This window comes from Xenopus laevis, chromosome 6S (assembly GCF_017654675.1).
Source record: "Xenopus laevis strain J_2021 chromosome 6S, Xenopus_laevis_v10.1, whole genome shotgun sequence".
Lineage (NCBI taxonomy): Eukaryota > Metazoa > Chordata > Amphibia > Anura > Pipidae > Xenopus > Xenopus laevis.
The window spans coordinates 110,237-229,152 of record NC_054382.1 but is presented as its reverse complement, the minus strand read 5'-3'; the positions used below and the strand labels follow the sequence as shown (position 1 = coordinate 229,152).

Sequence of the window (118,916 nt, the reverse complement as noted above, 5' to 3'; positions counted from 1 at the left end):
ACCAATGGGCAGATGTGGAAGCCAGTGTGCTAAAGGTTTCTTATAGAAAGGGTAAGGTGAGGGCTTTACTGAGTGAGTAGCCAGTGAGTAAGCAGTGAGTAGGTAGTGAGTATGCAGTGAGTAGCCAGTGAGTAGCCAGTGAGTGGCCAGTGAGGATTCCTGTGGGACGGGCGCCATGAGACGATCATTACCATAGGGGTTGTAGTTACTCCTCCTTCCCATGTACAATGCAGTGTGAACTGGCAGATCAGGTGCCAACAGCAGGAACAGAGTCGTTTCAACTTATCCAGAAGCCCAAGCCCACAGGCAAGATGGGCACCACTTGGGGCACAAACCTCTACTTCTTGCCCCACTACTTCCCATTGTATTTCCATATACAGTAGATATTAATAGAGCCACAGGGGCCACAGACTTGCCACAATTCCACACTTGGGGTTCATAGCACTGACCATGACTGTGCATTTCTATTGCCCTATAGATATGTAGTGCTGGGCAACAGGAGGTCCCTGGAAGGCAGGTGGGTGTGTCCCTGCTAATCGCGGATCATACAAATGACATAAACTGACTGATACAATGAGTGGCGGTAGCCCATGTTCCCTCTCATTGGCTTTAGGCTGTGTGGCCACAAACATGCCAGGGCACATGCCCCCCCCCCACTTTGAAGGCCACAACCTTTCAACTCCGGCCACATGAAGGTTTTAGCAACAGGATTTTAAGCAGCAGCGTTTGTCCCACCTGTGATACCCCAATTTGACTTTTACACTGATGTTGTTAATGAGAGGCTGGTACTGCGGGTACTGGGTGCTGCCACCTCATATGATACAATGAGAGCACTACGAGTATATAATACTACCCCTAGTACATCATTCACTGGACACATCAATTACCCCATATACACCCCAATTACCTCATGCACCCCACAATCATTTACCCCATGCACCCCCAATCAATTACCCCATATAAACTCCAATCAATTACCCCATACACATCCCATGGGGGTCTGCACTGTGTTTTTGTTTGTAAGAGAAGACCCAATGGCATCAATGGTACCAAATGAAACCCATTGAAACCCCCAGTCCCAGAATTTCAGACCATTACTTATGAGACTAATAAAATGGCAAATTCACAGTGGGACACGGAGGGCAGAGTTCAGTGCCCAAATCAATGCCTGTACATGTCCTGCTGCCCTTAACCTCACACTGTCTATTGCAGGTCCTATGCCATGCCACACAGAACTGGCCACCCACCGCTGGATTCCCACCGCACCTGTTATCTTGTCACTCGCCTCTAGGATCTATTGGAACCCTGTGCCACACACAGCTGGGCACCCACCTCTAACTGCCCTGCTAAATGGACTCATCTGCCCCAAGGAACCCTGCAGTCAAGAGCATCCTCTGTCCCATTGTAACTATGCCCCGCCCATTCTCTCTGTCTGTCCCATTGTAACTGTGCCCCACCCATTCTCTCTGTCTGTCCCAGTGTAACTGTGCCCCGCCCATTCTCTCTGTCTGTCCCAGTGTAACTATGCCCCACCCATTCTCTGTCTGTCCCAGTGTAACTATGTCCCGCCCATTCTCTCTGTCTGTCCCAGTGTAACTATGCCCCACCCATTCCCTCCCTGTCTGTCCCAGTGTAACTATGCCCCGCCCATTCTCTCTGTCTGTCCCAGTGTAACTATGTCCCGCCCATTCTCTCTGTCTGTCCCAGTGTAACTATGCCCCGCCCATTCTCTCTGTCTGTCCCAGTGTAACTATGCCCCGCCCATTCTCTCTGTATATACTCAGTAAGAATATTTAATATATGGTCAGTGTCTATCCCTCTGTTCTCCCATTAACTATGCTTGAATTATCAATGTCTATTAAAGCTGCTGAACTATAACAAAACATTATTAGTCATATTGGAGTGTCAGAGGGATCAATAGCATAGACTGAAAGCTTCCTCTATTGGATGGGCTACTAAGGTGCTAAACATTTGGCCTTTTTCATGATCATTCCCTATTTCTATGAACAGAGGCTAAATAGATGGAATAATTGATTATAGTAAAGTAACGAGACCAGGAGTATAGAGGTTGAGCGAGGAAGCATAATAGTAGTAAGAGTAGGCCCCTGATCTAACATTTTTGGGTGGGCCCCTGGTCTAAGGTTTCTGGGTGGGGCGCTGGCCTAAGGTCTTTGGGTTGGCCTCTGGACTAAGGTTTTTTGGTGGGCCCCTGGTGTCCCAGTCCAACACTTCATCATATATAATAAATGGTCAGTACCTCTCTATCTCTGTATATACACAGTAAAAACGATGTGGGAGGTAGGGATGCATTTGGAATGGAGTAAGTATAAGGTGGGGATGGGTTGGGTGTGACACTAGGAATGATTAAGTGGGAGGTAGAGATACATTTGGAATGGAGTAAGTATAAGGCTGGGATAGGTTGGGTGTAACATTGGGAATGACTATGTGGGAGGTAGAGATACATTTGGAATGGTGTAAGTATAAGGTTGGGGTGGGTTGGGTATCACATGGGAATGACTAGGTAGGAGCTAGAGATACATTTGGAATGGAGTAAGTATAAGGTTGGAGTGTGTGTGACACTAGGAATGATTAAGTGGGAGGTAGAGATACATTTGGAATGGAGTAAGTATAAGGCTGGGATAGGTTGGGTGTAACACTGGGAATGACTATGTGGGAGGTAGAGATACATTTGGAATGGTGTAAGTATAAGGTTGGGGTGGGTTGGGTATCACATGGGAATGACTATGTGGGAGGTAGGGATGCATTTGGAATGGAGTAAGTATAAGGTTGGGGTGGGTGTGACACTAGGAATGATTAAGTGGGAGGTAGAGATACATTTGGAATGGAGTAAGTATAAGGCTGGGATAGGTTGGGTGTAACACTGGGAATGACTATGTGGGAGGTAGAGATACATTTGGAATGGAGTAAGTATAAGGTTGGGGTGGGTTGGGTATCACATGTGAATGACTAGGTAGGAGGTAGAGATACATTTGTAATGTAGTAAGTATAAGGTTGGGTATGGTGCTGAACATGACTAGGTGAGAAGTAGGGATGTATTTGGAATGGAGTAAGTATAAGGCTGGGATAGGTTGGGTGTAACACTGGGAATGACTATGTGGGGGGTAGGGATGCATTTGGAATGGAGTAAGTATAAGGTTGGTGTGGGTTGGGTGTGACACTGGGAATGACTAGGTTTGAGGTAGGGATGTATTTGGAATGGATTTAGAATAAGGTGGGAATGGGTTGTGTATGACACTAGGAATGATTAAGTGGGAGGTAGAGATACATTTGGAATGGAGTAAGTATAAGGCTGGGATAGGTTGGGTGTAACATTGGGAATGACTATGTGGGAGGTAGAGATACATTTGGAATGGTGTAAGTATAAGGTTGGGGTGGGTTGGGTATCACATGGGAATGACTAGGTAGGAGCTAGAGATACATTTGGAATGGAGTAAGTATAAGGTTGGGGTGTGTGTGACACTAGGAATGATTAAGTGGGAGGTAGAGATACATTTGGAATGGAGTAAGTATAAGGCTGGGATAGGTTGAGTGTAACACTGGGAATGACTATGTGGGAGGTAGAGATACATTTGGAATGGTGTAAGTATAAGGTTGGGGTGGGTTGGGTATCACATGGGAATGACTATGTGGGAGGTAGGGATGCATTTGGAATGGAGTAAGTATAAGGTTGGGGTGGGTGTGACACTAGGAATGATTAAGTGGGAGGTAGAGATACATTTGGAATGGAGTAAGTATAAGGCTGGGATAGGTTGGGTGTAACACTGGGAATGACTATGTGGGAGGTAGAGATACATTTGGAATGGAGTAAGTATAAGGTTGGGGTGGGTTGGGTATCACATGTGAATGACTAGGTAGGAGGTAGAGATACATTTGTAATGTAGTAAGTATAAGGTTGGGTATGGTGCTGAACATGACTAGGTGAGAAGTAGGGATGTATTTGGAATGGAGTAAGTATAAGGCTGGGATAGGTTGGGTGTAACACTGGGAATGACTATGTGGGGGGTAGGGATGCATTTGGAATGGAGTAAGTATAAGGTTGGTGTGGGTTGGGTGTGACACTGGGAATGACTAGGTTTGAGGTAGGGATGTATTTGGAATGGATTTAGAATAAGGTGGGAATGGGTTGTGTATGACACTAGGAATGATTAAGTGGGAGGTAGAGATACATTTGGAATGGAGTAAGTATAAGGTTGGGTATGGTGCTGAAAATGACTAGGTGAGAGCTAGGGATGTATTTGCAATGGAGTAAAAATAAGCTTGGGATGGGTATGACACTGATAATGACTAGGTGGGAGTACATATCTTCCAGCCATTAGTTCAGTTTGGGGGTCACAAGCAGTGCATGAGAGTAACTTTCCCAGGAACGGGGTTTTGGTCTCTCAGTTCTTGTAGCAGTCACAGTTCCAGGCAGCAGTTTAGCCAGAGAGTGCAGGTGCCACACACAGGCCAATAAGAACAGCTGGTTGGTCTGGGGCTCATTGGCACCTCTATGGTGCCAAAAAGGGAGGGTTGTGGGTGCACTCCTAAGGCCATAGAAAAACATATTTAAGTACAATAATCCCCTGTCCAAATAATTCAATGAATATACAAGTGGATGTATTTAGAAAAATAATAGGTATAAGTACAGGTGTAGGTATAGCTGTGAACAGAAAATGAAAAAGCTAAATGAGAAGTGTAATAGGTGTAATGTATGTGACAAGTACAGCAGATATAATGAGGGTCTCACAGGCATTGGTTTTTATATAAAAGGGCTAAATCCTCCCTTGCCGCTAGCATTTGTGCTTTACCTTGATGTGGTATGGGGGGCTTATCAACTTTATGATCAGAACTTTGTAACAAAAAACCCTGTTTTTCTTTTTTAAATACATGCACTTGTATATTCATTGAATTATTTAGACAGGGGATTATTGTACTTAAATATGTTTTTCTATGGCCATAGGAGTGCACCCACAAGCCTCCTTTTTTGTACTAGACGTGTATGGTGTCAGCCAACTGACCTGCCCAACTGATATCTGGCTGAAATTCAGATAAGCCTATTGACTGCCTCAAGGCGGATAAACAGTATTCGTAAGAGATCTTCATGTTTAAAGACCTCACCAACCAAGGAGATTTTTGCATGTATGGCCAGTTTAACCTCCAATGAGTATTCCAACTGCACTGCTGTCTGTAACATGTATAGTAACTCTGGTACCAGAACAAGCAGTGCAACACTGGAGAACTGCAATGCACAAGAAGGGGACACCCCAGTTTATCCCACTGCAGTAAGTCTCTCCAGCAGCTTCTCTCACAACATACACCCCTCATGAACTCTCTTATCCAACTACTTTATGGCCTTGTGGCCTCCTTGCCAAACTGTCTATGAGGAGCCTTTTCACAGACAATATAAGAAATGGGGTCCTATAATGATGGGGTTATAGAGGCAGGGCACTGGAGAAAGTATAGTGACTGGAAGGGGTTTCCTTGACCTGTAAAAAGTCCAATGAATAGAATCTCTCCACTATGTTCCTGTAAGGACTCATGGTCATTATATTCCTACTCCAGGAGCTTATAAAGAACTCAAGCAGGGTCCTACTAGGCCACGCCCCTTCTTGCATTCCTCTGGGTGGGGGGAGTGTCCAAGTTACCGTTGCCCCTGAAATCTGGGATAAGTAGTCAGCTCTTCTGTTTTACAACTGGATTTACTTTTTCAGCCCCACACTACACCTAGCTGCCACAATCATGCCACTGATTATTCAGCCCCACACTACACCTAGCTGGCACAATCATGCCACTGATTATTCAGCCCCACACTACACCTAGCTGCCACAATCATGCCACTGATTATTCAGCCCCACACTACATGTTACATATGGGCACCCTGGCAGCACTTGTTAGGGAAAGTAAGTGCCAGTGTAGCACACAAATCCACAAGCATTTGGCCCATGTTGCTGGAATGGTGCCACAGATTATCGATGGGATTAGGATCAAGTCTGGGATTGGCCAAGGAAAGATATGTGGCCTAAATGTTTGGAATCATTGTCCTGCTGCTCCCTTCCTGCTATTCACCATTCTTCCCTCTCTTCTAAGCACATGCTCAACCCTACACCAGCACCCTTACTTTCCTGTTGCTTCCACGTGGCAGTGGGCACACAAAGGGTTAATCCCCCCTGCTGTGAGGAAGGCACAGGAAATGACAAAATAAAATGGACCCCCCCTCGCTTGGCGCCCATTCTTTTTCTTCCTGACGTGGAAAAATACCCTCGTTACCAGCAGAGCCAGTCGCCCTCTGAAGCTCCTGAGATTTGGGTGGTGTGTGTGCCCAGGAGGAGCCCGTGGGCTCGTTGCCATCCCTTGCCCACAGTCAAATAACTTGCAATGTCGCTCTGTGGGGCTGCGCATGCGCAATAAGATGCTGAATCGCCCATTACATTGCGCCTATCCCGAATGCGCTGTACGCAGGTGCCAACTTCCGGGTAAGCCTTAAAGGGGCTGGATGATGCCAAAAAAATGCTTTTTAAAATCCCCTAAACTTCTACACTGAATTTGTATGTAGCTGGTTGCTGCTTCTTCAAAAGGCAGAACTGTGCGTTAAGTGCATTACAGAGTCCCAGGTGTAAGTACTTACCTATGGGAGTTGTGAGTGAGGGACAGAGAGCAGGGCATTGTGGGAAAGAAATAGATGAACGTGAGTGAGGGACAGAGAGCAGGGCATTGTGGGAAAGGGATAGAAGAATGTGAGTGAGAGAAGCGATTGTGAAAGTAATAAGCAAGCAACTCGTTGAGTGAGCAAGGGGGTCATTAGCGAACACAAGATAGGAAAGAATGTCGATCAGAGAAGCGCATTTGGAGGGACGAGAAGTGTATGAAGAAGTCATTGTGGAAAGGAGAGGAGAATGGTGATGAGAGATTGGAAACGATAGAATAATGGATGAGAGAACTTCATGTGAAAGGGAGAGAAAATGAGTGAGAGAAGGCATTGTGGGAAGGAAGAGAATGTGAGTGAGAGAGACGTTGTGGGAAGATACGAAGAATGTCGATAGTGAATCAAAGTCATTTGGAAAGAGGAGAAGGCAATTGAATGAAGCAGCAAAGCCGTCCACTTGTGGGAAAGCGAGAGGAGAAGCAGTGAAGAGAGGGCATTTGGCAAAGGGAAGAGAATGTGATCGAGAGACGGCATTGTGGAGGAAGGACGGAGAAGAATGATGAATGACAGAGGTCATTGTGGGAAAGACTAGAAGAATGTGAGTAGAGAGCATTGGGGAAAGGAGAGAAGAATGAAGTGAGAGAAGTATTTGGAAAGGAGAGAAGAATGTGAGTGAGAGAAGTCATTTGGGAAAGGAGAAAAAATAGTGAACGAGAAGGTCATTGTGGAAAGGGATAGAAATGTGATGAGAGAAGTCATTGTGGAAAGGAGAGAAGAATGTATGAGAGAGGTCATGGAAAGGAGAAAGAATGTTAGTGAGAGAAGGTCATATTGGAAAGAGAGGGAGAATGTGAGTTGAGAGAGGGCCCCAGTTGGAAAGGATAAAGAATTGAGTGAGAGAGGGCATTGTGGAAACAGGATAGAGAATGTGAGTGAGAGAGGGCATTGTGGAAAAGCGAGAAAGAAGTGAGTTGAGAGAGGCATTTGGAAAGGGAAAGAATGGCTGAGTGAGAAAGGGATTGTGGAAAAGAGAGAAGAGATGAAAGAAGTCATTTGGGAAAGATGAAGAAGAAGTGATGAAGAACATTGGGAAAGGCGAGAAGAATGTGAGTGAAGAGTGCTTGTGAAGGGAAGAGGTGAGCAAGAGGGCATTGTGGAAATAGAGAAGAATTGTGAGTGAAGAGGCATTGTGGAAAGGTAAAGAATGTCGATGAAGAGCTGCCATTTGGAAAGAGAGAAGAATGAGAAAGATCATTGCTGGAAAGAGAGAAAATTTGAGTGAGAAGGGCATTGGGAAAGAAGAAGAAGTGATGAGAAGGGCATTGGAAAGGAAGAGAATTATGAGAGAAGCCCATTCTGTGGAAAGGAGGCAGAAGTAGTGAGAGAGGCATTGGGAAAGATGAGAAGAATGTGAGTGAAGAACGTCATTGTGAAAGGATAGAAGAATGGAGGATAGAGGGCATTGTGGGAAGGAATAGAAGGAATGTGATGAAGAAGGTCATGTGGGAAAGAGAGAGATTGTGCGTGAGAGAGCATTTGTGGAACAGGCAGAGACGATAATGTGATACACCCAAAGGCACTTTGAAAGATAGAAGAAATGTGAGTGATAGAGGCCATTGGAAAGATACACAATGTGATGAGAAGGCAATTGTGGGAAAAAGGAGAAAGAATGTGTGAGAGAAGGCAATGTGGGAAAGATAACGAAGAATGGTGAGTGAGAGAGGGGCATGTGGAAAGATAGAAGAATGGATGAAGAAGGCATGGTGGGAAAGGAGACAAAGAATGTCTGAGTTGAGAGAATATTGTGGAAAGGAGAGAAGAATCTGATGAGAAAGTCATGTGGAAACGAGAGAAAGGAATTGAGTGAGAGAGGAGCATTGTGGGAAAAGAGAAGAATCCGCTGAGTAGAGAGGCATGTGGCGAAAGGCATGAAGAAATGTGATAGGTGAGAGAGGGCATTGTGGAAAGCGAGAGAATGAATGTGAGTGAGAGAAGGTCATTGTGGGAAAGGGATAGAAGAATGTGAGTGAGAGAGGGCATTGTGGGAAAGGGATAGTAAGAATGTGAGTAGAGAAGGTCATTGGGAAAGGGATAGGAAGACTGTGCAGTGAGAGAAGGCATTGTGGGAAAGGATTAGAAGAATTGAGTGAGAGAGGGGCATTGTGAAAGGGATAGAAGAATGATGAGTGAGAAGAGAAGGGCATTGTGGAAAGGGATAGATAGAATGTGAGGGAGAGAAGGGCATTGTGGGAAGGAGAAGAATTGATGCAGAGAGGGGCATTGTGGAAGGCAGATGAAGAATGTGAGTGAGAGAGAGGCATTGGGGGAAGGATAGAGAATGTGAGCTGAGAGAAGTTCATTGTGGGAAGGAGAGAAGAATGTGAGTGATGAGAGGGCATTTGGAAGGATAGGAAGAATAGAAAGTGAGGAGAAGGTCCATTGGGAAAGGAGAGAAGATGTGCAGTGAGAGAGGGGCATTGTGGGAAAGGGAGAGAAGAATGTGAGTGAGAGAAGGTCATTGTGGGAAAGGGAGAGAAGAATGTGAGTGAGAGAAGGTCATTTGTGGAAAGGAAGAACCCAATGCTGAGTTGAGCAGAGGCCGGCAATCGTGGAGAAAGGGATAGGCAAGAATGTGAGTGAGAGACGCGGCATGTGGAAAGGACGAGAAGAATGCTGAGTGAGAGAAGGTCAATTGGGCGGAAAGGAGAGAAGAAGAATGTGAGTAAGAAGTCATTGTGGAAGGGATTAGTAAGAATTGAGTGAGAAGAGGTGGGCATTGTGGGAAAGGGATAGAAGAATGTGAATGAAGAAGGCCATTTTGGAAGGGAGAGAAGAATGTGAGTGAGAGAAGGTCATTGTGGGAAAGGGATAGAAGAATGTGAGTGAGAGAGGGGCATTGTGGGAAAGGGATAGAAGAATGTGAGTGAGAGAGGGGCATTGTGGGAAAGGGATAGAAGAATGTGAGTGAGAGAAGGGCATTGTGGGAAAGGGATAGGAAGAATTGATGAGAGAGGGCATGTGGGAAAGGATAAGAAGAATGTGACGTGAGAGAGGGCATTGTGGAAAGGGAGAGGAAGAATGTGAGTCAGAGAAAGGTTACAATGGGAAAGGATAGAAGAATGTGAGAGAGAGGGGCATGTGGGAAAGGGATAGAAGAATTGGATGAGAAGGGCATTGTGGGGAAAGGGATGAAGAATTGAGTGAGAAGAGAGCACTTTGTTGGTAAAGGATAGAAGAAAAGTGAGTGAGAAGGCATTGTGGAAGATAGCAGAATGTGAGTGAAGACGGCATATGCGGAAAGGGATAGAAGAAGGGTCGAAGAAATCATTGTGGCAAAGGGCTGAGAGGGCATCTGTGGGAAAGGTAGAAGAATGAGAGTACAAGGTATTGTGCGGACCGGAGACGAAATGTGAGGAGAGAAGAAGGCATTGTTGGAAGGAGAGGAAGAATTGAGTGAGGAGGCATTGTGGAAAGGAGAGAAGAATGTGGTGAGAGAAAGGTCAATGATTGGAAAGGGATAGAAGATTGAGTGAGAGAGGGGATTGTGGAAAGGATTAGAAAGAATTGAGTGAGAGAAGGGCATATGTGGGAAGGGAGGAGAAGAATGTGAGTGAGAGAAGGTCATTGTGGAGAGAGCAAGAATGTGAGTGAGGAGACAGGTCATTGTGGGAAAGGAGAGAGAAGAATGGAGTGAAAGAGAGGGCTATTGTGGAAAGGGAGAAGAAGCTGTGAGTGAAGAGGGCATTGTGGGAAAGGGAGTAGAAGAATTTAGTGAGAAGAGGCATGGGAAAGGTCGACGACACCAGACATCCACTGCGAGAACATTACCGAACGGTCATTGTGGGAAAGGATAGAAGAATGTAGTGAAGAGAAGGGCATTTGTGGAAAAGGGATAGTAAGAATGTGAGTTGAGAGAAGGGGCATTGTGGGGAAAGGATAGAAGAATAGTGAGTGAGAGAAGGGCCATTGTGGGAAAGGGATAGAGAATGTGAGGTGAGAGAGAGGCATTGTGGGGAAAGGATAGGAATGTGGTGAAGAGGGGCATTTGTGGGAAAGGAGAAGAAGAATGTGAGTGAGAGAGGGGCACTTGTGGGAAAGGGATAGAAACGAATTGAGTGAAAGAGGGCCAGTTGTGGGAAAGGGAGTAGTAGAAAATGTTGAGTGAGAAGGGCCATGTGGGAAAGGGATAGAAGAATGTGAGTGAGAGAGGGGCATTGTGGGAAAGGGATAGAAGAATGAGAGTGAGAGAAGGTCATTGTGGGAAAGGGAGAGAAGAATGTGAGTGAGAGAGGGGCATTGTGGGAAAGGGATAGAAGAATGTGAGTGAGAGAAGGTCATTGTGGGAAAGGGAGAGAAGAATGTGAGTGATGAGGGTGGCAAATTGGGGAAGGAAGAAGATGTGAGTGAGGAAAGTCATGTGGGAAAGGGGAGAAGAATGTTTGATGTGAGAGATGGGCATTTGGGAAAGGGCATAGAAGAATTGAGTGAGAGAGGCATGTGGGTAAAGGATAGAAGAATTGAGTGAGAGAGGCATTTGTTGGGAAAAGCGATAGAAATAAATGTGAGTGGAGAGGCATGCTGTCGGAAAGGATAGAAAGTAATGTAGTGAGAGTAAGGTCATTGGGAAAGGGTCAGAAGGAATGTGAAGGCAGAGAGTGGCATTGTGGGAAACGGATAGAAAGAATCGAGAGTAAGAAGGTCATTGTGTAGAAAGAAGAAGAAATGTGAATGTGAGAAGGGGCATGTGGGGAAAGGGAGATGAAAGAATGTGAGTGACGAGAGGTCATTGGGGGAAAGGAGAGAAGAATGTGAGTACAGAAGGTCATTGGAAAGGATGAGAATGTGGTGAAGAAAGCATTGTGAAAAGATAGAAGAATGTGAGGAGAGAGGAGCCATTGGGGAAAGGAGAGAAGAATGGAGTGAGAGAGGCATGTGATAAGGGATAGAAGATGAGAGTGAGAGAAGGTCATTGTGGGAAAAGAGAGAGCCAAGAATGAGAGTGAGGAACGGTCATTGTGGGAAAGCGAGAAGATCAGGTGAGAGAGTCGCTTGGGGAAAGGATGAGAAGAGTGAGTAGAGAAATCAGGGGAAAGGAAGAAAGAATGTGGGTAGAGAAAGTTCATTGTGGGAAAGGGAGAGAGAATTGATGAGGAGGGAATTGTGGAAAAGGATTAGAAGAATGGGAGTGAGAGAGGGCATGTGGAAAGCCGATAGAAAATTGAAGGAGAGGGGCATTGTGGGAAAGGAAGAGAAGAATCGACTGAGAAGTCAATGTGGAAAGGGAGAGAAGAATGTGAATAGAGAAGTCTGTGAAAGGGAGAGAGATTGGAGCTACCCCCCGGAGAGTCATTGTGGGAAAGGGAGAGAAGAATGTGGTGAAGGCATGTGGAAAGACAGAGCAAAAGTGAGTTGAGAGAGGGCATTGTCGGAAAGGAAAAGAATTGAGTGATGAGAAAGTCATGTGAAAGGAGAGAAGAATGTGAGTGAAGAGACATTGTGGGAAAGGGATAGTAAGAAGTGAGTGAGAGAAGGCATTGCTGGACAAGGGAAGAAGAATGTGAGTTCAAGAGACATTGTGGGAAGGATAGAAGAATGTGAGTGAGAAGGGCATTGTGGAAGGATTTTAGTCAAGAATGTGGTGGAAGAGAAGGCATTTGTGGGAAAGGAAAAGAGAAGATGTGAGTTGAGAGAAGGCATTGTGAAAGAAGGAAGAAGTTGAGTGAGAGGGCATTGATGCGAAAGCATAAAAGAATGTCGGTGAGAGAGGGCCTTGTGGGAAGACGAGAAGACTATCGTGAGTTGACGAGATGGGACATTGTGGGAAAGGGAGAGTTGGATGTAAGTGGGAGATAAGTGCAGAGCACAAGGCATTATGGGTAAGAGGGCGGCCTGTGACTGAGGGATGGGGAGCAGGGAATTATGGGTAAGGGAGGGTGAGCTCGGTGTTGCGCGCAGCTTCCGGTTTCCATGGCAGCCAGGGGTGGGGTTAGCTGGGCCTGTCAGTTCCTTGTTTCCGTCCCACTTTCCCACAATGCACGACGGTTAGTGCTATTCCGGGAACCTGCGAATGAGTGACCGGCGTACCGGGAACCGGAACCATGAATTCCGGACAGAAGGTCAGTTACTGTATGGCTCCTGTATCAACCCGCAGTGTGCCACTCCCTCATCTTCCCTTAACCCCGTCCCTGCCAGTCTCCCGTCTTCCCTTAACCCTGTAAGTGCCACTCCACTGCCTTCCCTTAACCCCGTCCCTGCCAGTCTCCCGTCTTTCCTTAACCCTGTAAGTGCCACTCCACTGCCTTCCCTTAACCCTGTCCCTGCCAGTCTCCCGTCTTTCCTTAACCCTGTAAGTGCCAGTCCCCAGACTTCCCTTAACCCTGTCCCTGCCAGTCTCCCGTCTTTCCTTAACCCTGTAAGTGCCAGTCCCCAGACTTCCCTTAACCCTGTCCCTGCCAGTCTCCCGTCTTCCCTTAACCCTGTAAGTGCCACTCTACTGCCTTCCCTTAACCCTGTCCCTGCCAGTCTCCCGTCTTCCCTTAACCCTGTAAGTGCCACTCCACTGCCTTCCCTTAACCCTGTCCCTGCCAGTCTCCCGTCTTTCCTTAACCCTGTAAGTGCCAGTCCCCAGACTTCCCTTAACCCTGTCCCTGCCAGTCTCCCGTCTTTCCTTAACCCTGTAAGTGCCAGTCCCCAGACTTCCCTTAACCCTGTCCCTGCCAGTCTCCCGTCTTCCCTTAACCCTGTAAGTGCCACTCTACTGCCTTCCCTTAACCCTGTCCCTGCCAGTCTCCCGTCTTTCCTTAACCCTGTAAGTGCCAGTCCCCAGACTTCCCTTAACCCTCTCCCTTCCAATTCCACACCTTCCCTTAACCCTGTCCCTGCCAGTCCCTCGCCTTCCCTTAACCCTGTCCCTTCCAATTCCACACCTTCCCTTGACCCTGTCACTGCCAGTCCCTCGCCTTCCCTTAACCCTGTCCCTTCCAATTCCACACCTTCCCTTGACCCTGTCACTGCCAGTCACCTGCCTTCCCTTAACCCCGACCCTGTCAGTCTCCCATCTTTCCTTAACCCTGTAAGTGGCAGTCCCCCCACCTTCTCTTAACCCTGTCCCTGCCAGTCCCCCGCCTTCCCTTAACCTTGTCCCTGCCAGTCCCCCACCTTTCCTTTACCCTGTCCCCTCTCTGCCAGTCATTCCCTGCATGCTGTTAACCCTCTTATGAGCAACCCTGCGTTTCCATGCAATTAACCGTGTAGCTGCTGTGCACACTGAGGTGCTTCCCGTTTGTTGCAGGAGCTGGTGAAGTTTGAGGACGTGGCCGTGTATTTCTCGGAGGATGAGTGGGAGTGTTTGGCCGAGGGGCAGAAGGAGCTGTACGAGGAGGTCATGATGCACAACTTTGAGCTCGTAACCTCTCTGGGTGAGAATCAGACAACTATAGCCCCCCAATATCTGTATCTCGGCACTGTGTCCCCTGTAACTCCCTACCCCCCAATATCTGTATCTCCTCACTGTGTCCCCTGTAACTCCCTACCCCCCAATATCTGTATCTCCTCACTGCCCATTCTCTCTGTGTCCCCTGTAACTCCCTGCTCCCCAATATGTGTATGTCGTCTCTGTGCCCCCCTGTAGTTGACACATTGGGTGTAAATGAGAGTGAATAGGAATGGGGCTAGCTATGCTGTATTATTTATACTGTACCAGCCCAGAGGTGCAGCAGAACAGTAATGATCCAGCCCTTCAATGTTGCCTCCAGTTGCCCCCCATCTTCTGATCTTGTTGGGCACCCTTTGTGTGCCAGTGCACATGCTCAGTGGGTTCTGGCTGCTGCTGGGGAGAGGCTTAGGGGTGGTTGGAAAGTGAATTTGATGCAACTGGGCTGACGATGAACCAATTGTGATGCAGCCTGCACTGATTTCTATGCTGCCATAAAATATAGATGAGTGGGGGCACATACCCTATGAGCTAAAGGGTGGGGGTGGCTTAAGGCTGGTATAGAACAGCCAGTAGATATGACAGAACATGTTTATATAACCAGTTGTATCTTTGTTGCCCCTTTGTGTGTGTCAGGGCTGCTGATACAGAGAGACAATTGGACTGATCTGGAGTCGGACTCTTTTGATGCCCCTGAGAAACAGAGTGCTGGTGAGATGGGGCAAGAGTGGGGGTGTTACCAGTGAAAATGTGGAAATGGCAACATGGCACAACAAGTACAGGGGGCACAGGGGAGACACTAGGACATAAGGGCTTAAATGCAACAGGGAAAAATGAGAGGGGGCATAGAAGACAGAGGCAGTTGTTTGGAGAGTGGTACATTAGGGGTTACATTTGAAAGGAAGAAGAGACTCTGACAATAATATGGGGGGGGGCACAGTACGTACAATTAAGCTGCCCATGTATTGGCTCCCCCCAACTTCATCCCTGACACATTACTGCCCATAAATCAGGCAAATATACATTGGCAGCTCTCAACATCACTGTCTGCAGACCATTACCCAGGCACCGGGAGATAAAGGGTTAAACATGGGGGAAAGGGACTGAGGGGTGAGTTACTCAGACACTGGCAGATAATGGGTTAAACATGGGGGGGAATAGGGGTCGAGGGGACAGAGGAAAGTTTGGGAGGGAGGGGGTCAGTTACTCAGACACTAGCAGATAATGGGTTAAACATGGAGGCAGAGGAAAGATTGGGAGTAAGAGGGGTAGTATATAAAGGGTTAAACATGGCAAAGAGACTGAGGGGCAGTGCAGGGGCACATACATTGGTATATAAAGGGTTAAACGTGGCAAAGAGACTGAGGGGCAGTGCAGGGGCACATACATTGGTATATAAAGGGTTAAACGTGGTTGTTGGTCTCTGCAGGGGGGCCGGAGCTGCACATTATAATAAAGGAGGAGGAAGAGGTGGACGTGAGCCTGTCACCTGATTCTGACGACTACAACTTCCTCGGTGAGACCCAACATCTTGCCATTGTGATTGGCTCCTGATCTAACTGCCACTAGTGTGTGTGTGTGTTACTGTAACTGCCATATTAGAGTGTGAGTTCTGTGAGCACAGGAGACTGATGTGAGTAAGCACACTGTGTGTAGTGTTTAGCTATGGGAGGATAATCTGTACAGAATTCCTTACCCTGTAACACCCCAAACACTGGCATATAGAACCTCAGCAAATGGCTCACGAACGCGTTAGGTTTTACAGCAGCAACCCCAATAAAACCTATTCCAGAAGTGCCGTCTGCCTGTTTTGAGTCATTGGATGTTGGCAGTGGGGACACTGTTTGACAGAACACCTGGTTAGGATACGCGGTGAGCAGTAGCGGTCCTTTCATTTTGTTCTCTATCATTCTTCCAGTAGAGTTGCACGTGGCCATCTTGCGGCTCCTCTGTAAGCTGACTGTGGGATCAGCAATTTGCATGTCATTTTGCGCCTGCGCAGCTGCTCCAACTCCCAGTCAGCTTACAGAGGAGCCGCAAGATGGACGCGTGCAACTCTACTGGAAGAATCTGCGCCGAGGGGTAAGTATGGAGTATGGGCATTTCCCCGGGGGGGGGGGGTAGTTAGCCTGGAGGGAGGAGGGAGACTACCTGGGGTGGGGTTTTTTCCCCACAGGTTGAATTCTCTTTTAAGAATAGGCTTTACACAGGCCTGTTTGAAAGGAGAATGGAAGGTTCCAGAAGCTAGAGAAGAATTGAAGGTGTGAGTAAGTGTTGGAGCGTAAGCTCTGCAACACAGTGTTTGAGCAGAGAAGAAGGCATAGGGTCAAGGGGGCAAGTTGTCAGTGGGGAAGGCAAGAGACACTTGGAGACTTCAGACATAATTATCAGAGGGATTAAAACATGCACAAGGGGCTTTGGAAGGAGGATCTGGTTTGTAGAGTAGTCTAGTAGAGGTAGGGATGGTAGAGTGGTCTAGTAGAGGTAGGGATGGTAGAGTGGTCTAGTAGAGGTAGGGATGGTAGAGTGGTCTAGTAGAGGTAGGGATGGTAGAGTGGTCTAGTAGAGGTAGGGATGGTAGAGTGGTCTAGTAGAGGTAGGGATGGTAGAGTGGTCTAGTAGAGGTAGGGATGGTAGAGTGGTCTAGTAGAGGTAGGGATGGTAGAGTGGTCTAGTAGAGGTAGGGATGGTAGAGTGGTCTAGTAGAGGTAGGGATGGTAGAGTGGTCTAGTAAGAGGTAGGGATGGTAGAGTGGTCTAGTAGAGGTAGGGATGGTAGAGTGGTCTAGTAGAGGTAGGGATGGTAGAGTGGTCTAGTAGAGGTAGGGATGGTAGAGTGGTCTAGTAGAGGTAGGGATGGTAGAGTGGTCTAGTAAGAGGTAGGGATGGTAGAGTGGTCTAGTAGAGGTAGGGATGGTAGAGTGGTCTAGTAGAGGTAGGGGATGGTAGAGTGGTCTAGTAGAGGTAGGATGGTAGAGTGGTCTAGTAGAGGTAGGGATGGTAGAGTGGTCTAGTAGAGGTAGGGATGGTAGAGTGGTTTAGTCTAGTAGAGGTAGGGATGGTAGAGTGGTCTAGTAGAGGTAGGGATGGTAGAGTGGTCTAGTAGAGGTAGGGATGGTAGAGTGGTCTAGTAGAGGTAGGGATGGTAGAGTGGTCTAGTAGAGGTAGGGATGGTAGAGTGGTCTAGAAAGAGGTAGGGATGGGTAGAGTGGTCTAGTAGAGGTAGGGATGGTAGAGTGGTCTAGTAGATGGTAGTGATGGTAGAGTGGTCTAGTAGAGGTAGGGATGGTAGAGTGGTCTAGTAGAGGTAGGGATGGTAGAGTGGTCTAGTAGAGGTAGGGATGGTAGAGTGGTCTAGTAGAGGTAGGGATGGTAGAGTGGTCTAGTAGAGGTAGGGATGGTAGAGTGGTCTAGAGAGGTAGGATGGTAGAGTGGTCTAGTAGAGGTAGGGATGGTAGAGTGGTCTAGTAGAGGTAGGGATGGTAGAGTGGTCTAGTAGAGGTAGGGATGGTAGAGTGGTCTAGTAGAGGTAGGGATGGTAGAGTGGTCTAGTAGAGGTAGGGATGGGTAGAGTGGTCTAGTAGAGGTAGGGATGGTAGAGTGGTCTAGTAGAGGTAGTGATGGTAGAGTGGTCTAGTAGAGGTAGGGATGGTAGAGTGGTCTAGTAGAGGTAGGGATGGTAGAGTGGTCTAGTAGAGGTAGGGATGGTAGAGTGGTCTAGTAGAGGTAGGGATGGTAGAGTGGTCTAGTAGAGGTAGGGATGGTAGAGTGGTCTAGTAGAGGTAGGGATGGTAGAGTGGTCTAGTAGAGGTAGGGATGGTAGAGTGGTTCTAGTAGAGGTAGGGATGGTAGAGTGGTCTAGTAGAGGTAGGGATGGTAGAGTGGTCTAGTAGAGGTAGGGATGGTAGAGTGGTCTAGAAGAGGTAGGGATGGTAGAGTGGTCTAGTAGAGGTAGGGATGGTAGAGTGGTCTAGTAGAGGTAGGGATGGTAGAGTGGTCTAGTAGAGGTAGGGATGGTAGAGTGGTCTAGTAGAGGTAGGGATGGTAGAGTGGTCTAGTAGAGGTAGGGATGGTAGAGTGGTCTAGTAGAGGTAGGGATGGTAGAGTGGTCTAGTAGAGGTAGGGATGGTAGAGTGGTCTAGTAGAGGTAGTGATGGTAGAGTGGTCTAGTAGAGGTAGGGATGGTAGAGTGGTCTAGTAGAGGTAGGGATGGTAGAGTGGTCTAGTAGAGGTAGGGATGGTAGAGTGGTCTAGTAGAGTAGGGATGGTAGAGTGGTCCTAGAAGAGGTAGGGATGGTAGAGTGGTCTAGTAGAGGTAGGGATGGTAGAGTGGTCTAGTAGAGGTAGGGATGGTAGAGTGGTGCTAGTAGAGGTAGGATGGAAGTGCTAGTAGAGGTAGGGATGGTAGAGTGTCTAGTAGAGGTAGGGATGTAGAGTGGTCTAGTAGGGGTAGGGATGTAGAGTGGTCTAGTAGAGGTAGGGATGGTAGAGTGGTCTAGTAGAGGTAGGGATGGTAGAGTGGTCTAGTAGAGGTAGGGATGGTAGAGTGGTCTAAAAGAGGTAGGGATGGTAGAGTGGTCTAGTTGAGGTAGGGATGGTAGAGTGGTCTAGTAGAGGTAGGGATGGTAGAGTGGTCTAGTAGAGGTAGTGATGGTAGAGTGGTCTAGTAGAGGTAGGGATGGTAGAGTGGTCTAGTAGAGGTAGGGATGGTAGTGTAGTCTAGTAGAGGTAGGGATGGTAGAGTGGTCTAGTAGAGGTAGGGATCTGATTGCAGATGGTCTACTTTGTCTTTAGAAGTCCTGAGGAGAGTGTGTCAGGTTGACTGATACTGTAGATGTGGGACCGAGAAAATTATTGAATAAAGAAAACAGGTGTCGTGAGTTGGATCATTTATAAGGGTACAAAGTCTACTTGTTTAAGGGATTTCTTCCACATACGCAGCAGATCTGGTATTTGGAATCTGGTTTGTGAATTCAGCCAGGGTCGTCGGTTTTGAGCACGTGTATGTTTAGCCTGTAAAGGGGCAATTGAGCCAATGGTTGAGGATGCTATGTGATATTATGGGATCTCTCTGTACAGATTATGAGCAAACTTAGGGACTGTTCCTGCTGAATTGTGCTTAGTACAGGGAAAACCTATGCTGCCATAGTTTTATGGGATCTCTCTGTACAGACTATGAGCAAACTTAGGGACTGTTCCTGCTGAATTGTGCTTAGTACAGGGAATACCTATGCTGCCATAGTTTTATGGGATCTCTCTGTACAGACTATGAGCAAACTTAGGGACTGTTCCTGCTGAATTGTGCTTAGTACAGGGAATACCTATGCTGCCATAGTTTTATGGGATCTCTCTGTACAGACTATGAGCAAACTTAAGGGGCTGTTCCTGCTGAATTGTGCTTAGTACAGGGAATACCTATGTACCATAGTTTTATGGGATCTCTCTGTACAGACTATGAGCAAACTTAGGGGACTGTTCCTGCTGAATTGTGCTTAGTACAGGGAATACCTATGCTGCCATAGTTTTATGGGATCTCTCTGTACAGACTATGATCAAACTTAAGGGGCTGTTCCTGCTGAATTGTGCTTAGTACAGGGAATACCTATGCTGCCAATCAGGGGTATGTATGAGAGCAAAGCCAGTGCTGAAGGCCACTTAGTAGTAACATAGTAAGTTAGGTTGAAGAAAGACACATGTCCATCAAGTTCAAGCTTTTAACTTTTTTTTAACCTGCCTAACTGTCAGTTGATCCAGAGGAAGGCAAAAAACCGATCTGAAGTCTCTCCAATTTGCCTCAGAGGGGGAAAAAATTCCTTCCTGACTCCAAAATGCAATGGGATCAGTCCCTGGATCAACTTGTACTATGAGCTATCTCCCATATCCCTGTATTCCCTCACTTGCTAAACACCATCCAACCCCTTCTTATACCTATCTAATGTATCAGCCTGTACCCCTGATTCACTTCCCAGCTCTCCCTGTAACACCCCTTTCCCTCCTCTAATCTCATTGGCTCCCTCCTGTCTGCTGGGAGGAGCTACTGGTGAATAAAGCATCCGACCCTTCCTTGTACCTATCTAATGTATCAGCCTGTACCCCTGATTCACTTCCCAGCTCTCCCTGTAACACCCCTTTCCCTCCTCTAATCTCATTGGCTCCCTCCTGTCTGCTGGGAGGAGCTACTGGTGAATAAAGCATCCGACCCTTCCTTGTACCTATCTAATGTATCAGCCTGTACCCCTGATTCACTTCCCAGCTCTCCCTGTAACACCCCTTTCCCTCCTCTAATCTCATTGGTTCCCTCCCGTCTGCTGGGAGGAGCTACTGGTGAATAAAGCATCCGACCCTTCCTTATACCTATCTAAAGTATCAGCCTGTACCACTGATTCACTTCCCAGCTCTCCCTGTAACACCCCTTTCCCCCGTCTAATCTCATTGGCTCTCTCCTGTCTGCTGGGAGGAGCTACTGGTGAATAAAGAGGTCTTACTTACCTCATCATAAACAGCAATCACATTAGTCTGACATGACCTATCCTTCATAAAGCCATGCTGATTGTTGCTCATAGTGTCATTCACTAGGACAACATTTTGAATGTGATCCCTTAACAAGCCTTCAAATAATTTGCCCACCACAGATGTCAAGATTACTGTTCTATAATTGCCAGGCTGAGATCGTAATCCCTTTTTAAATATTGGAATAACATCAGCTTTTCTCCAATCCATAGGCACCATACCAGATGAAAGTGAATCTGAGAAAATCAGAAATAGGGGCTGGTCTAAAACTGAACTAAACTCTCTTAGAACCCGGGGGTGAATGCCATCAGGCCCTGGAGCCTTGTTTACATTAATTTTTATTAAAGCTTTATGAATCATATCCTGAGTCAGCCACTGACTAGATTGAGCTGAGCCATTAGTGCAGTTATAAAGTGAGCCTGGGAACTCACACCCCTCTATTGTATACACTGAAGAAAAGAACTGATTTAACACATTTGCCTTTTCTGTATCTGTTACAACCAGACTGGTACCATTATTTAATGGAGCAACACTCTCAACCTGCATCTTTTTACTATTAATAGATTTAAAAAAACTTTTTAGGGTTCGTTTTCACCTCCATCGCAATTAACTCTTCATTTCTTTTCTTAGCCTTCCGGATTGCTGATTTACAACATTTATTACAGTGTTTATATTCATTAAATGCAGCTTCTGTCCCTACAGATTTGTAGTTTTTAAATGCCTTTCTCTTCTTTCCCATTAACTTCTTTACTTCTGTATTAAGCCACACAGGATGATTCTTAGAGCTTCTACGTTTAGTCCTTAAGGGAATAAATTGAGAACAGTAATGATTTAATATCAGTTTAAAGGACAACCATTTCTGTTCTGTGTTTTTAGCTGAAAACTTAATGCCCCAATCAATACTCTGTAGGGCAGCCCTCAAGGCACTGAAATTAGCTTTGGTAAAATTCCTGGTTTTTGTTGCCCCAGTATATATTAGTTTTTTGCACCAGACATTAAATGATATAACATTATGGTCACTATTACCCAGGGGTTCAATGACTTGCACATTTGCTATAAGTTCTGGCTCATTAGAGATCACTAGATCCACAATAGCATTTTTTCTGGTTGGCTCCTCAACAACCTGTGCCATAAAATTGTCATGTAACAGTTTATAAACTTTTTCCCATTAACTGATCTGGCAGTACTGTTGCTCCAGTCAATATCTGGCTAATTAAAATCCCCCATTATCATTACTTTACCCAAACTAGCAGCCTTTTCTATTTGCATCAGGAGCTTCGCCTCCTCCTCACTTCTAATTCAGACATGTTTCAGCCAATCACATCATATTTTCCCTCCAGCACCAGCAGCTCCAGTTCTCCCATTTTACCAGTCAGACTCGTTGCATTTGTAAACATACATTTAATACTGGTCCCATATTGAACAAATGTTACATAGTTACATAGTTATATAGTTAAATTGGGTTGAAAAAAGACAAAGTCCATCAAGTTCAACCCCTCCAAATGAAAACCCAGCATCCATACACACAACCCTCCCTACTTTTAATTAAAATTCTATATACCCATACCTATATTAACAATAGAGTTTAGTATCACAATAGCCTTTAATATTATGTCTGTAATGTCTCATCTGTATCTCCTTCCTGCCCCCAGGGTCACATTTCGGGGTCTCCTCGGGGTATGTGCCGGCCTCAATAAACCCTGATTCCAGCGCAGCGTCTCAGAGACGGTTCTTCCCGGGCCTCTCCTCGCAGGGGGCACAGTCTCAGGACAGACGGGCATCTGTAGATCGGCCATTCTCCTGCCCCGACTGTCATCGCAGTTTCATCCGCAAGTCTCACCTGAGCAGTCACCAGCGCACACACCGGGGGGAGAGGCCGTACCCCTGTGAGGTTTGTGGCAAGCGCTTCCATTACCGGCACCATCTGGTGGGGCACCAGCGCATCCACACGGGGGAGAAGCTGTTTTCATGCGAGCACTGCGGCATCCAGTTCAACCACAAGGGCAACTACCAGACGCACCAGCGCTTGCACACGGGGGAGCGCCCCTTCTCCTGCGACCTGTGCGGCAAGAGCTTTAACCGTAAGGCGGATCTGATCACGCACTGCCGGGTGCACACGGGGGAACGACCCTTCGCTTGCGGCGACTGTGACAGGAGCTTCAGCCGCAAACAGCACCTGGTCACTCACCGCCGCCGCCACACCGGAGAGACGCCCTTCCCATGTGACCAGTGTGAGCAGAGATTTGCCCAGCGCAAGGCCCTACTGCGCCACCAGGAATCGGCTCACTCGGCCGAGCGCCCCCACAGCTGCGCCCAATGTGGGAAAGGATTCGCCTGCCTCTCGCACCTCCTCACACACCAGCGAGCGCATCAGAATGGCGGGAGCAGCTGTGGGGCGGGCGGGAAGCCCTTCTCCTGTGACCAATGCCGCAAAAGCTTTGTAGCCAAGCCTCACCTGCAGGCGCATCAGAGGAGCCACTCACGGGGGTCAGGGGAGCGCCCCTACACCTGCACAGACTGCGGCAAAGGCTTCAACAGCCGCCAGTACCTGAGCCGCCACCAGAAGATCCACACGGGGGAGCGGCCGTTCCGCTGTAATGTGTGCGGGGACAGCTTCATCCAGAAACCCAACCTGGAGCGCCACAAGGGCATTCACAGCGGCCAGCGGCCATTCCCATGCTTGGTCTGCGGCGGCACTTTCTATAAGAAGCACAACCTGGTCAGGCACCAGCGCATTCACACCGGCGAGCGGCTGCATTTCAGCTGCAAAGTCTCCCAGCCGCCACTCACACAGACTCCGCCCCTTCCTGAACAGGAGCCGCAGGCGGGGAGTCCCTGTAACAACCTCTGCTGAATCACTGGCACCACCGGGCAGGTTTAGACTTACCCAGTAGAACGACTGTACCAAATGGCAAAGTGCCACTGTAATAATGGTGCCAGGGACACTGCCTCACCCCCGCATGGAAAATGTGGAAGTGGCACATAGAGTGCAGGATTTGCTGGCTGAACAAGAGAGCCCCCCATTCAGTGAGACAGAGTGGGTTAGATCCATCGCACATGGAGCAGAGTGAGGTGCAACTGGGTTAGATTCATCCCACACACATGGGGCAGAGTGAGGTGCAACTGGGGGTTAGATCCATCACATATGAAGCAAAGTGAGGTGCAACTGGGGGTTAGATCCATCCCACACACATGGGGCAGAGTGAGGTGCAACTGGGTTAGATCCATCCCAAACACATGGGGCAGGTTGAGGTGCAACTGGGGGTTAGATCCATCACATATGAAGCAGAGTGAGGTGCAACTGGTGGTTAGATCCATCCCACACACATGGGGCAGAGTGAGGTACAACTGGGTTAGATCCATCCCACACACATGGGGCAGAGTGAGGTACAACTGGGTTAGATCCATCCCAGACATGGGGCAGAGTGAGGTGCAACTGGGGGTTGGATCCATCCCACACACATGGGGCAGAGTGAGGTGCAAATGGGGGTTAGATCCATCCCACACATGGGGCAGAGTGAGGTGCAACTGGGGGTTAGATCCATCCCACACATGGGGCAGAGTGAGGTGCAACTGGGGGTTAGATGCATCCCAAACACATGGGGCAGAGTGAGGTGCAACTGGGTTAGATCCATCCCAAACACATGGGGCAGATTGAGGTGCAACTGGGGGTTAGATCCATCACATATGAAGCAGAGTGAGGTACAACTGGGGGTTAGATCCATCCCACACACATGGGGCAGAGTGAGGTGCAACTGGGGGTTAGATCCATCCCACACACATGGGGCAGAGTGAGGTGCAACTGGGGGTTAGATCCATCCCACACACATGGGGCAGAGTGAGGTACAACTGGGTTAGATCCATCCCAGACATGGGGCAGAGTGAGGTGCAACTGGGGGTTAGATCCATCCCACACACATGGGGCAGAGTTAGGTGCAACTGGGGGTTAGATCCATCCCACACATGGGGCAGAGTGAGGTGCAACTGGGGGTTAGATCCATCCAAAACACATGGGGCAGAGTGAGGTGCAACTGGGGGTTAGATCCATCCCAAACACATGGGACAGAGTGAGGTGCAACTGGGGGTTAGATCCATCAGACACATGCAGCCGGGGGTTATGTATTATCCTATAGGGAGGGTCCACTCTGTCACATATTATGTGTTTCCCATATTGCTGCCTGATTGCAGTGTAAGTGGCCCCTTGGGGCCCATTAATTAGGAAAGACAAGTAGAGATTGTGGGGCCCCAGATACACACTATGGGGCTGCATGAAGGTGTGTAAAGCAGCTCTATGTACAGGAGCGTCTGATTGGTCAGCAGCATGTGACACGTGGGGGTCCCACTAATATGGAAACCAGATCATTTCCTGTATTCATTAACCCTTTGATGCCCAGGGCGGTATAACATGACAGTGTAACCGCAGGCTATTGCCCCCTGGCTCCTGTAGAACTCTAACTCCCAATAGAGGGGCACATGTTGAATGGTCCCTAGCACTCTATGTTGTTGCACTTGAACCAGTGAGATGGAGATCTGCCATTATATGTCTCAGCACTGGGAGTGAGCCGATGCTGGGGCTCTGTGGGATGACAAGTGTAAGTTAAAGGGGAACTTGTGTGTTCTACGTGAGACAATAAATGGGCCTTGCTTGGATCTGCTTACTGCCTCTTCTTGCACCACCCGGGGTAATTGCTTAGTAATGTTACCCACATGCTTCTGTCATTTCTAGCAATCAACCCCTTATTGCACCTCCCACTGTCTCTCCTTGGTGGGCGTGTCCTAGGAATCACAGTAACATGTGGGTAGCCAATCACAGCTCTGCTTTCACACGGCTATAGGAAGATACTGCAGCTTGTTCCCTGGGAGTAACTGCTGGAGTATTAAGTCTTATTCATCAAAGCCTTTCCCCATAACTGATCCCTTCCAGTCCCTTTATCAGCTTAAGGTGGGCATACTGTACACGGGTCGATAAAAGCTGGAGACAGACCAAGTCGGCAGTTTATTGGCCCGTGTATGGGGGCCCCCGATGGGCTTCCCCAATGGAGATCTGGCCGAAAGTCGGCCAGATCTCGATCGGATGGGATTAAAAATTCCGTCGGATCGCGGCCGCATCTGTTCGTTGATGCGGTCCCGCGATCCGACCGCCCGTTTGCGAATACTAGGATCCGATCGTTGGGCCCTAGGGCCCACGATCGGATCTGCCCGATATTGAGGTGGGCATATCGGAGGGAGATCCGCTCGTTTGGCGACATCACCAAAAGAGCGGATCTATCCATGTATGGCCACCTTTAGTCGCTCTTCTCTGTATTTTCTCTTTCATTACTGTCCCCCCTTATATATTTATATATAGTGATCATATCTCCCTTATATATTTATATATATAGTGATCATTATCCCCCTATATATATTATAATTAGTGCATCATTATCCCACTTACACATAATTTATAGTATAGCTGATAATCCCCCTTATCAATATTCCATACACATATATGTGACATACCTCCGCCTACTACATTCTATATAAGTGTCCATATCCCCTTACTATACTTTATACTATATGATCCATATATCCCGCTTATATACTTTAATCAAATCATCATGACACCACTATCACCTTATGTATAATTATATATCACGTGCATCATATCTCCTATTACTCATACTTCTAATATCTATAGAATCCCAACTCTCCCCTATATAATTGCACTTTATATAGTGATCCATCATCCCCTATCATCGCTATATTACCATTATATCATGTGATCATATCCCCTTCTATATAAATTCCATATATCAGTGATTCATCATCCCCTTATATACTTTCTAATAGTGACTATAGTCGATCAATATCCCACCTCTAATACTACCTTCAACTATATAGTGTAATTCACCTCCCCTACTATTAATCCGATATTTACGTATACTAGGAATTCCACTATCACTCACCTCACTAACTATTATATATAGTCGATCATAATCCTCCCTGTATATATTATCATATCCAAGATAGATGCACTATCCCCTTATACATATAATTTATCTATATAGTGATCAATAATCCCCTTTATATTACTTTATATATAGTGTATCATATCCCCTTACATATCATTCATATATACCGTGATCAATACTACACCCTGGTAGAATAATAACTTTATATATAAGCCCGACGTATCCTACCTCTTACTCATATTTCACACTATAGTGCAATCCACATCCTTAGCCGGCAAGACAAGGCAGAAGCGTCAACAAACCCGCCACCACTTTAATCTCCAACCACAATGAGCCGAACTCTTTCACGCAGCGGAGCCATCCATGTGTCAGCTATCAATCATTCACATCGCAAATCGCTCACGCTGTTATTCACAAATCTCCTCGCCTCGGAGTCGCACTCTGCCCCGGCACCCTCTATCCATCAACCGCTTAAAAAGTATATCCAATGTCGCGTAACAAACTGTGGAGATAATCACTCACCCGCTACCTGTTCCGACTCGTCACCGAGTTGCGCGCCACCGCGAACCCGTCAGCAATAGGGGGAGACTATCCAAAGTAACAGGATCAGAACACTGACTTGAGCACGCACTCCCACCAGACCTCCAGGTAGCGGTAAAAAACGATATTCTTGTATGCACAAAAACATATAACGGATACTATGTCTGTATGCCAACAAAGAATAAGTTTTTACCGCTTATCCTGCTCGCAGTCTGTGCGAAGTTCGTCGCCAAGCAGTTAGGTCCCTTGCTATATCACCGATGCATATCCAACCCTAAGATAATACATCATTTACTTCATATACAGTGATCATAATCCCCTCCTTTATATATTCTATCTATATAGTGAAACAATATCCCTTCAATATGATATAATCACTACGTGATTCATAGTCCCCCCTATCACACTTCTACTACTATAGTTGATCAACTCCCCTTTAATACTATTTGCTACATATGCGATTCATATCCCTTATATACAATATATTATATTAGTAGAGTGATCTTATCCCTCCATCAGTATATTTCTAATATAGTGATCATATCCCCCTACTATACTATTCCTAAATACCATATCTAAGATATGCATTGCTAACACCCTATATCATTTACACCATATAGCTAATCATACACTTCCCCTCCTCTATACCATATTATATCACATAGGATACATACCCTTATCACTATTCTCATATATAATGTCGATTCTTCATTCCCACTGCTTATCACTATTTCTACTAATAACCCGTGATCGTATACCCCTTATCATATTTTACAATATACTTTCAGCTCAATGTATCCCCCTTATATATATCATATATAGTACCTCATCATCCCCCGCTTACACTATCTTCATACCTATAAGATCGTATCATATCCCCCTTCATAGTCATTCACTATAATGTGATCTAAAATCCCTTCCATATATTGATTACTATATAGTATCTTATCCCCAACTAGTATTTATGATAATATGTGATATACTCTTCCCTTCATACTATTCCTAATACACATATCAATGATCATATCCCCTCTATATATTACATCTTAGTGATAAATATTCCCTCAATAATTGCATACTTATAAGTGGATTCCATATTCCCTCCTATATCACTTAGACAATTACGCCATCCTTCCCTGCATCTGGCAGCAAGTGTTCAGTTCGTAAGCCATATGTGACTGATTTTTGTTCGATAGGCCTGCTGTGGCTTGTATGCCATAGGACTATAAATCGACAATCCCCAGCTGCTCCCGTTGGCTCATGAGCCACAAGAACAAATATAAAAATGCCCATCGCGAGCCGAAGGAGGAGAATAGACATCCTGTCATCGCCCAAATATCTGCAAACCGCCCCATCAACACACCCACAACCACACCCCACCACCCCTCCTCGCTGACCACAGATCTACAGCGCAAGACCTTGCGAAAAAACGCCTTAACAGCACCCCAGCAAACACAGGTCTCACCTCCACTAGAGTCACATCCTGCCACACATCCACGCCACCCACCACTAAGCGGACACACTGCATGTAGGACACGACTGCCAACGAACCATCAGACACACCCCGCGCTCACCCCCTGCAACCTCCTGATCAGCGCCGACCTCCAACGAAAACTGAGCACACAACAGCTTTCCAAATTAACCTCTACAAGCTGCCCCTAACCCCTGCCCAGACAGTAAGAGGATGCCAAGCAGATAAATTAGAAGCAACTGCTGGTGGTGGGGGGGGCAATAAGAAATGAATGGAACAGATGAAAGAATATGTAGAAGACAATAGCGTAGAGGAGAAATAGAAGCCCACAGCAGGCAATGTAATACGGGAGCACAAGTGGGGGGGGGGAGAAGACCATGTTGAACAGGAGGACAGTGGGGGGGGGGGGAAGACCATTGTCATGAAAACGTGTGACGTATGAGCAACTAGCACACACATAGGGAAATACCACACTTGTAAGAAGGGTTTACACAGGAGTTTATTTCAGATATAAAACAAGCGGTAGATCAGGAACATGGAATTATCATGCGAAATCACATGTCAGAAATAAAGAGCTTCCCTTGAAGCAATCCACACACTCTCCAGGCAAATACAAAGTCAAGGAGTTCAAAGGGGTAAGGAGCAAAGTGCCTTTGGGTAAATCCACAGAATAACCATACCTCAAGGGGATCCAGGAATAAACAATCCTCTGGGAGGTAGGGAAATCCAAACTGTTGGAGGGAGTCTTCCTGCCTCAGCTAGGATCAATTCCAAGGAACTGCCCTGCCACAGCCAGGTTACACCCCAGAGGAACAAAACCTACTCTCCACCCCTCCCCTCTGGTATTTTTCCCCACCCCCTAGGGTTGATTGGCTGGGAGGCCGGCTTTGCTTCTGGTTAACCCCACCCAAGCAGGTCTGATTGGCAGGGGCCCTACTGCATCATTAGGGGAGGGGGAAATACCTTGGAGGGCTTTGTCCAGCTCTTCTGGAGGGCAATCCTGGGAGCTCCTTTGTTTAAACCTTTTTGGCGGGAAAGTAGAGCAAAGAAGATACACTATCTTGGATTAGATGTGTACTAGTCAATTAGCTATGGATAAAATGGGGCCAGTAGAAGGGGGTTTTGGTCACACTCAGGATTTGTCACAACCATGTTGAACAGGACAGTGGGGGGGAGACCATGTTGAAGAGGACGACGAGGGGGGGAGAAGATCATGTTGAAGAGGAGGACAGTGGGGGGGGGGGAGAAGACCATTTTGAACAGGACAGTGGGGGGGAGACCATGTTGAATAAAACAACAGCAGGGGGAGAAGACCATTTGGAAGACGAGAGCAGAATAGGGGAATAAATGGTGAATAAGATATGAATAGCATAGGGGGAAGAAGTCCATGTAGAAGAAGGTGATGGTGTAGGCAGATCAAGCATGTAGAAGAAGACAGCAGATGGGGCTTCAAAACAGAATAATTGCTCAGCACAGAGCTGATTGGAGGCATGCCATGAATTAAAAGTCTTATGTGGGGGGCGGAGGAGCAACAGAGTGGACAAGGGGAGACAGTTGGGTCAGGAAAAAAATTGCTCTTTCACTTGTTTAACTCCACCACAACTATGATAGCTAAATACTGGAAGCCAGGGGGCCCCATACAGCTAGAACAAATCATTGCATCTGATTGACATCAGAGCAGCAACTGAGCCTGGAAAACACTCATGGCGGCCCGCTAATCTGCAACAAAGAAAACATCAAAGTCCTCTGAAGAAATACTGGAGACCATGGAACTGAATTACATCAAAGGAGCCAAACCACAGAACTAGAGGATACAACCTTAATGAAATGAATCCACTTTAGCTATTGACAATGACATTACTATAAAGTGACACTAAATGCAGCTGGATAGGTTAGGAAATATTACGGTTATAAATCTTCACACTTTTCTCATTAAGATCGTTGATGGCGCTCCTATATCATTTTCATTATGTTAGCTATTACAACAGATGTTCTCTTCCTTACCGACCCCTTTACTAAAACTGATTCCTTACAGTCTTCGTGCACGCTTACTTATTCCCTAATGCGTTGTAAAAGGTTCCACAATGTGTTGATACTAATACTGCGTATCTGTTTCATCACTGATTCGCCTCTAGTATGAAAGAGAAGCAATTAAACAAAAAAGAATCACAACAACGTGCTAGAACAGCACTTGACAACTCGCGGCGTGTTCCCGAGCGTTACCCCACCATAAACAACTGCCAATTACATCGCCAACAGCTCGCGGTCCGCAACAACATTCCCCGCATGCAGCGGCAAAATGACCCACATGTCCTGGTCTCAAGCATCACTTGCTTAATCACCTAAACGACTTTACGCCGAACTCAAAAACCAGTATTGTCCTGGTTTGCATCCAACAACATGGCAACACCCCAACCACGGACCTCTTGAACGTGCGTGATCAACCGCTCTATGTGCCTATACCGTATTTATCTATCAGCGACGCACATCAGAGGCTGTGCGTGAACGTTGCGGCTGATGGTCGAACCCGCCGACGCCAGCTTCCCCTCCTGTTGCACACTCGCAGTCTACCGTCGTCTCAGAGACCATGCAGTGATCAATCTCCGACAGATCCTGTGCTAATCACTCCGGATAGTCACCCTCAACTAGACTAGAGCCAGCACCCCACACTACTACAGAAAAGATTTATTCATTAAAATGAAACATGTAAAGAACAGCTACTCAGGAACCTTCTGTACATTTGGATGGAGTGGCTGAACTGGTGTCACCAGAAAAACCCACATGCCCTGGATCAGAAATTCTTTGCAGCAACCTGACGTAGCTTCTGTCCCATCAACTCTTTCTACCCAACCACCCTCCCTCATTTCTTGCCTGTGCCACTTTGAAGCTTCCCTTGGGGTTCTTTGCCCTTCCCATCCTCCTTCCTCATCCTCTCAGGGGTTGCCACCTTGGGGTAGCTCTCAAGTCGTGGCTTCTTGGCAGGGGGGGTGCCTTTTGTCTTCTGCTTTTCATCTCCAATTAGTTCCTTCTTTGCTGGGATGACATTTCTGGCCTTCTGCTTTTCTTCTTCTTCTGATTCCTTCTTTGTGGTGGTGGCACCTTTGCCAATCAGTTTCTCTTCACCAAGCAGCTCAAAATTCGTGGGTGCAGCCACTTTGACATTCTGCTTCTCCTCTCCATTAGACTCCTTTTTAGCAGTAGTAGCACCCTTCTGCTTCTCCTCCCCTAGCATATGCTTTTTAGCACCCTTGGGCTTCTGCTTCTCCTCCCTTAGCATATCCTTTTTAGCACCCTTGGCCTTCTGCTTCTCCTCCCCTAGTATATTCTTTTTAGCACCCTTGGCCTTCTGCTTCTCCTCTAGCATAAACTTTTTAGCACCCTTGGCCTTCTGCTTCTCCTCCCCTAGCATATTCTTTTTAGCACCCTTGGCCTTCTGCTTCTCCTCCCCTAGCATATCCTTTTTAGCACTTTTGGCCTTCTGCTTTTCTTCACTTAGCAGCTCTTTCTTTGCGGGGGCAGCACATTTAGCTTTTGGTTTTCCATCACTGGTGTTTGCTCTTTCTGGAAACTCCCGTTGGCCCTTTTTTATCTGCTCCTGTTTGTTACCTTTCTTTTCATTGTCTTGTTCATTTGGCTTCTTCTCCTCTTCCACACTACTCCCTTCTCCTTTCTCTTGACCACCTTCAGTCAGCTTTTTCTTAAGTGTTCCTTTCTCTGCTTTTGTTGCCTTAACTTTGAGCTTCTCTTCCTTGCTCCCCTCTGCTGCTTTTGACTTGAGCTTGGCCTCACCTAGCACTTTGCTTTTCATGATCTTTTTTATTTTTTGCTCTTTGTTCTCAACCTTGATTATTTTTTTCTCAGCTTCTTCTGAGGAGACTGTGCTGGAGACTTCTACATCTTCCTTGATCTTCTTCCTTTTCTGGACCTTCAGAACCTTTCCTTTATTCACACCTTGGCAGATTTTCAGGTGCCGGAAAAGCCAGGTCTGGAGAAGGAAGTACTTTTTGCAGTGGATACAGGAAAAGAGACCTTTCTTACCATGGGCAAGCTTGTGACGTTCCAAGGTCTTACGCCGAGCGAAGCTGACTCCACACTTTGCACAAGAGAATGGCTTTTCCCCTTTATGCTTCTGCTGATGCCGCTCTAAGTTTGCCTTGTAAATAAAGCTTCTGTTACATATGGGGCAAGGGTATGATGTCTGCACTGTGTGCACCCTGCTATGCACTGCAAGCCTGCCCTTGTTGGTGAAGACTCGGTTGCAGTCCTTGCACTGGACAGGAAGCTCTACGGGTAGAATGCATTCATGGGCCTCCAGGTCACTGTTTTGTTTGAATTCTTTAAGGCAGACAGAACATTCATACGAGGTGACCAGGAGGGGTGGTTGGTTGGTGTGTGTATAGCGATGGGCCAGAAGACTAGATTTCTGCCTGAAACTCCTTTGACACACTGAACAGACATGAGGACGTACCCCCGTGTGCACACGCTTGTGGATAGTCAGATGGTTGATTTTGGCAAAGCACTTGTCACAGTCGGAGCACACATAAGGGCGATCCCCCGTATGAGTCTGCATGTGATTATCCAGTAAATGTTTATAAGGAAAGTTCTGCCCACACTCGGAGCACTGGAAACTTGATATTTCAGATGAATTTGGCTCCTCCTTTATGGACATGGTGGGTAAGATTTGGTAGGTCGGCACCTCATCAGATTTACCATCTCCACTAAAATTATTTTTAGTTGTTTCTATGGGGTGTAGCCCATCATCACTCACTGCAACAGATGTCCCCTCTGATTTAATAGCAGGTGAATTTACTGTTGAGAGCATTCTGTGTGCTGTTGGTTTTCCAGGTGGTCGTCCCCTTTTTTTGGGTGTGGGTGGAGAAAGGTCTTCAATACTCTTTAGCTTCTTCTTGCGTTTCTCCAGTTGCATTGAGTTCAGTTTCCTCTTCTTGGAGTGACCCTGTGGCCCTTTTAAAAGCTTAAATTTCTTCTTTTTAAATGCTTCACTGAGTTTGGCCTGGATGGGAGCTTTGAGTTTTGCCAGAATTTTGGACTGCTTTCCGTGGGGCAAAGAGCTCAGGACTTCAGCTTTATGAGCTTTAGGTAACTCAGGCAGATTCGGTTCAAGTATGGTTTTGGACAGAACTCTCCGCTCTCTACCCTTCATCCGGCACAAACGACATTTCTTGGAGGGTCGTCCAGCTCTGCGCTTATAGCGGAACAGGCAGCCGCAAGACGCACATAGTGTCCCTGTATGCGAGACGGAGTGGAGCCGAAGGTATCGAGGCAGCCGGAAGGCCTTGCTGCACACATCACACACGTGTGGCTTAAGAAGCAAGTCTTCAGATCTCTTGTCTGTACCTCTGCCTGAAACGCTTTGCTCACCAATAGATTCTTCCCAGTTAGTGGACATTAACTCTGCATTTCCATCCAAGGGTGGAATCTGGCTTTTCTTCTCAAGATGAGGCTCATCATGACACTCTCTCACAGGAGCCATAGACTTGCGGCCATATTTTCTTTGCTTCAGGGGGATTTTTTTGTCGCCAGGTCTCTGGAAGGGCACATCCCCCTTTCTGACACGCTTAATGATCTTTTTGGGACCCAAAGTGTGAATATGAAGGTTCTGTTCTGAGGCAGATCCTGTGAGCTGTGATGCATCCAATGCTGTACTCTTAGTATGTTCTCGGCAGATCTTGCATTGCTTCAGGGTCTGCTTCCCTCCCCGTCGGACAATTAAATAGCACTTGCAGGGCTGGGTCTGTGTCATGGAATGTTCCTTCATGTGCTTCACTATGAACATACACTGGAGGAATGACACACCGCACTGCAAGCACTTGTACACTTTGGGGACAGTGGCAGGAATAACATCACCCTTGGCTGGTTGCCTCCCTCTCTTCTTCCGAACCTCTGAACATTCTATACTGGGTTCCATGCCAAGGGAACCATCAGCTGATTTAGCTCTTTGCTTTATGCATGGACGCTTAGGCTGTGTTAATTCTATCGCTGAATTGGCACCCAACACGTCCTCTGTATTGGGGGCACAGGAAAGGGTGAGGTCTGCTTCCTCATTAAGTTCTGTTGAGAACCCTGTGCCAGAAGTTACCATGTCCTCCTCCTCTGAATAGTGTGAGGAAAGGAGACGTTTCTCTTGCCTTTTCACAATGGTGTTTTGAATGCACTGCTGACACTTTCTGGCTAGCCGTTTCATTTTATACTTGTGTGGCATGGGGGAGCCACAAGTAATGCACAGGTGCGATGAATGACATTTCACGTGGCCCGCAAGAAGTACAGGAAGCCTGAAGGTTTTGTCACACTTTGGGCAGTTGTACATCTTATTGACTTTTGCATCAGGTTCCTCTGGCTCCAAACTGGGAGGTTCTGTGATAGAATCCAGATCTCGTTTCACATCAGCAGGAATCATCTCAATGCGTTTGCTCTCCATCACAGTCATGGAGCTCTTGGAGAAATTAGAACAAACATGTGAAGGAGACTTGTTTCCATTCACGTGCTGCCCACATGTCAAACAGGGGACTGTCCCTTCCAGCTCCACTTCATTAGTAACAGAGGGGCTAAGTGCAACATCTGCCTTATTTTCCTCTTTCCTCTCTGTTGGGGCACTTTTACAGAGACTCCTCTTAGCTACACAGTTCAATTCTGTTTCATTATGATGAGAAGATGGGATAAATGCTGCTAAAGGGCCAATGTGTGTGTTTGTCCCCTTCTCGGTTTCATGTGCGACTCCCTTCTCTTGTAAAGAGGCCTCCATAGAGGAGACCCACCTGGAGATATCTTCCTTGCATTCAGCTCTCTCAGGTTGTGGCCCTGTTAATGTGGAGTCCATAATGTCATGGGGATGTAAGTCTCCCATAGCCTGGGGTTCCCCATCCTTTGATAAAATGAGTGCAGTTTCAGCAGTACCACTCTCTGCAAATTTCTCAACATTTCCTGAAATGCCTTCTTGTAAATCAGGTCTTTTATCTAACAAGTGCTGTTCCTGCTCACCATGCTGAGCATTGTTCTTTTCTCCTATAGGTGGTGCATCATGAATGCCAGCAACAATGTGACTTTCATCACACTGACCATCACCAAACTCTCTTGCCATCTCCACTGTTATTGGCGAGCACAGAACTGGGGTGTCTTTTAGAGTTCTTCTTAGGTCACTGTAGTCATGATCTACAATGGCTGGGTCCAAGCTTTCTGCATGAGTCCTGTCAGGTTCTTGAGATCTTAGGTCTTGGCCATGTCTGTAAGTGGCTGACACTTGGTCGTCCTTGTCCTGACTTTCTGGAACTGTTGGCTCCTGGTCACACAGAGAGGCAGCAGAGTTTGTATGGATCAGTTTATAATCATCTTTCTTTGTGGGTGGGGCCTGATCGTTCTCGGCAGCTTCCATCTCGGAGGCATCTCCAGCACCAGTCTCTGGGTGAGGCTTTGGAAAGCTCCCATCTTCTGCTTTATTGTAAACCATGACTGGTTGTGCATTTCTCTCACAGTGCAAGTCTTGTCCGTGCTGATGACCGACGCCAACATTTGCTGAAGTGGTCTCAGTGCCACGGCTGCAATTGGTGCCTTGGACAGTAGCTGCAGAGTGTGCATCTTGCACAAGAGACAGTTTCAGGTCTATGGCTGTCTCATGGGAAGGGAGTTGTTTGATATTAACTGGTACAAGGCTCACACCTTTTACCCCAGACTGTGTGCTCTGGCCCAGCACAATTTTGTGGTCCCCATTGCCCACGTCTGACTGGGAATCTAGTTCTGATGTCATCGCTATGTCAGTCCGGAGAGTGGAGATGCCAACAGAACATGCGTCTATCTCACCAACCTGCTCTGAATGGTCAGTGGGAGCCGCCCTCTGTTGGTATTCTGGTAACCCCCCAGCCTGGGCAGTGCCTGGCACTCTCACATCCTCTGCTTGCAACACACTGGTAACTTCAGCTAATAAGCTGCCTTTCTGTTTTTGCTCATAGGGTACAAGAAAGTTATGAGTCTCTTCCAGAGAATCCATTTCTGGGACAGAATCGGTCTGCTCTGTGCTGTTGGTACCAGGACCATCATGCCCCTTGGAAGGGAGTACAGACTGGGAATAGGTAGGTGGTGAGGATACAGTGATGCCATCCAGAGGACTGTCCAGTTCTGTACTGACCTGATAAGTTATAACGTGGGGTACACTTATTGGTTCTGTCCCTTTAGAGAGTGGATCATCTAGCGTCTCTATTGGTTCATCTAGCGTCTCTATTGGATCATCTAGCGTCTCTATTGGATCATCTAGCGCTTCTATTGGATCATCTAGCGTCTCTATTGGATCATCTAGTGTCTCTATTGGATCATCTAGTGTCTCTATTGGTAGCTCTGGGTCACCGCTGGTCAGCCTCTCTGACTCATTGTGCATGGGGGTCTCTGAGGTGGTTATATAGGGGGCAGCACTGCACACAACCGCCCCTGGGGAGAAGTCGGATTCCATTTTACCAACATCTGTTTCTATAGGACAAACAGTTGGGGTGTCAGTGTGGGGCACAAGCTGAGGGGGCATATGTGACTGGAGATTGTTTGAGGTGAGTGTTTCTCCATCGTTCTTTTCTTGCTGGGTTCTGTCAGTTCTTTGCTCACAGGGAGTTGAGTCCACAGATGAGGGCACATGAGTGGCAGGGTTTTGTTTGGGCCCATTCATTGTGTAGGTGCTGAACACTTCCGTTAGCAGTTCTATTGAGTTCCCAAACGCATCCATCAAGTGGACCGTGGTGTCGGAGAATCTGGAAACCCGCAACTCAATGGGACTTCTTTTCTCCGCTGAATCCTTCCTCTGGGCACAGGGCTGGGCCTGGCTCCTGCTAAGTCGGGTGACACATTCTATGGGGGCGGGGCTCTGCTGGCTTCCATGCCCCTTTCTGAACTGCACCAGGGAGTTGAGTAAGAGCTCAGGTTTGCTTGGGATGGGCTGGACATTTACACAGTCAGAGGTTAAAGGGGCAACAGTCCGACAGCTCCTTGTGGATATGACCCGTGAGGCACCTGGTTTGACTGCAGTTAATTGGTGGGAAGTGGCCCCTCCCTCGTGACTCCTCTCGTGCACCTGCAGGAAGATCTGGTGGTGGAAGCCCCTCCCACAGTAGGAGCACATGAAAGGCTTCTTGGCCACGTGGCTCTGTCGGTGGGAGCTGAGCTGTACTTTACTACTGAAGGTCTCACTGCACTCCATGCACAAGTACTGCCCTGTGTCACTCGCACTCCCCAGGGCCACGTCAGGATCTTGATTTGTGGCTGAGGAGAGTCTCTGGCGGGTGGTAACACATCCATCAAGTGCCGTGGTGCTTCTCTCTTTCCCCTGCATCTTGCTCCGCCCCCAGATACCTGCAGGGTACAAACCATATGTTATTCCAGCACTGGCACACACAGACATATGCAGACACAAAGAACACGCAGACACAAAGAACACACAGATATATATATATATATATATATATATATATATATATATAATATATATATATATATATATGCGCAGAAACACACAGACGCGCGCACACACACACAGACAGCGAAACTGTGCCAGAGGGGTCGGGCCTTACAGGAGACACTAGGGGCACAAAGCCTAAATTAAGGAGCGAATGTGCTGGAGGCAGGACTGGGCCAAGTGCTTCCCGCCAATAGGAACTGGGAGAGTCACTTTTATAATTAGGGGGGTGATATCCTTAAAGGGATTCTGTCATGGTTTTTATGATGTAGTTTTTATTTCTATATTACACTGCAAATAATTCCCCCTACAATATAACATTTCATTCCTGAAGCAGCAAGTGTATTTAGTTGTAATATTGGTGTGTAGGTGCATCTCAGGTCATTTTACCTGGTCATGTGATTTCAGAAAGAGCCAGCACTTTAGGATGGAACTGCTTTCTGGCAGGCTGTTGTTTCTCCTACTCAATGTAACTGAATGTGTCTCAGTGGGACCTGGATTTTACTATTGAGTGTTGTTCTTAGATCTACCAGGCAGCTGTTATCTTGTGTTAGGGAGCTGCTATCTGGTTACCTTCCCATTGTTCTGTTGTTAGGCTGCTGGGGGGGTGATATCAGTCCAACTTGCAGTACAGCAGTAAAGAGTGACTGAAATTTATCAGAGCACAAGTCACATGACTGGGGGCAGCTGGGAAACTGACAATATGTCTAGCCCCATGTCAGATTTCAAAATTAAATATAAAAAAATCTTTTGTTTGTGGCTATTTCAACATATGTTGTGATTGGACACTGTGTCTCAGCCTATGAGGCAGGAGATGTGCAGAAATGAGCCCAGTCCATGCCCCCAGAGCCATGTGGCAGCTCATTGGCCATTGTGTGGGGGCCCCACAGCCTTGTACCTGCCAGTCTATAATGAAAGCAGAGTCCATAGGGGTGGGGTATCATACAGAGGTACAGCACCACCCCATGGGCAGAAAGATTCAGGTCTCTCCCTGGAACAGGAGAACAGCAAATCTCCCACAATGCACGTGGGCTCACTCTTCTCCTATCTTGCTGACTGCTGTGCATCTGACTGTCACATTGCAGCTGCCACCTCTTGTCTGGGCACCATCCAGTGCAGTCTGCAGCATGCACTGTAACTGATCATTTATAGTGAGCTGCCCACACTGCCCTACACCATTACCTACACTCTGATGCTTGTAATTGTGTAATGATACACAATACTGCTTGCTGCAGGCTGCACTGCTTTCTGAGCACCCCTGTACAATGCAGTTTCCCTATGAATGCACAACATGGGGGCACTACAGAAATAACGGGTAATAATGAGCCTGTGTGGGTGCAGGGCTGATTAGTGATTGGATAGATGGGCAGTGAATGGGGTACATGTCTGTGTCTGGAGCAACTGCAAGTCTCTGCACCCCCAGGTGTTAAATTATGTGAGATAAAATGATACTAGGGATGTGGCCCCCTCAGAGCAGAACAGCTCCTCCTATGCACAAGGTACCCCTTCTGCAGCCTTAACTTCTCCTTTAACCCGGCAGAAAAGCATGCACAGTTGATCTGGTTGCTATAGAAACGGCTGTATTGGAAGGTGTAGCCAATTGGGGGGGGGGGTAGAATAGGCAATTTACTGGGAATAAAGAGGAATGGGGAGACTCACCCTCACACAAGATCAGACCACTCCCAGCTGCAAGTCAGGATGTGTCACTAGCTGTTCAGACTCAGGAACTGTGGGAAATAAGAGACAGGCAATGAGAATTAATACAGTGCAGAGCATCCCCCTCACACCATTAACCCTGCCCCAGCGGAGCTGACGATCTAACACATTGACTGATCAGACCACAACCTGCAGACAGTTGTAACTGCCAGTTGTGTTTCTGGGGGGGAAGAGTCACTCGCTGCACCGGAACATTTCCCATTTATAAACTGGAATAATTGTCTGTTACCAGTTACAGGAAAGAAATAAGGGGGAAAACGAGAGAAACAAGTGGAAAAACGAGAGGAAAGACAAGAGGGAGGGGTGCCAATTGCGTTGCTGTGGGGGTGAGTTTGGGCCTAGTGGGGCCCCAGTAAGGCGGAGCCATTAAAGTCCCAGGCCCCAGTGAGGAGTAACAGAGCCGGGTGTAGATGTGCTGAGAGCAAGTTGTAGCGAATATCAGTAGACTCCCCCGAGTGTACACATATATATATATATATATACAAACATAAATACACACATATATATACAAACATACATACATAAATACACACACATATATATATACATACATACATAAATACACACACATATACACATACATAAATACACACACATATACACATACATACATACATACATAAATACACACACATATACACATACATACACACACACACATACACATACATAAATACACACACACACATATATATATATATATACACATAGATATAGACAGTGTACACATATATATATATATATATACACAAACATACATACATACATACATACATAAATACACACATATTATATATATATATATATATATATATATATATATATATATATATATATATATATATATATATAGACACACACATACATACATACACACACATATATTATATATACATAGATATAGACAGTGCACACACACACTAACACATACATACATACATAAATAAATACATATATATATATATATAGACACACACATACATACATATATACATACACACATATATATATACATACATACATAAATACACACACATATATATATATATATATATATATATATATACATAGATATAGACAGTGCACACGCACACACACCTGTATTTTCTGCTCAGTGAGGAGACTCAGAAGGGGGAGAAAAGAGCAAATCGCACGCGATGAGGAAAAGACACTCACCCCAATAATATCCCGGAAATGCGCCAGCGCCACTCTCTGTCTCTCTAACCCGGAAGTGCCAAGCTGTCCCCGCGCGCCGCGCTGTATTGTGGGACATGGGGGAGAGCCTCTTACAGTCGGGGCAAATGATGTAGGCGGGAAGAGAAAATGCAGGACAGGGTGGAGCCAAATGTGGTTTCCCTCCTCAGCCTCCCATCTGTTCGTATCTCTATCTCCGGGACGACTGCTCCCAAGCCCCTCCCCCACAGGATAGTGGGCGTTCTACCACTTGGCGCCTCAGCCCACTTCCGCACTGGCTGCTGTCACGTGGCAGGCACTCACTAGCTATTGGGGGGTCACGTGTCGGGCAAGCTCACTGGCTAGTTGTGGGCTGCGGTCACATGATCAGTAGCTATTAGCGAAGCAGGAGCGCCTGTAGCTATAACGGGATAGAGTGTAGTGTAATGGGGAGGAATAGAGAGTAACGAATGCAGCGCGTGGAGAGGCGGGAGAGGGACACATTCAGCTCAGTGATTGGCTCTCTGTGAGGAGAAGCGTCGCTCTTGTAATGAAGTGTCAGACTCGTGTGTTGTCTCCCGCCGTCACATCTTCTATTTGCCCGGCCCTCACTTATCTGCCCGGGTTATGAGCTGTGAGTGTGGAGGAGAGAGGGGAAGTACAAGAGAATGTGACACTCCAGTCTCTCGGGATCACTGAGTCCAACACACCAGTCTCATTACTAGAGACACTCTTCTCCTCACACTGTCCTACATTGCTTTCCGTACCTCTGAGAGTATTCACTGTACCCACGAGATAACAGAGAAGTACTACTATAGTTTATAGCAGTGATCCCCAACCAGTAGCTCGTGAGCAACATGTTGCTCACCAACCCTTTGGATGTTGCTCCCAGTGGCCTCAAAGCAAGTGTTTATTTTTGACTTTTGGTTTTGGAGGCAAGTTTTAGTTGCATAAAAACCAGGTGTACTGTGAAACAGAGCCTCCTGTAGGCTGCCAATCCACATAGGGGCTACCAATAGCCAATCACAGCCCATAACTGCAACTTTCAGGAGTTTTTTTACATGCTTGTGTTGCTCTCCAGCTTATTTTAAATTTGAATGTGGCTCTCGGGTAAAAAAGGTTGGGGATCCCTGGTTTATAGAAACAAGCTGCTGTGTAGCCATGGGGGCAGCCATTCAAGCACAGGATACACAGTAGAGAACAGATAAGTACTACTATAGTTTATATAAACAAGCTGCTGTGTAGCCATGGGGGCAGCCATTCAAGCACAGGATACACAGTAGATAACAGATAAGTACTACTATAGTTTATATAAACAAGCTGCTGTGTAGCCATGGGGGCAGCCATTCAAGCACAGGATACACAGTAGATAACAGATAAGTACTACTATAGTTTATATAAACAAGCTGCTGTGTAGCCATGGGGGCAGCCATTCAAGCACAGGATACACAGTAGATAACAGATAAGTACTACTATAGTTTATAGAAACAAGGCAATGAGATTAGAGGAGGGAAAGGGGTGTTACAGGGAGAGCTGGGAAGTGAATCAGTGGTACAGGCTGATACATTAGATAGGTACAAGGAAGGGTCGGATGCTTTATTCACCAGTAGCTCCTCCCAGCAGACAGGAGGGAGCCAATGAGATTAGAGGAGGGAAAGGGGTGTTACAGGGAGAGCTGGGAAGTGAATCAGTGGTACAGGCTGATACATTAGATAGGTACAAGGAAGGGTCGGATGCTTTATTCACCAGTAGCTCCTCCCAGCAGACAGGAGGGAGCCAATGAGATTAGAGGAGGGAAAGGGGTGTTACAGGGAGAGCTGGGAAGTGAATCAGTGGTACAGGCTGATACATTAGATAGGAACAAGGAAGGGTCGGATGCTTTATTCACCAGTAGCTCCTCCCAGCAGACAGGAGGGAGCCAATGAGATTAGAGGAGGGAAAGGGGTGTTGCAGGGAGAGCTGGGAAGTGAATCAGTGGTACAGGCTGATACATTAGACAGGTACAAGGAAGGGTCAGATGCTCTATTCACCAGTAGCTCCTCCCAGCAGACAGGAGGGAGCCAATGAGATTAGAGGAGGGAAAGGGGTGTTACAGGGAGAGCTGGGAAGTGAATCAGTGGTACAGGCTGATACATTAGATAGGTACAAGGAAGGGTCGGATGCTTTATTCACCAGTAGCTCCTCCCAGCAGACAGGAGGGAGCCAATGAGATTAGAGGAGGGAAAGGGGTGTTACAGGGAGAGCTGGGAAGTGAATCAGTGGTACAGGCTGATACATTAGATAGGAACAAGGAAGGGTCGGATGCTTTATTCACCAGTAGCTCCTCCCAGCAGACAGGAGGGAGCCAATGAGATTAGAGGAGGGAAAGGGGTGTTACAGGGAGAGCTGGGAAGTGAATCAGTGGTACAGGCTGATACATTAGATAGGTACAAGGAAGGGTCGGATGCTTTATTCACCAGTAGCTCCTCCCAGCAGACAGGAGGGAGCCAATGAGATTAGAGGAGGGAAAGGGGTGTTGCAGGGAGAGCTGGGAAGTGAATCAGTGGTACAGGCTGATACATTAGACAGGTACAAGGAAGGGTCAGATGCTCTATTCACCAGTAGCTCCTCCCAGCAGACAGGAGGGAGCCAATGAGATTAGAGGAGGGAAAGGGGTGTTGCAGGGAGAGCTGGGAAGTGAATCAGTGGTACAGGCTGATACATTAGATAGGAACAAGGAAGGGTCGGATGCTTTATTCACCAGTAGCTCCTCCCAGCAGACAGGAGGGAGCCAATGAGATTAGAGGAGGGAAAGGGGTGTTACAGGGAGAGCTGGGAAGTGAATCAGTGGTACAGGCTGATACATTAGATAGGTACAAGGAAGGGTCGGATGCTTTATTCACCAGTAGCTCCTCCCAGCAGACAGGAGGGAGCCAATGAGATTAGAGGAGGGAAAGGGGTGTTGCAGGGAGAGCTGGGAAGTGAATCAGTGGTACAGGCTGATACATTAGACAGGTACAAGGAAGGGTCAGATGCTCTATTCACCAGTAGCTCCTCCCAGCAGACAGGAGGGAGCCAATGAGATTAGAGGAGGGAAAGGGGTGTTACAGGGAGAGCTGGGAAGTGAATCAGTGGTACAGGCTGATACATTAGATAGGTACAAGGAAGGGTCGGATGCTTTATTCACCAGTAGCTCCTCCCAGCAGACAGGAGGGAGCCAATGAGATTAGAGGAGGGAAAGGGGTGTTGCAGGGAGAGCTGGGAAGTGAATCAGTGGTACAGGCTGATACATTAGACAGGTACAAGGAAGGGTCAGATGCGCTATTCACCAGTAGCTCCTCCCAGCAGACAGGAGGGAGCCAATGAGATTAGAGGAGGGAAAGGGGTGTTGCAGGGAGAGCTGGGAAGTGAATCAGTGGTACAGGCTGATACATTAGATAGGTACAAGGAAGGGTCGGATGCTTTATTCACCAGTAGCTCCTCCCAGCAGACAGGAGGGAGCCAATGAGATTAGAGGAGGGAAAGGGGTGTTGCAGGGAGAGCTGGGAAGTGAATCAGTGGTACAGGCTGATACATTAGACAGGTACAAGGAAGGGTCAGATGCTCTATTCACCAGTAGCTCCTCCCAGCAGACAGGAGGGAGCCAATGAGATTAGAGGAGGGAAAGGGGTGTTGCAGGGAGAGCTGGGAAGTGAATCAGTGGTACAGGCTGATACATTAGATAGGAACAAGGAAGGGTCGGATGCTTTATTCACCAGTAGCTCCTCCCAGCAGACAGGAGGGAGCCAATGAGATTAGAGGAGGGAAAGGGGTGTTACAGGGAGAGCTGGGAAGTGAATCAGTGGTACAGGCTGATACATTAGATAGGTACAAGGAAGGGTCGGATGCTTTATTCACCAGTAGCTCCTCCCAGCAGACAGGAGGGAGCCAATGAGATTAGAGGAGGGAAAGGGGTGTTGCAGGGAGAGCTGGGAAGTGAATCAGTGGTACAGGCTGATACATTAGACAGGTACAAGGAAGGGTCAGATGCTCTATTCACCAGTAGCTCCTCCCAGCAGACAGGAGGGAGCCAATGAGATTAGAGGAGGGAAAGGGGTGTTACAGGGAGAGCTGGGAAGTGAATCAGTGGTACAGGCTGATACATTAGATAGGTACAAGGAAGGGTCGGATGCTTTATTCACCAGTAGCTCCTCCCAGCAGACAGGAGGGAGCCAATGAGATTAGAGGAGGGAAAGGGGTGTTGCAGGGAGAGCTGGGAAGTGAATCAGTGGTACAGGCTGATACATTAGACAGGTACAAGGAAGGGTCAGATGCGCTATTCACCAGTAGCTCCTCCCAGCAGACAGGAGGGAGCCAATGAGATTAGAGGAGGGAAAGGGGTGTTACAGGGAGAGCTGGGAAGTGAATCAGGGGTACAGGCTGATACATTAGATAGGTACAAGGAAGGGTCGGATGCTTTATTCACCAGTAGCTCCTCCCAGCAGACAGGAGGGAGCCAATGAGATTAGAGGAGGGAAAGGGGTGTTACAGGGAGAGCTGGGAAGTGAATCAGGGGTACAGGCTGATACATTAGATAGGTACAAGGAAGGGTCGGATGCTTTATTCACCAGTAGCTCCTCCCAGCAGACAGCAGGGAGCCAATGAGATTAGAGGAGGGAAAGGGGTGTTGCAGGGAGAGCTGGGAAGTGAATCAGTGGTACAGGCTGATACATTAGACAGGTACAAGGAAGGGTCGGATGCTCTATTCACCAGTAGCTCCTCCCAGCAGACAGGAGGGAGCCAATGAGATTAGAGGAGGGAAAGGGGTGTTACAGGGAGAGCTGGGAAGTGAATCAGGGGTACAGGCTGATACATTAGATAGGTACAAGGAAGGGTCGGATGCTTTATTCACCAGTAGCTCCTCCCAGCAGACAGGAGGGAGCCAATGAGATTAGAGGAGGGAAAGGGGTGTTACAGGGAGAGCTGGGAAGTGAATCAGTGGTACAGGCTGATACATTAGATAGGTACAAGGAAGGGTCGGATGCTTTATTCACCAGTAGCTCCTCCCAGCAGACAGGAGGGAGCCAATGAGATTAGAGGAGGGAAAGGGGTGTTGCAGGGAGAGCTGGGAAGTGAATCAGTGGTACAGGCTGATACATTAGACAGGTACAAGGAAGGGTCAGATGCGCTATTCACCAGTAGCTCCTCCCAGCAGACAGGAGGGAGCCAATGAGATTAGAGGAGGGAAAGGGGTGTTGCAGGGAGAGCTGGGAAGTGAATCAGTGGTACAGGCTGATACATTAGATAGGTACAAGGAAGGGTCGGATGCTTTATTCACCAGTAGCTCCTCCCAGCAGACAGGAGGGAGCCAATGAGATTAGAGGAGGGAAAGGGGTGTTGCAGGGAGAGCTGGGAAGTGAATCAGTGGTACAGGCTGATACATTAGACAGGTACAAGGAAGGGTCAGATGCTCTATTCACCAGTAGCTCCTCCCAGCAGACAGGAGGGAGCCAATGAGATTAGAGGAGGGAAAGGGGTGTTGCAGGGAGAGCTGGGAAGTGAATCAGTGGTACAGGCTGATACATTAGATAGGAACAAGGAAGGGTCGGATGCTTTATTCACCAGTAGCTCCTCCCAGCAGACAGGAGGGAGCCAATGAGATTAGAGGAGGGAAAGGGGTGTTACAGGGAGAGCTGGGAAGTGAATCAGTGGTACAGGCTGATACATTAGATAGGTACAAGGAAGGGTCGGATGCTTTATTCACCAGTAGCTCCTCCCAGCAGACAGGAGGGAGCCAATGAGATTAGAGGAGGGAAAGGGGTGTTGCAGGGAGAGCTGGGAAGTGAATCAGTGGTACAGGCTGATACATTAGACAGGTACAAGGAAGGGTCAGATGCTCTATTCACCAGTAGCTCCTCCCAGCAGACAGGAGGGAGCCAATGAGATTAGAGGAGGGAAAGGGGTGTTACAGGGAGAGCTGGGAAGTGAATCAGTGGTACAGGCTGATACATTAGATAGGTACAAGGAAGGGTCGGATGCTTTATTCACCAGTAGCTCCTCCCAGCAGACAGGAGGGAGCCAATGAGATTAGAGGAGGGAAAGGGGTGTTGCAGGGAGAGCTGGGAAGTGAATCAGTGGTACAGGCTGATACATTAGACAGGTACAAGGAAGGGTCAGATGCGCTATTCACCAGTAGCTCCTCCCAGCAGACAGGAGGGAGCCAATGAGATTAGAGGAGGGAAAGGGGTGTTACAGGGAGAGCTGGGAAGTGAATCAGGGGTACAGGCTGATACATTAGATAGGTACAAGGAAGGGTCGGATGCTTTATTCACCAGTAGCTCCTCCCAGCAGACAGGAGGGAGCCAATGAGATTAGAGGAGGGAAAGGGGTGTTACAGGGAGAGCTGGGAAGTGAATCAGGGGTACAGGCTGATACATTAGATAGGTACAAGGAAGGGTCGGATGCTTTATTCACCAGTAGCTCCTCCCAGCAGACAGCAGGGAGCCAATGAGATTAGAGGAGGGAAAGGGGTGTTGCAGGGAGAGCTGGGAAGTGAATCAGTGGTACAGGCTGATACATTAGACAGGTACAAGGAAGGGTCGGATGCTCTATTCACCAGTAGCTCCTCCCAGCAGACAGGAGGGAGCCAATGAGATTAGAGGAGGGAAAGGGGTGTTACAGGGAGAGCTGGGAAGTGAATCAGGGGTACAGGCTGATACATTAGATAGGTACAAGGAAGGGTCGGATGCTTTATTCACCAGTAGCTCCTCCCAGCAGACAGGAGGGAGCCAATGAGATTAGAGGAGGGAAAGGGGTGTTACAGGGAGAGCTGGGAAGTGAATCAGGGGTACAGGCTGATACATTAGATAGGTACAAGGAAGGGTCGGATGCTTTATTCACCAGTAGCTCCTCCCAGCAGACAGGAGGGAGCCAATGAGATTAGAGGAGGGAAAGGGGTGTTGCAGGGAGAGCTGGGAAGTGAATCAGTGGTACAGGCTGATACATTAGATAGGTACAAGGAAGGGTCGGATGCTCTATTCACCAGTAGCTCCTCCCAGCAGACAGGAGGGAGCCAATGAGATTAGAGGAGGGAAAGGGGTGTTACAGGGAGAGCTGGGAAGTGAATCAGGGGTACAGGCTGATACATTAGATAGGTACAAGGAAGGGTCGGATGCTTTATTCACCAGTAGCTCCTCCCAGCAGACAGGAGGGAGCCAATGAGATTAGAGGAGGGAAAGGGGTGTTACAGGGAGAGCTGGGAAGTGAATCAGGGGTACAGGCTGATACATTAGATAGGTACAAGGAAGGGTCGGATGCTTTATTCACCAGTAGCTCCTCCCAGCAGACAGGAGGGAGCCAATGAGATTAGAGGAGGGAAAGGGGTGTTGCAGGGAGAGCTGGGAAGTGAATCAGTGGTACAGGCTGATACATTAGATAGGTACAAGGAAGGGTCGGATGCTCTATTCACCAGTAGCTCCTCCCAGCAGACAGGAGGGAGCCAATGAGATTAGAGGAGGGAAAGGGGTGTTACAGGGAGAGCTGGGAAGTGGATCAGGGGTACAGGCTGATACATTAGATAGGTACAAGGAAGGGTCGGATAATTTATTCACCAGTAGCTCCTCCCAGCAGACAAGAGGGAGCCAATGAGATTAGAGGAGGGAAAGGGGTGTTACAGGGAGAGCTGGGAAGTGAATCAGGGGTACAGGCTGATACATTAGATAGGTACAAGGAAGGGTCGGATGCTTTATTCACCAGTAGCTCCTCCCAGCAGACAAGAGGGAGCCAATGAGATTAGAGGAGGGAAAGGGGTGTTACAGGGAGAGCTGGGAAGTGAATCAGGGGTACAGGCTGATACATTAGATAGGTACAAGGAAGGGTCGGATGCTTTATTCACCAGTAGCTCCTCCCAGCAGACAGGAGGGAGCCAATGAGATTAGAGGAGGGAAAGGGGTGTTACAGGGAGAGCTGGGAAGTGAATCAGGGGTACAGGCTGATACATTAGATAGGTACAAGGAAGGGTCGGATGCTTTATTCACCAGTAGCTCCTCCCAGCAGACAGGAGGGAGCCAATGAGATTAGAGGAGGGAAAGGGGTGTTACAGGGAGAGCTGGAAGTGAATCAGGGGTACTGGCTGATACATTAGATAGGTATAAGAAGGGGTTGGATGGTGTTTAGCAAGTGAGGGAATACAGGGTTATGGGAGATAGCTCATAGTACAAGTTGATCCAGGGACTAGTCCCATTGCCATTTTGGAGTCAGGAAGGAATTTTTCCCCCTCTGAGGCAAATTGGAGAGACTTCAGATGGGTTTTTTGCCTTCCTCTGGATCAACTGGCAGTTAGGTAGTTAATAAAAAGAAAAAAAAAGGTTGAACTCGATGGACATGTGTCTTTTTTCAACCTTACTTACTATGTTACTATGTATACACAATATAGAGAGATCCATGAGATTACCAAAAAAAGGTTAACAAAAGAGAAATGGATATCATGGAAAATAAAAAGTAAAAATGTATCAGGGACACTATGGATTATGGCAGAGACCAGGTATATACTTGGGCACAGAGAAGAAGAGAAATGAGATATACACAGGGAACCAGCTACACCCCCAAAGATCAATTCTGAAACGCCCCCAAAAAAGTTAATTTCTCAAGTATGGGGGGAGATGACCTTTCGGAAGGCTCTTTTGCTGGCTCTTCACAGGTTAACAGAACTGAAAAAGCCCAAAGAGTTTTTTTTAGGAACAGAGGAAATATCGGGAACAGAAAACAGACAATGGACACAGAAAAAACAAACAGATCATTCTGGAAGACCAGGAACTATACGGAAGACCAGGAACTCCCAAGAGAGAAGGATCGGGAAAGCTGTGCACTCAGGAAGAAAACGCCGAAAAAGTATTGAATCTTTCGTCAAAGAAACTGTCACCGATTCATTTGAAAGTACGAGCAAAAGGTTAATCATTTTCACTTAGTAGAAATTTTGATATTTTTGAAACTATGCTTGATGTTAACCAATTAACCAACAAGTAAATGTGAACCAGGGGTCCTCTAATTTGGGAGGTGTAGAAAGAGCTGCTTTAAAAGAACCACAGAATGATGATTCTATTGTAATAAAAAATGCAGATAAAGGTGGACTAGTGGTAGTTTTAATGTACAAAAATGAAGCACAAAGACAACTTCATGACAGACAAGCTTATCTACCATTAGATCCAAACAAAAACATTATTGGAGAAACTAGTGACATTGGTTGACTTAGCATATACAAAAGATTTGATCAATGACATAATATAGTGAATAAAGTACCCCCTTTTGTAAAATATAAGGATATTATAAGTTACCGAGGAGTTTCATGACCATATAAAAGTACGAGGCCGAAGGCTGAGTGTTTTTATACAGGTCATGGAACTCCAAGGTAACTTCTAATATCCTCATATTTTACAACTGGGGGTACTTTATTTATTATAATACACAAGTTTTAGTGAGTCATGTGACAGAAATGACATCAGAACTCACCGTTTATAACTGATGACATCAGAACTCACCGTTTATAAGGATATAATTTACAGGATATTCATGGCTTTTGTGTATTATAAAAGATTATCTTATACCAAAATTTCCAGTCACACCTACTTTTTATCATTTACCGAAAGTACATAAAGCTCAGAGACCAGCCATAGAGAGGCCAATTATTTCTGGAATAGGTTCATTAAATGAGCACTTGTCCGAATGGATAGATGCTCATCTACAAGCAGTAGTATTATGACTTGGCAGCTATGTAAGGGACACAACAGATACATTGAACCATATCGTGTGGTGTGAGGAGTGTAGTTGGGCCACATTGGACGTGACTTCGCTCTATTCCTCTATTCCACATGATACAGGAGTGGAAGCAATCAAATATCATTTGGATAACTATAGTGGTTATACAGAAGATCTAAAAGAAGTTTTACTCCTAGCTATTATTTTCTGTTCAACGAGCAACATTATGTGCAGCAGTGTGGGACTATATATCATATATAAATAAATGATGATGATGATGATGACAGCCGTGTCTGTACCTGGGTTGGTGGGAGGAACCCCACATTGCTGCAGAAACAAGTCAACATCTGAAGCTATATATTCGCTATATGGACGACATCTGAAGCTATATATTCGCTATATGGACGACATCTGAAGCTATATATTCGCTATATGGACGACATCTGAAGCTATATATTCGCTATATGGACGACATCTGAAGCTATATATTCGCTATATGGACAACATCTGAAGCTATATATTCGCTATATGGACGACATCTGAAGCTATATATTCGCTATATGGACGACATCTGAAGCTATTCCTATATGGACGCATCTGAGCTATATTCGCTATATGGACGACATCTGAAGCTATATATTCGCTATATGGACGACATCTGAAGCTATATATTCGCTATATGGACGACATCTGAAGCTATATATTCGCTATATGGACGACATCTGAAGCTATATATTCGCTATATGGACGACATCTGAAGCTATATATTCGCTATATGGACGACATCTGAAGCTATATATTCGCTATATGGACGACATCTGAAGCTATATATTCGCTATATGGACGACATCTGAAGCTATATATTCGCTATATGGACGACATCTGAAGCTATATATTCGCTATATGGACGACATCTGAAGCTATATATTCGCTATATGGACGACATCTGAAGCTATATATTCGCTATATGGACGACATCTGAAGCTATATATTCGCTATATGGACGACATCTGAAGCTATATATTCGCTATATGGACGACATCTGAAGCTAATCCTTGGAATCTATATATTCGCTATATGGACGACATCTGAAGCTATATATTCGCTATATGGACGACATCTGAAGCTATATATTCGCTATATGGACGACATCTGAAGCTATATATTCGCTATATGGACGACTTACTGTGCATCTGGACAGGGAAGGAACAGCAGTTTAGGGAATTTGTACAGAAAATCAACACGAATGATTTGAATCTACGCTTGACAGATGATTTCTCGAAAACGGAAATAGAATTTCTAGATGTAAAACTTAGTGCTAAATCAAATAAGCTAAATTCAAGGATCTATTGAAATCCCTGTAGTGGGAATACGCTGCTAAATGCACATTCCTGTCATCCAAGGAGCCAAATCGCTGGAATCCCCACAGGGCAGTATTTGCGCAGGGAGAGGAACAGTTCAACTATAGGAGAATATAAAACAGGAGCAGCTGACATGAAGAGCAGATTAAAGAGAGACGTTATAGCAGTGAAATTATCAATAAGGCAAATAGAAAAACTGAAACCACAGATAGAGAGACCCTCTTGTTCCCAAAGAATAAAAAACAAACGGTGGAGACAAAATATTTTTATCACAAGATACAGTAGGTAATACAAAAGTATAGTTAAGTGTAGGTAAGGTGATTAAGAAGTTTGTGCCGATCCTGTATGCGGATGGAGATTTCTTTGATACACTGGTCCCAGGGGTAAGTCATGTGCTGAGATGGGCTCATACTCTTATCCCCAAGTCTATAGAGAGAAACAAGATAAGAAACAAGGTGAATTCCTGACATTTATAGATGTTACAAGTGCGGACACAACCGCTGCATTACATGGAAGTACTTAAAGATCTCACAAGAAGTTTACTCCACACTGACTATTAGTACATATAACATCAAACAATATATCAACTGCTGTAGTAAAGGGATTGCTTACAATATGTAGGCTGTACTAGTAGATCACTTACGCATTAGAGAACATATTAATCAGGTCAATAATATCAAGCAATAAAACCAATGGCACTAGGCATTTTGCCGAGAGTAATGGAAAATATTAGAACAGATTATTAGAACAGATTATTAGAACAGATTATTAGAACAGATTAGAACAGGTGTCAGAGGAGGAGATTTTGTGACAAAATTGGGAAAAAGACAAGTACACTGGATATTCCACTTACAAACCAGGTTGCCACTTGGATTAGACTATAATTTTGATGTAACTTGTTATATTTAATGATATCTACTACTTTTCATGACTTTTTATACTTCGTATTTATATCTTTTTGTAATACCCCAAAACATGGATTATTTAGATGATATTGTGACAAAAACAACGCAGCCAATAGCCCTAAATATATATGAATATTATATGAATATTATATGTGACATATGTGACTGGTTTTATTGTGGGGAGGGTCAGAAAGTAAGTGATTTGCTAGAGATTGCCTGGGACTAAGTGCTACGTCAGCATGAAACGCGTTAGGCGCCATGAGGGGAATGTTTGAATTTAAATAACATGTAATAAAATGTATCATTCTAACTTACTAGCAGGCTTTGGGGACATTTTCCAAGTTCCATCGTTATAGCTGTGTTTGGCCACTAGAGGAGTGTGTCAGGCTACAAACAATTTGTATTGTAAAGTGATTTCATGTATAAAACACGTTGTAGAGGCACCTGATACATAACGTTATACACTGGAAGCAGCACTGCACTTTTTTTATTCCTTCCTTATTCCTTCAATGACAAATTCTATTTCTGCTTAGAATTCATTTGTTTTCTTCACCTCATTACGTACCAAGAGCCAATATTATGTACCTCTCCGTGCGTCTCTCTAATGTGCTGCTATCAGCTAAATACATTTTCATTTCACTCTCTCTATAAACTTTTCAAATTCATTTTCCCAATCCATAAAGTCTCCTTTTTTTTTTATTTACCCCAAAGAGACTTTAAGTACTGAGAGGCGGGCCCTTACTGGGAGGAGGGGCTTATATACTTCTCTAGCTTTGCCCTGTAATTCCTCCAATAGGCTTTGAGTACTGAGAGGCGGGCCCTTACTGGAGGAGGGGCTTATATACTTCTATAGCTTTGCCCTGTAATTCCTCCAATAGGCTTTGAGTACTGAGAGGCGGGCCCTTACTGGGAGGAGGGGCTTATATACTTCTCTAGCTTTGCCCTGTAATTCCTCCAATAGGCTTTGAGTACTGAGAGGCGGGCCCTTACTGGGAGGAGGGGCTTATATACTTCTCTAGCTTTGCCCTGTAATTCCTCCAATAGGCTTTGAGTACTGAGAGGCGGGCCCTTACTGGGGGAGGGGCTTATATACTTCTCTAGCTTTGCCCTGTAATTCCTCCAATAGGCGTTGAGTACTGAAAGGCGGGCCCTTACTGGTGGAGGGGCTTATATACTTCTCTAGCTTTGCCCTGTAATTCCTCCAATAGGCTTTGAGTACTGAGAGGCGGGCCCTTACTGGGAGGAGGGGCTTATATACTTCTCTAGCTTTGCCCTGTAATTCCTCCAATAGGCATTGAGTACTGAGAGGCGGGCCCTTACTGGGAGGAGGGGCTTATATACTTCTCTAGCTTTGCCCTGTAATTCCTCCAATAGGCGTTGAGTACTGAGAGGCGGGCCCTTACTGGTGGAGGGGCTTATATACTTCTCTAGCTTTGCCCTGTAATTCCTCCAATAGGCTTTGAGTACTGAGAGGCAGGCCCTTACTGGGAGGAGGGGCTTATATACTTCTCTAGCTTTGCCCTGTAATTCCTCCAATAGGCATTGAGTACTGAGAGGCGGGCCCTTACTGGGAGGAGGGCTTATATACTTCTCTAGCTTTGCCCTGTAATTCCTCCAATAGGCTTTGAGTACTGAGAGGCGGGCCCTTACTGGGAGGAGGGGCTTATATACTTCTCTAGCTTTGCCCTGTAATTCCTCCAATAGGCTTTGAGTACTGAGAGGCGGGCCCTTACTGGGGGAGGGGCTTATATACTTCTCTAGCTTTGCCCTGTAATTCCTCCAATAGGCGTTGAGTACTGAAAGGCGGGCCCTTACTGGTGGAGGGGCTTATATACTTCTCTAGCTTTGCCCTGTAATTCCTCCAATAGGCTTTGAGTACTGAGAGGCGGGCCCTTACTGGGAGGAGGGGCTTATATACTTCTCTAGCTTTGCCCTGTAATTCCTCCAATAGGCATTGAGTACTGAGAGGCGGGCCCTTACTGGGAGGAGGGGCTTATATACTTCTCTAGCTTTGCCCTGTAATTCCTCCAATAGGCGTTGAGTACTGAGAGGCGGGCCCTTACTGGTGGAGGGGCTTATATACTTCTCTAGCTTTGCCCTGTAATTCCTCCAATAGGCTTTGAGTACTGAGAGGCAGGCCCTTACTGGGAGGAGGGGCTTATATACTTCTCTAGCTTTGCCCTGTAATTCCTCCAATAGGCATTGAGTACTGAGAGGCGGGCCCTTACTGGGAGGAGGGGCTTATATACTTCTCTAGCTTTGCCCTGTAATTCCTCCAATAGGCGTTGAGTACTGAGAGGCGGGCCCTTACTGGTGGAGGGGCTTATATACTTCTCTAGCTTTGCCCTGTAATTCCTCCAATAGGCTTTGAGTACTGAGAGGCGGGCCCTTACTGGGAGGAGGGGCTTATATACTTCTCTAGCTTTGCCCTGTAATTCCTCCATTAGGCTTTGAGTACTGAGAGGCGGGCCCTTACTGGGAGGAGGGGCTTATATACTTCTCTAGCTTTGCCCTGTAATTCCTCCAATAGGCTTTGAGTACTGAGAGGCGGGCCCTTACTGGGGGAGGGGCTTATATACTTCTCTAGCTTTGCCCTGTAATTCCTCCAATAGGCTTTGAGTACTGAGAGGCAGGCCCTTACTGGGAGGAGGGGCTTATATACTTCTCTAGCTTTGCCCTGTAATTCCTCCAATAGGCATTGAGTACTGAGAGGCGGGCCCTTACTGGGAGGAGGGGCTTATATACTTCTCTAGCTTTGCCCTGTAATTCCTCCAATAGGCGTTGAGTACTGAGAGGCGGGCCCTTACTGGTGGAGGGGCTTATATACTTCTCTAGCTTTGCCCTGTAATTCCTCCAATAGGCTTTGAGTACTGAGAGGCGGGCCCTTACTGGGAGGAGGGGCTTATATACTTCTCTAGCTTTGCCCTGTAATTCCTCCAATAGGCGTTGAGTACTGAAAGGCGGGCCCTTACTGGTGGAGGGGCTTATATACTTCTCTAGCTTTGCCCTGTAATTCCTCCAATAGGCATTGAGTACTGAGAGGCGGGCCCTTACTGGGAGGAGGGGCTTATATACTTCTCTAGCTTTGCCCTGTAATTCCTCCAATAGGCGTTGAGTACTGAAAGGCGGGCCCTTACTGGTGGAGGGGCTTATATACTTCTCTAGCTTTGCCCTGTAATTCCTCCAATAGGCATTGAGTACTGAGAGGCGGGCCCTTACTGGGAGGAGGGGCTTATATACTTCTCTAGCTTTGCCCTGTAATTCCTCCAATAGGCATTGAGTACTGAGAGGCGGGCCCTTACGGGGAGGAGGGGCTTATATACTTCTCTAGCTTTGCCCTGTAATTCCTCCAATAGGCGTTGAGTACTGAGAGGCGGGCCCTTACTGGTGGAGGGGCTTATATACTTCTCTAGCTTTGCCCTGTAATTCCTCCAATAGGCTTTGAGTACTGAGAGGCGGGCCCTTACTGGGAGGAGGGGCTTATATACTTCTCTAGCTTTGCCCTGTAATTCCTCCAATAGGCGTTGAGTACTGAAAGGCGGGCCCTTACTGGTGGAGGGGCTTATATACTTCTCTAGCTTTGCCCTGTAATTCCTCCAATAGGCTTTGAGTACTGAGAGGCAGGCCCTTACTGGGAGGAGGGTCTTATATACTTCTCTAGCTTTGCCCTGTAATTCCTCCAATAGGCATTGAGTACTGAGAGGCGGGCCCTTACTGGGAGGAGGGGCTTATATACTTCTCTAGCTTTGCCCTGTAATTCCTCCAATAGGCGTTGAGTATTGAGAGGCGGGCCCTTACTGGTGGAGGGGCTTATATACTTCTCTAGCTTTGCCCTGTAATTCCTCCAATAGGCTTTGAGTACTGAGAGGCGGGCCCTTACTAGGGGGAGGGGCTGGTGAGTTCTCTAGTAATATACAGTAAATAGGCTGCAGTGACTCTGGGCTGAACCTGTCGCACATTCCCTCACCGTGGGGTCCCAATTTGAGGACAGGTCTTGTGCATTTACCTGCTACGTGGGAGCAGCTGCTAAGTTAAAAAAGAGAGAGGTACTTTTGAGAAAGGTAGCGCAACCTGGGTTATAAGAGCTCTGGGGAAGGGACATTTCATTTCAACTGTGTGGTTATTAACCTCTTCTGGAGGATTGGGACTTTGAAATTAAAAAGGACTGTGTTGGAGCAACAGTTAAGTACCTAATAGGTTAGGTAGGTCCCACGTGTGCATTAGTTTGCACAAGTTTTACTGCAGTTTATATAAAGTTTATATCTGTTTAATTTGCAAACTGTGTGTTTTATTATTCCTAGTGGAGCCCCCCTGCTCCTCAGTGTTCTCTAGGTGGAGGCACTGCACTGTAAATCCCAGTTCCCAGTAATTTTCATATGCAAAAGGGACTCAGGACCCTGGATTGCCAAGGGTTAATTGCAATTTAAATAGACAGTAACCAAATTAGGGTTATACTTGTTTATATGCCAGAATTGTGGAGCTGATGCCCACGCACTACAAAATTAGATGAGGAGGAGGGAGGGGCAATGTGGAGAGGGGCAGTGACATGTAGGAAGTGCAGAATGGAAAGAGAAATATATGATTGACAACTCAGATTTTTTAAATACCTTTATAACAGGTATGGTTGCTTTAAGAAAAAGAATTTGGGTTTCTTGATTCAGTTGAAAATGACTTTTAATTTTCAGCTTTATATGTCTGGATGACAGGTCCCCTTTAAATGTCAGACCAGGAATATTCTAGGAGTAACTCAGACAAGAAGCAGAACCAGGAGGGAATTGGAGGCAAAAGGAAAGACAGGGTCACTGCAAGTAGAGATCTGATTGGCTGCACAAGGTGGGGGGGCATCACATGTGCACACTGGCTGGTCCTTGCGATGCTTTGGAGGAGACTGATTTCATTGAATGGACTGAATTCTACTTTCTAATTTACTTTGATACACTGAATTCTATTCCAGAGGCAAATTGCGATCCCTTTGCACTTGTGTTGGACGCAAATACACTGGGGAAAGTCACTTTACTTCATGTGCCTTTAACTGAAGGGTGGTTACCTGGGAGCAGGGATTCAGTGGGTTCCCCAGAAGGAAGTATGAGTAGGAAGTATTAGTAGGAAGTATGAGTAGGAAGTATTAGTAGGAAGTATGAGTAGGAATTATTAGTAGGAAGCATGAATAGGAAGTATGAGTAGGAAGTATTAGTAGGAAGCATGAATAGGAAGTATAAGTAGGAATTATAAGTAGGAAGCATGAATAGGAAATATGAGTAGGAAGTATTAGTAGGAAGCATGAATAGGAAGTATGCATTGGAAGTATGAGTAGGAAGCATGAATAGGAAGTATGAGTAGGAAGTATTAGTAGGAAGCATGAATAGGAAGTATGCATTGGAAGTATGAGTAGGAAGCATGAATAGGAAGTATGAGTAGGAAGTATTAGTAGGAAGCATGAATAGGAAGTATGCATTGGAAGTATGAGTAGGAAGTATTAGTAGGAAGCATGAATAGGAAGTATGAGTAGGAAGTATTATTAGGAAGCATGAATAGGAAGTATGAGTAGTAAGTACGAGTAGGAAGTATGAGTAACAAATATGCCGTTTCCTCTACTTTTCACTTTCAACATGAATGCACTTTGTACCCATTGTGGAAGAGTAATAATATGAGGGTGTGAGGGCAGGGGGCACTGAGTTGGGAATGGGCACATTCATTATATTAGCCTGTACCGCCTAAAGGTCAATAAAGGGATTCATGTGCGGACTTGTTCCCTGATACAGTGACTCGTCGTACAGTCACTTGATTTCTCTGGTTCCATTCCATTTCTTTTTGTTCAATGACTCTTTGGGGTTTCTTTTGCTCCCCACCAATGGCAATTTGCTTTTTGGGGGGGGAGCAGCTCTAAGTCTTTGGAGACAATGAGTATTTCTAGGGTAAGTGATGGGCAATGTGAGTCTCTTGTGTATAGATGTAATGGTGAGTAAGATTCCATTTGAGACACAACAACTTTCATTGTTTATCTTTCTGCTTCCCAATGTGAACTATACAGAGAGCAGCACCAGGATTGTGGCACATTAGTCTGTTATTGGCAACACATTGTGTCTGTTACTTTCCTAATTAATCAAAAAGTCTGGTTAAGATAATATACTATAGTCTGCCCCCCGGGGGAGAGATATAGTTGTACCACTCAGTATATAGTTATAGTCAGGGGAGAGATATAGTTGTACCACTCAGTATATAGTTATAGTCGGGGGAGAGATATAGTTGTACCACTCAGTATATAGTTATAGTCAGGGGAGAGATATAGTTGTACCACTCAGTATATAGTTATAGTCAGGGGAGAGATATAGTTGTACCACTCAGTATATAGTTATAGTCAGGGGAGAGATATAGTTGTACTACTCAGTATATAGTTATAGTCAGGGGAGAGATATAGTTGTACCACTCAGTATATAGTTATAGTCAGGGGAGAGATATAGTTGTACCACTCAGTATATAGTTATAGTCAGGGGAGAGATATAGTTGTACCACTCAGTATATAGTTATAGTCAGGGGAGAGATATAGTTGTACCACTCAGTATATAGTTATAGTCAGGGGAGAGATATAGTTGTACCACTCAGTATATAGTTATAGTCGGGGGAGAGATATAGTTGTACTACTCAGTATATAGTTATAGTCAGGGGAGAGATATAGTTGTACCACTCAGTATATAGTTATAGTCGGGGGAGAGATATAGTTGTACCACTCAGTATATAGTTATAGTCGGGGGAGAGATATAGTTGTACCACTCAGTATATAGTTATAGTCGGGGGAGAGATATAGTTGTACCACTCAGTATATAGTTAAAATCAGGGGAGAGATATAGTTGTACCACTCAGTATATAGTTATAGGAGAGATATAGTTGTACCACTCAGTATATAGTTATAGTCAGGGGAGAGATATAGTTGTACCACTCAGTATATAGTTATAGGAGAGATATAGTTGTACCACTCAGTATATAGTTATAGTCAGGGGAGAGATATAGTTGTACCACTCAGTATATAGTTATAGGAGAGATATAGTTGTACCACTCAGTATATAGTTTTAGTCCCCCTGCTCCACCTGTGTCCCCCACATGAGACTCCCCAGCTCCGCAGGCTATACACACAGGTGTTGCTCAGCAATGTGTAGTTGTGCCAGTGCTTCCCTCCTGCAGAACATGAATGAGGAGACACTGCGTGGGACTCAGCCCTATTGACATGTAAACACATCAGCTGCTGCCCCCCTGCCTGTTACTGGCGCCTGTCCCCCCTTCCCCACAGTCATACCGCATGGGTAACTATTTAACTCTTTCCTGACACTCTCTCTCTTTCCCTGTGGAGTAGGATTTGGGGAGCAATGATGTGGCCCTCCATCCCACACACCAGTAAGAAAATATCAATGTATCCCAGCATGCTTAGTGGCCCCTTGCTGAATATAACCCAGGGGCCACATGAGCTGGGCGTGTTTGGGCCGGTCTTTGGAATTCCCCCCCTGCTCTCCCTGCGGATCAATAATAAATCCTGGGAATAACATTAATTAAGGCTCAGCGGGTGCCGTGTGACTACAGCTTGTGTCCGGCTCACATATTCCTGTTCCCCCCACTCCGGCCCTTTATTTACCAACAGACTTGCAACTGGGCACTGCTGTGATAACCATAGCAACCAGTCCTTCCACTCCTTACTGACTAAATAAGTGACCCGCAGCCCCCACACATCTCTACTACATTCTCTACTGGTCTCCCCAACCATTAGAACTATGTGTGTAGCCAATCACTGATGTGTTTCTTTCACTACTTCTCACAATGTGTAACTGTCTCATGTTTGCAACAATACTGTGTGTGTGTGACAGGGTTAATACAATCCCAGTGCCCTGACTACTCACACCCCAAGGGTTAACCAACAATCTGATTATTGCACAGTGGGGTGCAGGGGCCCATATGTATCTCTAACTGTATATAATCACCCCAAATCTACTTAACCACACACCCACCCTTATATAGTGATCATATCCCCTTATATATTTATATATAGTGATCATATCCCCTTATATATTTATATATAGTGATCATATCCCCTTATATATTTATATATAGTGATCATATCCCCCTTATATATTTATATATAGTGATCATATCCCCTTATATATTTATATATAGTGATCATATTCCCTTATATATTTATATATAGTGATCATATCCCCTTATATATTTATATATAGTGATCATATCCCCTTATATATTTATATACAGTGATCATATCCCCCTTATATATTTATATACAGTGATCATATCCCCTTATATATTTATATATAGTGATCATATCCCCTTATATATTTATATATAGTGATCATATCCCCTTATATATTTATATATAGTGATCATATCCCCTTATATATTTATATAGTGATCATATCCTATTATATATTTATCCATGGGGAAGTCAGCACTCACGTAACATGGTATAAGCGTGCCTGGGTGCAGTGTCCAAAATATTTAGAATTACAATTCAACAAAGAAGGTCCGCACTCTCAGGTCTTAAAAATCAAATATGGTTTATTTTAAAAAGACTTTTTAGAAAGTCTTTTTAAAATAAACCATATTTGATTTTTAAGACCTGAGAGTGCGGACCTTCTTTGTTGAATTGTAATTCTATTATATATTTATATATAGTGATCATATTCCCTTATATATTTATATATAGTGATCATATCCCCCTTAACTGTCTCTTCTCCAGTGTAACTAATCTCAACTTGTCTTTCCCCATAATTGATCCCTTCCTCTTATTATTTAGGAATACCCCCAGGTTATTCTCCATTTGCTACTTGTTCAATGCCAGACTGAGAGTGGTCCTACAATCTGTGGGTACAATACCAGATGAAAGCGAGTCTGAGAAAATCATGTAGAGGTCTGGCTAAAACTGAACTAAGCTGTAAGCAGGGCCACCAATCATGGGGCCCCGGTACAACCAAATATTCTGGACCCCTTGCTCCCAGCCACAAGCCCCACCTCAGATCCCGCCCACCCCACACAGACAATGCTAAAAACCTTAAACCCCCCTCGCACAAAAGTTATAAAGAACCATTGGTGGTCAGGACCCCATTATAAGTTAAAAATAATCACTGATGGCCAGTGGCGTAACTATCGGGGGGAGCAGGGGTTGCAATTGCACCCAGGCCCACTCCCCCTTGGGGCCCACCAGAGACTGAAATGTGCAGCACAGCTGAGCCCCCCTTTTGGCCCAGTACAGATGTACCCCCATGATGGTTGGCCCTGGCTGTAAGTACCCAAAAGTGAATTCCATCAGGTTCTGGGCCTGGTTCTGTAACTGGCCACATGTCCTGTATGAGCCGATACCAGTGAGACTGGAGGGAGCACGTTGTACTACTACAGGTGCAGCCGTAGCTATAGTAGGAGCAGGTGACATTTTGGCAGCAGCCCTTTCTCAGGTGTGCACCCTTCTCTAGTAAAACTCTCTTAAATAAGTGTATTGGGGGAGGGGCAGAGAAACACCACTGTCAGGTACAACTTCCATGATGCTCAGTGAAATACAATCCATATCAATTCCAAAACAAGTTTATGAAGCCGATGTTACAAAACAATGGAGCGCTCAAGAGCAGGAAGGGAACGACAGAAACAACAGATAATGAAGTATTTGCAATAATAACGTTCTCGGAACAAGCAGTGCCACATATTGGTGTGTATTTGTACTTGTACAGTAGCGTCCCTTGTGCACAGTTTCTCAGCTGAACTATAACTATCCACTCAGTCTGTTACTCAGTGGTACAAAGCCATGATGAGACTGAATATTGATAGAAATGCTGTACACAGCCACTCTGGATGCAATTGTTTATTCTTAGTGTCCCAAACACAGGCAACATGGCCACTCCATACGTGGGTGCACTTGCTCCGAGTGTCAGTGTGTCCGAGTGTCAGTGTGTCCGAGTGTCAGTGTGTCCGAGTGTCAGTGTGTCCGAGTGTCAGTGTGTCCGAGTGTCAGTGTGTCCGAGTGTCAGTGTGTCCGAGTGTCACTGTGTCCGAGTGTCAGTGTGTCCGAGTGTCAGTGTGTCCGAGTGTCAGTGTGTCCGAGTGTCAGTGTGTCCGAGTGTCAGTGTGTCCGAGTGTCAGTGTGTCCGAGTGTCAGTGTGTCCGAGTGTCAGTGTGTCCGAGTGTCAGTGTGTCCGAGTGTCAGTGTCTCAGAGTGTCAGTGTCTCAGTGTGTCCGAGTGTCACTGTGTCCGAGTGTCAGTGTGTCCGAGTGTCAGTGTGTCCGAGTGTCAGTGTGTCCGAGTGTCAGTGTCTCAGAGTGTCAGTGTCTCAGTGTGTCCGAGTGTCACTGTGTCCGAGTGTCAGTGTGTCCGAGTGTCAGTGTGTCCGAGTGTCAGCCTTAGATGCTCTTAGTGTGGAACCATGTGACCCTGGCTGGGAGAGGGTTAAGTGGAACTTGCTTTGCTCTGTTTAATCTGTGTGATTAATTCTCAGATGCTGATTGAGGAACCACAAATTCCACATGCCCCCCCCCCCCCCGCAGCCTTTGCTCACTGCCTGAGATGAGGGGTGGGCTCTTCAATTATAAGAAATGGGGGTGCTGAGACCAAATGAAATAGTTTATCCTGTGCTGCATTTCTCCTACTACTGCTTTATTTCTCTTACCTTCATAGAGCCTCACAGAACCCCAGCAGTATCACAGGGGTCTATGCACCCAGACTGCTCACGGGCTCCCAAGGCTTTGGTCTCATGGGTGCTGCTCCCCCATAGCTTTAGCCTCCCACCCTGATAACTTCCCTGCCAGTTGCCCCTGGTTGGTGATATTCTGGGGGAGTAGCAGAGACTGAGGGAAAGTGAGTGAGTGAGAAGGGACTGGGTAGAAGTGGGGTAGGGGTGGATTATGGTGTGAGTACGAGTGGGAGGAGTATGAGTGGATGAAGGAGTGAGTAAGTGTGGGAGGAGTATGAGTAGATGAAGGAGTGAGTAAGAGTGGGAGGAGTATGAGTGGATGAAGGAGTGAGTAAGAGTGGGAGGAGTATGAGTGGATTATGGATTGAGTAAGAGTGGGAAGAGTATGAGTGGATTATGGAGTGAGTAAGAGTGGGGGAGTATGAGTGGATGAAGGAGTGAGTAAGAGTGGGGGAGTATGAGTGGATGAAGGAGTGAGTAAGAGTGGGGGAGTATGAGTGGATGAAGGAGTGGCAGGGGAGTGAGTATGGAATAATGCCGGAAGACCTGTTAACAGATAAATGGGGGCACCTATTAAACGGGTTGTTCACCTTTAAATTAACTGTTAGTAAGATGTAGAGAGGGATATTCTGAGACAATTTACAATTGGTTTTCATTTTTTATCAATTGCCGTTTTTGACTTATTTAGCTTTTTATTCTGCAGTTTTCCAGTTTGCAATTTCAGCCATCTGGTTGCTAAGGTCCAAATTCCCCTAGCAACCATGCATTGATTTGAATAAGAGACTGGAATATGAATAGGAGAGGCCTGAATAGAAAGATGAGGAATACAAAGTAAAAATAACAACACATGTGTAGCCTTACAGAGCATTTGTTTTTTCAGATGGGGTCAGTGACCCCCATTTGAAAGCTGGAAAGAGTCTGAAGAAGAAGACAAATAATTAAAAAACTATAAAACATAAATAATGTAGACCAATTGAAAAGTTGCTTAGAATTACCCATTCTATAACACACAAAAAAGTTAACTTAAAGGTAAAGAAACACAGGATGAAAGAGGTCTCTGCCCCACGGAGCTCACAATCTAAGGAATAGGTGAAGCTACTCCAGGAGGAGATGGAGAAGGCCAGGGAGGCTAAGGATGTGGGTGTTGCGGGTGCTCAGTAGTAGTGAACATGTTGCTAGGTGTGTGTAGATGATGGGCGGAGCCTGTGAGGGCAGCTGTGTCAGGGGGAGGGGCAGACAGTCACCCCCTATTCCCAGGCTTTGGTTGGAGATGGTGTGGGCAGCAGCAGGAAGGAGACAGTGCTGGAGGGCAGCGGCAGGAAGGAGACAGTGCTGGAGGGCAGCAGCAGGAAGGAGACAGTGCTGGAGGGAAGCAGCAGGAAGGAGACAGTGCTGGAGGGAAGCAGCAGGAAGGAGACAGTGCTGGAGGGCAGCAGCAGGAAGGAGACAGTGCTGGAGGGCAGCAGCAGGAAGGAGACAGTGCTGGAGGGCAGCAGCAGGAAGGAGACAGTGCTGGAGGGCAGCAGCAGGAAGGAGACAGTGCTGGAGGGCAGCAGCAGGAAGGAGACAGTGCTGGAGGGCAGCAGCAGGAAGGAGACAGTGCTGGAGGGCAGCAGCAGGAAGGAGACAGTGCTGGAGGGAAGCAGCAGGAAGGAGACAGTGCTGGAGGGCAGCAGCAGGAAGGAGACAGTGCTGGAGGGCAGCAGCAGGAAGGAGACAGTGCTGGAGGGCAGCAGCAGGAAGGAGACAGTGCTGGAGGGCAGCAGCAGGAAGGAGACAGTGCTGGAGGGCAGCAGCATTGCATATGAGCAGGTGACTATAGGTAAGAAGAAACTGTGCCAGGGCATCATGCTAGGGGCAAGTCTTGGTACAGAGGTGCCATAAGGGAAAGACAGGAGTTTACATGGGGCCCCATACTGACATTGGGGTGCAAAGATTATTCCTCTTTTCCAACTTTGTGTTTTTAAGTCAATTGTTTACTGGCACCAAATATCAAGGAATTGCTCATTTTAGGTCTTAGGGTACAGTTTGGCCATGAAAGGGGGTACAGGGAGGGCACCAAAATCCCCAAAGTCACCAGTGAGTAACCCCTCTATATGGCACTTGCCCCACAGTTGTATTAATGAGTAACGTTCCTTGTTTGTGCTTGGGGTGCAGGAGGTTGGGTGCTAGGCAGGGAGACAGGGAGCAGGCTCATATTGCACCAGGTATGGGGCCCACCAGCAAACCTGCCTGACATACAGGACTTGCAGGAGGCACAGAGAAATCATACAGGGGAACAGAGGGTGCAGGGAATGGGAAATAAAGGGTGCAGGGTGCCAAGGGTTTACGAAATCTATTTTACAGTCCTTGTAGCAGGACCTTCCCTTCTATCTCACTGGGACACAGGGTACAGAATATTCCTCCAGCAGCCACTCAAGGACACAAGAGCTTGCAATCTGCTCTCTGGCACAGGAACCATAGAAGTCTGTTAGTGCAGCACTGGGGCCACAATCCAGTGTATATACTAACAGGGGCACAATCCAGTGTATATACTAACAGGGGCACAATCCAGTGTATATACTAACAGGGGGCACAATCCAGTGTATATACTAACAGGGGGCACAATCCAGTGTATATACTAACAGGGGGCACAATCCAGTGTATATACTAACAGGGGGCACAATCCAGTGTATATACTAACAGGGGGCACAATCCAGTGTATATGCTAACAGGGGACACAATCCAGTGTATATACTAACAGGGGGCACAATCCAGTGTATATACTAACAGGGGGCACAATCCAGTGTATATACTAACAGGGGGCACAATCCACTGTATATGCTAACAGGGGGCACAATCCAGTGTATATGCTAACAGGGGACACAATCCAGTGTATATACTAACAGGGGGCACAATCCAGTGTATATGCTAACAGGGGACACAATCCAGTGTATATACTAACAGGGGCAATAAGGGGCAGGTCAGTGTGAGTGACGGGGGGTGGGTCTGTACAGTGGGGGGGAGGGAGGGATCAGCACTGGGAGCAGATTAGTGACTTTAACTTTCCCCAACTGCACACACAGACCTGCGACCCAGGGTAGGTACCAATGTCTCTATATTCCTATAGCTGTGCCCACCTACCCTCATCCTTCTGTCTGGTCTACCCCTCGTCTGTCTGTCCAGCAAGTCTGCATACACCGATACATACAACTGTGTTATACTTGAGAGTGTCACTCATGTATTATAAGGGATAATGTGCCCCCTACTGTAAATGATAAGGATATTAGAAGTCACTGAGGGGTTGTTCTGTGACCATATAAAGGCACAAGGCTGCAGGCTGAGTTATACAGGGAACTCTGAGTATCACTCATGTATTATAAGGGATAATGTACCCCCTACTGTAAATGATAAGGATATTAGAAGTCACTGAGGGGTTGTTTCTGTGACCATATAAAGGCACAAGGCTGCAGGCTGAGTTATACAGGGAACTCTGAGTATCACTCATGTATTATAAGGGATAATGTACCCCCTACTGTAAATGATAAGGATATTAGAAGTCACTGAGGGGTTGTTCTGTGACCATATAAAGGCACAAGGCTGCAGGCTGAGTTATACAGGGAACTCTGAGTATCACTCATGTATTATAAGGGATAATGTACCCCCTACTGTAAATGATAAGGATATTAGAAGTCACTGAGGGGTTGTTCTGTGACCATATAAAGGCACAAGGCTGCAGGCTGAGTTATACAGGGAACTCTGAGTATCACTCATGTATTATAAGGGATAATGTACCCCCTACTGTAAATGATAAGGATATTAGAAGTCACTGAGGGGTTGTTCTGTGACCATATAAAGTTGACATTAAAGGGGTGGTTCACCTTCAAACAACGAGTTGGTTTCAGATAGATCACTAGAAATAATGACTGTTTCCAATTACTTTCCATTTTGTATGTGTGACCGTTTTTCTAATATTGAAATGTAAAGTGTCAACTAATTGTATCAACTAAATGTATTAACTAAATGTAACAACTACATGTATCAACTAATTGTTACAACTAAATGTATCAACTAATTGTTCCAACTAAATGTATCAACTTAATGTATCAACTAATTGTATCAACTAATTGTATCAACTCATTTTAACAACTAAATGTAGCAACTAATTGTAACAACGAAATGTAACAACGAAATGTATCAACTAAATGTAACAACTAATTGTATCAACTAATTGTATCAACAAATTGTAACAACTAATTGTATCAACTAATTGTATCAACTAATTTTAACAATTTATATTGTATCAACTAAATATAACAACTAAGTGTAACAACTAAACGTATCAACTAAGTGTAACAACCAAATGTAGCAACTAAATGTAAAATTGTAACAGATCAGAATCTGCTCCTGAATTACTGAGCTGCCAGACTCAAACACCAGAGACACAAACATTAAACTTTAGATTGTAAACTCACTGGGACAGGGACTGATGAGAATGTGACAGGGACATTAGATTGTAAGCTCACTGGGACAGGGACTGATGAGAATGTGACAGGGACATTAGATTGTAAGCTCACTGGGGCAGGTACTGATAAGAATGTGACAGGGACATTAGAGTGTAAGCTCACTGGGGCAGGGACTGATGAGAATGTGACAGGGACATTAGATTGTAAGCTCACTGGGGCAGGGACTGATGAGAATGTGACAGGGACATTAGATTGTAAGCTCAATGGGGCAGGGACTGATGGGAATGTGACAGGGACATTAGAGTGTAAGCTCAATGGGGCAGGGACTGATGGGAATGTGACAGGGACATTAGAGTGTAAGCTCCCTGGGGCAGGGACTGATGAGAATGTGACAGGGACATTAGAGTGTAAGCTCACTGGGGCAGGGACTGATGAGAATGTGACAGGGACATTAGAGTGTAAGCTCAATGGGGCAGGGACTGATGAGAATGTGACAGGGACATTAGAGTGTAAGCTCAATGGGGCAGGGACTGATGAGAATGTGACAGGGACATTAGAGTGTAAGCTCACTGGGGCAGGGACTGATGAGAATGTGACAGGGACATTAGATTGTAAGCTCACTGGGGCAGGGACTGATGAGAATGTGACAGGGACATTAGAGTGTAAGCTCAATGGGGCAGGGACTGATGAGAATGTGACAGGGACATTAGAGTGTAAGCTCACTGGGGCAGGGACTGATGAGAATGTGACAGGGACATTAGAGTGTAAGCTCACTGGGGCAGGGACTGATGGGAATGTGACAGGGACATTAGATTGTAAGCTCAATGGGGCAGGGACTGATGAGAATGTGACAGGGACATTAGAGTGTAAGCTCAATGGGGCAGGGACTGATGAGAATGTGACAGGGACATTAGAGTGTAAGCTCAATGGGGCAGGGACTGATGAGAATCTGACAGGGACATTAGAGTGTAAGCTCACTGGGGCAGGGACTGATGAGAATGTGACAGGGACATTAGATTGTAAGCTCACTGGGGCAGGGACTGATGAGAATGTGACAGGGACATTAGAGTGTAAGCTCAATGGGGCAGGGACTGATGAGAATCTGACAGGGACATTAGAGTGTAAGCTCACTGGGGCAGGGACTGATGAGAATGTGACAGGGACATTAGAGTGTAAGCTCAATGGGACAGGGACTGATGAGAATGTGACAGGGACATTAGAGTGTAAGCTCACTGGGGCAGGACTGATAGATATAATGTGAGTAGAAGGCAGTGGAAGATATATTTAAACAGTGACAGTAAGAAGGTGTTGGGGTTCAGCACAGGCAGAGACACTAGAGCTCCTCCCCTCCAGCTGTCCATACAGTGTTCTCTATAGATAAACAGCTGATGCAAACAGACCAATTACACAGGGACTCATTGCAGCACCTCCTCCCCCACACACTCACCAACATGAGTCTCATCCCACTCTCCCCTGAGGTTTCCCCCTCACCCTCCTCAGGAACTGGCGCCACAACCCCTTCCCCTCAGTGCGACTGACTCTCAGCTCCCAGCAGCCTCTCCTGCCCACACGCACTGACTCGCACTCTCCGCCCACGGCCACACACCAATCAGTGTTGGGAGAGAGCGGTGCATTTTGGGTACAGGAGGCTCTTCACGTGCCTCTCCCAATCATGTGATCTGCCGGCAGCGTCACGTGTTCACTGTACTGTTCTGACTCGCTGTCCGGAATGGGAGGTGAGACACCTGCTCTCTACACTAGCCCCTCCCCCGCCTGCCCGGCCCTAAGTAGCCCCTCCCCTACCTGGAACTCTATTAACATTAGCACCGCCCCCGCCCAGGTTTGTCCTGTTTATTTCTCCCCTCCACATCTGCCTACATTAACCCCTCCCCTGCCCATCACTCTATTAGCATTAACCCCTCCCCAGCTTATCAGTTTATTAGCATTAACCCCTCCCCTGCTTATCACTCTATTAGAATTAGCTCCTCCCCTGCTTATCACTTTATTAGCAGTAACCCCTCCCCTGCCCATCACTCTATTTGCATTAGCTCCTCCCCTGCTTATCACTCTATTAGCATTTACCCCTCCCCTGCTCATAACTCTATTATCATTAATGCCTCCCCTGCGCATCACTCTATTAGAATATCACTTTATTAACATTAACTCCTCCCCTGCCCATGACTCTGTTAGCATTAAATCCCTTCTTTGCCCATAACAATTAGCATTGACTCTTCCTCTGTCCATAAATCTATTGACATGAACCCCTCCCCTGCCCATCACTCTATTAGCATTAACTCCTCCCCTGCCTACAACACTATTAGCATTAACTCCTCCCCTGCCCATCACTCTATTAGCATTAACTCCTCCCCTGCCTACAACACTATTAGCATTAACCCCTCCCCTGCCCATCACTCTATTAGCATTAACTCCTCCCCTGCCTACAACACTATTAGCATTAACTCCTCCACTGCCCATCATTCTATTGGCATTAACTCCTCCCCTGCCTACAACACTATTAGCATTAACTCCTCCCATTCCTACACTGCCCATGCCCCACAGCTTTGCCCACATTAACTTCTCCTAGACAGATGCTTTAGTTATCTAATGTTAGCTCCTCCCCATAAGTGCTGACATCATTATTCCCTCCCTACTCTCTCTGCTCATGCTCACATTACACAGGCCCTTTCCTATACCTGCACAGCACATACTATATACTGAGTACTTTGTTTATTAGGGGTACTCAGTATATGCAGGGTATTTAGTATATTAGGGGTACAGGGTTCAATAGGGTTCCATAGTATTCAGGGGTACATATTACATTCAGGGCCACTTAGAATATTAGGGGTACAGGGGATATTAGGGGTGAATAGGATATTAGGGGTGCATAGTATATGCAAGGTACTTAGTATTTTAGTGGTGCATAGTATATGGATGGTACTTAGTATATTAGGTGTACAGGATATATCTGGGGTGTATAGGATATTAGGAGTACTTTTAGTGGTACAGAGTATATTACGAGTGCATTGGATATTAGGGATATGAAGTATATTAAGGGTGCATAAGATATTAGGGGTACTCAGTATATTAAGGTCACGGAGTTCATTAGGGGTGCATAGGATATTAGGGGTATTCAGTATATAGGATAGGATAGGGCTGCTGAGTATATTCAGGGTGCATAGGATATTAGTTGTACTTTGTATGCACCATACATAATATTTGTGGTACACAGTATATTAGGTGTATGGAGTTTTTTCGGGGCGCAATGGATATTAGGGTATTCAGTATATAAGGGGTGCATAGGATATTAGGGGTACTCAGTATATATGGGGTATTCAGTATATAAGGGGTGCATAGGATATTAGGGGTGCTCAGTATATTCTATAATATCTTCTCTGATTGGCTGAGAGCTGCTCCTGTCAGCATGGGACATGCCAATAGCCATCAGGGTTGGTAGACTTGGCCCAAACAGAGGCAAGCATGTCATTTCTCTTCCCTCCTCTTTCCTACAGGTTATGTTGTGGCAGCTCCTCCCACTGCGCCGTGCTGACAAGGAGAATGGCTGATATAAGGCTTTGCCCCCAGCTCACTCCCTGAGACCCTTCCTGACGGGTGATGCCCTGTCCTCCTTTTGCAATGAACAGATCCAAGGTTTCCTCTGACATACACGAGATTGTGTCGTCCGCCATCCAGAGTGTGAGTAGGCCCCGCCCAATCATAATGATACTTCTGTGTGGGACAGGGGCAGAACATGGGGTTGCCAAGTAAAAGAGGGGAAACTTTGCTTAGCGCTCATAGCAACCTTTCCTACACTTTCTCTCGTTATTGTCACTGCACTCGCCCACTTACTGTCCTCACTATGCTCACTGCTCCCAGCCTGTAACTGCTGTCTGGTTGCTATGGGTAACTGCTCACATTATTCTCACTGCATTGTGCCTGTAACTGCTATCTGGTTGCTATGGGTAACTGCTCACATTACTCTCACTGCATTGTGCCTGTAACTGCTATCTGGTTGCTATGGGTAACTGCTCACATTATTCTCACTGCATTGTGCCTGTAACTGCTGTCTGGTTGCTATGGGTAACTGCTCACATTATTCTCACTGCATTGTGCATGTAACTGCTGTCTGGTCGCTATGGGTAACTGCTCACATTATTCTCACTGCATTGTGCCTGTAACTGCTGTCTGGTTGCTATGGGTAACTGCTCACATTATTCTCACTGCATTGTGCATGTAACTGCTGTCTGGTCGCTATGAGAACTGCTCACATTATTCTTATTCTATCTTGTCACCAGCTCCTGCAAGGAAAGACACCCCTTTATTAACTGTACTGGGGGAGGGGAAGAGATTCCAACTCCTGCTCTAGAGAAACTCTTAGTTACCCCTAGTTACCCTAGCAGCTGTGCGATTGGTCTGTGGGGTATAATGGGATATACTTTAGGGGCAATGTGGGATATACTGTAGGGGCAATGTGGGATATAATGGGATATACAGTAGGGGCAATGTGGGATATAGTGGGATATACTGTAGGGGCAATGTGGGATATAATGGGATATACTGTAGGGGCAATTTGGGATATAATGGGATATATTGTAGGGGCAATGTGGGATATAATGGGATATACTGTAGGGGCAATGTGGGATATAATGGGATATACTGTAGGGGCAATGTGGGATATAGTGGGATATACTGTAGGGGCAATGTGGGATATAGTGGGATATACTGTAGGGACAATGTGGGATATAATGGGATATACTGTAGGGGCAATGTGGGATATAGTGGGATATACTGTAGGGGCAATGTGGGATATAGTGGGATATACTGTAGGGGCAATGTGGGATATAGTGGGATATACTGTAGGGACAATGTGGGATATAATGGGATATACTGTAGGGGCAATGTGGGATATAGTGGGATATACTGTAGGGGCAATGTGGGATATAATGGGATATACTGTAGGGGCAATGTGGGATATAATGGGATATACTGTAGGGGCAATGTGAGATATAGTGGGATATACTGTAGGGGCAATGTGGGATATAATGGGATATACTGTAGGGACAATGTGGGATATAGTGGGATATACTGTAGGGGCAATGTGGGATATAGTGGGATATACTGTAGGGGCAATGTGGGATATAATGGGATATACTGTAGGGGCAATGTGGGATATAATGGGATATACTGTAGGGGCAATGTGGGATATAATGGGATATACTGTAGGGGCAATGTGGGATATAATGGGATATACTGTAGGGGGCAATGTGGGATATAGTGGGGATATACTGTAGGGGCAATGTGGGATATAATGGCATATACTGTAGGGACAATGTGGGATATAATGGGATATACTGTAGGGCCAATGTGGATATAGTGGGGATATACTGTAGGGGCAATGTGGGATATAATGGCAATATACTGTAGGGGCAATGTGGGATATAATGGGATATACTGTAGGGGCAATGTGGGATATAGTGGGATATACTGTAGGGGCAATGTGGGATATAATGGCATATACTGTAGGGACAATGTGGGATATAATGGGATATACTGTAGGGGCAATGTGGGATATAGTGGGATATACTGTATGGGCAATGTGGGATATAATGGCATATACTGTAGGGGCAATGTGGGATATAGTGGGATATACTGTAGGGGCAATGTGGGATATAATGGGATATACTGTAGGGGCAATGTGGGATATAATGGGATATACTGTAGGGGCAATGTGGGATATAATGGGATATACTGTAGGGGCAATGTGGGATATAATGGCATATACTGTAGGGGCAATGTGGGATATAATGGCATATACTGTAGGGGCAATGTGGGATATAATGGGATATACTATAGGGGCAATGTGGGATATAGTGGGATATACTGTAGGGGCAATGTGGGATATAATGGGATATACTGTAGGGGCAATGTTGGATATAATGGGATATACTGTAGGGGCAATGTGGGATATAATGGCATATACTGTAGGGGCAATGTGGGATATAATGGCATATACTGTAGGGGCAATGTGAGATATAGTGGGATATACTGTAGGGGCAATGTGGGATATAATGGGATATACTGTAGGGGCAATGTGGGATATAATGGGATATACTGTAGGGGCAATGTGGGATATAGTGGGATATACTGTAGGGGCAATGTGGGATATAATGGGATATACTGTAGGGGCAATGTGGGATATAATGGGATATACTGTAGGGGCAATGTGGGATATAATGGAATATACTGTAGGGGCAATGTGGGATATAATGGGATATACTGTAGGGGCAATGTGGGATATAGTGGGATATACTGTAGGGGCAATGTGGGATATAATGGCATATACTTTTAGGGTGCAATGTGGGATATAATGGCATATACTTTTGGGGTGCAATGTGGGATATAATGGGATATACTGTAGGGGCAATGTGGGATATAATGGGATATACTGTAGGGGCAATGTGGGATATAGAGGGATATACTGTAGGGACAATGTGGGATATAATGGGATATACTGTAGGGGCAATGTGGGATATAGTGGGATATACTGTAGGGGCAATGTGGGATATAATGGGATATACTGTAGGGGCAATGTGGGATATACTGTAGGGGCAATGTGGGATATAATGGGATATACTGTAGGGGCAATGTGGGATATAGTGGGATATACTGTAGGGGTAATGTGGGATATAGTGGGATATACTGTAGGGGCAATGTGGGATATAGTGGGATATACTGTAGGGACAATGTGGGATATAATGGGATATACTGTAGGGGCAATGTGGGATATAGTGGGATATACTGTAGGGGCAATGTGGGATATAATGGGATATACTGTAGGGGCAATGTGGGATATAGTGGGATATACTGTAGGGGCAATGTGGGATATAATGGGATATACTGTAGGGGCAATGTGGGATATAATGGGATATACTGTAGGGGCAATGTGGGATATAATGGCATATACTGTAGGGGCAATGTGGGATATAATGGCATATACTGTAGGGGCAATGTGGGATATAATGGGATATACTGTAGGGGCAATGTGGGATATAAGGGGATATACTGTAGGGGCAATGTGGGATATAGTGGGATATACTGTAGGGGCAATGTGGGATATAATGGGATATACTGTAGGGGCAATGTGGGATATAATGGGATATACAGTAGGGACAATGTGGGATATAATGGGATATACTGTAGGGACAATGTGGGATATAATGGGATATACTTTAGGGGCAATGTGGGATATAATGGGATATACTGTAGGGACAATGTGGGATATAGTGGGATATACTGTAGGGGCAATGTGGGATATAATGGGATATACTGTAGGGGCAATGTGGGATATAGTGGGATATACTGTAGGGGCAATGTGGGATATAATGGGATATACTGTAGGGGTGCTGCCCAATTAACAGTTGGGGTAAGGCTGCTGTTACTGGATGGTGTAAAATCCCATTAGCTGTTCCTGATACATCACTAGGGATATGTGAGTCTGGATCCTGTACCTGAGATATCTCAGCCAGACCTGATAATGACCCCCCCCCCCCAGTGTATTATCAGTGTTTCCTCGTGAGGCAACTTCGGGCGAGTTCGGAAAACGAACCGCCGCGTGTGATTAGCGCAGGCATTTTTTTCATTTTAGCCGGCGCAGAGTGAGGTAAGGCATTTGGTGAGATTGGTCGCCGCAAAGACGAGGCGATTAGTCGCCAAATGACCAAATCTCCCCAAAACACCCAGTGGGGCCTTACCCTTATTGACATGCAGGACAGGACCTCAGACAGCAAACGGTTAAGCTCTGCTTTGCTTCTGGGGAATGTGGGCCTGGCAGGGAAAGGGTGTGCCCTGATTGGCTGAGTGTTATGTCTAATATCATGCTGGGAGGCACCATTGTGTCCCATATAGTCCCTCCCTATTCATTTCCTCTTCCTGCAGGTGAGTCGGCACTAGGGTGGGAGGAGTTAATGGGACAGATCCTGATCTCTGATTGGCTGGCATTAAATTGAGTGTCACGACCTTGAGTAAAGTGTATGTAACTGTATTGTAACTATGTCTGCCTATGTGTTTCGTCCTGCCCCCGGTGGTAGAAATGTTGTGCCATTGCCCTGGTGCCCAGATGTGAGTGAGTTGTGGGCAGGTGAATGTGTAACCTGGAGAGTATGTCATTGTGTTGGTACAGTTCTACTGGGGCACATTGTCACACCTTGTATACTGGGGGGGGGTAGAGTGCAGTGTTCCGTGCATTTAACCTGCCGTGTATCCCCAGAACAACATGTGTCCCCAGTATTGTGCCCCCCAATACTGACACTCATTTGTTTCCACTTTATTAAATGGCCCCCGTGTTTGTCCCGTATCAGTTGCACTGACAGCCCCTCATGAACAACACCCTGCACCCTGCTATTGCCAGCTCCAGAATGAAGTAGCCGGGAGTTTGTTATTTAACAGAGCGAGGGGGGAGGGGCTGCATGTGGCACTTACTACTGACAGTCAGTGAGTCTTTATAACTCAGGGGACAGGGGGTATGAGGGTCCCAGGGTGCAACTACTGGAGGGTAAGGGGGGGTATCACATGACTATTGGATCCAATTACAGTGTGAGCTGCAGCTTGATGCATCACTTCCATTGCTGGCTACTGTGTGCAAATGCTGTTGCCACATTGGCTCTCTTTAATTATTGGACCACCAGGTGTCTCTCTTAGGCTAACCACACTGGCTTGCACCACATTAACACTCCCTTTTCCACCATCACACAATTAGGATTCTATATGATAATCAAAAAACAATTCTCTATACTCATTCTATTTAAAGAGTATGTTTATTCATTGTATTAAAATATACAACAATAACCCCACACGGGCTCCATAGCATGAGTATTGAGTAATATTTTTTCAGTATAATGTTTTACCTCTTTTTGGTCCCTAGAGGTCTCTGTCATGCTACATTTTGTATTATATATTTAACATAAGGTTCTGTAGCCAACATACTTTTGTATTATTCTATATGATAACACTAGGACCCTATATGATATCACTAGGAATCTGTGTAATACAATTAGGGTTTTATATGATACCACTAGGACCCTATATGATATCACTAGGACCCTGTGTAATACAATTAGGGTTTTATATGATACCACTAGGACCCTATATGATACCACTAGGACCCTATATGATATCACTAGGACCCTGTGTAATACAATTAGGGTTCTATATGATACCACTAGGACCCTATATGATATCACTAGGACCCTGTCAGTGAGTCTTTATAACTCAGGGGACAGGGGGTATGAGGGTGCCAGGGTGCAACTACTGCAGGGTAAGGGGGGGGGGGTATCACATGACTGTTGGATCTAATTACAGTGTAAGCTACATATAGGGTTCTATATGATACCACTAGGACCCTATATGATACAACTAGGACCTTGTGTAATACAATTAGGGTTCTATATGATACCCTTTCAATAATAAAAATTAATTAGATATCTAGGAGTCTTGTAGTTCACCTTTTCAGCCGGTTCTTGGTATCCATTCCCCCCCTCAGATATGGCATATATATATCAGTATAGTTTATGGAAATGAACCAACGCTTACAGCTTATGGGTAGACAACAAAGATAAATGCCAAATATGATGTACGGTAGTACTTTTCAACCTTGTTGGGACCCCTTTCCGTGAACTAACACTGTACAAGGAAAGTGCTCTTTTTTCTTCCTCCTTACAGGATGGTATGCCTTATGGCCCCCTCCAAGCCTTGTCAATCTCTTCATGGGCTGGTTGGAGGAGAACTACCCCCAAGGACGTGGTTCTCCTTCCAACAGCCTATGAAGAGATTGACATACTTAGGCGCAAACAGCCATTCCATGCCCCTGTAGGTAATATGTCCTCCGGAACATGGTGAATGTGAGTATAATTTTTATTTCTTGGATTGTTTAATAAAAGGTTTTACACCATTTTAAGCATATTTTATAGAGTTACTGGGGATTTGGAGAACACCGACACTATCTAAAGGTCTGCAGTACTAATTACATGTTTGTAAGTTCCCATCTAGACATATTAAAAAAACCCAAGGCAGCACGGTTTGGAGGGGGCCATAAGGCATACCATCCTGTAAGGTGGAAGAAAAAAGAGCACTTCCCTTGTAGAGTGAGTACTCGTAGGAATGGCTGGCTGGTAGAGCTCTCCTGGCACCCTGGTTCTCTTCAGCTTGAGACCACCAGAGTTGCTACTGGTACACTATACGTAGGAGTTGTATTACATTTGCATGTGAAACTTTGTCAATATTTAAAGTTGTTAGTGAAACATGGATACAGTGTGTATGTCCTTGTGTTCCAGCAGTGTACTCAATGATAAGCTCTACAATGTCACCTCTTCTTCTCTTTACCAAATCTCCTCCCTCTACCCTGACGACCCACCTAATCTCCCTATTGCATTGGGCCATCCCCCAAATAAATACACAAGGGGGGTTGTGGGAGCACCCGCATTGCTAAGTAAAAATATATAGAAGTATAAGGGAAAGTGCTACTGGCATATCCAAATGGGTCAGTGCACATTCCCTGGGCCCCTGTCTAAGTAATTCAGTAGATATGCAAATGCATGTGTTAACAGGGGTTTTTAGTTGCAAAGTTATAATCATAAAGTTGAAAAGACACCATACCACGTCAAGGTAAACCCCATATGGCGGTCCCTAACTTGTTTACCTACCAGTCATAGTATTGAGGATCCTGTGTCTCTCTGCATAATAGCATTAGTAAAGTAAAAAGTAAAAGTCTGCTGAACCTTGGTTTCTGGAGGGCTAAATCCTCCCCCGTTGCTGAATTGCAGCTTTAGACAGGGGCCCAGGGAATGTGCACTGACCCATTTGGATATGCCAGTAGCACTTCCCTTATACTTCTATATATTTTTACTTAGCAATGCGGGTGCTCCCGCAACCCCCCTTGTGTATTTTTTCATCCCCCAAATAAACCTTTCCCTCTCGGTCACTGGCACACATTCTTCTTTTGTGCAATGACTCAGGTAACAGAAGCTCAGCAATTATTCTCCCTTTAACCTTCTACTCTTTATCCACCATTTGTTTCTAGAACCCCAACTACTGCTCCCCAGTAGCTGTCATACCTACCCAAGCCTGCCTATCTGATACAAGTATCTACTGCCACATAGCCCCATAATAGCCTGCTGGACACCTCAGTGCCCTCCATCCATAATCATAGTCAGCCATTGACTTTATCTCCCCATGCTCCCAATCATTTCTCACTTCTTCCAACTCCCATTTCTTTCTCTCCATCTTTCTTCTTCTCACTAATTCTCCCCTCTCTGTCTTACAGTCATGTCACCTTTCAAGTCTTGAGTCTTTCAAGTCACGTGTCTTTTTCATACTGAGTCTTTTACAACTTCTCCATCCTCTCCTGTCTGGCAATATTCTCATAAAAAGTCTCTCAAAACTCTCATCTCACACTGAGCCTCCCACAGTTTTGCAATTTTCTCTGTCTTTCCTTCATGTCCTGCACCTCTTCTTCATATGCTCTTCCTATCACCTTCTCTAACTGTGAGACACTCACTTTCCACTCTTTTTCTCTCCATCACCTTCTAGCCCCTCACTGCTTCACATATCTATCCTTCTCATTAGCATCTCTGTGATTGTCTTACTGCTTCTCCCCATCATCTCGCTTTGTGGGTACTTTGCTAACTCTTCCCTCTCTCTTCTCTCCAGCCAGCATCGGAAGGTGCCTCGTTGCCCTCCCAGCATTATGAGGATGAGGGGGATGTGATCCAGGCACTCAAGATTGAACGATTTGAGGAGATTTTGCAGGAGATCCACCCCAGGAGCCCTACAGAGCTGGGCAAAAGCTACAGTGAGGAGGACTTCCAATGTGAGTAGCAGAAAATGTGAGTGGACAGACGTGAGTGTGAATGAGGTTTCATAGACCAAACAGACTGGAGTGTGAGACCCGGGAGCACAGAAACGAGTGAGTGAGTGATTGGGGGTACACATGATGTGAGCGAGGGATCACACAGACATGAATATAAGTGAGGGTGCAGGTGAGTATGAGTGAGTGCACTCTCTGTGTTTCTACCTTAGCTCACCGGCAGTCCTCCCATCACATACACCACCCACTGTCCTGCCACCTTCCCCCTGAACCCTGTAGCAGGGATGGACACAAACACAAGAGGTGGCGGGAAAGCAAGAGGCAGGTATTTGCCCCCGGAGATAGCGCTGGAACTATCCAGGAGGGAGAGGAAGATGAAGATGAGCAGAACACAGAGGGAGATAAAACTTCAGAGGAAGGCACAGACACAGGGGGCATACAGGTAAGTGGGACGTTGGTGTGTGTGTTCCTGGGGTACATGAGGTCAACACACAAACAACTATTCTAGAGTAATGTCTAGCATGGTGTAGACAGGGGACACAGTGATGAATAGGTGCCAGACACAGTGGCACGTAGTGTTTAGAAGTAGCACTCTCTTTGGTTGTTTGGATAATTGGTCCCATATATGAAGACTGATGTTGGTGGGAAGGATGTTATTACTGAGTAGTAGATAAAACAAAGCCATGGGCAAATCTGACAAATGGGGGTAGCTTAGGTTCTTGGGGAACCACCTACCTTTTTACTTGGGACATTTCTTCATGGGGCTTTAGAGAGATCATCTATTGGGCATGTCTCCAGCTCCACCAAAGGGCACAACCAACATCGAAGAGTGGATTGAGTTTGTCTACTTGGACTGTATGTGGGAGTTGTATTGCTCATATGAAATAGAATGAAGTAATACTGACCAATCACAACTGGAGCAATTGTCACAGAAGGCTTCACGAGCCATCAGCCAACAAGGTCTCCTGCTTATTGCTTATTGCACGAGGCATCAATTATCACATTAGTTCATGTAGGGTATATTAGGGGGCACCGTTTCTCACACTGGTGAATTGTAGGGTAAATTAAGGGTTCCCAGTTTTTATTGGTGTAATAGTTTCTCAGAGTGAGTATGTCTTTAGCAGTAACTCTCTGTCTTTCTCTGGGTTCTAGTTCTTCCTGCTGGATGAGAGTAAGACTGACAGCAACACAGCCCTGACACTGACCACAATAACCCAGGGCAAAATTAGTGAGGATGGAAGTTTTCAAGGGTAAGACGGGGCAAGTGACATATTTGCATTAAGAGACTTAGAGTGGGACTGAGTAAAGTTGGGGTAAGGGAGGCAGGGACAAGTCTGGGTAGGGTTCTGGTAAAAGATGGTGTGGAGTTACCCCTAGGAGACTCGTCAGCAGGTAACTCTCAAATGCTTTATTGAAAAGAGTGGTAGAAATATGTGAACTGAATGTAACTATTGGTGACTTGATAACAGTGGCATAAATAACGCATCCCAACAGATGTATTACAAAATAGCAGCAACACCAATTTACAATCTACATGTCAGTCTCTTTGGATGGTTATTAGGGAGTTTAATCTTGCTTCATCTGGTGATAATGGTGACTAGAGGTGTAGTTCTAACCAGCGGCCACAGGGGGCAGCAAGCACTTTCACTCTGACCTGTAATCCAGCACATGTACAGGCTGCACAGTGTAGTACCACAGAGAACACAGTATAGTACCACAGAGAACACAGTATAGTACCACAGAGAACACAGTATAGTACCACAGAGAACACAGTATAGTCCCACAGAGAACACAGTATAGTACCATAGAGAACACAGTATAGTACCACAGAGAACACAGTATAGTCCCACAGAGAACACAGTATAGTACCATAGAGAACACGGTATAGTACCACAGAGAACACAGGGTAGTACCATAGAGAACACAGTATAGTACCACAGAGAACACAGTATAGTACCACAGAGAACACGGTAAAGTACCACAGAGAACACTGTATAGTATCATAGAGAACACAGTATAGTACCATAGAGAACAAAATGTAGTACCATAGAGAACACAGTGTAGTACCATAGAGAACACGGTATAGTACCACAGAGAACACGGTATATTACCATAGAGAACACGGTATAGTACTACAGAGAACACAGTATAGTCCCACAGTCTCTCCTCAAGATGTGCCAAGCACAGGGTAGTTCAATGTGTGGGCACAGACTGGACACAGTCACATTGGGTGCTGGTAGTAGAAATACCAGTGGGTGATATGGAGATGAAGACCAGGGGAAATGCAGCACTTTGCTATTATTCTGCTCTCACACAGGGAAGATGTGTGATTTATGGAGCAGCCCATTACTGACACTGACTTGAATAACCAACAGTTCCCACTGTCACACTCTTATGAGTCTTCCTCAGTCTCTCTGTGCCAACAACTCCTCCCACTTCCTTTCTCAGGGAGAAGTCACTTCCTGATTGTCTTTCCCCACCCTCAGTGACATCCTCTCACTGGGATTGGCTATTTGAACAGGGATGACAGTTCCTGACAGGCAATGGCTAGAATTGTTGAGTTCAGTGATTAGGTGATGTGACTCTGTCCATATAAACTTCACAGATGGCGAGCCAAACTGGGTAGGGTTGGGGTAAGAAGATAGAGAGACAAACTGGGTAGGGTTGGGGTAAGAACATGGGGAGCCAAACTGGGTTGGGTAAGTAGATAGAGAGACAAACTGGGTAGGGTGTGGTAAGAAGACAAGGAGAAAACTGGGTTGGGTTGGGGTAAGAAGATAGAGAGACAAACTGGGTAGGGTTGGGGTAAGAAGATGGGGAGCCAAACTGGGTAGGGTGTGGTAAGAAGACAAGGAGAAAACTGGGTTGGGTTGGGGTAATAAGATGGGGAGCCAAACTGAGTAGGGCCTATGTCTGCTGTGGGGACCATAAAACTGATTGTGTATGTGAGAAAACTTGCTCAACAGGATGTAGGCAAGTTGGGGGTTTATCACAACATCTTGGCAGTTGGGAGGGTTTCTGTGGGGGCAGGTGAGAACCCAGGATAAAAGAACACTAGACAACATGTGAGGAGCTGGGCAGCAGAGAGGGAGCTGGGCAGCTGAGAGGAGGCAGCTAGAGAGCTGGAGGAGCCTGGGACAAGACATGTGAGGAATGAAGACCAGAGGGGAAGGCAGAGATGAAGCCGAACTCTATTCCCCTACCTTTTTGGTAACAACAATGTAGACTTGTGTAATGTGTAACTGTAAATAGTGTCATTTTTGTTTAGTCTAAGTGTAATCATTTATGTAGAACAATCAATTGATTATTTTACAATACATCACTTTACTATACGCTCATTGGTGTGGATTCATTGTCTGCTTGCTCAAAAGAACCAGAAACCCTAGTAAGTGGGTTGAGGTATATTATTAATATTGATATAATTTATGTTAATGATGATATAATATATATAGAAACTTATACAAGGAGAAAACTGGGTTGGGTTGGGGTAATAAGATGGGGAGCCAAACTGAGTAGGGTTGGGTAAGTAGATAGAGAGACACACTGGGTAGGGTGTGTCTAAGAAGACAGGGAGACAAATTGGGTAGGGTTGGGGTAAGAATAAGTTGGAATAAGAGGGATAGGAATGGGACTGGTTAAAGTTTGGGCATGAGGGACAGGAGTCATACTGGGCAGGGTTACAATAAATGGAGAAGGTTAGAATAAGGAAGGGGCAGGTTTGGAATAAGGGGGTCAGGCTGGGACTGGGTAAGGTTGGGGTACAATAGACAGGGTTAGGGTTAACCCTAATTTATAATGTTGGGGTAGGGGGACATGAGTGAGACTGAGTAAGACTTGGGCGTAAAAAGTGGGACTTGATGATCCTATGGGTAGAGAGAAGTTGGGTAGCCTTGTGTTTGATAAAATATTCCATTATCTGCTCAAGCTCCATCATCTATTTTGCATTCTGTCTAAAGAACAAAAGTGCGATCTGGCAGTGCCCCTTGTGGGGATGGAGTTAGTGCTCCCCGTCATTCTCATCGAACACCCCCCAACCACCGCAGCTACAGTCTAACAGAGCGTCGCCGGATTGGCAGCATGACCCACCCTGAGGAAACCCATTACCAACAAGTGCCAACTGATGAAACAGAAGCCGAGACATTGGTATCCGCCGACCTGGACTACATGAAAAGTGAGTAGGAAGTGAGTAGGGAGAGAGGATAATCACAATAATTAAGACAGTAGGGAGAAAGATAGAGGAAGAGCAAGGAGGACATGGGTCAGTGAGGTGAAGGAGCAGCAGAGGGAGGGGGTATGTAATAAACAGTGAGTAAAAGAGGAGAAGAATGATCTACACTGTGAGAAAGAGAGGAGTAACTAGTATGTGGGATGGAATAGACAAGTGGGTGAGAGAAAGGAGTAAGAGGAAGATGAGTTTGTCACTGAGATAAGTATCAGAAGAATACACGGGAGTGTATAGGAACAGGGAAGGAGTGAGTAGGAAAATTAGATAATGGATAAATACGCTGTGAGTGTGATTAAAGAGACAGGGCCTCGTACACTTCTGTGAGTATAACTCCTTGGTTTGATTGCACCCAGCTGCAATTCCTAAGCCAATTAGGGATATACAAAGGGGAACTGATTTACAAACAGAAGAGCTAAATTGCACTTGCCAATAGCAACCCATCATTTTGGAACAATATACTACAAGTTGGAACATGAAAGCAAAGACCTGATTGGTTGCTTATGACAACTACACAACAAAGCTATGCTTGTAATTTAGCTGTAGTGAGTGAGTGAGGGTTTAGTAGGGAAAGGGGGCATGTAGGGGTTTACAGTACAATGGGGGAGGCAGGATTTGTGACATACAGAGTAGATAAGTAGGCAAACAAGATACTCTATGGGTAAGTGAGTGAGACAGGTAGAGTTGTGGGTAGTGTGAAAGGTTTAGGATATATTTGGCAAAATAGTTGGTTACATAGAGAAGAAAGGACTAGTATGAAATATACCGACAATAAGTGCAGGAGTTGTGAGTAAAATACACAGTGTCGATCAGAGTAGAGAAGTGAGTTGAACACAAGTGAGTGAAATATGATTCAAAAGGAATAGAGTAGGAGTGAGTAGGGAGAGAGGATATAGTGTCTATACATATAAATAAATGTTATTAATGAGTGACAGAGTAGTGAGTAAATCTATGGTACATTGGGAATATAAAATGAGTAAGTAAAAGAGGAGAAGTGAAACATTGTTATTCTAGGACCAGAAAAATAAATTAAAAAGATGAAATAAAAGAGGAGTAGGCGTGAGTAGGGAGAGAGTAAAAAGAAGGGAGAGTTATGGGACATGCGAGGTAAGGCATGAGTGGGAATATAATAGAGGAAGGAGTGAGTAGAGAGAGATGAGAATTAAAACAATACTCCTAGTGTATTATTAATATATATCTCCAACCAGAATCTTCTTATTGTCCTCTTTAGGTCACCGGTTTGAGGACCTTCCCGCTGTCCGCAGACATCTTGTACGCAAAAATAAAGGGCAAGTAGTTCATATCAATAAAGAGCATCGTGAGAGACAACCCCATCGGAAAAACGTGACACTTCAACCTCATGAGGTAGAAACATGTCATAATGTGCCATGCAATGATACTCCTTCCCCAGGTACAACAGTAATCCCGTTTTTCTCGTTAGGATAATAACCCATTTTCTACCACCAAGCCTGCACTTCCCTAATCCCCAAATCACCTTCCCTCTACCCTAGGTGTTTGTGGAGCTCAATGAGCTCATCTTGGACAAGCACCAGGAGCTGCAATGGAAGGAGACAGCTCGTTGGATAAAATTTGAGGAAGATGTTGAAGCAGAAACTGACCAATGGGGAAAGCCCCACGTGGCCTCTCTCAGCTTCCGTAGTCTGTTAGAACTCAGGCGGACATTATCACATGGTGAGTGGATGACATCAGTAGATGAGGGCAGATTGTTTGGGGGGAGGGTTATGGACCAAGCAAGGTTAATTTGGTGGCATTGTTAGATGCCATGTGCAATAGGCTAGCTGAGACTGATATTGAGTTGTGATGGTGGAGTCTAAAGAAGACGTTTGTTGTGTAGAGAGATGTTGTAAAGATGGTTGATACAGTGGGTAAATTCTTTAGAAGTTGTTTTGTAGGTGAAATACAGTATAGTGAAGGTGGTTACTGTGGGGTGATTCTTGAAAAGGTGCTGGCTACTGTGGGTGTTCTTTTTTTGAAAGGTGGTGAGTTGGGGAGATGGTACTTGTGTGGGCAGGTCTTTGCTAGTGGGCTGAAGTCTCGAGTAGGTGGTTTTATTGTGTGAGATGGTTTTTATGGTGAGTCTTGAGAAAGTTGTTGTTATTGTTGGAGGAATTTTAAGGAGGTTGTTGTTTGTGAGGGTGAAGTCTTCAGAACATGCTTACTAATGTCTGTGTTTACTTGAGAAGGTGGTTGTGAGGGGAGATATTGGCAAGGTGGTTGCTAGTTTTGACAGAGTATGTCTGATTAAGTGAAGTCGATATGAACCGGGCATAGTTTCCACTCCAGCATTGTTCGGTCCTCAGGTGCTGTACTGTTGGATCTGGATCAGAGAACCCTCCCCGGAATAGCCCATCAAGTGGTGGAACAAATGATCATCAGTGACCAAATCAAGGCTGAGGATCGAGCCAATGTACTGAGAGCTCTTCTTCTTAAACACAGGTAAATACTCCTTGTATAAATCCTGTAGATGTCTTACTCTTCCTAAGTCACTGAGGTGTTTTACAGACAAAATATATCTATATATCTATATATCTATATCTATATATATATATATATATATATATATATATATATATATATATATATATATATATATATATATGACCCCGGTATCTGAAGTATACAGCAATAGCGGCACAGAGGATTGAGAGGATTGTTGCAAAATGGTTCCCCCTGTAACCCTTAGTACAGGTATGTGACCTATTATCCAGAATGTTTAGGACCTGGGGCTTTCCTTGTAACGGATCTTTCTGCAATTTTCATGCCTCAAGTATACTACAAAATCATGTAAACATTAAATAAACCCAATAGGCTGGTTCTGCTTCCAGTAAGGATACATTCTATCATAGTTTGGATCAAGTTCAAGATACTGTTTTATTATTAAAGAGAAAAAAATAATTATTTTTAAAACTCTGGATTATTTAGATAAAATTGAGTCTATGGGAGACAGCATTTCCATAATTCTCAGCTTTCTGGATAATGGGTTACTGGATAACAGATCCCATACCTGTAATGTAACAATGACTTTATTAGCTACATAGTACAGCCAATAACCTCATCATTTTCCAACTAACCACAAGATGCCCTTAGTAACCCTATTCACAATGCGCTCCAAGTAACCTTATCATTATGCCCTCCGGTTCTTAGTATCCTGATGCACTCTGTAACCTTATCATGATTCCATCAAGTTCTTACTATCCTGATTCCCTCAATAACATTTGATTCCCTCAGGTTCTTACTATCCTGATGCCCTCAGTAAAGTTATCATGATGCCCTCAGGTTCTTACTATCCCAGTGCCCTTAGAATCCTTATCATGATGCCCTCAGGTTCTTACTATCCTGATGCCCTCAGAATCCTTATCATGATTCCCTTAGGTTCTTTCTATCCTTATGCCCTCAGTAACTTTATCATGATGGCCTCAGGTTCTTACTATACTGATGCCCTCAGAAACCTTATCATGGTTTTATCAGGTCCTTACTATCCTGATGTCCTCAGTAACCTTATCATGATTCCCTCAGGTTCCTACTATCCTGATTCCCTCAGTAAACTTATCATGATGCCCTCATGTTCTTACTATCCTGATGCCCTCAGATTCCTTATCACAATGCCCTCAGGTTCTAGCTATCCTGATGCCCTCAGAATTCTTATCATGATTCCCTTAGGTTCTTACTATCCTGATGCCCCCAGTAACCTTATCATGATTTCCTCAGGTTCTTACTATCCTGATTCCCTAAGTAAACTTATCATGATGCCCTCAGGTTCTTACTATCCTGATGCCCTCAGAATCCTTATCATGATTCCCTTAGGTTCTTACTATCCTGATGCCTTCAGTAACCTTATCATGATTCCCTTAGGTTCTTACTATCCTGATTCCTTCAGTAAACTTATCATGATGCCCTCATGTTCTTACTATCCTGATGCCCCCATTAACCTTATTATGATTCCCTCAGGTTCTTACTATCCTGATTCCCTCAGTAAACTTATCATGATGCCCTCAGGTTCTTACTATCCTGATGCCCTCAGAATCCTTATCATGATTCACTTAGTTTCTTGCTATCCTGATGCTCCCATTAACCTTATTATGATGCCCTCATGTTCTTACTATCCCGATGCCCTCAGTAAACATATCATGATGCCCTCATGTTCTTACTATCTTCTGAATTCTTCAGATCCTTATCATAATGCCTTCAGTAACCTTATCATGATGCCTTTAGATTCTTACTGATGCTCTCAGAACCCTTATAATGATTCCCTTAGGTTCTTATTATCCTAAAACTCTCGTAATACTTATAATGATGCCCTCAGTAACCTTATCATTGTTTTCAGTGACAGCCAGATTCCTGACCTGATCTTTGCCACACCATCAAGTTTGGGTACATATAGACTATTTATTTGTCTTACAGTCACCCTAGCGATGAGAAGGACTCTTCCTTTTCCCGTAATATCTCTGCGGCCAGTCTTGGCTCCCTTCTTGGACACCACAGTACAAATCATGTATCACAACACAGTGAGCCCAACCTGACTGACCCCCTAATGGGGGGAGATCCTGGCAATCAGGAGACCAAGATAGACACTGAGCGAGAGGTGAGAGTGCAGTCCATTTGGTACTGGGGGATGGGGGCTGGCTTTAGGGTGGAGTCAGTGTTTTCTAACTAGTGACAAACTGAACAAAAACATAACTCCATCAAGTTCAACTCTTATCTCAAAATTCCTGGGATGATTTCTTGGATGATTTCTGGGATGATTTGCAGATAACTGAGCCCCTGATATTTCATGGCAAATAGTACAGAGACAACAGATCAGAGTCCAGGAAAAGGACAACAAAGAGTGTAAAGGTTATGTGTCTGCTAAAAAGAAGGGATCCCAGATAGGCAGGGGTAAAGATGAGTGGAGGGTGCCCCACTTTGTGACATAATGCCCGGGGGGAGGCAAATATTGCAACAATAACATTCCTTAGTGTAAAATTGCACAGAATTTTGGCGCTTCCCCTACAGAACATAATGTCATTAAAAGATTCTGAAAATCCTGAGAAATCTCTGTACAAGAGACAGCCAAGAGTCAGTGTCAGACTGGGATACCAGGGGCCCACCCAAAACCTTATACTAGGGGCCCACCCAAAAACCTTATACTAGGGGCCCACCATAAAACCTTAGACCAGAGGCCCACTCTCAGTACTATTATTCTTTATCTCCTCAATCAACCTCTATTTTCCAAGTCTCTTTTCTTTACACACTATAATCAATTATTCCATCTATTTAGCTTCTTTGTTCTCATAGAAATAGGGAATGACCATGAAATAGGCCAAAAGTTTAGCAGCATGAGGGCCCACTGACACCTTGGGCCACCGGTAGTTTTCCTGGTATCCCTGTGGGCCAGTCCGACACTGCCGAGAGTCAATATTGGGTGCTGGGATCTTCGGACCCTCAAGTGCATTAAATACTGACCCATTGGTTCTGTAGTGGAAATCATCCCATGGGCTCAGGAATACTCTCCAAATTCAGTGTCTGGGAACCCAGTTGCACCCACTGCACAAATGCAAGTTGCACCTCTACCATGCAAAGAAAAACCCATAAAAACCTGATCCAGAACCACCAGTGCCTTCTCTGGGCCCAAACTCCGAGTGGGAATACTGTGATTTGACCAATTAAAATGTGAGATTTTTGTTATAGAAAAGAAAGTAAGAAAAAGTACATTAGTGCACATAGTATGGGGAGCTGGTCCATTTGTGATGGTATGTGGGTACATTAGTGCACACAACACGGGTGTCACGAACGGCACCCTAAATCCAGAACCAGTGCTAGGCTCCCCGGTATCAGCTCTTGCTTCTGCCTTTAACAGCTGCCTTTCACCTCAGGAGGAGCCCTCGGCTAATGCCACCAGGTCTTACTAAGAGAGGAACAAAGCTACAGGTTCTGAATGAGCAAAGGGGCACGACCATCTCACCAGGATACTGGATGCAAGTACACAGCGTGGAAGACAGGCCAGACAACACAGCATGGAACAGGCAGACTGGGCCAGCACAAGCAGAGTTAGAATAGTCTTAGACAGGCCGGAATCAGGATTGGAGAGTGTAGAATAGTCAGACAGGCAAGAGTTCAGGATAAACAGCCAGGCAAGGGTCAGGATTCAGAGTTCAGAATAGTCAGGCAAGACAAGGGTCAATAACCAGAAGATCAACAGTAATCACTTAGAAGTAGCATCGGGAACAACCTAAATTGAACCTAACAACGGGCAATGTGTTTTATTACAAAGCCCCTTTAAATAGTTAGAATTTCGCGCCATTGTGTGATGACGTCATCACGCCTGCGCATAAACCCGGAAGCACGTGGCCGCACGCACCATAAGGGAACTGGCGCTGGAAGAAGACGGCAGCACACGGAGGGCGTCCCCGCCACCCACTAGACCCCCAGGGTGAGTCCTTACAATGGGGAGCTGGTACATCTGTGATGATATGGGGTACATTAGTGCACAACAGGGGGAGCTGGCACATTTGGGAAGGCACCATTAATGCTGAACCATATATACAGGTTTTGGGTAACATATAGTGCCATCCAGGGTAGGCGGGGCTTATTTCAGTAAGACAACCCTATTCTGCATATATGACACTAGCATGGCTTCCACGTAAAAGAGTCTGGGTGCTACAGCAGCCCTCTGTCTGCACCCCAGACCTGAAACCATTCGGTGCATTATGAAGGGAAAGACACAAAAGGGACCCGGAACCGTTGAGCAGCTGAAATCCTGTATCAGACAAGAATGGGTCAAAACTCCCGCAGTTGGGCTCCTCACTTCCCAGTGGTTACAGAGTGTTGGGAAAAGAAGATGGGGTGCAGCACAGTGGGAAACATTACCCTCTCCCCCAATTTTTTGTAAACCTGTTGCCGTCATTAAATGCAAAATGAGCTGAGATTTCTGAGGAAACAATAACATTTCTCAGTTTCAGCATCTGATCTATTTGCCATGAAATATTGGGGTTCACTGATTTGCAAATCACCCCATTCTTTTCTTATTTATATTTTACTCAGTCTCCCAACTAATTTGGAAACAGGGTTGTATTAGTACAGGACTCCCGTTATGTGCTGCTCCCACAACTGAAGAACTGGGGGCCCCAGTAAATACCAACCCATGTGGGGCACCCATGTTGTGCATAGTTGCATAGTGCCTGAGGCTGTGCCCAAGGGGAGTGCAGGGAAAATATGTCACCCCAAAACATGGGATTTACATACTGGCAGTCACAGACACAGTGCATTGTGGGAAAGCCATGGAGATTTTTGCTCTTTGTTCCTTGTTGTCAGTCTGTTGTGGGTGTTGAGATGAGAGATAAGGCACCTTGGCGCTGTCTGTGCCCAGCACTATAACACATATATATATATATATATATATACTCACATTCATTCCCATTGCGTCTCCCCTTTATACACAGAGAGAGTCGATCCCTTCCCTCCACTCTATCCAGCGCTCAAAGTCTAAGCACGAGCTGAAGCTTTTGGAGAAGATTCCGGAGAATGCAGAGGCCAGCGTGGTGCTAGTAGGTGAGTCCCCTGAGCTGGGTTAAGTCCTGCCCATTAATGTTCCACATATGGAAGGAATGTCATCCAATGCCCTTGTCCAGCCTTGCACCTCTTATTCCCAAGTGTACTTTTAGCAACACCCTGCTATATGTGAGGCTGATGTCCAGTATTGAGGGCACTCACCCACCCACTGCAGTTTGGATCTCTATACAGGGACAGTGTACAGCGATTAAAAGCTGGGCCTGTACTAAAATGTGCTGTCTCTTGTTCTTTTCATTCCTTCTCCTACCTACTGGCAGTGAGCTCCTTCTCACCCTACTAATCTAGTCCTTTTTATTCTGTAGCAGTCTGCTCCTCATCCTCCCACATCCATGTACATGATCATTGTCCTCACAGAGGTGTCTACTTTCCTTTATATGTAGATAGACTGCTGAGTCTTGTCCTGATCAGTGCTGGGCCATTCATCATCATCATCATTTATTTATATAGGGCAGTCAAGATACGCAGTGCTTTAAAATTCATCTCCACAGATCCAGGTTAGGGAGGTCATACTTGGTTACGGTACTAACACTGGTTATGACATCACATTTAGAAACATGGAGACATAATTCAGCATTATTTACTCATTGAATAATCTTGTCCCCCATGGAAATGTTAGCAGGCAGAAGTGGCAAATGCTCTCCAGATTTGGGCAGACAAGGTGGGTTATGTAGGATCTCCGCAATATCACAGGCTCAACACAGAAGCCAATTATATTAGATATTTGTAGCAGTCTACAATGGCAGGACATCCCATTTCACCCCCATAACAGGAGTATCTGTAGGCTTTTTGGATTGGTCCAGTAATGTTACTGAACTGAGTAACCTCTATTTGTCCTTGTCAGACTCCCTTAGGTCTTCTTGTGGTACAGTAATGATGCCAACTGAGCCATCTTTCTGCATAATGTCATTTCTGAGAATGGCCAACTGGAAAAGAGAAAAAACAGTTTGTTATAGACAATGAGATATTTGAAATGGTCAGTGTCATTTTTGATTTAGGGAGAAGATTAACATAATCTATCCAGGGCAACTCACTATCAAATATTTGTTATCTCCTCCCATACTGTCAGGCACCCCCTCATCCTAATAACAGGGATCTCTTCAACATCCTACTAATCACCTACTTATTGATTTCCTTCCACTATATGCCTCAACATATTGTCATAGATCTCCTCCTCATCATAGTGTCAGACATCTCCAGATCCTGCTAATCTCCTACTCTGCTCCTCATCATACATTCAGGGATCTCCTCCTCAATGTCCTCTTAGCAAAATCCTCACCCTAATATCCTGCTCAACCTGCTCTTCTTCTCACCATACTATCAGAGATATCCTCCTTATCCTAATGTCAAGAATTTTCTGCCGTTTCAACTAATCTCTCCCTTAACCTACTCTGCTCCTCATCATACTGTCACAGATCTCCTCATCATTATCCTGTTAGTGATCTCCTTACCCCAGTAATCTCCTCCTGAACCTGCTCTTCTTCGACACCTTTACTGTTGGTATTTAGGGTCTCACGTGTATCTACTTGTTTCCCCCAAGGCTGTGTAGAGTTTCTGGAGCAGCCCACAATGGCGTTTGTAAGGCTGCAGGAGGCGGTGGAGCTGGACTCCGTGTTGGAGGTTCCTATTCCTGTGCGTTTCCTGTTTGTACTGCTGGGGCCAAGTACATCAAATCTGGATTATCATGAGATTGGCCGATCCATATCAACACTGATGTCTGACAAGGTGAGAAGGACACTAACTCCCAACTACTCTTCGTGTATCATTTGATCTTGGAGACTTTACTCATTGTGGGAATGACTTGGACTCTCCAATGATCTTGTGCCCCTGTGCCAAATTTCTTTCCCGCTAATTATAATGATAGGCAGTTCATGGCAAATGCTCTCTAGTTATTTTATCTTCATTCCTTTTCATTCTTTTCTAGGGAAAATACAAATATTCACCACACCCGTAATGAAGGAGATTAGAGAAATTAGGAAGGAAGGGGAGGAGAGAGAGAGATTAGGAGGGAAAGGGGGAGAGAGATTAGTAAGGAAGGGGAGGAGAGAGAGTAGGAAGGAAATACAGGAAAAAGAAAGGTAAGGAGGGGAAGTTTAGCAAGGAAGGGGTGGGGAGAGAGATTAGGAAGAAGATGAGAGAGTAGGAAGGAAGGGGGAGATGAGAGAGATGAAGGAAGGGAAGGAGAGAGTAGGAAGGAAGAGGACAAGAGAGAGAGGTTAGGAGGGGAGGAGAGAGAGTAGAAAGGAAGGGGAGGAGAGAGAGTAGTAAGGAAGGGCAGGATAGATAAAGATTAGGAAGGAAGGGGTGGAGAGAAAGAGGTTAGGAGGGGAGGAGAGAGAGTAGGAAGGAAAAGGAGAAGAGAGAGAGAGATAGAGATAAGGAAGGGAAAAAGAGAGAGTTTGAAGTAAGGAGAGTGAGAGATTAGAAAGGAAGAGGAGAAGAGAGAGAGAGGTTAGGAAGGGAGGAGATAGAGTAGGAAGATATGGGAGGAGAGAGCATTTAGGAAAGAAGTGGAAGAGAGAGAGGTTATAAAGGAAGGAGGAGGAGGGAGAGAGTTTAGGAAGAAAGGGGAGGAAAGAGAAAGAGAGATTAGGAAGGAAGGGGAGGAGAGAGAGAGAGATTAGGAAGGAAGTGGAGGAGAGAGAGTAGAAAGGATGGGGAGGAAAAGATAGATTAGGAAGAAAGAGGAGGAGATAGAGTAGGAAGGAAGGGGAGGAGAGAGAGAGAGGTTAGGAGGGAAGGAGAGAGAGTAGGAAGGAAAGGGAGGAGAGAAATTAGGAAGGAAGGGTTAAAGAGAAAGTAGGAAGTAAGGAGAGTGAAAGATTAGGAAGGAAGGGGAGGAGAGAGAGTAGGAAGGAAGAGGAGGGGAGAGAGAGAGAGAGAGGTTAGGAGGGATGGACAGAGAGTAGGAAGAAAGAGAGAGAGAGAGAGAGTTTAGGAAGGAAGGGGAAAAGAGAGGAGAGAGATTAGGAAGGAAGGGTTAAAGAGAAAGTAGGAAGTAAGGAGAGTGAAAGATTAGGAAGGAAGGGGAGGAGAGAGAGTAGGAAGGAAGAGGAGGGGAGAGAGAGAGAGAGAGGTTAGGAGGGATGGACAGAGTGTAGGAAGTAAGGAGAGAGAGAGATTAGGAAGGAAGGGGAGGAGAGAGAGTAGGAAGGAAGAGGAGGGGAGAGAGAGAGAGAGAGAGGTTAGGAGGGATGGACAGAGAGTAGGAAGGAAGAGAGAGAGAGAGAGAGAGAGAGAGAGAGAGAGAGTGGGTTTAGGAAGGAAGGGTAAAAGAGAGAGTAGGAAGTAAGGAGAGTGAGAGATTAGGAAAGAAGGGGAGGAGAGAGAGATTAGGAAGAAAGGGAGGAAAGAGAGAGATTAGGAAGGAAGGGGAGGAGAGAGAGAGAGATTAGGAAGGAAGGGGAGGAGAGAGAGAGTAGGAAGGAAGGGGAGGAGAGAGAGAGAGATTATGAAGGAAGGGGAGGAGAGAGCGGTTAGAATGGAAGGGGTAGAAAGTGCAAGGATCTGTGGTCTCCTCCTAACCCAACTTTCAATGATCTCTCCCCATACTTTTGTCAGTGATCTCTTCCTCATCCTACTTCCAGTGATCACCTCCTTATCCTGTTTTCAGTGATCTCTTTATCCCACCTACGGTGATCTCCTGCTCATCCTGCTGCAGAATTTCTCCTTTTCCTTGTGAAGCTTTGTTCCCCATGTTGACTGTATTATTACCCCTCTCGTGTGTGTGTTTTGCCCCAAAGCTATTCCATGAGGCTGCCTACCTTGCTGATGAGCGGCAGGACCTTCTCAATGCCATCAATGAGTTCCTGGACTGCAGTGTTGTGCTGCCTCCTTCTGAGGTTATGGGGGAGGAACTTCTGCGCTCGGTGGCGCTGTTCCAGCGGGAGATGCTGAGGAGGCGGCAGGGGCAAGAGAAGAAGGTTTTGGAGGAACCCAGAGACATCCAGGACAAAGGTGCCAGATTTGCTCTTTTTATCTCCCCCCCCCAAAATGTTCTTTATGCTTATTCCTCCCCTACCTGACAACGTTTTCTAGCTCTTCTAAAGAAATTTGCAGCAGACAGTGGAGGAGATGATGACCCCCTGCGCAGGACAGGGAAACCTTTTGGGGGGCTTATTCGTGATATCCAGCGGCGGTACCCCAAATATGTCAGTGATTTCCGGGATGCACTGGATGCGCAGTGTATGGCTGCCGTCATCTTCATTTACTTTGCTGCTCTCTCTCCTGCCATCACGTTTGGGGGTCTCCTTGGTGAGTGAGCACTCTCATTATGGGTACCACTTGCACTTAGACACCCTCACTCCATTACACCCCTACTGGTACCTCCTTGCACTCACACTTAGACACCCTCACTCCATTACACCTGTACTGGTACCTCCTTACACTCACACTGAGACACCCTCACTCCATTATACCTGTACTAGTACCTCCTTGGACTCACACTGACACACCCTCACTCCATTACATCTGTACTAGTACCTCCTTACACTCACAATGACACACCCTCACTCCATTACACCCCTACTGGTACCTCCTTGCACTCACACTGACACACACTCACTCCATTATACCTATACTAGTACCTCCTTGCACTCACACTGACACACCCTCACTCCATTACACCTGTACTAGTACCTCCTTGCACTCACACTGACACACCCTCACTCCATTAAACCTGTACTAGTACCTCCTTGCCCTCACACTCACAAACCTTCACTCTATTACACCTGTACTAGTACCTCCTTGCACTCACACTGACACACCCTCACTCCATTAAACCTGTACTAGTACCTCCTTGCACTCACAGTGACACGTCCGCACTCCATTACACCTGTTCTAGTACCTCCTTGCACTCACAAACCTTCACTCTATTACACCTGTACTAGTACCTCCTTACACTCACACTGACACACCCTAACTCCATTACACCTTTACTAGTACCTCCTTGCACTCACATTGACACACCCTCACTCCATTACACCTTTACTAGTACCTCCTTGCACTCACAGTAACACATCCTCACTCCATTACACCTGTGCTAGTACCTCCTTGCACTCACATTGACACATCTTCACCCCATTACACCTGTACAAGTACCTCCTTGCACTCACATTGACACACCCTCAGTCCATTACACCTGTACTAGTACCTCCTTGCACTCACATTGACACATCTTCACCCCATTACACCTGTACTAGTACCTCCTTGCACTCACACTGACAAACCTTCACTCCATTTACACCTGTACTAGTACCTCCATGCACTCACACTGACACACCCTAACTCCATTACACCTGTACTAGTACCTCCTTGCACTCACACTGACAAACCTTCACTCTATTACACCTGTACTAGTACCTCCTTGCACTCACACTGACACACCCTAACTCCATTACACCTTTACTAGTACCTCCTTGCACTCACATTGACACACCCTCACTCCATTACACCTTTACTAGTACCTCACTGCACTCACATTGACACGCCCTCACTCCATTACACATTATACTAGTACCTCCTTGAACTCACACTGACAAACCTTCACTCTAATACATCTGTACTAGTACCTCCTTGCACTCACACTGACACACCCTCACTCCATTACACCTTTACTAGTACCTCCTTGCACTCACATTGACACATCCTCACTCCATTACACCTGTACTAGTCCCTCCTTGTACTCACACTGACACACCCTCACTCCATTACACCTGTACTGGCACCTCCTTGCACTCACATTGACACACCCATACTCCATTACACCTGTACTAGTACCTCCTTGCACTCACACTGACACACCCTCACTCCATTACACCTGTACTGGCACCTCCTTGCACTCACATTGACACACCCATACTCCATTACACCTGTACTAGTACCTCCTTGCACTCACACTGACACACCCTCACTCCATTACACCTGTACTGGCACCTCCTTGCACTCACATTGACACACCCTTACTCCATTACACCTGTACTAGCACCTCCTTGCACACACACATGCCAGTATTGTATCTCTGTTACCTCCTTGCACACACAATGTTCTTTGTCCCACACTCTCTGTCTCTTACCCACAGGTGAAAAGACAGAGGGTCTCATTGGAGTGTCCGAGTTGATAATCAGCACATGTTTGCAGGGGGTTATATTTTGCCTGTTGGGGGCTCAGCCGCTGCTGATCGTAGGGTTTTCAGGGCCACTGTTGGTATTTGAAGAAGCTTTTTACACGGTAAGGGGAGGGCAGTGTTGTCTTGCTTGGGCTCTATACAAAATAGGACACTTTACTAAATAAATTTTGCCCCCAGTTCTGCTCAGCTAATGGCATGGAGTACCTGGTGGGGCGAGTGTGGATTGGCTTCTGGCTGGTGGCCATTGTGGTCAGTATGGTGGCTTGTGAGGGAAGCTTCCTGGTTCGTTTTGTTTCTCGATTCACCCAAGAAATTTTCTCAATTCTCATCTCCCTCATCTTCATCTATGAAACCTTCTATAAACTCTTCAAGGTAAAGGTTTCCTCTTGTGTATATTGAGTGTCAGTGTTGCTAAGGGGCAGTACCTGCTCTTACTAGCCCCGGGGTCTCTCTCAGTGGGTCTGTACCAGGGACCCCCTTTGCCTTATCTCAAGCTATGTCTCACTGTAGGTCTTCCAGGAGCACCCTCTCACCAACTGCCGCCTCCACAACTTGACTGACACCCTAAATGTAACAGAGAACCTTCTACAGAATGGAACAGAGTTGATTGGCCCCACTAGTTTGACTGGGCAACCAAACACCGCCCTCCTGTCTCTCGTGCTCATGGCCGGGACCTTCTTCATCGCATTTTTCCTGCGCAAACTCAAGAACAGCAATTTTTTCCCAGGCAGGGTGAGAGAACAATTATGTCTGGCCACATGCCAAACCCACATGCATATAGTGTACATATATGACTCACGTGCAACACACAGAAGTTCAAAGAAGTTGGGCAGGGTTATGGTTGGGGAGGGATAAGGTGTACAGTACGTTTCCTGGATACAGTATGAAGGCTGTGCTTGTTTTTGGATGGGGCAATGGAGCTCCTAGGGTGTAAACAATATGAACCCTATAACAGAAGCAGAGTACATAATGTAAACCTTATTTATTGGCTTTGTGAGGTTGCAAAGGCACCAGAGAGATGCACTTGGGGTGCTGTAGCCACACCCTGCAGTAGATGTTCCATGCTCTCCCCCTGTTCCTGGGCAATGATACAGCTTCACCCTCCATTCCACCCATTCCACATACTCTCCCCTTTCTCAGGTGCGCCGAGTTATTGGAGATTTTGGGGTTCCCATTGCCATTCTCATTATGGTACTCGTGGACCTCAGCATCACTGACACTTATACTCAGGTAAGTGTTACTCAACAGGGTTTCCTACACTTTAGGGCCACCTTTCAGCTGAAGCCAACTGACATTAACTCACCTACCAACCTGCCCTTGTTGCTGTTGCAGAAATTAAGTGTCCCCAGTGGCTTCAAGGTGACGTCACCAGAGAAACGAGGTTGGGTGATCAACCCTCTTGGCTCCCAGGAGCCATTCCCAGTCTGGATGATGTTTGCCAGTGTCCTACCTGCAGTGCTTGTTTTCATCCTCATCTTCATGGAGACCCAGATTACCACGTGAGTAAAACTAGTCATAGTACAAGTTGATCCAGAGACTGGTCTCATTGCATCTTGGCGTCAGGAAGGAATTTTTCCCCTCTGAGGCAAATTGGAGAGGCTTCAGATGGGTTTTTCGCCTTTCTCTGGATCAACTGGCAGTTAGGCAGGTTATATATAGACTTAAGGTTGAACTTGATGGATGTCTGTGTTTTTTCAACCTAACTTACTATGTATGTACTATCTATTGTGCTGGTACTGAAGTTACAAGTTCTACTGCTCCACATGCCCACCTACATAGAGACCTAGCTCATGTCAGTAAAACTAATTGTACTGGTATTGAGCATACTAGTGATACTGGTCTACATCCACCTCTACTAATACACCAATTGATGTCACAGGCTGATTATCAGTAAGAAGTAGTGGGTACTGGTGCCACTTTCTGGTAATGATACTAGTTCCCTGTTACAGGCTGATTATCAGTAAGAAGGAACGAATGCTGGTGAAGGGATCAGGTTTCCACTTGGATTTGCTACTGATTGTCACAATGGGTGGGATCAGTGCTCTCTTTGGGTTGCCATGGTTGGCCGCCACCACTGTTCGTTCAGTGACCCACGCCAATGCTCTGACTGTTATGAGTAAAGCCGTGGCCCCTGGGGACAAACCAAAGATCCAGGAGGTGAAAGAGCAGAGAGTCACAGGTCTGCTGGTGGCCATCCTTGTGGGTAAGAACTTTCTCTTCCTCCCTTCAGCTATTTCTTCTTCTCCATCCCATAACCTCTCTTCCTATCGCTCTCTGTCTAATATTCATCCCATAACCTTTATGCCCATCCTTCAGTCTCTCCCTTCCCTCTCTGTCTCTAATATTCATCCCATAACCTCTCTGCCCATCCCTCAGTCCCTCCCCTTCCCACTCTGTCTCTAATATTCATCCCATAACCACTCTGCCCATCCCTCAGTCTCTCCCCTTCCCTCTCTGTCTTTAATTCCCCCCCCCCCATCTCATAACCTCTCTGCCCACCCCTCAGTCTTTCTCCTTCCCTCTCTGTCTCTAATATTCATCCCAACCTTAATTCAGGCAATATTTGAAGTTAAAAAAGAGAAGGTCCCCTGCTCATTGGTGAGTTTAGATGCAGAAAAGGCCTTTGATAATGTCTCATGGGAATATTTATTTTGTTGTTGCATAGAGTATGGTCTAAATGGTCAATTTTTTTCTATGATAGAACAAATATACAAATCTCCAATGGCAAGAATAGTGGTAGCAGGAGAACAGTCAGAAACCTTCCCTCTATATAGAGGAACACGTCAGGATTGTCCGCTATCCCCCTTATTATTTAATATCTCAATGGATCCATTAATTAGATATTTAGAAAATTCTGACCTTTTCCAAGGTTTTACGATAAAAGAAAAAATTCGAAAAACATTAGCGTTTGCTGATGATCTTCTACTTCTGATCCAAAATCCCAAAAGGTCTATTAACAACATTTTTACATTCTTTGAAAATTACAAAACTGTCAGGATACACTGTCAATTATGAAAAAACTCAAATCTTGAATATTTGTGACTCAATCCCAAAAAACCTACTTAAAAGCCTTAAGATAAAAATACCCACAGGTAAATTAAAATATCTAGGTATCACATTATCATCTGATTTATCAAAATTATATTCCCTTAATTGTACCCCAGCTATTCAAGCTCTGATTTCTGGGTGTAAGAGATGGATTAACTGCCCATTGAATCTTACAGGCAGAATTGCCTTTATTAAAATGCTAATTTTTCCAAAGATGTCATTTCCTATTTTGAATCTACCGCTTTTACTAAAACATGCTGACATTAAGAAATTAGATCAAACTATTAACGAGTTTATTTGGCAGAACAGAAGGCCAAAAATCTCATTGACCAAAATAAGATACGCCAAAAATATGGGTTAACGTTCCAGATTTTAGAAAATTTTATTTGGCATCAATTGTGAGGTATATCATTGAATGGATCTCAGAAAAAGAGAAATTCACGGATTTAGACATAGAAATTTAATTGGATTCAAAGGAACACATAGTTTCATCCCTTCATAAAAAATGGTCGGAACAACATATTGATGTTTAAAAAAATCCCCTATACAGAGATACGTCCATGGTGTGGAAACTTCTCCTCAAAGAAAATAAATTGAATTATATCATCTCACCCTTTCTTTCTCCATTCTATCTGAAAGGCTTTCCTATTAAAGATAGAGAAATGATGTCGCATAAATGGGAAAAGAAAGGTATTGGCCAAATAAAAGACATAATAGACCAAGATAATGGCATTCCATTATCATGGGAGGTAGTCAAACGCTTATAGGTTTATGAAAAAAGATAGACTAACTTACTCCCAACTAAAAAATGGTATTAAACTTCTGGACCCGAGTACATTATCACAATTAATCAGTAATTCTCTATTTATTTCTCTATCTGACCTTATAAAAAAAAATAAAACATCAATGATATGATATGATAATACTTCTAAAAATACCTTTTCAAAAGGACAGTGCTTTGGAGAAAGCTAGTGTAAAATGGTCCTCATACATGGTATCTAAAGTTTCACCAAAGGAGCTATTATCAAGTCTCCAAAATTATAACCGAATAATTAACTCAGAGAATTGGCGAGACCAACAATTCAGAATTGTACATTTGGGTTATAGTTTAACTTATAAGAAACTGCCAAATTCCTTAGCTATATCTGTTTGCCCAAAATGTAATGAACAGAATATAGACGTCTTACATTACTTATGGTCCTGTCCAAATATTAGACAGTTATGGTATAAAATTGAACAGCTAGCTAGAAAAAAAACCAAAATAGACATGGTTATTACTCCATTGTTTGCTTTATTAGACCGGAAAAATGCTCTTCGAGTAGAGAATAAAGATTCAGAATTAAAAGAAGATATTTTAAATTTTTATTTTTTATTAATGGCTGCAACTCGTAAGTCAATATATTTACATTGGATAAAGGAAATTCCCCCATCATTAGAAACCATAATGAGTTATTTATATAACCTGTGCGTACAAGAGGCAATACATTGCAAAACGGGGAACCAGAAATTAAGGGAGCGTTTTAAAGGTATATTGTCCGTTTATCTTAGAACAATAGAGGCCAATAAGAAAAGGTTTATTTTAAATTGTATTGATTCTGTGGAGAATTCCTTTCTTTTGTAATATAAGCATATTAGCCAACAAATTCATACTGATAAATGGAGTAACTGTGAATTCATTATTAATTTAAATAGAATTCGAGCAGAGATATTTTAATTTTAGTCTTTAAACATTAATTTTAATTGTAAATTCTAATTCTATTCAAACTTTAAACTTTAATCTTATTTCAGGTTTGTTATACCTTGATTTTATTTGCATTTACTGTGTTGTAATTAAGATTGTTTTTATTTAGACAATGGTTTGTATAACATCTCACATATTATGACATCACCATGTTTACTTAACTACATAGCTGAATTGTTCTATTGTATTGGTACTGAAAAATAATTTACTGTAATGTAATCTGTTAATGATCAATAAAAAGAGATAAACAATAATATTCATCCCATAACCTCTCTGTCCATCTTCTGTGGCTCTGTTGAGTATCTAAATCTGCTCTTAGCACTGTTTCTCCTCATCAAATTAAATTTCCCTATTCTCCTGTTTGCTGTGATCCTGAAGGTTTGTCTATAGTGATTGGGGATGTCCTTCGGCAGATCCCATTGGCTGTTCTGTTTGGGATCTTTCTGTACATGGGAGTTACCTCTTTAAACGGGATCCAGTTCTATGAGAGATTACAACTGCTTCTTAAACCTCCCAAGCACCATCCAGATGTGATGTATATAAAGAAGGTAGGTGTTTGCCTGTTTGTCTCTGATCTCGGAGTGAGGGTCTCTGTATTTTCCCAAGGTCCCAGCAGTGTAGTAGCACCAAACTTCCAGCAATATCCAGAATGGATCATAACACTTACTCAAAGGTCTGTCCTTTTTTTGCCCCAGGTGCGGACGCTTCGGATGCATCTGTTCACCGCACTGCAACTTGTCTGTCTCACAATTTTGTGGATTGTAATGTCCACAGCTGCGTCTCTTGCCTTCCCCTTCATCCTCATCCTTACAGTTCCACTACGCCTCTTCATACTGAGAAAGATATTCACGGAGCGGGAAATGAAATGCGTGAGTCCTTCCAATGTTCTTCTTACTCCTTCTGTATCCTCTCTGTGTTCTCTATTTTCTCCTTCTGTAGTTTCTGTGTTCTATGCTTCCTACTTCTGTATCCCCTCATTGTTCTCTGCTTCCTCCTTATGTGTCCTCTGTGTTCTCTTCTTCCTCCTTCTATATCCTCTCTGTGTTATCTACTTTCTCCTTCTGTATTCTCTGTGTTCTCTGTTTCCTCCTTCTGTATCCTCTCTGTGTACTCTTCTACCTCCTTCTGTATCCTCTCTGTGTTCTCTACTTTCTCCTTCTGTGTACTCTGCTTCCAACTTCTGTATACTCTCATTGTTCCCTGCTTCCTCCTTCTGTATCCTCTCTGTTCTCTGCTTCCTACTTCTGTATCCCCTCTTTTTTCTCTGCTTCCTCCTTCTGTATTCTCTCTGTGTTCTCTAATTCCTCCTTATGTATCCTCTGTGTTCTTTTCTTCCTCCTTCTATATCCTTACTGTGTTCTCTTCTTCCTCCTTCTGTATCCTTTGTGTTCTCTGCTCCCTCCTTCTGTATACCCTCTGTGTTCTATACAGTACTTCCTCCCTCTGTATCCTCTCTGTGTTATCTTCTTCCTCCTTCTATATTATCTCTGTGTTCTCTACTTCCTCCCTCGGTATCCTCTCTGTGTACTCTGCTTCCTCTTTCTGTATCCCCTCATTGTTCTCTGCCTCCTCCTTCTGTATCCTCTATGTGCACTCCACTTCCTCCTTCTGTATCATCTGTGTTCTCTGCTTCATCTTCTTTCTGTAACTCCCTCATTGTTCTCTGCCTCCTCCTTCTGTATCCTCTGTGATCTCTTCTTACTCCTTATGTATCCTCTATGTTCTCTGCTTCCTCCTTTTGTATCCTTTCTGTGTTCCCTTCTTTCTCCTTCTGTATCCTCTCTGTTCTCTGTTTCCTCCTTCTATATCCTCTGTGTTCTCAGCTTCATTTTTTCTGTAACACCCTCATTGTTCTCTGCCTCCTCCTTCTGCATCCTATGTGTTCTCTACTTCATCATTATGTATAGTGTTCTCTACTTCCTCATTATGTATCCTCTGTGTTCTCTGCTTCCTCCTTCTGTATCCTCTCTGTGTTCTCTGATTCCTCCTTGTGTATCCTCTGTGTTCTCTTCTTCATCCTTCTATATCTTCTTATTGTTCTCTGCCTCCTCCTTCTGTATCCTCTTTGTGTTCTCTGCTTCCTTCTTCTGTATCACCTCTGTTTTCCATTACATTATTGTATATCTACTCTCAATTCTCTACTCTCTCTCTCTCTGTAGCCCATCTCTGTTCTCTTCCTTCTCCTTTTATATCCTTATTGTGTTGTGTATCTACTTTTTTTCTCCATCTCCTCCTCTTATGAACCTTTCTTCTATCTGTATCATCTTTCTGTTCTCTATTTACTCTTTCTGTGACCCCCCTCTAATTTCTATATCTGCATCCTCTCTCTCACTAAAGTCTAATTGATGCTGATTCCCTCATTATGCTAATTGCTACTCACCGCATATCCCCTCTCTGTTCTCCATTTCCTTTTCTATGTCTTAGCTCCCAGTCCATGTCTTGTTCCTACATGTAGCTCTGCTTTGCTCAGTGATGTTGTTGCCCCTCTCTTTGCAGCTTGATGCTGACGAGGTACAACCAATATTTGATGAGCAGGAGGGTGTGGATGAATACAATGAAATGCCAATGCCAGTATAAAGCCAATCATGAAACTCGGAATAGGACTACAAAGATCTTGGGGGGCAGGGCACCAACACTGCCCCAATGTTGATATTCCTCTCATCCTGGAGAAAGAACTTTCTGGGGGCAGAGCTTCAGAATGACATGGGGGTGGGATGGGGGTTGCTGTCCTGAACTTGTATTAAGGGCTCCTTTGATTGGGAGTCAGGTGACGTACATGCTTGTACAAACTGATCATCTCTTATATTTTGGGCTGGAGGCTTGGACTATGGTAACGCTGGGTCTTAAGAAGCACCTCAAGCGGGAAGTGTGTGGTGACATTACTGCCAGACTCCTCTGTTGCCTAAGTGCAAAAAAGGCAGTTTCTGTTTCTCTTCCCCAGAAAAGTTTATGAAGGGATTGTTACCCCACCATAAATGAAGATAGAGGTCTCTATTGGTCCTCAGAGAAAAGCATTGGCTCTTATCCCTCAATGGAAGAAGTTAGGGAGGGTAAGTCATTAGAGGTAGAGATCAGTTACTGCTCCTTTAACTGTGGCACAACAAGATATGTAACTACTCTTCAATAGTCAGTAATGATGCCCTCGGGCCTGAAGCAAACGTCTGTTTCCCCACAAACATGATGTTTATGCTCTATTGTACAAAGTAGATGCCTGTTACTCCCCAAACATGCTACTTATGCTCTATTGTACAAAGTAGAGGCCTGTCACTCCCCAAACATAATGTTTATGCTCTATTGTATATAGTTGTGGCCTGTTACTCCCCAAACATGACGTTTAGATGTTTATGCTCTATTGTACAAAGTAGAGGCCTGTCACTCCCCAAACATAATGTTTATGCTCTATTGTATATAGTTGTGACCTGTTACTCCCCAAACATGACGTTTAGATGTTTATGCTCTATTGTACAAAGTAGAGGCCTGTTACTCCCCAAACATAATGTTTATGCTCTATTGTACAAAGTAGAGGCCTGTTAATCCCCAAACATAATGGTTATGCTCTATTGTACAAAGTAGAGGCATGTTACTCCCCAAACATAATGTTTATGCTCTATTGTACAAAGTAGAGGCCTGTTAATCCCCAAACATAATGGTTATGCTCTATTGTACAAAGTAGAGGCCTGTTACTCCCCAAACATAATGTTTATGCTCTATTGTACAAAGTAGAGGCCTGTCACTCCCCAAACATCATGTTTATGCTCTGTTGTACAAAGTAGAGACACGTTACTTCCCAAACACGATGTTTAGATGTTTATGCTCTATTGTACATAGTAGAGGCCTATGTGTATGCTCCATTGTACAAAGTAGAACCCCCTAAAGCAATATCAGAGGTTCATTATGGTTCCCCAGTAGTAAGCACTGTGTATTCATGCTCCTAAAGACTTTCTATGGAGGTACAGTCAGTGCCGCTCAACAGAATGATTGTTACTCATTACTCATAGACAATGTCAGCTCCGCTTTCTTTAGAGCATTTATTTATGACTTGAGTACTTAGTATTCATGTAAATTGCAGTATTTTATTTACCAAAGAATGAATATGTATACAGATATTAACATGCTGACACCAGACACTTGTGTTTTCTCTTACGCGCCATTTTATATATATATATATATATATATATATATATATATATATATATATATATATATATATATGTGTCCAAAAGGATCGGCACTCACAGGGCTTATAAAATAAAAATAATTTTTATTTTCAGAACATTTAAACTGACATTTCAGCCCAACACTTGGCCTTTCTCCTTTAACCTTTTACCATCTGACTCCGGCTTTACGTGGGTCCCAGGCTTGTGCCAGCCTCCTTTGAAGTTTCTTGGCCTTTCCTGTGTAGGACCGAAACGTCGGATCACTAAACCTACTTTTTAATTTCAATTGATTGGTATGGTGTAAATGGTGTAAATCCTGTGAGAATTTTGCTTTTGATTTTTTTTCAAGGTGTGCTATATATATATATATATATATATATATATATATATATATATATATATATATATATATATATATACCAACCACAGGGAGGAACAACATCAGGCCTTTTGTTACGTCAGGGCTGTGATGTCTCTTAAGGTGGCCATACACGGGCAGCTTAAAGATGTTGATATCGGTCCTTTAGACCAATTGGGCATCTTATCTGCCCATGTGTGGGGGCTCCCGACGTGTTCTTCCGATATTAGGCCAAAAATCGTCCAGATATCAATCAGTCAAGATTGATTTTTTTTCTATGATCCAGGACCACATTGTCTAGTTGATGCAGTCCTACGACCCGCCAGTGCCCATTCGTAGCAAACCAATCACAGTCCTGTCTGCCTTCTCCCTCTAGTCTCCTCCTATTCACTATTAAACATGCACACACACTAACCAATCACAGTCCTGTCTGTCTTCTCCCTCTAGTCTCCTCCTATTCACTATTAAACATGCATACACACTAACCAATCACAGTCCTGTCTGCCTTCTCCCTCTAGTCTCCTCCTATTCACTATTAAACATGCACACACACTAACCAATCACAGTCCTGTCTGTCTTCTCCCTCTACTCTCCTCCTATTCACTATTAATCATGCACACACACTAACCAATCACAGTCCTGTCTGCCTTCTCCCTCTAGTCTCCTCCTATTCATTATTAAACATGCACACACACTAACCAATCACAGTCCTGTCTGCCTTCTCCCTCTAGTCTCCTCCTATTCACTATTAAACATACACACACACTAACCAATCACAGTCCTGTCTGCCTTCTCCCTCTAGTCTCCTCCCATTCACTATTAAACATGCACACACACTAACCAATCACAGTCCTGTCTGCCTTCTCCCTCTAGTCTCCTCCTATTCACTATTAATCATGCACACACACTAACCAATCACAGTCCTGTCTGCCTTCTCCCTCTAGTCTCCTCCTATTCATTATTAAACATGCACACACACTAACCAATCACAGTCCTGTCTGCCTTCTCCCTCTAGTCTCCTCCCATTCACTATTAAACATGCACACACACTAACCAATCACAGTCCTGTCTGCCTTCTCCCTCTAGTCTCCTCCTATTCACTATTAAACATACACACACACTAACCAATCACAGTCCTGTCTGCCTTCTCCTTCTAGTCTCCTCCTATTCATTATTAAACATGCACACACACTAACCAATCACAGTCCTGTCTGCCTTCTCCCTCTAGTCTCCTCCCATTCACTATTAAACATGCACACACACTAACCAATCACAGTCCTGTCTGCCTTCTCCCTCTAGTCTCCTCCTATTCACTATTAAACATACACACACACTAACCAATCACAGTCCTGTCTGGCTACTCAGTAAAAAACTAAAGCCCTGCTCTGGTACTTTGAGCTTTAGAGCTGGACTTTAGCTGAATTCCCTCCATCCCTAGTTGTGTGACTTTCCACCTTGTAATGATCCCAAATGCTGAATTGTGTTTGTTCCCCTTATCTAGGGGTGAGTTGCAGAATGAATATATAATACAGGGAGAGGAGACCCACGATTCTTGGAGGGGAGAGAAACCTTATGCACTACTTGTATGTGTGTGACGTGTGTCATGTAATGGGATTATTATATATTTTATTGAAACCTGTGTGTGTAAATGATAAATTGATGGGAAGATAAGTCTGATTGGCAGCGACACTGCAGTTTCCTATCAAGCAGTGTCTTTGGGGCAGGACATCAGGATTTACACTGAATTCTCACTCACAAAGATTGGAAACTGAACTCTGAGCTGTATTGTTGAATAGCATTATATATTCTAATTTCTACAGTTTGGAATTATCATCTATATACAATAAAAAAGCAAACAAAATCACCTGTAGTAAAGTGAATGGGGTTTCATACACAGTCTGTTTATTATAGGGAGACACAAACTGTGCCCAACAGTTCAGTCACTTTGCTTATACAAAACAGTCCATCTGGGAAGGAATTTCCACATTACAAAGGTTTCTCTATATTTAATATACTGATTTGCATATTCACTTTATACTCTCCCCATGTTCAATGTACAGTGTATTAATGTGCATAGTAAACTAATGATCACACTCTGATTGGACATTGTTCTGTGTGGAGGGATTGTGGGAGGAGTTTAATCACTAAGCACTGCTGTAATAAATGTATATATATATACCTGTATCCAGGATACACCTGTGTCTCTATGCCCAGGGGATTGTTCACGCAGAATCATTTATGGAATTCCTTCCAGTATTGATTTTTATTTAGGTTTGCCCTGTCATAGCAGAGATGTATAGTTTAACTTCTAATCTACCCACCTATATAGATCTCCGTATATACAGGCCTTATTCACCTGACCCCATTCCCAACGTTCCTAATATCAGATTTTACATGGAAGCCCACTAGAAATGGGTTACAATAGACGCTGTACCCCAATACACATGTGCTGATCATAAATTAGGGATAGAACCAAAACAATATTCCTGCCTAGTGTCCACCATGATTTCCTTATTGAAGTTATGGAATTTATTCATATAATTACTTGCCATTGGAGCACTGTTATGTTCAGCAGGTCAGGGGAGCGGCAATGGAGGTGGGCTTTGCTCCTAATTATGGAAATGTTCATGGGTTATTGGGAAGACCCTTTATCTGGAGCCCTGGCATCCTTCATTCATGATCTATTATTATTTGGTATGTTCCAGAACTGTTCTACTTTCCTTCCTGCAGGAGGGAGATGGCTAGTAGCCGGCTGGCTCTTTCCTTGACCCGCAGGAGGGAGATGGCTAGTAGCCGGCTGGGTCTCTCACTGACCTGCAGGAGGAAGATGGCTAGTAGCCGGCTGGCTCTCTCCTTGACCCACAGGAGGAAGATGGCTAGTAGCCGGCTGGCTCTCGCCTTGACCCGCAGGAGGGAGATGGCTAGTAGCCGGCTGGCTCTCTCCTTGACCCGCAGGATGGAGATGGCTAGTAGCCAGATGGGTCTCTGCTCGGTTCAATGGTTATCAGATGCCGTTGTTTCCTGTTTAGATCTCACCATAAGTCAGAGTAATGGGGTGATGCCTTTAAAGGGGAAGTTCACCCTAACTAGTTACCCAGTTGTTGAGTAATGTGACATATTAATGAAGGGTGAGGCATGCTGGCACCTGTAATCCAGCAAATTCAGGGTTGTACTCTTAAAGCAATATTTCACAATAAAACCTTTTTGTTGCTCAGGTCAAGTTTGAGCAGAATGAAGAGAAGATTTCTGCAGTATCTCAATACAAGCGCAGTGTTTGAGTCAATAGATTTGCATCTTGGCACATCAGTACAAACATGAAAGAGCCGTGCAGGATCAGCAGGTTTCTTTTACACAGTGCCGTTTCTTTTGTGCTCCTGCAATGTCGCCCCAAGAGCTTACTATTCCTGCACCACAGGGGGCCGCGTCACTAGTGAAATTCAGGGACGCTGCTGCCATGAGGTAAGTAGAGAGGTTACTAGGGGCAGCAAGAAGCTGGTAACTGAAAGAGCTGAAAGTACAATTTTTAAATCTGAGTTTTGGCTCTTCTAGAGCGTAATGTAGTGATGTGGCCCCTCCTCAACCCTCTCCAACCCATGGAAAGGTAATTGTGGGGTGTGAGGGGGCGGCATCCCAATGGCCACCTCAGGTCTGTGTGGGGCCAGTTTTTCATCCCAGTGGCGCAGCACCCCTATTCCATTGTTAGTGGTCTAATCCATTTGTTGTATATGTGAGGGGTACCTCGACCTGGGACACATCCCCCCTGAGTCTTAGGCCTATACTGATATACTATATTAATCCTCATCCAATGGGCCTTCACTGTAGCTGCTGCAGCTCTACGGCCCAGTGAGGGACTCGAACCCCAATTGTCTCAAAAGAAGCAGAAGGTTCATTAGTCCGGCCCCTTCTCTGGGCAGAGTCACCCCTGCTTAGTTCCCAATGGATACAAATGAATGGATGGCAAATGCACCGGATTACATGGACACCCCCCCCAAGTGCTTGCATTTCAGGCAAAAACTCCCCAATTCCCTGGGTGTGCGGCAATGGCGTAACTAGAAATGATTGGGCCCCACAGCAAATTAATATTAGGGTCTCCAACATATCCAGAGGTTTTACCAGGGGTGCTTCACCAATGAGGCGAGTTGAGGCTGTCGCCTCAGGTAACAGCGCCCCACTAGGTACCAGGGGCGGCAAAAATGCTGCTCCTGGTACTTTAAGAGCGAATTTCCGGGGGAGGGGGGGCCAGGATCGCCCCTGGGTTTTACCATTATATGTTGAATTTGTTGATTAATGAAGGCTTTATGGGGCCCCTCTGTAATAACGCCCCTGCTTTTGCACAGATTCGGCTGCAGAGTGATGTCACTTCCGGCCCAAAGTGATGTCACTCCCGGTTTTGCGTATCCCCAGGTCGGAAGGTTAGTTGGCCTATTGCAGATCAGTGGGGGAAATTGAGGTACGGGGTACGGGTAGAAGAAAATAGACCTGTGCAGGACTGTACAACAGCAGGGGTTACAGACAAGTGGCACCAACGTAAAAAGTGTCCCCAGAAACTCGGCCTGGACTCTCAGTTCTATTTGCTGCCCCTCCGAGGTTAATGAAGGGTTAATAACTGTATTACTGTTATTCTTTCTATTTGCTGTTCATTGTTCTGATTTCCATGTTCTGTATCACTCTCATTAGAAATAGAGCAAGTGTGGCCTCTTCCCTCTGCGCCCCACTCTTACATTGACCCCCACCTTGCCAGGCTGCCCAGCAAGTAATGGACAATTTGGTACAAGTCTACACTACCCTGGGTAGCCCTGCACTTGACTCCAATCCCCTATTAGTTGCCAACTGGCTAGAAGCAGTCACAGACATGTGGGCTGGTTATTGTGTTGTATAGACTGGATGGGTTAGTGGAATGGTCTATATTGGTCATACCACAAGCTCCCTAAAAACAAGGTTAGGTCTGCCTAACCCTAGTTCCGGCCCTGCTTGTCGTGCACCCCTGAAAAGCAAGCTGCTATAATTTAAGTGCTGGATGATTGCTTGTATATATCCTATGGGTCTCAAGGAACAATTGGAAGTTCCCATAGAAATATATATACTGTATAGCTATAGAGGGCACTGCAGGCAAATAATACACGCAGAATAGGAAGACCATTGATGCTTTCTGTAATGAGGGTAAGTTGTGGCCATGAGTATTACAATATGGACTAAATGACAGCACAGAGACTCAGTCGAGACAAAATAGAGACATATTGGATAGTGACATTTTATTGAAGCCTGAATGCACAATATGAGCTGAGTACAAGCCACACTCATGAGCTGCTTTCCACTCCCATCAGTGTCCTCCTCGGTGGGGCTTCAGACGTTCCTGGATTGGGATGGTTGCTGGGCGTCTAAGGCTTGTACTTGCACACGTACTGCTTGACTTCCTTGCAGTTACTGTCATTCCACTTCACAAAGCCTGTACGGGGCAGAGGAGCCAGAGGTCACACGTTGCATCGAAGCCCTGCCCTTTCATTGGCTCAATGTCCAAATTTGTCCTACATCTCATGTAGGGTGTGACATGTGGGGGTATTTTGGATGGAGTAGGCATATAACACAGAGAGATACGGGCTCATGGTGGGTTTGAGATGTAGGGGTATTTTGGATGGAGTAGGCATATAACACAGAGAGATACGGGCTCATGGTGGGTTTGAGATGTGGGGGTATTTTGGATGGAGTAGACATATAACACAGAGAGATACGGGCTCATGGTGGGTTTGAGATGTGGGGTATTTTGGATGGAGTAGACATATAACACAGAGAGATACGGGCTCATGGTGGGTGTGAGATGTGGGGGTACTTTGGATGGAGTAGACATATAACACAGAGAGATACGGGCTCATGGTGGGTGTGAGATCTGGGGGTATTTTGGATGGAGTAGACATATAACACAGAGAGATACGGGCTCATGGTGGGTGTGAGATGTGGGGGTATTTTGGATGGAGTAGACATATAACACAGAGAGATACGGGCTCATGGTGGGTGTGAGATGTGGGGGTATTTTGGATGGAGTAGACATATAACACAGAGATATGGACTTATGTAGGGTGTGAGATGTGGGGGTACTTTGGATGGAGTAGACATATAACACAGAGATATGGACTCATGTAGGGTGTGAGATGTGGGGGGTACTTTGGATGGAGCAGACATATAACACAGAGATATGGACTTATGTAGGGTGTGATATGTGGGGGTATTTTGGATGGAGTAGACATATAACACAGAGAGATATGGGCTCATGTAGGGTGTGAGATGTGGGGGTACTTTGGATGGAGTAGACATATAACACAGAGATATGGACTTATGTAGGGTGTGAGATGTGGGGGTACTTTGGATGGAGTAGACATATAACACAGAGATATGGACTTATGTAGGGTGTGAGATGTGGGGGTACCTTGGATGGACTAGACATATAACACAGAGATATGGACTCATGTAGGGTGTGAGATGTGGGGGTACCTTGGATGGACTAGACATATAGTGTAACACAGAGATATGGGCTCATGTAGGGTGTGAGATGTGGGGGTATTTTGGATGGAGCAGACATATAACACAGAGATATGGACTCATGTAGGGTAATTACATTTATGGGCTGAGAAACATGGCACTTACCCTCCTTGCAGGACAGTTCCCCACAGTACTCAGCTGAATTGTAGTTGTCCGGCTGCCCAGCGAGCCACGAGCGGTAATTGTACATGGAGCCATCATTCCACTTCCAGCGACGATTCTGAAAAGGAGAGGAAATTGTGTATCCAGGGGTTCATGTTGCTCCCACCAATTCCCTGCTTTTGCTTTGATCTCAACTTATTTTAGGGATTCTGGGGACTCACCTGCTCAGGGTCATGGAGACCAATCCACACTGGTTTGTTCTTCTGGTAGGCAGAGATATGGGAAGCAATGACGTCTGCCTCTGCAGAGTCCAATATTGAGGCCAAGTGAGCCCCATGTCCGTATGCCTGGCAGTCGTACTGGTGAAGACACAAGCATTTCATGCACCAATTGGTTCTTTGCACATTCACTGAGATGTGTGTGACTCACAAATTCCTCCAGAAATGGTTTGGGCCAATTACGGACCGTCGCATGGTCAATCTTTGTCAGATGGCCTTACTGAGGCATCATACCTCAATGTGAATTCATAGGGTTTGTGCTGAACACTTCTGATCTCTAAGCCTGACAAAGGCTGCAGCTCAGAGAAGGGAGAGGAAATATGGGGAGGAAAGGGTCTGGACAAGGGGGATGATGGGGTACACTGGAAGGGCATGGTGGATTTATTGCTGGAAGGAGGAGGGTTGTAGGGGCACAGTGGGAGAATAAGGGGTAGTGCAGTTGGTTTATGCAAAATCATGGGCGCATCATGGTTCATCCCTGGCAGCAAAGTTTTGGGGTACAGTGGGGCTTAGGAAACAATCATGGTTTATACCTAGCAGGAAACATATTGGGGTACAGTGAGGATCCCTAATTTATTTTACATTGTCATGAACATTGACAAGTTTGGGGTACATCTCTTACCTCAGCCTCAGCCCAGCTCAGGGGGTAGCGGAAATACCCATAACAATTTGCCTTGTAAAAAAACCATCCATTGGGGCAAGAAGAGCGGACCTGTGCAGCTACAGAGAGAAAAAGCTCAGTGAGTAACCTCTGCAGGGGCCCAAGATTCTCTGCAGAGCAGCTCGTCCCTAGTGCACCCCAATAATCAGGGAAATAGGAGCCACATAGAGATCAGCTAGAGAGAACCATACTTTGTGCAAATGGGGGAACCAGACTCATAATGGAACAGAAAAATCACTGAGAGACTGGGGGAAAGAATTTACCTATAGGGGAGGGGTTTAACCACTCAGCCCCACTGTGTAACTGTGCACCCCACTAACTATTCCTGTGCTTACACAAACCTCATTAACCAGCATCCTCAACTTCCAAGGGTCCTAGGGTCCCCCCACACTTTATATCAGTCAGGAATGTTCCTCACATGGGCTGAGTATGAGTGTGAGTGAGCACTTACCTTCCAGCACATTACTAACGGCCAGAGCACCGAGAAGCAGCAGCAGTGGAAACCAAGAAGCCATTCTCTCCTGATGGGGGGACACCAGACAATGGTACAGTCAGACAGACCTCTATAGCACAGAGAGAGTGGGGAACAGAGAGAGACAGCCCTGGATGGCAATGAGAGAGTGGGGAACAGGGATAGACAGCCCTGGATGGGAATAAGAGAGTTGAGAACAGAGAGAGACAGCCATGGATGAGAGAGAGAGTGGGTAACAGGGAGAGAGACAGTCATGGATGGGAATGAGTGAGTGAAGAAGAGGGAGAGACAGCCCTGAATTAGAAAGAGAGAGTGGGGAACAGGGAGAGACAGCCATGGATGGGAAAAGGAGAGTGAGGAACAGAGATAGACAGCCATGGATGAGAAAGAAAGAGTGGGGAACAGGGAGGGAGACAGTCATGGATGGAAATGAGAGAGTGGGAAAAGAGAGAGACATCCCTGGATGGGAAAGAGAAAGTGGGGAACAGGGAGAAACAGCCCTGGATGGGAAAGAGAGAGTGGGGAATAGAGAAAGACAGCCCTGGATGGGGAAGAGAGAGAGTGAGGAACAGGGAGAGAAAGCTATGGATGGGAAAGAGAGTAAGGAACAGGGAGAGAGACAGCCCTGGATGGGGAAGAGAGAGTGGGGAACAGAGAGAGACAGCCCTGGATGGGGGAGAGAGAGTGAGAAACAGGGAGAGAGACAGCCCTGCATGAGATAAAGAGAGTGGGGAGAGGAGGTGACAGCCCTCTATGGGATACAGAGAACTGGCAAGAGGAATAGAAAGAGCGTAGGAAGGAAGTCAAGACAGACCTGTTCCTCAGGGAGTGTGTAGAGCTGTGAGTTCTGTGCCTGAGTGCAGGGGTCTCAATACATATAAAGCCCTGTAGGGTGGAGGCAGCAATATGGGCCCAGGGTGGTTCTGTTTGTACAGATAATAAGGGAGTTCACTTTATGGGCATAATAAAAGCCATAACTGATAAAAGAGCTAAACAGATGGGCACTATCTCACCCCACCCCCTCTTTATATCCCTCTGTCACCTCTCCCTCACCCTTTTTTCTCTCTCCAGCCAAAAATTCCCTCATTACCAACCCAGTCTTTCTCTCTTCATCCTCCCTATCCCCACTTACCTCTCCTTTGTCTCTATCCCCAATTACTTCTCTCCATCCTCCCTATTCCCACTTACCTTCCCAGTCTCTCTCTCCATCCTCCCTATCCTCACTTACTTCTCTCCATCCTCCCTATCCCCACTTACCTCTCCTTTGTCTCTATCCCCAATTACTTCTCTCCATCCTCCCTATTCCCACTTACCTTCCCAGTCTCTCTCTCCATCCTCCCTATCCTCACTTACTTCTCTCCATCCTCCCTATCCCCACTTACCTCTCCTTTGTCTCTATCCTCACTTACTTCTCTCCATCCTCCCTATCCCCACTTACTTCTCTCCATCCTCCCTATTCCCACTTACCTTCCCAGTCTCTCTCCATCCTCCTTATCCCCACTTACTTCTCTCCATCCTCCCTATTCCCACTTACCTTCCCAAGTCTCTCTCTCCATCCTCCCTATCCCCACTTACTTCTCTCCTTTGTCTCTATCCCCACTTACTTCTCTCCATCCTCCCTATCCCCACTTACTTCTCTCCATCCTCCCTATTCCCACTTACCTTCCCAGTCTCTCTCCATCCTCCCTATCCCCACTTACTTCTCTCCATCCTCCCTATTCCCACTTACCTTCCCAGTCTCTCTCCATCCTCCCTTTCCCCACTTACCTCTCCTTCATCCCTATCCCCACTTACAGTGTCAGACTGGCCCCCCAGGATACCAGGAAAACTCCTGATGGGCCCAGGGGTGAGTGGGCCCTCATGCTGCTAAACATTTGGCATTTTCATGGCATTTTCTTTTTTCCTTAATAAAGAGGCTAAATAGATGGAATATAGATTATAGTATGTACAGAAAAGTGACTAGGAGAAGACTAGACGTTGAGCGAGGAGAGGAAGAAAATAGTACTGAGTGGCCTCTTTTCTAAGGTTTTTGGGTGGGCTCCTGGTGTACCAGTCCAAAACTGCCCACTTACCTTCCCATTCTCTCTCCATCCTCCCTATCCACACTTACTTCTCTCCATCCACCCTATTCCCACTTACATTCACGGTCTTTCTCTCCATCCTCCCTATTCCCACTTACCTTCCCAGTCTCTCTCCATCTTCCCTATCCCCATTTACTTCTCTCCATCCTTCCTATCCCCACTTACCTTCCCAGTCTTTCTCTCCATCCTCCCTATCCCCACTTACCTTCCCAGTCTTTCTCCCCAGTCTCCCTATTCCCGCTTACCTTCCCAGTCTCGGTCCATCCTCACTATCCCCACTTAATTCTCTCCATCCTCCCTATCCCCACTTACTTCTCACCATCCCCACTTACCTCTTTCCACCCTCCATATTCCCACTTACCTTCCCGTTCTCTCTCCATCCTCCCTATCCCCACTTACTTCTCTCCTTCCTCCCTATTCCGACTTACCTTCCCAGTCTCTCTCCATCCTCCCTATCCCCACTTACTTCTCTCCTTCCTCCCTATTTCCACTTACCTTCCCAGTCTCTCTCCATCCTCCCTATCCTTACTTACTTCTCTCCATCCTCCCTATCCCCACTTACTTCTCTACATCCTCCCTATTCCGACTTACCTTCCCAGTCGCTCTCCATCCTCCCTATCCCCACTTACCTCCCCAGTCTCTCTCTCCATCCTCCCTATCCCTACTTACCTCTCCATCCTCCCTATCCACACTTACCTTTCCAGTCTCTCTCCATCCTTCCTATCCCCACTTACCTTGCCAGTCTTTCTCTCCATCCTCCCTATCCCCACTTACCTTCCCAGTCTTTCTCCCCAGTCTCCCTATTCCCGCTTACCTTACCAGTCTCGGTCCATCCTCACTATCCCCACTTACTTCTCTCCATCCCCACTTACCTCTTTCCACCCTCCATATTCCCACTTACCTTCCCGTTCTCTCTCTCCATCCTCCCTATTCCGACTTACCTTCCCAGTCTCTCTCCATCCTCCCTATCCCCACTTACCTCCCCAGTCTCTCTCCATCCTCCCTATCCCTACTTACCTCTCCATCCTCCCTATCCCCACTAAACTTCCCAGTCTCTCTCCATCCTCCCTATCCCTACTTACCGCTCGATCCTCCCTATCCCCACTTACCTTTCCAGTCTCTCTTCATCCTCCCTATCCCCACTTACCTTTCCAGTCTCTCTGTCCATCCTCCCTATCCCTACTTACCTCTTGATCCTCCCTATCCCCACTAAAATTCCCAGTCTTTCTCCATCCTCCCTATCCCAACTCTTCCCAGTTTCTCTCTATCCTCCCTATCCCGACTTACTTCTCTCCATCCTCTCTATTCCCACTTACCTTCCCAGTCTCTCTCTATCCACCTTATTCCTACTTACCTTCCCAGTCTCTCTCTAACCTCCCTATCCCCAATCTTCCCAGTCTCTCTCTCCATCCTCCCTATCCCCACGTACCTTTTTCAGTCTCCCTCTCCATCCTCTCTATCCCCACTTAATTTTCTCCATCCTCCCTATTCCCACTTACCTTCCCAGTCTCTCTCCATCCCCCCTATCCCCACTTACTTCTCTCCATCCTCCCTATCCCCACTTACATTCCCAGTCTCTCTCCATCCTCCCTATCCCTACTTACCTTCCCAGCCTCTCTCTCATCCTCCCTATCCCCACTTACCTTTCCAGTCACTCTCTCCATCTTCCCTATCCCCACTTACCTCCCCAGTCTCTCTCCATCCTCCCTATCCCCACTTAGCTTCCCAGCC

General features: G+C 45.6%; 4 protein-coding genes and 1 long non-coding RNA gene across 7 annotated transcripts; 3 read left to right on the top strand and 2 right to left on the bottom strand.

Moving 5' to 3' along the window:
* The first annotated feature begins 9,106 nt into the window (after window positions 1-9,106).
* LOC121395212 lies at window positions 9,107-9,635 on the top strand. The gene is made up of 2 exons (XR_005962338.1): window positions 9,107-9,157; window positions 9,495-9,635. It is a non-coding gene; the product is annotated as an uncharacterized LOC121395212 (long non-coding RNA).
* A 2,905-nt stretch (window positions 9,636-12,540) lies between these two features.
* Window positions 12,541-25,234, top strand: LOC108695535 (zinc finger protein 436). Of its 2 annotated transcripts, XR_001932151.2 has the most exons (6): window positions 12,541-12,759; window positions 13,935-14,061; window positions 14,712-14,786; window positions 15,505-15,591; window positions 22,237-23,744; window positions 23,837-25,234. XR_001932151.2 is itself a non-coding variant. In XM_018224107.2 (5 exons), the coding sequence occupies exons 1-5, from the start codon at window positions 12,742-12,744 to the stop codon at window positions 23,436-23,438; spliced, it is 1,509 nt and encodes a 502-aa protein (XP_018079596.1). In that variant the 5' UTR covers window positions 12,541-12,741; the 3' UTR covers window positions 23,439-25,234. The 2 variants fall into 2 exon arrangements, 1 of the variants encoding a protein (XP_018079596.1); XM_018224107.2 differs by having other exon boundaries at window positions 22,237-25,234.
* A 5,978-nt stretch (window positions 25,235-31,212) lies between these two features.
* On the bottom strand, window positions 31,213-41,114 carry znf605.S (zinc finger protein 605 S homeolog). 2 transcript variants are annotated; one of them, XM_018224057.2, is made up of 3 exons: window positions 40,809-41,114; window positions 39,654-39,721; window positions 31,213-37,891 (listed from the first exon to the last, which is right to left on the bottom strand). In XM_018224057.2, exon 3 carries the CDS (start codon window positions 37,869-37,871, stop codon window positions 31,407-31,409), a length of 6,465 nt encoding a protein of 2,154 aa, XP_018079546.1. In that variant the 5' UTR covers window positions 37,872-37,891; window positions 39,654-39,721; window positions 40,809-41,114; the 3' UTR covers window positions 31,213-31,406. The 2 variants fall into 2 exon arrangements, with proteins under 2 accessions (XP_018079546.1, XP_018079545.1); XM_018224056.2 differs by having other exon boundaries at window positions 40,887-41,114.
* A 28,049-nt stretch (window positions 41,115-69,163) lies between these two features.
* slc4a2.S (solute carrier family 4 (anion exchanger), member 2 S homeolog) lies at window positions 69,164-106,660 on the top strand. Its single transcript, XM_041567265.1, has 23 exons — window positions 69,164-69,717; window positions 71,491-71,674; window positions 79,682-79,841; window positions 80,051-80,280; window positions 80,991-81,088; window positions 83,795-84,009; window positions 85,292-85,425; window positions 85,572-85,752; window positions 86,382-86,517; window positions 88,483-88,663; window positions 91,500-91,608; window positions 93,167-93,351; window positions 95,370-95,583; window positions 95,665-95,880; window positions 97,706-97,854; window positions 97,931-98,125; window positions 98,264-98,485; window positions 98,894-98,983; window positions 99,086-99,252; window positions 99,703-99,956; window positions 102,921-103,090; window positions 103,238-103,411; window positions 105,039-106,660. Exons 2-23 carry the CDS (start codon window positions 71,594-71,596, stop codon window positions 105,117-105,119), a joined length of 3,642 nt encoding a protein of 1,213 aa, XP_041423199.1. The 5' UTR covers window positions 69,164-69,717; window positions 71,491-71,593; the 3' UTR covers window positions 105,120-106,660.
* A 5,634-nt stretch (window positions 106,661-112,294) lies between these two features.
* Window positions 112,295-115,955, bottom strand: MGC64513.S (hypothetical protein MGC64513 S homeolog). Its single transcript, NM_001086276.2, is given in 6 exon segments — window positions 112,295-112,503; window positions 113,697-113,811; window positions 113,915-114,052; window positions 114,594-114,691; window positions 115,084-115,153; window positions 115,919-115,955. Coding segments are annotated over 5 exon segments (483 nt in total). The 5' UTR covers window positions 115,148-115,153; window positions 115,919-115,955; the 3' UTR covers window positions 112,295-112,435.
* Window positions 115,956-118,916: the final 2,961 nt, after the last annotated feature.

What these genes read in the sequence shown, in the direction of transcription:
- LOC108695535 (XM_018224107.2), top strand. An exon ending in TGAGCTCGTAACCTCTCTGG is followed by an intron (nt 14,062 to 14,711) that starts GTGAGAATCAGA and finishes TGTGTGTGTCAG; the next exon opens with GGCTGCTGATACAGAGAGAC. An exon ending in TGACGACTACAACTTCCTCG is followed by an intron (nt 15,592 to 22,236) that starts GTGAGACCCAAC and finishes TCCTGCCCCCAG; the next exon opens with GGTCACATTTCGGGGTCTCC.
- znf605.S (XM_018224057.2), bottom strand. Translation starts at nt 37,871, where the DNA reads ATGCAGGGGAAAGAGAGAAGCACCACGGCACTTGATGGATGTGTTACC.
- slc4a2.S (XM_041567265.1), top strand. Translation starts at nt 71,594, where the DNA reads ATGCCCTGTCCTCCTTTTGCAATGAACAGATCCAAGGTTTCCTCTGAC. An exon ending in GGCCAGCGTGGTGCTAGTAG is followed by an intron (nt 91,609 to 93,166) that starts GTGAGTCCCCTG and finishes GTTTCCCCCAAG; the next exon opens with GCTGTGTAGAGTTTCTGGAG. An exon ending in ATGTGATGTATATAAAGAAG is followed by an intron (nt 103,091 to 103,237) that starts GTAGGTGTTTGC and finishes TTTTTGCCCCAG; the next exon opens with GTGCGGACGCTTCGGATGCA.